Source organism: Mustela nivalis (assembly GCF_964662115.1).
Source record: "Mustela nivalis genome assembly, chromosome: 5".
Lineage (NCBI taxonomy): Eukaryota > Metazoa > Chordata > Mammalia > Carnivora > Mustelidae > Mustela > Mustela nivalis.
The window spans coordinates 23,531,048-23,633,686 of NC_139024.1; the positions used below are offsets into that span (position 1 = coordinate 23,531,048).

The 102,639-nt window shown below is 43.7% G+C and overlaps 2 protein-coding genes and 2 long non-coding RNA genes across 4 annotated transcripts; 2 read left to right on the forward strand and 2 right to left on the reverse strand.

The window, feature by feature from the left end:
* The first annotated feature begins 616 nt into the window (after positions 1 to 616).
* SNX3 (sorting nexin 3) lies at positions 617 to 45,314 on the forward strand. The gene is made up of 4 exons (XM_082732102.1): positions 617 to 1,408; positions 36,884 to 36,979; positions 43,054 to 43,178; positions 44,534 to 45,314. Exons 1-4 carry the CDS (start codon positions 1,247 to 1,249, stop codon positions 44,637 to 44,639), a joined length of 489 nt encoding a protein of 162 aa, XP_082588228.1. The 5' UTR covers positions 617 to 1,246; the 3' UTR covers positions 44,640 to 45,314.
* LOC309865588 lies at positions 44,586 to 53,863 on the reverse strand. The gene is made up of 2 exons (XR_014312182.1): positions 53,445 to 53,863; positions 44,586 to 50,653 (listed from the first exon to the last, which is right to left on the reverse strand). It is a non-coding gene; the product is annotated as an uncharacterized lncRNA (long non-coding RNA).
* An 8,801-nt stretch (positions 53,864 to 62,664) lies between these two features.
* On the reverse strand, positions 62,665 to 83,626 carry NR2E1 (nuclear receptor subfamily 2 group E member 1). Its single transcript, XM_082732092.1, has 9 exons — positions 82,869 to 83,626; positions 78,023 to 78,168; positions 74,745 to 74,832; positions 73,011 to 73,246; positions 71,544 to 71,690; positions 69,270 to 69,366; positions 68,733 to 68,882; positions 68,372 to 68,477; positions 62,665 to 64,190 (listed from the first exon to the last, which is right to left on the reverse strand). Exons 1-9 carry the CDS (start codon positions 82,891 to 82,893, stop codon positions 64,028 to 64,030), a joined length of 1,158 nt encoding a protein of 385 aa, XP_082588218.1. The 5' UTR covers positions 82,894 to 83,626; the 3' UTR covers positions 62,665 to 64,027.
* Positions 83,627 to 83,766: 140 nt separating this feature from the next.
* On the forward strand, positions 83,767 to 86,756 carry LOC309865590. The gene is made up of 3 exons (XR_014312185.1): positions 83,767 to 83,858; positions 83,968 to 84,105; positions 86,518 to 86,756. It is a non-coding gene; the product is annotated as an uncharacterized lncRNA (long non-coding RNA).
* The last annotated feature ends 15,883 nt before the right edge of the window (positions 86,757 to 102,639 follow it).

The window sequence follows — 102,639 nt, forward strand, 5'->3', positions numbered from 1 at the left end:
CCTCAAAGTTCGAAATCTCCATTTGCTACAGATGAACTACCATCTACTGGTTATTTTTCCAGGTGGCTCCCCCCACCCCCCAATTCTTAGAAAGTCTTATCTGAGTTTAAAATGCTGTAGAGGGGCGCCTGGGTGGCTCAGTGGGTTAAAGCCTATGCCTTTGGCTCAGGTCATGATCCCAGGGTCCTGGGATGGAGCCCCACATCAGGCTCTCTGCTCAGCAGGGAGCCTGCTTCCTTCTCTCTCTCTCTGCCTGCTTCTCTGCCTACTTGTGATCTCTGTCAAATAAATAAATAAAATGTTGTAGAAATATGTTTACCACTTTTCTTTCTTTCTTTCTTTTTTAACTTACTGGAACTTTGTGGGAAATGAGGGAAGAAAGTTGCAGTTTACCCAAACACAGGTCATTAAAGGCAGGTTTCAGCCCACTTAACTACGTTATTTTGTTCTCGAGAGCCCAACAGTCTCCAAATGGTTTGACCTTAGTGCTGTGATCTGGCAAGGTCTTTGTCTGTATTCCACTCTCCTACTTAATCACCTACCATTTATCAATCTAGATACGCGTCTGGTCAAACTGTCACGATGATGTCAAAAACAGAAGGTGAGGCACGTTAATGGTTATCTAGAAAGGCACTGTCAGTGGTTCAAGGTAAGATCGGTGAAAGGTTGACACAGAGTTAGCTGGAGTTTCATTTCGACTGCGGGCAAATCCCACAAATCTAGCCGTTTAACTTTTGTTCTCGCAGCCCCCTAGACCGTGAAGATCATTTCCGTGCTCCCTCCCACCGCTCCAGGCCCAAACGACTGCAGAGAGACAGGAAGCGTCCACCCCCGGACCCCTAGGTCCCGCCGAACCCCGGCCTCAGCCTGGCGGCGACGCGCTCGCCCGGTGCATTGTGGGCACTGTAGTCTGGCGGGAACCTGTTCACGACTACAAGTCCCGTGACCGTCATTGCCCCGCGGCCTCCTCGCCCTCAGTTCCCCTCCGCGGCCTCCGCTGGGCCTCCCCGGCCCAGGGCGCGGCGTCCCGGCGAGTCAGCTGTTTCTCGCCGGGGCCCAAGAGGCGGAAGCCGGAGAGACGCAGGGAGGAGCTTCGCGTGCGGGGTGAACGCCCGTCCTACGTGCTCGTTCGCTTCGCGACCGCTGTGCGCGAGCCCGGTGTCCCCGCGGCGGGCAGCAGCGGCGGCGTCGGTGGAACGCGGAGGGGGCGGAGGGAGTCCGCGGCGGCGGCGGCTGCAGTAGAGAAATGGCGGAGACCGTGGCGGACACCCGGCGGCTGATTACCAAGCCGCAGAACCTGAATGATGCCTACGGGCCGCCCAGCAACTTCCTCGAGATCGATGTGAGCAACCCGCAGACGGTGGGGGTCGGCCGGGGCCGCTTCACCACCTACGAAATCAGGGTCAAGGTGAGGCTGTCTTTCTCCCCTTCGGAGAGACCCCTCCCGCCGTCCGTGGTCTCCCCCTGTCAACCCACGAGTGGTCCCCTCCGGCGGCTATAGCCGCCCAGGCCGGGAGCTCCGGGCTGACTCGGTCGGGCAGCCTTGTCCCCGGGCGGGGTCTTGGGCCAGGGCCCCGCTTCCTCTAGGGCTTACTCAAGGGGTCTGCAGAGTGAGCTGAGCCCAGCCCTGGTATGTGGAGAAGGTGCTCGAAGAAGAGGGCGTGGGTTGAGCGCCGCTTGCCCCTCAAGCAGCTGATCTGGGGATGACATTTGAGTTGGAAAGGTGTAGATCTTTCGAGAACACAGTGCTTCCTCGGGAGGGGAGCTGGATCTGACTGAGAAAGGGGCTTTGCGCAAAGTTGAAGTTTTCCCAGTCTTCTTGAGCTGGAGACTTTTTTCCTAAAGGTGGCCGAGCCAAGCTGGTTGGTTGTTCCAGGCCTTTCCCGAGCTACCAAACTGACTAGGTTGTACACTTCTCGGAACAAAATCTTGTGGGTGTTCATAAAAGCCTGACGAATTTGGTAGGGCTGAGCCTGGAGAGAACAGTGATAGACCTTAGCCTTCTGGGCCACCATCGTGCTAAAGGCTGAGGTGTGGCGAGTGTTGTCTACCTCACAATCCAAAACTACAACTGCTTTTAAGAAAGCCTATTCCCTTAGGGATCTTACTCTCTTAATTTCGAGATTTGCACTTAACTGAATGAAGGAATCAGCTGAAGTAGAAACACACTTATAATTTCGTAGCTAGTGTTTGATGGCAAGTAATTCAGATGATTTGAAAGATGCTAATTGAAAATAGTGCTTCACTTTCACTGTAGTTCAGGATTAAAGAACTTTCTTATGTATGAAAGTATCTTTAAAAGTTAATGACTTGAATCTAATGAAATGAATTTAGCTGTTAAAAACGGCAACAGATTTTACTAAAAATTAAGAATTTCACTTTACAGTAATCGAAATTTACATAACAAGTTACTAGTAATATTTAAATGGAGTAATTTCTCATTAACTTGTGCATTTTTTTGCGCATATGGTTAAAAAACAACCTATAATTTGCCATCTTCACCATTTCTAAGTGTACAGTTCAGTAGTGCTAAGTAGATTCATATTGTGAAATTTATGCATTTAAAAAATATGTGTTGCTAAAAGAATTTTAATAATCAGACTTTAAAATGTGAAACTAACGTTTATGTTCCAAGTCAACCTAGTGTCCCTACGGATTTGTAAACTGTGAGCCATATGCAGTTTTGTGAAAAAATCCAGCCTCCGGTATACTCAAGGAAGTGTTTTACCACATAAGCCTAGTGAAAGAGTAAGGCCCCCAGCCCCCCCCCCTTTTTTTTTTTTAACTTTTGGAATGATTTTAAAATATATGGCAGAATGTTCACTAAAAAGAACTTCCTCTTTTACCCTAATTCACCACCATGTTTTCCTTTATTTTTTTGTGCTAAAACAGAAGTTGGTATTCCTGTTTCTAAACTTCCATAGTTAGTACTTCCTGTCATACAACTGAAGCAGAATCTTCTGCTTCCACTTCCTCCATTTAATAACTTCGTGTTTATCTTGCTGAGTGCATTGTATTAAAAGCATTGTATTATAATTTAATCATTTAAAAATATATCTGATACTTGATTACTGCATAGCTGATGGGACACTTTAAAAATAGTGTTTATGGTATGATCATTTACATTTTTAAGAATAATCCTTTTTAAGAGTGGTTAATAAGTTATGGAATGAACAAAGAATACACCTGCATTGGTTTGTATTATATAAAACAGTTTTTTTTGTGTGTTAATGATGGTATTAGTCATAAATGCAGGTATCCCAAAAAAAGTGTAATTGAGTTTCTAATGGTTGTGAAATGACATTGGAGTTTTTAATATGTGGTGTGTTAACTTAAAATTCAGAACACCTTATAGTAAGACAGTAGGTTTTACTTAAGTAGCATATGATTTTTTAGAGTAATTACAGTCTTGTGTTAAGGTAAAATGGCCAAGAAGATGAATAGTTAAGTCATTTTGTAATTTTATTTATTACTACTTTCTAAACTGTTGCTTCTCTCCCTAGCCCCTGTTGCCTGCCCTTTGCTACTGAATCGCCATATGGAGTTTGGGACCTTAAACTATCTTATAGTTACTTTCTAATTCTGGTCTTGAGTAAAGTGTTCAATTTTATAGAATCTGATTGAAATTACTCTAATTCACAAAGTAATTTTATCTAGATAGTGGTACTTTAGAATGGAAGTTTCCCAGTCTCCATTTATCTTTCGGTTTGAGGGTAGTGTTTAAGACTATTAGGATCACTTGATTAGTATCTCTGGCCTTTTGAAAATAATTGGTACAGTGTTAATGTTTTTAAAAATTGTTCTAATGGGTAGGTACAGCAGAGAGCACCATAAATGATGAAAGGTTTAGGAAAGCTCTGGGTTTAGAACTATTTTGGCATATTAAAGAGAAGTTTAAAGGAGAAACTCAGTCACTATTTTTGAAGTTTGTACCATAATGCCACCTTAATTTTCTGGGGATTTGAAGTTAGTTCAGATCTACTATTGTAGCTAGAGACAGTTGTTTCAAACAAGTTAAGGATCTTTCTTGAGCTCTGAGTTCATTGAATAGATTATAAGCAGAGTAAGGTCAACAATCTAAACTCCATTTCCCCTCTGTAAAATAGGTATGCTAGCAATGTACTCGTAGGACTAAATGAGATAATGTATGTAAATCTCCTTAGTATTGACTGGTACATATACTAAGCTTTCAAAAGTTACCTCTTTCTAAAAACAGTTAAGTTCTAATTTAAAAGGCAGTGATCAACTAACTACACTTTTTGAGTTACTGTGCAGTTGAGTTACTAAAATTGTTAGATTTTCTTGGCATGGAAGTATACTTTCATTGCGGCAGATGTAGTATAAAAGAAGCCATCTTGTTCAGGAGCTTTTTGGTTTGTTTGAAGTTTTTATTATTTTGTGTGATTCCATGTAGAAAATTGTGATGTCGTTTGGAAGGTGGTAAATTTCATATTAAGCCCCAAAATATTTCATAGAATACTTCATATTTTAAGATTGTACATTTCTTGTGATTATAATAGTATTCTTACAGTTTTATTGAGATATGGTTGATATACAAGGTATTAAAGCTGTACAGCAAAATGATTTTTTATGTGCATATATTTTGAAATGATTACCACAATAAGGTTAGCTAACATGCAACTCCTCACATAGTTACAGAAGTAGCCTTTTAAAATTGAGGCTTATTAAAATACAAAGCTGAATACTAAAGTTTAATCAACCTTTTTTAAAAAGATTTTATTTATTTATTTGATGGAGAGAGAGAACATGAGCAGGTGGAGGAGCAGAGGAAGAAAGAAAAGGGAGAAGCCGACTTTCTGCTGAGCAGAGAGCCATATGTGGGACTTGATTCCAGGACCCTGGGATCATGACCAGAGTGAAAGGTAGACACATAACAGACTGAGCCACCCAGCCATATATTTTTTTTTAATTAAGATTTTATATATTTATTTTAGAGAGAGTGAGTGGGGGTGGGGGATGAGGGGCAGAGAGAGAAGAGAAACTCAGGTAGACTCCACGTTTAGTCGGGAGCCTGAATCAGGACCAGAGCCAAAACCAAGAGTGGATGGATGCTTAACTGACTGTGCCACCCAGGCGCCGCAAGTCTGATAAACATTTGGACAAGAAAGATGGTTAGTAAAAGTAGCATTTTGACAATTTTCCATTCTAAACCCATATTGGTGATTTTACTCTGTGTGAGTCCTCTCATTTTAAATTGGAAGTTATTAATATCGGGATTGGAAACTAAGAAATACATTCTTAGGGGCTCCTGGGTGGTTCAGCGGGTTAAGGCCTCTGCCTTCCCCTCACATCAGGGTCCTGGGATCAAGCCCCTCCTTGGGCTCTCTGCTGGGCGGGGAGCCGCTTCCTCCTCTCCCTCTGCCTGCCTGCCTCGCTGCCTGCTTGTGATCTCTGTCTGTCAGATAAATAAAATCTTTAAAAAAAAGAAAGAAAGAAAGAAATTCTTAGACTTGCTATCAGTATTTACAAGAATGTTTTAGTAAAGGGCCCAGATATATTTTTTAATGATGTTTTAAAGAATCAAGGTATTTTATGTCAAAGGACATCTGCAGAATCTAGGTAGCTTTATCAGCTGGCCAGGAGATGTCTGATACGCATCTTTGCTGGTGGCTCCAGCTGGCTTCCGGGATCTCCATGAAGGATGGGCATGTCACTAGCTTTCAAGGTTCTTACCTAATCCATGCCTTAAGATGGGGGAGGGAAGCAGTGACAGTTAAAAAGTAGTCCTGCTATATTGGGCTACTAGGGACTGTTCTGTATTGTTCATTATAGTACTTTAGGGAACCAAAGCACAGACAGTTGTCTCTCACCCAAAGTAAATTATCTGACTAGTGTCACAGCCAGGGTTAGATTGGAAGTAGTCTGGTCCTGGTTCAGAATTGCTTCACAGCAGCAGTTCATTTAATTTAAAACAGGACATTAAAACCCTTGTTGTCTGCAGCCTCGTTTTGGGGCACCCTTGGGTGTCTGAACACTGGAAGGAAATCCCAGGGTTGGTACTCTTGAGGCCTGAGTTGAGTCTTCAGTAATGCACGGCGGGTAAGACGCACCCAGGAGAGGCGAGCAGCTGCCAAGAGCTTGCTGTTAAATTCTGTGCTCTGATGAGACCTGGAGGGAACTCGTTGTTGACTGGCTGGCGGGTGATGTTATAAAAGGCAGGCCTTTTTTTCTGTGTGTGTTGAAGCCGAAGAGGGGACTTAGCACTTCAGTGCTTCTTCTATTCAAGGCGCTGTGCTATATATATGTGTCTATAAAATATGGAGTGTTTCATGAATTTGCGTGTCATCCTTGCGCAGGGGCCATGCTAGTCTCTGTATCCTTCCAATTTTAGTGTATGTGCTGCTGAAGCGAGCACTGCTGTATATATATAACATGGTCTTTGAGGTAACTGAAGAGAATAGGGAATATTCCTGTTTTGCTGATGTAAAAGCTGGGGTCCCTGTTGATCTGATCCTCATCTTTGGTCCCTTCCTCATTCTTGCTTTATGATCCAGGCCTGTTGAGCTGCTTGTACCTCCTGAATAAGCTGAATTCTCTTTTATCCAGGCCTCTTGTGTCTACATTACTTCCTCCGCCATTATAGACCATCTTCCTGGGGCACCTGGCTAGTTCGGTTGGCGAAGCGTGTGACTCTTGATCTTGGGCTTGTGAGTTTGAGCCCCACGTTGGGTGTAGAGATTACTTTAAAAAATAAAGTTATTTATTTATTTATCTTTAAAGATTTTTCTTTATTTGTCAGAGAGAGCGAGAGAGCACAAGCAGGGGGGGAATGGCAGGCTCTGCTGTAGGCACAGGGGTAACTGGCCCACCCAGGTCCCCCCTTGCTGTCATTTTTCTAGAGATTTTGCTGATCCTTGGAATTTAGATTGGATTTCCTTCCTGTGTAGCCTTGTAGCCCTATGAGGATTAAATTTATTTGCTTATTTGTGGCTTCCTTTAGTTCTTGTGTCTTCCACTATAAGCTCCTAGAGGACAGGGACTGTCATGATCACCCTTATTCAACACCTGGCACTGCACTTCCACGTAGTGGACATTATGAATAATGACGTTTAGGAAGGTTAAGTAACTTGCCCAAAGTCATGGGTATTAAATGGCAAAACTGGGATTTGATCTACATTTTCTGACCTTCAGAGCCTGTATTGACCATTCTCCTGGGGAGCTTTTTTTTTTTTTTTTTTTTTTTTTTTTTAAGATTTTATTTATTTATTTGACAGAGAGAGATCACAAGTAGGCAGAGAGGCAGGCAGAGAGAGAGAGGAGGAGGAAGCAGGTTCCCTGCTGAGCAGAGAGCCCGATGCGGGACTCGATCCCAGGACCCTGAGATCATGACCTGAGCCGAAGGCAGTGGCTTAACCCACTGAGCCACCCAGGCGCCCCTCCTGGGGAGCTTTTGAAACCATTGTCTTCTTTCATTGGGCAGAAGTGGGATTTGGGAAATGGTAGTTTCTTTATTTATTTTTAAGATTTTATTTATTTTATTTTGGGAGAATGAATGATGGAGAGAGCATGAGCCGGGGGAGAGGAAGGGGGAGAAGCATACTCCTTGCTGAGCAGGGAGCCCAGCTAGAGTGCTTCTTAAACTGTCATTTCCTGAGGTGCCTGGGTGGCTCAGTGGGTTAAGCTTCTGCCTTTGGCTCAGGTCATGATCCCAGGGTTCCTGGGATTGAGCCCTGTGTCGGGCCCCCTGCTCTATAAGGAGTCTGCTTCTCCCTCTGCCCCTGCCTCTCTGCCTGGCTCTTGCTCTCTCCCTTCCACTCTGTTTCTCTTTGTCAAATAAATAAATAAAATCTTTAAAAAAAAGAAAAGCACCCTAGCAAGGATGCTTTACTGATACACAGGAAGGCTCATTCCTGGTTGCACCATGCTCTCTGTCTATGAGAAGTATGAAACAAATATATGGAACTACAGTGGTTGGTAGTTAGATGTGATTTAGAAAGGCAAATTTTAAGTAAATAAATAGAAACAAATCAGCCAACCAGAACAAAAAAGCAGATCCTGATAGAGATCTGAGAGTGGAGAGGAAAACCAATGACATTTACCAAAGATAGAAAACTGTTTTTAGAGGGGAGGCAATTTAGATACTAGCTGAAAGTGTAACAACCTGTATAGCTTAGCTTTTTCAGAAGAAGGGGAGGCATTGGCTGTATTCAGCCAAGATAGTTGTTTTTGCCACTTGTACTGTGTTCCCATGTAAGAATCAGGGAGGTAAGCCAGGAGTTAGGGAAATATAAAATATATATCCATCTAAGAAAGAAATAATTATTATTTCAAGTGTGCACATGAGCTCAGGTGGGGAGGCAGACAATCTTTTTTTTTTTTTTTAAAGATTTTATTTATTTATTTGATAGAGATCACAAGTAGGCAGAGAGGCAGGCAGAGAGAGAGGAGGAAGCAGGCTCCCTGCCAAGCAGAGAGCCCGATGCGGGGCTCGATCCCAGGACCCTGGGATCATGACCTGAGCCGAAGGCAGAGGTTTTAACCCACTGAGCCACCCAGGCGCCCCTATTTTTTTTTTTTTTTTTTTTTTTTTAAGAATTTGTGTACTTATTTGTCAGAGAGAGAGCACAAGTAGGGGGAGAGCCAGGGTCCTTGCCAAGCAAGGAGCTTGATGTGGGACTTGATCTCAGGACTGTGGGACCATGATCCAAGCCGAAGGCAGATGCTTAACCGATTGAGCCAGCCAGGTGTCCTGGGACAGAGAGAATCTGCTTTCATGTAAGCAGAGCCAGCAATTTTTTGAACATCAGATAAGAGAGATGGTGTCCAAGAAAAGCAACACTGTAATCTCAGTACGGCTATTTACTGATTTCATAGTTAATGACTTAACCCATTCAACCAGAATTTTACATCCTTAAAGAAATATTTAGAACCTAGGAATTTTGACATGTGGCATATGATGTAACTTTCAAGGAAGGTGGTATCAGGATACAGTTTGGGCTGTTCTCACAGAGTCTTCAACAATAGAGTCTTTATTTTTTCACATGACAGGTTTCAGAGGCAATCTTGGGCTGTTACCCTGGCTTGACTGTCAGCTCCCAGCATCACATCCATCTTCTAGCCGAGGGGAAAATGTATTCCTGCCCCATTGCCCTTTTCCTCAAAAAGAAGCTGGGAATTTAGTCACATCTTCAGCCATGTGAAGAAAGGAAGAACACAATAAAGAAGTAATTGGGATCAGCCCTTCTAGGGTGTGGCTTTAGCAACATTCTGATAATCTCTCTTAATTCTTTACTTTTTTGCTGATGTCTGATTTCAAAGTTTAGAGGAAGGTGGGTAAGAAATAAAATTGAGTTCTCATTAGTTCTGACAATCTTTTTTTTTTTTTTTTAAAGATTTTTTGTTTATTTTATTAGCATGAGTGGGAGGACCAGTGGGAGAGGGAGAAGCAGACTCCCCACTGAGCAAGGAGCCAGGGATCCCAGAACCCCAACCTGAGCACAGATGCTTAACCGACTGAGCTACCCAGGTGCCCCAGTTTTTACAATCTTAAATGTGAATGAGTTTTGATTTCTTCCTGAGAATTAATTTCGATAAGTTGAGAAAGACTATTGTTAAGACATGGTATATCTGATAGAGGCATACCATGGGATTGGGGTTGGATTAGAGGTGTTGAAAATACATGATTAATCTTTTTTTTTCTTCCATGGCTATTTAAAACTATGGAGGCAGTTCTACTTAGGACCAGCATTTTAGTTGATGGTATTGAATGATAGAGTATATAATTTGAGATACCCGAATAAGTGAGATCATTGTCTCTTACCAGAAAATCATAGAAGACTTGAAATAATTTTCATAAAATTATTTTGTGTCTAGCAGTATCGGAACGGGCACTTCCTAATTCTTTGCTCTCTAGACTTTGATTTTATCACTGATGGATCATCTCTGTTTGCTTGGATTTCCTTAAATTATTTCCACACTTGCCACCTATAGATTGTTTGCCTTCTGTTTTTTCCCCACTCCTGCCTTGTGGGATAGTAAATTTGGGGATTTTGGTCCTTGCAGAGGAGGAGAGGAGTCTCAGATCTCCTCTCCTTACATCCATTTCTTTGCATCTCACTCCTCTTTTGCCTTGACATTATTCGTTATCTTGAAGTGGAAACAGAAGTAGATAAAAGTCTTGTTGGCTAGGCATATATTATGTATTGTCAGGTCTTTATTTAAGTTTATACCCAGGGGTGCTTGGGTAGCTCAGTTCATTGATCATCTGACCCTAGGTTTCAGCTTAGGTCATGACCTCAGGGTTGTGGGATAGAGCTCTGTGTCTGGCTCTGTGCTCAGCGCAGAGTCTGCTGGAGATTTTCTCCCTCTCTCCCTTAAGCTTTCACTTGTGTGAGTGCGCACACACACTCTCTCTCTTTCTCTTAAATAAATAAAATCTTAAATAAATGTATTTATAGTCAGAGATGCCTCCCATATTGTGTAACTTGAGAACTTTTTTTTTTAAGATTTATTTATTTATTTGGAAAGAGGGGGCAATGAGTAGGGGAAAGGGCAGAGGGAGAGAGAGAGAGAGAAAGACTTGAAGCCAACTCCCTACTGAGTGTGGAGCTGGACCTGGGGCTTGATCTCTCTGTCCTGCCCTGAGATCATGACCTAAGCTGAAATCAGGATTCAGAAGCCCAACCTGCTGAGCCACCCAGGCACCCCACTGAGAAAATTATTAAGACACTAATAGATTTAAAAGAAAAAAAAAGGTACTAATAGATCTAGAGCAATAGTGAGTAAGCTGTGGACTTCCCTGTTTTTATAGTTTTATTGGAAGACTTCCACAACTCAAGGCAATAAATTTGTGTTTTAAGCTACTAAGTTTGTGACAATTTGTTACAGCAGCAATAGGAAATTAATAAGAATGACCATACCCTTTTACTAAAAGTCATTTCCCCGGGCACCTGAGTGGCTCAGGTGGTAGAATGTCTGCCTTTGGCTCAAGTCATGATCCCAAGGTCCTGGGATTGAGCTCCAGATCTGGCTCCCTGCTCAGTGGGGAGTCTGCTTTTCCTCCCTCATGGTCTTCTGCTTTTGCTTGCTCTCTCTCTCTAAAATAACTAAAATCTTTTTTAAAAACTGGGTATAAGAAAAAGAACCACATAATCTTTAATAGGGTTTTTTAACCCACTGAGCCACCCAGGTGCCCCTTTAATAGGGTTTTTTATCCTTGCTGTTATCTGGTGCTCTTATATGAGAGGGGGCCAACTTCTGAGACTAGACAGATGTAAAATTATGCGTACTTTGTGATGAATACTGTGGATTATTGGCTCTTGGTTAAAATTTAGCTTAGAAAAGGTATAATTCTTTATTATTAGCCTTTGACCCTCCATAATTCTAGGCAAGTTCTTAGAAGCAATACTATCTTATATTTGTAGCACACATTGGAAGAAAAATACTTTTGAGTTCTGTATCTTGTGATTCTAGGTTTCAAAGTCTAACATTTAAGTATTTCAGGCAATAAATGTATAACTACACGATTTCTTCTGATGTTACATTTTTTTTTTCTTGGATTTCTATTTTGGAAAGAAACCTGCACGTTAGCCTCAGGCATTTATTTATAATGAGTAGGAACAGGCGGTTCTTTTAAAATATCCAGATCCATTTATGACAGGATAGATCTTAAAAATCCAACTTTAAAAGGCTATGAGGTATATGAACTATATCAAATACGTAAGGCACCCAGAATTTCTATATGAAGAAAGTTCAAGAATGTCAAAGCTAAGGAAGCATTGTAGAAGAAGGATTTTTAACTATAAAATCTGATAAAACATTCATAAAATTAAGAAAGTATTTATAGGTTGGAGTAGGCTATTAGTTATGAATACTATTCAGTGGGTTATTTAGAAGGATGTTCTGTATATATTCTTTGATTTGCTTTTCTCTAGAACATTTGATAGCCCTTTGTCTAGAACTGTTCTAATACAGTAGCCATTAGTCATAAGAGGCTATTTAAATTGAGGTGTTAGTTAGAAGCTACCAGACATCTATTTCCTTGGGATTAAAGTTGAATTGTTTGACTTGTCTTTAGTTTATTACAAGTGATAATTGGGCTTGAATATACGGTATGTGTCATATATAAAGGGACCATTGTATCAGGGCTTTTTCCCTTGAATTTCTGTAACCTTTTGCCCCATCTTGCTGTCGTTTCCAGTCATTGGTCACTCACAGTCTGTTCACTGTTACCCTTCGGTGAAACTCCCCAGCATGCGCTGACACACACACCCTGTTCTCTGCTGATTAAGATAGAGAAAATTTCTTAATCCAGTCAAAGGTTAGAGACTTACTTTCTTTATAGGATAATTTTAATGTATTAGGAAGTTGAGCACAAGTTTGGAAACTATAGTTAAGCTATAGCTTAACCAAAGAGAACTGGGATAAGAGTTAATGGTGCCTTTCAGAGTGGATAGACTCTTACTTCTCTTCAGTGTTGTACAGGTACGTGTAAAATATGAGTGGTTTCAGTAGGTTTCAGTTACAGTTGCCTTCAGGTCTGTTGAGAGCACTGGGCCTTCCGGTGGTATTTAGCTCAGGCCCCTGAAGTAATTTCCTGTTCTTCACAGAAGTTGGATCTCTTACAGGTCTTGCTGTGGCCAGTAGAAGAGGAAATGCTTCCCCAAATCCCTTCCTGCCCCACTTCCTCAAGGGTTCTTAATAAAGGCCTCAGGAAAATCTGCTAGATTAAATGTTAACGACTAAATTCTCCTGTAGGCAAATGAAAAGCAACTCAGCGGAGGACATTAAATTCAGATTGTAAAGCACTTTGATAAATCTCATTTGGGATGCCTGAGTGGCCCAGTCAGTTAAGCGTCTGACTCTTGATCTCAGCTCAGGTCTTGATCTCAGTGTTCCTCAGGGTTCCTATCTCATTTAATATTAGCTGTTGCTATTATTTAATTACTGAGTTGGCTTTAGCTTTCTATTGCATTATCAAAGAGAAGGAGGCGCCGGACTGGCTCAGTTGCTAGAGCATGTGACTCTTGATCTCAGGATTGTGAGTTTGAGCCCCACGTTGAGTGTAGAGATTACTTTAAAAAAAGAGAAAAGAAAGTACTGAATTTAGTAAAGGATTGGTTTTCTTTTTTTTTTTTTTTTTTAAGATTTTATTTGTTTATTTGACAGACAGAGATCCCAAGTAGGCAGAGAGAGAGAAAGAGGGGAGGAAGCAGGCTCCCTGCGGAGCAGAGAGCCTGGTTCGGGGCTTGATCCCAGGACCCTGGGATCATGACCTGAGCCGAAGGCAGAGGATTTGAACCCACTGAGCCACCCAGGCGCCCCTATCATTGAAATGTTGTTAAAGAAAAGTAAAAACTCTATAGAATCTCTTACACTATTGCAGAGTATATTATTTAAACGTGATAATGGATGGTAATGATGGTTGTACAACAGTGTGAATGTACTTAATGCTTCAGAGTTCTGTACATTTAAAAATGTATACTCTGTGACATATAATGGTAAATTTTATGTGTGTTTTATCACATAAAAATAAAATATGAAAACGGGCGCCTGGGTGGCTCAGTCGTTAAGTGTCTGGCCTTCAGCTCAGGTCATGATCCCAGGGTCCTGAGATCGAGCCCTACATCGGGCTCCCTGCTTGGTGGGGAGCCTGCTTCTCCCTCTCCCACTCCCCCTGCTTGTTTCCTGCTCTTGCTGTCTCCCTCTCTATCAAATAAATAAATAAAGAAATCTTAAAAAAAAAAAAATGGAAACAAATAATGGAGGAGGAGCAGTTGAATAAGTTAATGTAATGTTTTCTTTGAAGTTACCAAAGCAGGGAAGGAAAGCAGTTTTTCATGACCCCCCCCCCCTTTTTTTTAAGATTTTATTTACTTATTTGACAGAGATCACATGAAGGCAGAGAGGCAGGCAGGCAGAGAAAGAGGGGGAAGCAGGCTCCCCGCTGAGCAGAGAGCCAGTGCGGGGCTCTGGGCTCAATCCCAGGACCCTGAGATCCTGGCCTGAGCTGAAGGCAGAGGCCTTAACCCACTAGCCACCCAGGCGCTCCTCTTCATGACCTTTTAACAAGAATCTCTGTCCTTACCCATTTATCTTGGCTTCACCTCTATTTTAGAGGTGCCAGGGTGGCTCACTTGGTTAAGCAACTGTCTCTTGGTTTTAGCTCAAGTCATGATCGCCAGGTCGTGTTCTGTGGTCAGCACAGAGTCTGCTTCAGTTCTCTGACTCCCTCTCTCTGCACTCTCCAACCCCCCACCCCCGCCGCTGCCCCTGCTCCTTCCCCTACTCTCACAGGCCCTCTCTCGTGCTCTAAAAATAAATAAAATATTTTTAAAATTTTTTAAAGTTTATTTTAGTTGTTATTCATATAGTCACTCAAGCTTTTTTGTGATTATTTGTAGGCTATATCATTTTCCATCCTTCGCTTTTAACCTGTTTATGTTTTTGAATGTTAAATGTGACTCTTGTGGACAGGATATAATGGTAATCTTTTTTTAAAAATCCAGACTGACAATCTCTGTCTTTTGATTGAAATGTTTAATAGTTATATGTTTAATGAAATTATTGGAGTGATGGGTTTATTTCTGCCATTTGATACTTTTTTCTTTTTTAAAGCTTTTATTTTAATTCTGGTTAGTTAATGTATACCATGCTAATGTTAGTTTCAGGTGTGCAATACTGTGATCCAGCAATTCATACATCACCCACTGCTCATCACAAGTGCACTTTTTTATTTAATTTATTTATTTTTAAGATTTACTTATTTTACTACTTCTTTTAGAGAGAGAGCGCGCACAAGCGGAAGGGGCATAGGAAGAGGGAGAGAGAATCTCAAGCAGACTCTGTGCTGATTGCAGAACCCAACACAGGGCTTGATCTCACAACGTTGAAATCGAGACCTGAGCCAAAAGCAAGAGTCAGACTTTTAGCTGACTGTGCTGCCCAGGTGCCCCTTTCAATTTGTTTATTTATTTATTTATTTATTTTGAGAGAAAGCATGAGCTGGGTGGGAGGGGCAGAGGGCAAGGGGAGAGAGAATCTCAGACAGGCTCCATGCCCAGCGCAGGAACAGGTCTTAGAACCCTGAGATCATCACCTGAGCGAAAATCAAGAGTCATATGCTTAACCAACTGAGCCACCCAGGTGCCCCACAAGTGTACTTCTTAATACTTATTCATTATATCTCATTGTTTTTCTATTCCTCCTTTACTGCTTTTTTTTATTAAATAGATATTTTTAATATACCATTTTAATTCCTAAGACCTTTTAAAATTCTTCTTTAAATTATTAGTGTTTGAGCTAGGAATTTACATCATAGTATGATTCACTTTAATGCTAACTTAATTCCAGTAAAATATAGAAACTTTGCTCCAAATATAGCCAGTTCCTCCCCCTTCCTTTGTTTTATATTGTCATGTGTATTATGTCTTGACATAGTACAAGGGTAACAGAAGAGGTTTATAATTGTTTTATGCAGTTGTCTTTTTAATGATCTAAGAAAAGAGAAAAACACATTTCTACATTTACTGTGTAATTACCTTTACTACTGCTCTTCATGTGGATCCCCGTAACCATCTGTTGTCATTTCTTTTGAGCCTGAAGGGCTTTCTCTCTTTTTTTTTCCTTTCTTTTTTTTCTTAAAGATATTTATTTGAGAGAGAAAGAGATAGTGAGAGACAGCACAAGCAGGAAGGAGAGGGAGAAGCAGGCTGAGCGGGGAACCTGACATGGGGCTTGATGCCAGGATCCTGGGTGGTTGCTTAACTGACTGACCCATCCAAGCACCCCTGAAGGGCTTTCTTTAGTGTTTCTTGTAAGGCAGATCTTACTATAAATTCTTGCAATCTTTGTTCCTCTGGGAACAGTTTATTTCGTATGTATGTATGTATTAAGTAGGCTCCATGCCCAGTCTGGAGCCCCTTGTGGGGCTTGAACTCACAACCCTGAGATCAAGACCCGAGCTGAGATCAAGAGCTGGATGCTTAACAACTGAGCCCAAGGTACCCCTTCTCTTTATTTTTGAAGGATAGTTTTGCTATCCTAATAGTGAATAATAAAACTAATAGATATATTAGTTTTCTATTAGTGCGTGAAAAATTAAAGTAAATGTAGCACCTTAAAGTACTACCTCACCAATTTCTGTAAGTCAGAAATCTGGGCTTGGCTTAGCTGTGCCATTTGCTCAGGTCTTAAGATCTACAGTCAAGGTTTGATCTGGGTTGTGGTCTCATGTGAGGCCTGGGATTCTTTCCATGCTTACATGGTTGTGGTTCTTGGGAGAAATCATTTTCTTGTAGCTATAAAATTTATAGTGGCCTTCCTCTTCAAGGTCAGTGGGAAAAAGTCTTGATTTCAGGGGAACCAAAGTTCTCTTTTTAATTGGCTCACCTGATTAAGTCAAGTCGAGTCAAAAAACTCTTGAGGAACTCAAAGGTGGATTAGGGACTTTATCTGCAAAAGTGCTTCATCTTTGCCATACAGTGTAACTTAATCATGAAAGTGACATCCACCATATTTGTGGGTCTCACCCATACTCTCATGGGAGATGTATACCACTCATATGGGAGGGGTGGGAATTGGGACAGGTGCATGTCAGATTTCTGTCTACCACTGAATTTATAGACTTTGTGGTATTTTTTTTTTTTCAGCTTTATGGATATTCCAATGCTTCCTAGTTTGTATTTAAGGGGAGAAGTCAGCTATTAATCTTGTATGTCTCCCTATCTATGATTTGGTTGCCATTTTTAAGATTTCTAGTTGTCTTTGGCTTTTAATAGTTTGACCATGATGTATGTAGGTATGGATGTGTTTATGTTTCTCCTGCTTGGAATTCATGGAGCTTCTTAGATATGATGTATAAAGGTTTTAGTCAAATTTGGGAAGTCTTCAGTCATTAATTTATTTTTTCCTTTTATTGTCAGACTCTCATTACTTGTGTGTTGGTACCTGTGACAGAGTCTCACAGGTTTCTAAAGCTCTGTTCTAGTTCTTTTTGTTCTTCAGAATGAACAATTTCTATTGATCTGTCATTTGCTGATTTCTCTTGTCTGCCAGCTCAAATCTGTTGAGCCCCTCCAGTGAATTTTTCATTTCAGTTGTTTCACTTTTCTCTCTTTTTTTATATTTAAGATTTTACTTTTAAATAATCTCCACATCCAGCCTGGGACTTGAAGTCACAATCCTGAGGACGAGAAAGTTGCGTGCTCCACTGACTGAACCAGCCGAGTGCCCCAGTTACACACTTTCAACTTCAGAATTCCAACTTGTATCTTCTTCTTCTTCTTTTTTTTTTTTTTAAGGATTTTATTTATTTATTTGACACAGAGAGAGAGAGACAGCGCAAGTAGTCAGAGAGGCAGGCAGAGAGAGAAGGGGAAGCAGGCTCCCTGCTGAGCAAGAGAGCCTGATGTGGGGCTCTATCCCAGGACCCTGAGATCATGATCCAGGCTGAAGGCAGAGGCTTAACCCCCTGAGCCACCCAGGTGCCCCAACTTGGGTCTTCTTTATAATCTTTTTTTGTTGAGGTGCTCTGTTCCTTGAGTCATTGTCAACATACTTTTCCTTGAATCCTTTAAGCATGATTTCTTTTAGTTATTTGAGCATATTTATTGTGATAGCTTTGAAAGCCTTGGAATCCTTGTCAGCTAAGTCCAACAGCTGAGCCTCTTCAGAGATAATTTCTGTTGAAAACAATTTTTTCCCTGAATGTAGAACACACTCTTCTGTTTCTTTGCATGTTTCATAATACTTTTTTGTTAAGCTGAACTTTTTATTTTGTTTGAACATTTTAGACAATTTATTTATTTATTTATTTTAAAATATTTGTGAGCATGAGCAATCACAAACGGGGAGGGGCAGAGGGAGAAGCAGCGGCAGACTCCCCTCTGAGCACAGAGCCCAACATGGGGCTCAGTCCTGGGACCCTAAGATCATCACCCAAGCAGAAGTCAGACACTTAACCAACTGAACCACCCAGGCACCCCTTATATAATATATTTTAGAGACTCATGAATTCTGTCACCTTTTGCCTCTCCCACACAGGACCTGCCTGCACAAAGTCTGTGGTGTGCTATTGCCAATATCTCTGATTCCCCCCCCCCCCAGTTCTTGTTTTTTAAGCCTAGTTTCCTAAGGGTCACTCTTGGATTAGCATAGCTTAGTGATTAGCCAGTGACTGAGTCGGAGGTTCTACATAAGCATGTTGAGCCATTAAGGCCTCTGCCCTTTGACAGTGAATTAATTTGTAGGTTGGGAATGAATTCAAAGCATAAGCAATTTACAGATTCCAGCTTCTGGTTTGTGCCAAGTCTTCTCACGTCCGTGACTCTTCCTTATCTGTGAAAGACCTTACAGCCAAGGATACCTAGATGAGTAGGGTCCTTGTCAGTCTTTCCTAGGCCTGCAAGCTTTGTGCAAGCACACAGCCTCTCAGACCACCAGGGATAACTTACTAAGGCCCATCGTGGTTGTGCCATTCTCAGGACATCTCTGCTGAGTTTCTGTCAGGTGTAGCCATTTGTTTTCTTGCCCTAGTCAGTCTTGGAACCATTGGCTGCTGCAGTTTTAGCCTTCTTGATTGTTTGCAACCAAGATCACTATTGTTCTCAACAATACCCCCTGCATATGGAACTTTTCTGCATTTTTCTCTTAATCACTTATCCCCCTCTAGTAATGATGATGCTGGTTTTGTCCCACACTGGTGAAACTACCAGTGATGGAGCTGGTGGGTGGTGGTTAAAACACCACAGACTTCCACTCTTATCTGAGGTTCACTGTTTTTTCCTTGAATAGATGCTTTTCGATTTGTTATATGTCTTCAGCCAATTTTCAGAATCCTGATACCGTTTTATCATTGATTTGGGGCGAGGGAGTCCGAGATGTTTTACTTAGCTCTTCACCATTCCAGCAGCTCCCACCCTTACTGTTTTGCATTCTATCTTTTTTTGAGGTTTTATATTTTGGAAAAGTCTTACTAATATTATTATGCTTTTAATGTTAGTTTCTATCTGCTCAGGAGCACTCTTTGTGCAATGTTTTAAATGTTTTTAAAGGCCTCTTGATAAAATATTACTTAGCTTCTTGCACATAGTAGTTGTTCAGATATTAAATGCTTAAGTGGGTTTTTTTAAAATATTTTATTAATTTATTTGACACAGAGAGAGAGAGAGATCACAAGTAGGCAGAGAGGCAGGCAGAGAACGAGGGGGAAGCAGGCTCCCCGCTGAGCAGAGAGCCTTATGTGGGGCTCGATCCCAGGACCCTGAGATCATGGCCTGAGCTGAAGGCAGAGGCTTAACCCACTGAGCCACCCAGGTGCCCCTTAAGTGGGTTTTTTTTTTTTTTTAAAGATTTTATTTATTTATTTGACAGACAGAGATCACAAGTAGGCAGAGAGGCAGGCAGAGAGAGAGAGAGGAGGAAGCAGGCTCTCCGCGGAGCAGACAGCCCGATGCGGGGCTCGATCCCAGGACCCTGGAATCATGACCTGAGCCGAAGGCAGAGGCTTTAACCCACTGAGCCACCCAGGCGCCCTTAAGTGGGGTTTTTAAAGCTTTATTTAACATCCGCTTTGGGTCAGGTACTGTAACCATAGTATGCCTTAGGATCATGAACTTTGAACTTGAAAGAAAAAACTCTGTCTCCTCTCTCTGTCTCCTCTCTCTCTCTCTCTCTCTCTCTGCCTATTTGTATGCATATGACCCTAAGCAAGTTACCTCACTCTGCTTTTTTGAGTTTCTTCAGCCATAAAATGAAACTTCAGAGGATAAAATGTGACATGTGGCTATACTGCCTAAAGCAGTCTACCCATTAAATGCAATCCTTGTCAGAATACCACCAGCATTCTTTACAGAGCTGGAACAGTTTGTATGGAAAAATTTGTATGGAACTGGAAGACTACCGGCCAAAGCAGTCCTGAAAAAGAAAAAACAAAACTGGAGGCATCATGATTCTGGACTTGAAGCCGTGTTACAGAGCTGTCATCATCAAAATAGTATGGTACTGGCACAGAAACAGGCATGTGGATTAGTGGAACAGAATAGAAAACCCAGAAATGAACCCACAGCTATATGGTCAACTAATCTTCGACAAAAGATAGAATATCCAGTGGAAAAAGGCAATTCCTTAGACATATGCTGTTAGGAAAATTGAACAGCAATATACAGAAGAATGAAACTAGACCCACTTTCTCACATTAAAATAAATTCAAAATAGATGAAAGACCTAAATATGAGGTAGGAAACCATCCAAATTGTGGAGAACACAGGCAGCAAACTCTGATGACCATAGCAACTTCTTACGAGGCACATCTCTGGAGGCAAGAGAAACAAAAGCAAAAATGAACTTTTGGGACTTCATCAAGATAGAAGGCTTTTGCACAGTGAAGGAATCAACCAAAACTAAAAGCTATGGGGCATCTGGGTGGCTCAGTGGGTTAAACCTCTGCCTTCGGCTCAGGTCATGATCCCTGAGTCCTGGGATCGAGCCCCACGTCGGGCTCTCTGCTCAGCAGGGAGCCTGCTCCCCTCCCCCTCTGCCTGCCTCTCTTCTTACTTGTGATCTCTGTCTGTCAAATAAATAAAATCTTTGAAAAAAAAATAATAAAAAGGGGCGCCTGGGTGGCTCAGTGGGTTAAAGCCTCTGCCTTTGGCTCAGGTTATGATCCCAGGGTTCTGGGATCGAGCTCCACATCGGGCTCTCTGCTCAGCAGGGAGCCTGCTTCCCTTCCTCTCTGCCTTCCTCTCTGCGTACTTGTGATCTCTCTCTCTCTCTCTGTCAAATAAATAAATAAAATCTTAAAAAATAAAATAAAATAAAATAAAAATAAAAGCTAGCCTACGGAATGGGAGAAGATATTTGCAAATGACATATCTGATAAAGGGTTAGTATCCAAAATATATAAAGAACTTACCAAACTCAAAACCCCAGAAGACCCAAATAATCCAGTTAAGAAATGGGCAGAAGACATGAGTAGACACTTTTCCAAAGAAGACATCCTGATGGCTAACAAACATGTGAAAAAATGCTTAACATCATTCATCATCAGGGAAGTACAAATCCAAACCACACTGAGAAACCTAACACCTGTCAGAATGGCTAAAATTAACAACAGAGGAAACAGCAGGTGCTGGCAAAGATGCGAAGAAAGGGGAACCCTCTCGCACTGTTGGTTGGAAAGCAAACTGGTGCAGCCATTCTGGAGAATAGTATGGAGGATCCTCAAAAGTTAAAAATAGAAACTACGATCTAGTAATTGTATTATTAGGTATTTACCCAAAGGATACAAAAATACTGATTTGAGGGACACCTGGGTGGCTCAGTTGGTTGGACAACTGCCTTCGGCTCAGGTCATGATCCCGGAGTCCCGGGATCGAGTCCCACATCAGGCTCCCAGCTCCATGGGCAGTCTGCTTCACTCTCTGACCTTCTCCTCGCTCATGCTCTCTCTCAAATAAATAAAATCTTAAAAAAAAAAATACTGATTTGAAGGGGTATGTGTACCCCAGTGTTTATAGCAGCATTATCTACAATAGCTAAACTATGGAGAGAGCCCAAATATCCATAGACTGATAAATGGATAAAGAAGTGGTATGCATGCACACTCAAACACATACAATGGAATATTACTTAGCCATCAAAAAGAATGGATTCTTGCCATTCGCAGTTATGTGGATGGAGTGAGAATGTATTATGCTAAGCAAAATAAGTCAGAAAAAGACATACTGTGTGATTTCACTCATACGTAGAATTTAAACAGCCCGAGCCTTTTTTTTTTTTTTTAGATTTTATTTATTTATTTATCAGAGAGAGAGTGAGGGAGAGCGAGCATAGGCAGAGTGGAAGGCAGAGTCAGAGGGAGAAGCAGGCTCCCTGCGGAGCAAGGAGCCCGATGTGGGACTCGATTCCAGGACGCTGGGATCATGACCTGAGCCGAAGGCAGCTGCTTAACCAACTGAGCCACCCAGGCGTCCCTCATACGTAGAATTTAAAAAACAAAACAGATGAACATACGGGAAGGGGGACCAAAAAAAGAGAGAAGGAAACCGTAGATACTCTAAAGGTAGAGAACAAACTGAGGGTTGATAGAGGGAGGTAGAGGGCGATGGGCATCAAGGAGGGTACTTGTTATGATGAGCAGTAGGTGTTCTATGTAAATGATGAATCACTGATCTGCTCATGAAACCAATATTGGAATGTATGTTACCTAACTAGAATTGATATAAAAATTTTGAAAAAATGTGGCATGATATTTGTCCTACACTCAATATCCAATAAGTGATAATATGTTTTTTATTTTTAATTTTTTATTTTTTATAAACATATAATATATTTTTATCCCCAGGGGCACAGGTCTGTGAATCGCCGGGTTTACACACTTCACAGCACTCACCAAAGCACATACCCTCCCAGATGTCCATAACCCTACCCCGCCTTCTTCCAACCCCCCTCCCCCCAGCAACCCTCAGTTTGTTTTATGAGATTAAGAGTCACTTATGGTTTGTCTCCCTCCCAATCCCATCTTGTTTCATTTGATAATATGTTTGAAGTAATAAAAGTTCCTCTTTAATTACTGAGGTAAATGACAGTGTCTTCATTTTAAAGATGATGCAACTCAGAGAAGGAAGGTAACATTTTTTTTTAAAGATTTTATTGATTTATTTGATAGAGACAGACACAGCAAGAGAGGGAACACAAGCAAGGGGAGTGGGAGAAGGAGAAGCAGGCTTCCCGCTGGGCAGGGATCCCAATGCAGAGCTTGATCTGAGGACCCTGGGATCATGACCTGAGCCGAAGGCTTAATGGCTTAATTACTGAGACACCTGGGCACCCCTAAAGTAATGTTTTTGGGTTTTTTTTTTTTTTTAAAGATTTACTTATTTATCTGAGAGAGAGCGAGCTGAGGAAGGGCAGAGGAAGAGAAGCAGACTCCCCACTGAGCACAGAGCCTGATGCAGGGCTCGATCTCAGCACCCTGAGATTAGGACCTGAGCAGAAACCAAGAGGTGAAGTCTCAACCTACTGAGCCACCCAGGAGCCTCAGAAAAAATTTTAATGAGTCTTAAAGCCTCTAAGCTTAAAAGGTTGTACATACATGTCTGTGTTACAATTATGCACTCCCCAGATTGGGTACCATCTACAGAAATTTGCCCCATTGTATTCTAGTATTCTTAATTTCCCTCTCCTTAACCTTACCTATCCTTGTCTGTATAAAGTCTGCCAATCAGGGACCATGTCCATATATTTAGCCAGTGTTTGTGGTGGATTCCCAATTAATACTTTTATTCTGTATAGTTCTTAGCATTCTAAGTAACACCAGTGGCTTATGAGATACATAATTAATATTTATAAGTGTCATGACTTAAAATATATTTCCCACAAATATTTTCCAAATAGTTTGGAAATGTATTATGAAGGTCTGTCAAATAAATAAATAAAATCTTAAAAAATAAAATAAAATAAATAAAAAATAAATAAAATAATTAATAAATAAAAAAAAATAAAAGCTAGCCTACGGAATGGGAGAAGATATTTGCAAATGACATATCTGATAAATCACCTGATAGAGGTGAAGGATCTGGAATGATTTCCTTTTCTTAGAAACTTTGCAACTCAGAGGACAGGGTAAGGGAGGGAAAGTATGAGGAAAAAAAGAGGCTAGACTAAGTACTCAGAAATGAACTTAAATTGTGAGGGACAGAACCCAGAATACCCTGCTCTGCAGCCCCACCACAGTCACTTAATAGTTCAAGACAATATGCTGGCAAGAAATTTTTTTAAAATTACTGACTTAATTATTAATGTATTGAAATCTTTGATGACATGTTATAACTTGTGATCTGTGCTTTTTCCAGCTGTTTATTATGGGGGTTCTTAAGAGAGTTACTTACTGTATCTAGTAAAAGGATTTTGTGTTAGTAATTTGAGTACTTTTGGGTTATAAGAACAGTAATCACTCTTTGTGGGGCTTTATGGAAGGAATGAAGTATTGTAATGACATTGCTGCCAGTCTAATGTATATAGTATTTAATGCCATTGTCTGGTGGTCTTATTATAGCTAGTCACTCTCACAAGAACAGAAGAGACTTTATTAACAGAAGCATTACTCTGGTCTTAAATAATTAAGACTCGGTAATTACCCTCTTGTTTTTGTGTCCCAGGTACTACTTCATACTTTGAAGAAACACGTCGGTTTCATTCTTTTATAATGTAGGTGGCCAATTATTTCATACTCTGTTCTTAGAGGTTTATCACGTTAGTGCAGAGAAAGCACCTTAAATTACAACTTACTTTAGGACCTTGCTTTTGTTCAGAGTAGAAAAGTTTCAGTTCATTTTATCACCTGCTTAAATTCTGGAAAAACACTTCCATAATTAATCCATAATCAATGAACTGTTTTAGATTTTTTGGGAACCTCAGCTGCTCAGAACATAGGAGGTAATAAGGAAGCAAAAAAGTTAAGAGCAAAGTGTTAAAAATAAAGAAGTCTATACACTTACTAAGTACCATGTTTTTATATATGAAATACTGTCCTCTCAGTGTGCTTTTTGTTTAGCATAATTCTACCAAAGTCAGGTTACTCATTCAGTTGTCTGTTACTATGTAATAGACAACCCCAAAATTTGGTGTCTTAAAACAACTAACTTTCACTTTATCACAATTCAGCCATCTGGTCAGGTCTTAGAAGGAGCAGTTTTATCTGTGTTTTCCTTGATACCTGCCGGAGCACCTTGATTGGGGCTGGAGGATTTATTTCCAAGATGATTCAGTCAAATGGCTGGCTGGCAAGTTGGTGCTGGCACCAACTGGGAGTTCAGCTGGGGCTGTTGATCAGTTCCTGAGTTTTCCTTCATGTGAATAGCTGGACTTCTAACAGAATAGTGTCTGGGTTCCAAGAGAGAATGTCTTTTCGTGAACAGATGCTCCAAGAGGACAAGCCTCAATTCACAAATACTTGGTAATGTACCATTCATCAAAGGCGGTTACATGGCTGAGTCAAGAGGGGAAAGGATACAGAAAGCGTGACTTACTTCAGGTAACCAAAGTAACCGCCTGCTCCAGTTCCAGACCTCCCCAGTCTAGTGAAGTAGCCTCCCTTGAGGCCATTGTGAAGCATTAGCATTCATAGCCTTTGGCTCAGTTATTTCACCTTCAGGGGTTTGTCTCAAGGAAAGTATATAAATTCCCTGGAGCTGTATCAAGGCTTCATCTAACTCTCTCTTCCATAGCATTTTGCCAAGGGTGAGGTAGCTGGTTAATGCAGGAGTTGGGATTAAAACCAGATTGTCTGGTTCCAGAGCTGTGTGCTTCATCATTGTTTGACCCACCTCTCATGGAGATAGCTTCTGTATAATCCTGTTAATGATACAAATGAGACTCTCCTAACATATTTAATAAAAATAGAAGTTGTATATATAGAAGTCTGAAAGGATATGTATCAAAATGAAATATCTAGAAAGGAATGTGTATTACTGTTCTAATTTTTTGAATTGTAAGGATACTTTTTATGAGCCTATCATGCAAACTTAACCTAATGTGTTTTTTATATGTATATTGGTGTGGGTTTTTTTTAAGATTTTTAAATTTATAAGTAATCTGCACCCAGCCTGGGGCTTGAACTCACAGCCCCTGGATTTAGAGTTGCATGTTCCACAGACTGAGCCAGCCGCGTACCCCTTAAATTATTTTATTTCTACTCTGCTTCTTTAATCCCTCCCACCTTCCAGCTTCATGCCATGCACAGCTCTTGAGGGGGAGATCCTGTTGAGATCCCTGTAGTCCGCGCATGCCTGATGTTGTGTATATAGTTGTTCAGAATACACTTACTGAGTAGGTGCTTAGCCAATATTCTTCCGCTGGTTTCCCCGTTATAGTTTTACCTGCAATGACTTTGCATCTCATTTCCAGTTAGTGTCATAAGAGTTAGTTCCAAATCACTGTCCTTGAAGAGGTAAAATATCATGGCCTGTAATTATCTTGGCTAAACTGAAATGATGGGGTCATCATGCAGATTCCTTAGCTCCCTTTCCCTGTCTCACAGTTAGTAGGTGTAGGGCAGGGGTTCTGGGGCAGTGGTTCTTAACCCTGGCTGCTCCTTAGCATTGCTTAAAAACCCCAATGTCCGTGTTCCACCTCAGACTACTGCGAATGAGATTCTGTAGGTTGTGGCACTTGGGATATGTGGGAATTGGGGGGTGTTTACAGCTCTTGAAACAGTTCTTACCATGAGGCAAGTTAGGAAGATACAGAAAATAATTTTGCACTTTTAAAATAGTTCACAAAAGGTCACAGACTGTTAATAAGCAGTTTTCTTTCAGAAGCCTATCTGGGATGATATAAATGTTCATGAACTATGAGGAACCAGTTTTTCTTTACAGTAGAAGTATTACTGCGGTTTCCTTAAAGGCGAAAACCTTTCATAGGCTCACAAATGAGTCTTGTTGCTAATTCACAAATGAAGAATATGGTCAAAGTAGAAAAAGTATATGGAATTACTTGATTTATGCATTAAAGAAGTCTAGATAATTTCTTCTCTACTGTTTTGGATATTATGCTGTAAAGGATACTTCTTTCATGTGGTACACCTGAAACTAATATCATACTGTATGTCAGCTATACTTCAATTAAAAAAAAAAGGATACTTCTTTTAAAATAATGGGAAATTGTATCACTGGAAAGCCATGTCCTTTTTTTTTTTTAAAGAAAGAAACTAAACTAAATACCTTGGCTTACTGACAATCTACATTTCAAAGGTTCTCTGGACTAAAAAGCTTATTCTTCACTTAAATGACTTCTCCCCAGCCATATTTAGAGTTCATCTAGGTTATAAACCATATCTGCAGTTATTCATGCTGTTCCAGATGGGGTAAAACAAGTATCAAAAGTACTGACGGGGGAGGTAATAGCTTAAGCACTTCTCAGCTTATCCTTTATCTCTAGATGTAGATATTTGGAGAAATGCAGCCGTTTAATGAGAACAGGAGTGAGGCATCCATTTACATCTCTTAGGATTGGTTAAATAGAGTATGGTCTATTGAGTATACTTTTGATGTTGTTGCCAGTCTCTTTTCTCAAATGTATACATGACACTATCTGAAGAAATACTAGAAACACCTAGTAAACATTTTTCTAATATCTATTGTTGAGCTATATTCATGTGATCACATTTTGAGGCTTGGTTTTCTCTTTGGCTATCAGTGATCATCAGGTTACATATAGGGTATCTGTGAGCTGCTGACTTTTAATAGGTCAGTCTGTGGAAGCGTGTCAGCCTCAGGTTTTTGGAGACCAGTGTGACCGTTTCTTCTGCTTACATGTGAAGGGAGCACTTGTTTTCTAAAATAGTGGTCTGTACCATGGTTTCAAAACTCTGCTCTATAGTGTGTAGTATCTGTTTGGATTTCTGAAGATTTTACTCTGTGTCATTAATTACACCTTCTGGGACATTGGCTGGTTTCTCTTTTATACAAATGGTAGGGCTTAAAATTTTTTATATTTGCGTGCAGTTGCAGCAGTGTTATGTTAGTTTCAGGTGTACGGCTTAATGACTGAGCGTGTCTGTAGGTTATGCCGTGCTCTCCACTAGATAGCAGTCGTGCAGTACAGGCGTACAGATACTACGTTTCATCCCTTCGGAGTTTTGTTTCTGGTATATTATTATAACATAAAAGACATCAAGTTTTTAGTCTTACTCTCTTTTCGAGTTTTCTGAATATACCAGGTATCTTGTATAATTAGTCCGTTACCTTGTAATGTGCTCTGCAAAATATATTTTCTTCTTGCAATTGATACACAGAAGCTTGAGAATCACCCTGAATTTCTCCTAAGGCAAGTACAAATATTCTCCTAAGGCTTCATTTTAGCCAAATAGACTATTAGTCCTCTTCAGGATCTGTTTACTAAGTCAAATTGTGAACCAAACGTCCTTAACATATCTGTATGTTGGTGCTATTATTTGGCAGTCCAGTAAGCTCATCTCCTTATGGTTAAAGTCAGGCATATAACTTCACCTAAAAATGTGAATTTCTCCAAGAAGCAGAATTCATTTTATGCTCTGACAGTTCTTGAGCTTTAAATTAGGTGGATAAATTCCAAATGGCCCTAAACTTTATTATAAGGGCAAGCACAAGAATAAGAAAAAGACTTACTGTAAAGAAGGAAAAAAGGTAACTTTACACTGGGGAAATCTGGCTAACTTAACCTTAATCAGGTGACTCAGTAACAGGACAAACTGACATCATGTCTTTCTGATGTGATATGCTGAGACAGATTCATCATTCCAGCCATTAGGAACATACATTACTGCCAGAAATGCAGGACATATGGCTGGTTAAGAGGAAACAGACGAACTCAAATGTATAATGCATCTCAAATATCTGGCCTTCGGTGTTTAAAATTGTCAGCATCTTGAATGGTAATACATCAGGAAGAGTGTTCTAAATTGAAGATCAGAGACACAAAAGGCAGAGCTTGATTCTTAATTAGATTCCAATTTTTAAAAAGTTTTAAAGGGACGACTGTTAAAGTTGAATACAGACTGTACATCAATGTAAATATCCTGTATTTGGTCCTTGTTCTGTGGTTAAATAAGAGAATGTTCTTAGGGAATGCACACCAAAGTGCTTAGTGGTAACGGATTATGATGTGTGCAGTTTACTCTCAAATGGTTCAGCAGAAATAACTGCTGCAGAAGATTAAGAAAGCAAATGTAGGGGTGCCTGGGTGGCTCAGTGGGTTAAAGCCTCTGCCTTCGGCTCAGGTCGTGATCCCAGGGTCCTGGGATCGAGCCCCACATCAGGCTCTCTGCTTGACGGGGAGCCTGCTTTAATTCCTCTCTCTCTGCCTGCCTCTCTGCCTGCCCCTCTGCCTACTTGTGATCTCTGTCTGTCATATAAATAAATAAAATCTTTAAAAAAAATAAAAAGAAAGCAAATATAACTAACAACAGTTGGTTAAAGGTAAAGGAGGGTATTATAATAATAGAAAGTTTTGCTGATACAAAAGGGGTGATGTAAGAAAAGCAACTTAGACTTTGCAGTTGGGTGCTATGTATGGTTCTAGCGTGTTTATAGTACATACCTCATTTCATCATTACAACAGCTGTACGAGATAGGGTTATAAGAGCATGGCCTTCAAGAACCACATATCTAACTTATTTCAAAATATTTATCCCTTGAATGATTTCCCAAGCAGTAGAAAAGAAATTATCTGGGCTAGTTCAATTTCTAAACCATTTATTTTTATATACTCTCACACTGTTATCCCCAGTTTATAGATGAGCAAATTAAAAAAATAGATTAACTAGCCCAATTCATATAGCTAACTGACCATGCTGGAATTTGAACCTAAACAGAGACTGAGCTCTTAACCACTGTTGTAATATAGAATATCATAAAGTGTGTACTTTTATACTGAATGATTGATTCAGTATAAAATGTGAGATTTTATAAATGTGAGATTCAGTATTAAATGTGAGATTTGACAGAATGAGAAAGAGTAGGGTTACTGACTTTAATTTTCTTTGACCGCAGAAGGAATAGTATGAGTACTATAAAGTTTTATAAAACAAGATATTAAAATCTTAAATTTTTTAAAAAGATTTTATTTATTTATTTGACAGACAGAGATCACAAGTAGGCAGAGAGGCAGGCAGAGAGAGAGGAGGAAGCAGGCTCCCTGCTGAGCAGAGAGCCTGATGTGGGGCTCCATCCCAGGACCCTGGAATCATGACCTGGGCTGAAGGCAGAGGCTTTAACCCACTGAGCCACTCAGGCACCCTAAAATCTTAAATTTGATTAAAATTTCGTTTCTTTATTTGAAGCATTGAATTTTTTTTTTTAAGATTTTATTTATTTGAGAGAGTGCGCAGAAGCTGGGTGAGGGGCAGAGGGAGAAGCCAACTCCCCGCTGAGCAGGGAGCCTAATGCAGGGCTTGATCCCAGAGTCCTGGGATCATGACTCAAGCCAAAAGCAGATGCTCAGCCACTGAGCCACCCAGTGCCCTGGAATGCTTTTCATTTGTATTTTTTCTGTTTTTCTATTCTCTGTTTTCCACTCAGCTGTTTTTCACTCTCATTTCCACTCTGATCTTTATTATTTCCTTTCTTCTACTTGTTTTTAGTTTGTTCTAGTTTCTTAAGGTGGAAGTTTATTCACTTGAGATATTTCATCTTTTTTAATGTAGACATTTACAGCTGTAGATTTTCATCTGAGCACTGGTTTAGCTACTTGTTGGGTGATTGTTTGAACCAGTCATACATGTTATAGTTAATAGTTACTAAAATTGTATATTAATCATCTGGGGAACCTTTTTAAAAGGCTCATTCCCAAGGCACCTGGGTAGCTCAGTCAGTTCAGCATTGGTCTCTTGATTTCAGCTTGGATCATGATCTTGTGGTTGTGGAACCAAACCCTGTGTCCTGCTTCTGCACTCAGTGTGGAGTCTGCTTGTTCTTCTCGCTCCCCTCTGCCTCTCCTTGAACTTGCCCTCTCTCTTTTTCTCTAAGATAATTGAAATCTTGAGGTACCTTAAAAAAAAAGTCTTGGGGCACCTGGGTGGCTCAGTCAGTTAGGCATTTGCCTTCTGTGCCAGTCATGATCCCAGGGCCTTGGGATCGAGCCCTGCATTGGGTTCCCTGCTCTCTGGGGAGCCTGCTTGTCTCTCTGCCTGCCGCTCACCCTGCTTGTGGTCGCATGCGCTCTCTCTGTAAAATAAGTAAAATCTTTAAAAAAATAAAGTAAGTAAAATCTTTAAAGGGTTCATTCCCCTTGAAACTGATCTAGTTGCTCTGAGGCAGGCCTCAAGACTGTTTTTGTTTGTTTGATTATAAAGACTGCCCAAATTGCTACCATCTGAAAACTTAACCAAGCTATACCCTCAGTGTTATTTGCTCATATGTTATACTTCCATTTAAGAAATTGTTTCAAGGTACCTAGGTAATTCTGAAGCATAACTGGATTTAGGAACCACTGATGGGCACATGGGTGACTCAGTTGGTTAAACGTCTGCTCAGGTCATGATCCTGGAGTCCCAGGATCGAGCCCCACATTGGGCTCCCTGCTCAGTGGGAGTCTCCCCACTCCCCCAGACATGTTCTCTCTCTCTCTGTCTCTCAAATAAATAAAATCTTAAAAAAAAAGAACTACTGATGTCATTGATTTTAGTAGTGGTAAGATACAGAGTGGAGATTTTGGTTTGTCTCTTTCTCTGTGACTTAACATTGCACCATTTATTTATTTACCTTTCTATTTATTTATTTTAATTATTTTAGAGTGGTGGGGAAGAGCAGAGGGAGAGTTTTAAGAAAACTCTGCACTGAGCACTGAGCCCCACTAGGGGGCTTGATCTCATAACCTTGAGGTCTTGATCTGAGCCGAAACCAAGAGTCGGATGCATAGCCAACTGAGCCACCCAGGTGCCCCCCCCAAAAGTGTCAGTAAGTAGTGCTGACACATTAACTAGTATTTGGGTTGTATAATAATTAAAAATGTATATTTTGGAATGGTGAATAAAATTGGTGGTTTTTTTTTTTTTAAGATTTTATTTATTTATTAGAGAGAGAGAGCACATGAACAGTGGCAGAGGGAGAAGGAGAAGCTGATTCCCTGCAGAGCAGGGAGCCTGACTCAGGGCTCAATCCCAGGACCCTGGAATCATGACCTGAGCTGAAGGCAGATGCTTAACCAACTGAGCCACCCAGATTCCTTAGCGTATAAAATTGTTTCTACAGACTTAATGAATTCCTGGCAACTTGCTTAGCTTTTTTAAGAGGCAGATAATTATAATTCTTTGCTTTTTAAATGTAAAGTTTGGGCCTGACATAGCTTCAAATTATTGTTAATACTGGGTTTCTTACATAGATGCTATAGGAATAGTTGATGTGTTTGTAGGCGCGTCTGTCTTGCTTCAGATTTATAATGAAACAAGTTGTACAACTTTCACAGTTACATGGATACTATTGAAAAGACCAAGTTTGGGTGCCTGGGTGGCTCAGTGGGTTAACCCTCTGCCTTCAGCTCAGGTCATGGTCTCGGGGTCCTGGGATCGAGCCCCGCATCGGGCTCTCTACTCAGTGGGGAGCCTGCTTCCCCCTCTCTGTCTCTGCCTGCCTCTCTTCCTACTTGTGATCTCTCTCTCTGTCAAATAATATAATTTAATTAAAAAAAAAAAAAGACCAAGATTACTCACACCTTCAGCGTTTACTAGTAATAGGTACCTGTGCACATAAATGAAGATTATGGCTTAGTTTATGGTTCTTGCCTGATGATGGACTTTATTTTACTTGTCTCTGATGTTATGGGCCTCTGATCACTGTTCCTAAAAATAAAATAACTGTGGTTCTATAGGTAAAATAATAGTAGCTGGCAGAAAATAGTGGCTTCTAGTTTATGCACAGTCTGAGCAATTTAGAACAACTACGGGAGAAATATGAATGTCAGGATAAGAGAATACTAAATGTTGCCTTTTGGAAGTTTCAGAGTTTTAGTCATTTAAATAAGTTAACCATGTTGAAGTCTGATTTACATTTAATTTCAGAATTCACCACTTTATTTCTCTCTGGTTAAGTCTATAAAGCATTTTTAAATGAAATCTAAAGTAAAATCTATTAGGAACTTTTGCTTTAATTTGCCTCAGTAGTCTGGCTCTTGTGCATTTTCTTCAAGCCGGATAAACCTTAGAAGTGGCTAGAACAGCTGTTCTTTTTTGTTTATTTGTTTGTTTAAGATATAATTGACATGGGGCACCTGCCTGGCTTGCTCAGAAGAGTTAGTGACTCTTGGTCTCAGAGTTGTTAGTTTTGGCCCCATATTGGGTGGAGAGCTTACCAAATGAAAGAAAACTAAAACTAATAATAATAATAATTGACATACTACATTAGTTTCAGATGTACAGCGTAATGAATGATCCCATATTTAGCATACTTTGTGAAATGATCACAGTAAGTCTAGTTAACATCTCCTACCATACATAGTCACAAAAAATTTTCTTTCTCGGGATGAGAACGGAACCAACTTAGGAACGGCACCCGTTGTTAGGCCCCTCATGCACCAACATGTAGCTAATCTGTCCAGTTCTGTGGCTTCAACTTCATGGCAGTTTCTCTCTTCTGTTTTTCTATTTCGAAGTTATTTTCCTGTTTAGAGATGTTTATTAATCCTGATGCTCACAGAGACACACCTTAGCCACATACTCAGGGCATAGTTTAACCTTTTCAGTTTTCCCATGACCTACGCTTTAGTGTACTCAGCATGTAGCTCACACTATTTAACTTTTTCCAAGGTCTTCCTACAGTGTGGCTTACTCCATGTGTTAAGAGAATACTGGCCAAATCCAGTATCAGTTCCCTTACGCTTTAATTATACAAATGGTATCATAAAATGGTATCATACTGTATGTACTGTTAGGAAACTTATTTTTAAAGGTTTTACTTTTTTATGTAATCTCTGCCCCCAACATGGGACTTGAATTCATTACCCTGAGATCAAGAGTCACATACTCAAAAAAAAAAGGTCACATGCTCTTAAACGTCTCTTTAACACATCTTAGGCTTTCTGATCAGCCTTTGGCTGAATTTTAGTTTGTAAAAGCTGTATAAAGTTTCACTTATGTTTGTAGCAGTTGTATTAGATTTTGTTTTATTATCACATGAACAATGCTTAAGTAAACTACTGAGATATATAATTATGATATAATACTGGTATCTTTTTGTGTATGTGGAAATATTTGTAGGATTAATTCCTAGTGGAACTGTTGGCTTAGAGGATATATGCCTTTATTTTATTACTGTTTTTAGTTTCAGGGGTAGAATTTAATGATTCATCAACTGCATACAACACCCAGTGCTCATTCCATCAAGTGCCCTCCTTAATGTCTCCCAGTTCCCACCGCATCATCAACCCTTCTCCCCTCCAGGAGCCTTCCCTCAATGTGTTTCCTGCAGTTAAGAGTCTCTTACGGTTTCCCTCCCTGTTTTCATCTTATTTTTAAGATCTATGCATTTGAAAGAATGAGAGGTGTTACCAGAATGCCCTCCTTACAAGTTGCTCCCGTCAACCAGATTTTTCAAGTGTCTGTCCGTCTGTCTGTCTCCGTTCCATCACTAGGTATTAAAATAAAATGTAATACCTGCTGGTCTGAATGAAAATAGGATCTTCCTGTTTCAACTAGCATTTCTTGTGTGAGTGAAGTTGGTTGAACGTTATTGGCCTTTAGTCTATGTTCTGCCTGTTTTGTCAGGTTATTCATCTTTTCCTTAATTGGTCTCTAAGTTCTTTACATTTTAATAAAATTATCCCTTTGTTTTATGTTGCAAATATTTGTCTACAATTTGTTCTTGGTCTTTCAACTTTGTTTTTGTTTATGGTGTATGGTATTTTTAACCACATAAATTTTTTGTATTCTTATTCTTTAACCTCCCTAAAACAAGCTTCAAAGGGTTAGGGCTCCATCTCAGTCTTTACATTTCCTCAACTTACCTAGCACTAGCCCTTTTATAAATGTTCCCAAATTGTAAAAATAGTTGAATCCTCCTAAACCTGTAGTTAAAAAAAAAAAAAAAAAAAAGGTAATTACCCTCATTCTTCTCTATTTAGAAAAACAAAATGGAACATTTTATGAGGGTTAAATAAGTTGTAAGTGACTGATCAAGAGTTTATAATCAATAGTGGTTTAACGAAAACACCTCCACGTTTTTTCAGTTCTATTTTGATCAAGTTGTGTTGATCAGGAGGAAGTTAACAGGCAAACTTGCCACTCCAAATGTAATGGGTAAATAATATTAAGAATTACATGATGTGACTTTATCAAAACTTTAAAGGAATCATCATGTAAAGAGAAAGCATAGCCCGTTGAGCAGACTAAATAGAAGAATTTTCTTTAACTGTGAACCTTTTTTATATATAATCTAAAAAATTACTAGCTAATCATAGAATGGAACGGACTTTTTCGCCTTCCCACTCCCCTTCTATTAAAGTGAATCAGATATAATCATGATTGTGTCAAAAGTTCAAAAGGGAAAATGGAAGGTAAAATGAGCTGAATTGGCACTCTTCCCTCAACATTGTACCTGTAAGCTTGATATGTTGTTTCAGAGATTAACTTTATGGACTTCCGTACCCAGAAGTATGAAAATTCGCAGGGAACTCTTTTCACAAGCTTGATCTTAACGTATTGAATAAAGAGAGCAGCTAATCCCTTTTGTAAAGTAATTTGAGAGGAGGGAATTCAGAATGTAAAATCTCACCTGCAGAAAACACTCAATTCTGTAAAAGCCTTTCTATCTTTAGACACTTACAAAGACTTAATATTTTAATGCGGAAGGGTGAACTTGGTTAAAAAGCCAATGGGTGAAATTAGAGAGAAATAATCCAGTGCTTTCTTTCTGGGAATTATCATCCTGCTCCCCAGGGGACCTAATTTTATTCCCTGTGGGGAATGAGAATACCCTTCTGTAAACAGCAAGCCAGCATCTAAATATAAGCTTGACTTTTAGTATAATAAGAGTCTTGTTAGGTGCAATTTTGCTCTTAGTCATTAATACAATGAACAAATGTTGTGGTTACCTGGGAAAGAAAATCCAAGTGCTTTTAAACCTCTTGTGAGATTTGGTTTCACGCTTGAAACCTATCCAGTGTTATGCCCAGTAGCATCTGTAGAAGATTCCAAGCTATAAGGTATACAGCATGGAGAAGTTAATACACTTTGGAAAAAACTAAAATCTACTACAAAATGGGTTTAGGGCCCTGAATAAAAAGCTTTTCTTGTGCTGAATGACAATTATTTATCAGTGGCATTAAGTTTAACAAATGATCGACATTTTCTGAAGAGTAAGGTTTACATGATGGTTGATGTCTCTTCTGGTGACACTTAACTTTTCTTTTCAGCTGTAAAATGGTTTGCTGTTCTACAAGTACAAAGAGCAAATTAGAGACAAAGTATAACCCATGAGTATCTAGTATTAAATAGCATTTTCAGTATGGTACGGCATTAATTATGTTAGATCATTTCTGTCCCCTATAAACTTTGTGATATTATGTGCACTTTAAATTCTGTTCTTGCTAAAAAAGTCATGGGCTTCTGCTAATAGCCCTTAATCATGAGCCATTTTAAAGTGGGTTTGGTGGTGTATTTTCTCTTTTTCTAGGGATCAGTAAAAGATAACAGAAATCTTTTTTATTACTTTTAGAAGTAGACATAAATGGTCCTTGCAGTCTTGTAAAGAGCAGTCTCCATTCCAGCGTAACCTCAGAGTTCTGGGCATTATGTTTTCCGTTCTTAAACTTGCCCTCAGTCTATAAAGCTGTGGATCTATGAACTCAATCTAATGTGATTGACTCCTGATTTCCTACTAGTAATAATAGTGCAGACTTTGCACTCTTTCCCTGCTAGTTTCTCGCATTTTTTTTAGAAGACCATTAAGCATAATCCTTCATTCATTTCTTTCATTGTGAAACATCTAATCCAGTCATCACAATAAAATATTTTGTATATCATGTCAAAGTAGTTAAGGTCTCTTCCCCCCTTTGAGCATTGTATGGTACAGTACTGTCTAAACTGGACAGCCATCGGAGCTAGCTTTATCCCACTCCTGTCCACTTGACATTTCTACAGCTCACCAAAATAGGAAAAATGCCCTATATTTACGTAACTGACCTCAGGCAGAATGACCTTCTAAAGCATATGTGCAGACGTGCGTTTTTAAAAGTTGTACTCCAGCATATATAATACACTTGTTTAATGTTTAGTCAAGTTTTATTTTGTTAGAGGTAAAATGTCATCGTAATAACTTCATGATTTTCTTAAGGTAACCAGGCCTGCCATGTGATCAGTTTGACAGACAGATTCCTCACCCCAGCTCTGTTTTTGAAGTCCCTATCCTGTGCTTCAGCTTAGGAGTGATTTTTTTTTTTTTTTTTTTAATTTCAGACAAATCTGCCTATTTTCAAGCTGAAGGAATCTACCGTTAGAAGAAGATACAGTGACTTTGAATGGCTGCGAAGTGAATTAGAAAGAGAGAGCAAGGTAAGAACTATTTGTAATGGGACTTTAAAGCCAAAGACTCTGAATTTTAATGTTTCAGAAAACTTACCTTGAATGAAGGGGGTAAAAGCAAGTATAATTTCTTTTTTTCTGGTAGTTCAGTTTCCTCTTATTTTTTGGGCGATGGGGGAAGGCTATAATGTTTCTTTAAAACTCATTCTTCCCTTGTCTACTTTAATGGCCCAGTTGAGGCCTTTACGGACTCACGCTTGGCCAACACTTACTTCTCAGAACTCTTTTGCTATTCCTTCCTTCCTTTCCCTCTCACCTTCCTCTTCCGTCTTGCCCCTCCCCTTCCCTACACCTTCCGAAGTTTCTCTTCCTCAGTACATCTCATATATCACTGTATTTGCAGTTCTTTTTCTTTTACTGATTCGTAATACACTTTTTCATTGTCACACATGTATATATAGCCAGAGTTTTCATAAACCAGTACTTACCTTACCTGGGATATGTGCTGATATTGTTCAGCTTAGCTTTTCAAATGATGGCCATGGTCTCATTGGTTGCTACATGCAATTTAAAAACACTGCTGTATGCTTTGGTAAGAGTTATCTTCTCTTAAAATTTAGTGGCTTTGGCTGCAAAAAAAATTACGGCAAGGCAAGGTCTCATTCTAATGACCCTAATTTCAGCCTGGTGTCAGAAGGGCATCAGAAGTTGGTGTGTTGGAGCCCGGAAGCAGGTGAAGGCTAACTTGTGCTCATTTCTCAAGTGTGATAAGTTGAAATGGAAGGAAAACTTCCTTAACCAGATACCTGTGGCTGGATAGAAGAGCGATATATTACACAAATCATAGCATTCTATCGAAATGTAAAGCAGAATCAGTTGGCTCAAAAGAATATCAAAGAATAAAATATCTATGAATAAAACTAGAAATTTAAGACCCATGTAAAGAAAACTTCAAAACTTTACTAAAAAACAAAAGCATAACTTAATAAATAGAAATGCTACATTCTTGGTTTGGAATATTCACTTTTGAAGATTAATTTATTCTGTAAACATTTGAGAGCTATCCTGAATGTCCTTTGACTTACGGATAGATCTGTGAACACATTAAGACCCCACTTTTCATGGTCCTTATAATCTGTTGGGGAAGTCGGCTGGCAGTGATGGGAAAGCAGAAAAAGTAGATATCTAGTATGTCAGATGGTGAGACGCTCTAAAGAAAACAAAAACCGGAGCACCTGGGTGGCTCAGTGGGTTAAGCCTCTGCCTTAGGCTCAGGTCATGATCTCAGGGTCCTGGGATCAAAGAGCCCTGCATCCAGCTCTCTGCTCAGCAGGAAGCCTGCTTCCTCCCCCACGCCCCTCTCTGCCTACTTGTGATCTCTGTGTGTTACATAAATAAATACAGCCTGTAAAAAAGAAAGAAGGAAAAAGAAAAAACAAAAACCAAGGGAAGTAGGGAGTGCCAGGAGAGTACTCTTTTTTAGAGTTGTCAGAGGAAGGCCTCACTTAGAGGTGACATTTTAGCAGTAGACCTGCTCAAAGCAAAGCATTATCTCCTCTGATAGAAATCTTAGTGGTTTTTTTTTTTTAAATAAACTTACAGATTTATATATGAGCTTTATAATCAAAGAGAACCCCAAGAAGAGTCAAAAATTATTTTCAGCATGTGCGGAACACCTGCAGACATCAGAGTTTCTCTTAAGGCTGCAGTAATTAAAACAGTTTGGTATTGCTTTAGAGATAAGCAGATAGATTAGCAGAATGTAATAGAACTTAGGGGCTAACTTGCATGTTTATTGGAAATTTAGTAACAAAAATAACATTGTCAATCAGTAGGGAAAATAATTTATATTCAGTAAATGGGATTGTAACATTTTGGCTGTCTATTTAGGAATAAAAATTTATAACTCACTATATATGAATTATGGATGGTTTGAAGATCTAAATGTACAAAACAAGTTAGGAACATTTTGGGTAACAAGAAATTAATTATGACCACAGGGAAGAATTCCCAGCTTTATTGAGATATAATTGACAAATAACACTGTGTAAGCTTAAGGCGTGCAACATAATGATTTGTTATATGTATATATTATGAAATGATGATCACAGTAAGCTTAGTTAATATATCCACCTCACATAGTTGTTAATTTTTTTTTTTTTATTAACACATAATGTATTATTTGCTTTAGGGGTAGAGGTCTGTGAATCACAATTCACCGTATTCACCATAGCACATACCCTCCCCAATGTCCATAACCATAACCCAATCACCCTATCCCTCCCACATGGTTTTTTTTGGTGGTGGTGAGAAAATTTAAGATCTACAGTCTTAGCAACTTCTAAATGTACAGTAGAGTATTGTTAACTATAGTCACCATGCTCTACATTAGACTCCCAGAACATTTTTATAACTGGAAGTTTGTACCCTTTGACCAGCAGCCTGCATTTCCCCCTTCCCCCACCCCCTGGCAACCACTAATCTGCTACTCTCTGTAGCTAAGAGTCTCATTTTTTTAGATTCCACACATAAGTGAAATGATGCAGTATTCTTCTTCTGGGAAGAAGTGTCTTGATAGGTTTTGGGCTTTGCTTAACATAGCATGTGCTGCCCTGGAGTGTTTAGTAAACATTTGGGGCATGTAGACCTCACTTCTGGAAAAAATAATGGCTTCAATGACATAGAATTCACATGCCATACAGTTCACCCATTTAAAGTAAAATTAATTGGTTCTTAGTATATTCACAAAGTTGTACAACAATCTTTACTGTCAATTTTAGAACAACTTAGTCATTCCATAAAAGAAACCCCGTGCCCATTAGTAGTCACTACCAGTTTCTCCCTCGGCCCCTCCTCACCCAGGCCTGTACAACTGCTAATTGACTTTCTGTATGGACTTGCCTGTTCTGGACATTTCATATAAATAGCATAGAGTATGGAGTCTGATGTGTCTGGCTTCTTTCACTGAGGGTGTTTTTAACATTACTCCCTCATTTTTTTTTTTTTTTTCCTAGTTCATTTCTTTTTGTTGCCAAATACTCTGTTGTATGGATATGCATTTTATTTATTTATTTTATTTATCCTTTCATCAGTTGGTAGACATTCAGGTTGTTTCTACTTTTGAGTGTTGCAGATAACACTGCTGTGAACATCTGGTACAGGGTTTTTTGGACATATGTTTCTGTTTCTCTTGAGTGTATACATAGGACTGGATTTACTGGGTTCTGTGATAACTGTTTGAGGAACTCCTAGACTGTTTTCCAAAGCAGCTATACCATTTTTACAATCCCACCAATGTCTGAGGGTCCTGCTTTTTTCTCTGTCCTTACCAACACTTACTAATAGCTGTCTTTTTTTTTTTCTTTTTTCTTTTAAGACTTACTTGATAGAGAGTGAGTATGTATGCACGCTTTGGGGGGTGGGGGAGAAGGAATCTCAAGCAGAGTCCTGCTGAGTGCAGAGCCCCATGCAGGGCTTAATCCCACAACCTGAGCCGACTGAGATGCCCAAGTGCCTCTACAGCTAGCTGCTTTACTATAGCTGGCCTAGCATGTGTGGTGCAGGGTCAGTGTGGTTTTGATTTTCATTTCGCTGAGGGCTGGTGATGTTGATCATTTTTCCGTGCACTTATCGGTCATTTATATATCTTCTGTGGAGAAATACTTTTTTCAGATCCTTTGCCCGTTTAATAGAATGTTTTGTCTTTTTATTATTGAGTTGTATCTAGAATATATTTAAAAAGTCTTACAAGTTCCTTATCAGACATATGATTTGCAAAAATCTCGCATTTTATGGATTGTTTTCATATAATTACTGTCCTTTGAAGGTCAATACTGCACTTTTAGTAATAGGCCAGTTAAATATCTGAAGGGTTTACTGTGAAAGTTGTACTTGTATTACAGTATTGCTAAAAACAGTTATTTTCATTTACGTATTAGTACTTTTAACCAAAATAATGGTTTTTGAGGCTAGAAAGTAGGTGATGTTCAGTATACTCGAACGAGATTGTTTCAGACTGCTTAAGCAAAAATAATTTGATGTTGAAGAGGATCTTTGGAATCTTAGCCGAACAAGCCACTCATGATTTTTGTAGGTTATTAATCCTACAGCCTCACCATCCATTTCAGTGACAGCTTTGAATATTATGTTAGGAAGAATATATCTCTTTAGATAACACATAGTAATCTTAAGTTTCATGCTAAATTATGCCCTGAATTAATGGTAGTTATTTGTTTAGTATAGTTCTGGCTTCTTTTTTTAACAATAGCTTTATACATACAGGTGTTTTTCCCTGCCCATCAGATAGCCATCGTACTGGAGCTCAGTTAGTGGTCACAATCTCTGCTTCTCAATTGTATGGTCCTTACAGGTTTTAACACTCAACTTCACAAATGCTGATATAAGGAGAGAGATTTGAGAATGCTAAGGCAGAGTTAGGAAGGTAAATCTTCAGACGTCTTAATCATTGGTCTTCTGGGGAGAAGAGTCGTTGGATCTGGGAAGGAATTAGGAAGTTCATGTTGGGCATTTGGTTTTCTGTTCTCTTTTGCTTTTATTTTGTTCTTTGCTATTCTGTATGAAGTGTTGATCTTTTTTTTTTTTTTAAAGATTTTATTTATTTATTTGGCAGAGATCACAAGTAGGCAGAGAGGCAGGCAGAGAGAGAGAGAGGGAAGCAGGCTCCCTGCTGAGCAGAGAGCCCAATCCAGGGCTTGATCCCAGGACCCTGAGATCGTGACCTGAGCTGAAGGCAGAGAGGCTTAACCCACTGAGCCACCCAGGCGCCCTGTGTTGATCTTTCTTTTTTCACCCTAGTTCATTTCTTTTTGTTTCAGGATAGAAACTGCATCAAGGGTTTAACATTTTTAGAATGCATATAATTTTATTACTGGTGTTTACTATTTATATTTCTTCTTGTCTGAATTGTTTCCTTACACCTTTTCTGTTTTGTGTAAGATACGGATCCAGCTAAGTGGTTAGTCACATAACAGGTCTTTGAGCTTCTGTTTTGTGCCCAGGCTTTCTTAAAATTTTTAAGACCTGAGACGGGATCGTTATATGAAGGCATTAGGAGCTTAAGTTGGTGGTTTTCCACCAGGGGCAGTTTTGTCCCCCAGGAGACATGTGACCGTGTCTGGAGACGGTTTTTATTGTCACAACAAGGGGGTGCTCCTGGGTGGCAGCCAGCCTGGTGGGTAGAGGCCCGTGATGCTGTTAAGCATTATGCAGTGTGCAAGAAAGCCCTCCCCTGCCCCACCCCACCCCCAGAGAATGACCTGGTTCAAAATGTTAATAGTGCCATAGTTTGAGAAACCAAACTCGCCTGTGAAATAGAGCTTTGTGCTGTGTAACTCAGACAAATATTTGAGCTCCAGGTAATTCCTGATCTGGAGAGAGATCAGTATGAGTTGGTCCTTGAGGACAGTTAGGCTCTAAAGGGGAAAATTAGGATATTCCTTTGTCAGAAGAAAGAAATGACAGGTCCTTGGGGAGAGAGAGGGTAGTGGATGTGGGAGAAAGTTGACATGTTTCTTAGCCTAGAAAATGGTAGAGTGGTGACAGAATTGTTGAGTATTTTATTTTTTAAATGCTGCTCGAACACAAGTAGGAAAGACTATTTGTAGATGGTATGAGGTGGAAGAAAGAGACCATGGAATTCTGACCTGCCCAGGCTGGAGAGAGTTTGTTACTGTTGTAATTGAAAGTTGATCGTGGTCTCTGCAGTTTCAACTGTAGGAGCATTGTCTCCCCTAAGTGGCATCCGGACTGTCTGGAGGCATCACAGCCTTTCCTGTAGCATTGCTCGAGTGTTCTCTTGGTACACTTGTGCCTCGACAGGTTCAGGGAAAACGATAATTAAGCTACAGGCCATGCCATTGAGGAGCTGTACGTAGTCTGATGGGTTATTCTGCGTTTCGGTTATCTTGCCTCCAAACGTTGAATCTTTTTTCAGTGTGTTTTTTACTGATTTTCTTTTATATTTAAACTGGTGTAACAGTGGAATGGCTGTCCTAGTGAACGTATACTTGTCTTCATGTTGTGCTCTATATATTTTCACAGCCCGGTCAGCATCTTCAAGAGCTTTCTTTGCTGTGTTTTTTCAGGTTGTAGTTCCCCCGCTCCCTGGAAAAGCGTTTTTGCGCCAGCTTCCTTTTAGAGGAGATGATGGAATATTTGATGATAATTTTATTGAAGAAAGGAAGCAAGGACTGGAGCAGTTTATAAACAAGTGAGTACTTTCTGTACCTCGAGGTTTAAGAGGGAATAGTGTTCTGAGACGACTTCAGGTGGATACTAGTAGTTTAGGTCTGAAGCTGAACGGTAACACTACTTTTCTTTTTGGCCATTTCCTGTTTGTGCCATTTGAATAAAGTAAAAGTATGTAACAAGTTGAAGATCATGTGATAAATATTAACACACTTGAGTGATTAAAATGAGTAGCTTTGTGTTGACCTAAGTTTTGTATTTGTTTTTCATAGTTAATTTATGCAAATTACATTTAAAATTGCAGCATTTAAAAAATACAGTTTTACTTATGATTCTTTCTCATTTAAGGTATGTTCTAGCATGAACAATAAAACTTACAGTACACTTGCAATCATTTTGTTTGATTGCAAATGGAGGTATTATCAGCATGTCTTATGTAAAGGTACACATTTAAAATGTTCATGGCAGAATGTATTTTTTTCAAAATGTAAGAAGACCTGAGATTTTGGTTTTAAAACCAAATTTCTAGCTTTTAATTTTACTCCTTTGGAAATACAGCAGTTTTTAAAAACCAAAGTAATAGAATTATGCCAGGAAAGGGATCGCTGTAATTGTGCATTGGCCTTAAATTTGACCAAATAAAATCAAATGCTGGAGAATATGGTTGTGTGAGCTTACGTATTAATCAGCACTTCAGTTTTTACCTAGTAATAAAGATTGAAGATCTATGAGTGGTTAAACAGGAGGGAAAGTTGTACAAAGCCTTAAACTTTTACTTAAGTGCTGTAGCACGTCACTTTTGTTGTCTTACGAATATGCTGTCCTGTAGGAGAAGGGAACGCCGCCAGCTGAGGTGGTTTTGTAATTCAGAGATAGAAGTCTGGTCACCCATCTGTATCTTAGGTGTAGTCTGCAATGGAAACCTTTAAAGCAAGCCAAAAAGAAAAAACTGGACACTTACACCTCTTTCTTAATATTTTGAGCTTTTAGTGAACTTCAGTATATTTCTAATTCTGATCCTGTAGCTTTTCCTTCTTTAAAATGTGTTCATAGAATTAATGACATGTTTTACCTTTGATATTAAAATTCATTTAGGTTTCTTGTGAATATACCCAGTAATATATAAAGAAGTGAATTGGTCATTTGTTCCAGAAGCAGTGCAGAGCAGGTGATTAAATGTTTTCTAAATGACCCCAGTGAGCCAAAGGAAAGGAAATATCAACCATTTGCTGAGAGAGCATAGCCTTGTGAGCAGTCCAGAATAACACGTATTATTACTAAATCATACATGCTTCTTAACCTTAGAAAATGTGTGTTTGACCCACCAGGCTTTCTTTTGAAAAATACTGGACTAAGTGTGTGTTTTTTAATTCCTAGGGTCGCTGGTCATCCTCTGGCACAGAATGAACGTTGTCTTCACATGTTTTTACAGGATGAAATTATAGATAAAAGCTATACTCCATCTAAAATAAGACATGCCTGAAATTTGGTGAGAAGGGGCAAAAGAAAAAACAAAACAAAAAAACAAACAAAAAAAAAACACACCTCTCCGTGACTATTAATGGTTCATACGCACCAGTGAAGCAGTTCTAACTAACTCTCAGCATGCCGCACAAAAACTGGTATAACATGCCCTCGGTATACTAACATCCATACGCTCAGTTTGGTTTGGTTTTGTTTTGGCAGTTGACAAGAAGTTAATTTGCTTTAGTGAAAATCCCTCCTTCCAGCCTTTCTATATAAATAGCTCTTCCTTGCCGTTCTAATGTGGTCCCCATGATCACCTCGCAGACCTGTTACTCCAGTATAACCCGCAGTGTCCTAACTAAAGTTACTGACTTGGTCTTATCTGCACAGTTTTTGTGTCTTGTTTGCTTCTTGAATCTGATTAACTAGAATATTTCTCTTATCCTTTTTAATATGTGATGTCCCTTGACCTAATTTATGTGTAGAAGCACTACACCATTGGTTTCCAGTCCCCTGTGTGTAAGATACACACGTGTGTGCAGAAAAGTCTCCCTTCAGGCTTGTAATACCCTTCACGTGGAAGATTAATGAGGGAAATCTTTATATTCTGTATAAAAACAAAATCAAATTTATATACTAAAATCATTTGTCTAAAAATTTAAGTTGTTTTCAAATAAAAAATAAAAAAGCATTTCTGATATGCACTGATTGTGTTGCCTTCGGCTGCTCCCCCCCCCCCATGGCTTTCCTGCTTAACTCACTGTTGAGAGGGATTATTTACTAATTATATACTTCTCATTCCTGTAACTCCATTCCTCTTAAACAGTGGTGATATCAAATATGCTACCACCTTTTGAATTGGGGTATTTTCTTTTATACAACAAAAAAAGTGATGTACTAGAAAAAGCATTCCTTAAAGCTTACTGAGTTGTTATGAAGCACTTTGTGTATTTGAAAAATGCTTTATAATCTTAAGTCATTCTTCTTAAAAGGCCTTTTAAGATAAGTCAGTACTGTGCCTCCTATTTTTCACAGGAATTTTTTTCCTAGTTTTCTGAGTGACTTGTTTAAACACACTTAGCAAGGGTATAATAACCCTTTTCTTGGTCAGCAGAGTCATGCTTTCTCTTTAATTTGGTTTGGGGTCGTGGCATACTTCATCCTCTTTAACCAAGGCAGAGGGGCACAATGTTCTAGCCTGACTTGTGTAAGTGATAAGAAGCCAGAAAATGAAGGACTCCTTGCTCTCTAACTTGTGTTGTAGCCAGACCATTGCAGTCAGAATATGGTCTCTAATTTGAGTCTGTACAACATCTGGTGGTTTGGGGGGTCTCGTTGTGACCCAGAGTTAAACCCCAAGGTAAGGAAAGTTGGTCCTCCCACTCCAGAGCTGTCTCTGGAAACAGTTCAGTCCATTTGAGAGGAAACCAGCTTAGGTCTGGGCCAAACTAGGATGTCCACCAAACAGACTGGAAGTCCTAGGAATTAGAGCTGCCTGCTAAGGCTTTTTGTTGCTTAAATAATACTTCACAAGGGATGCCTGGGTGGCTCAGTTGGTTAAGCAGCTGCCTTTGGCTCAGGTCATGATCCCAGAGTCCTGGGATCGAGTCCCACATCGGGCTCCTTGCTCAGCAGGGAGCCTGCTTCTCCCTCTGCCTCTGCCTGCCATTCTGTCTGCCTGTGCTCACTCTCTCCCCCTCTCTCTCTCTCTGATAAATAAATAAAAATCTTAAAAAATAATAATACTTCACAATTCCATAAACTGAACATTTCACTTACTATAAACTAAGGTATAAAGCTAAATAACAGGTGATTTCAGTGAGCTGGAGAAGTAACATCAAAGGCCATTGAGTTTTGGTATGCAGGACGAACAGTGGCAGCTCTGAATTCATTCCTTGCAAGCAGTGGTTTTCAAGCAGGTATGGTTTTGCCCCCAAAGCACATGTTGCACTATCCCAAGACATCTTTGGTCGTCACAACTGGGTACCGCTGCCGACTGTAGTGGGCGGAAGTTAGAGACACTGCTGAGCCTCCTACAATGCAAGGGGCGGGCTCCTACGTCAGAAAACACCAGGAGTACAGAGGCTTCCACTCACTGGAATTTGTTTGATTTTGGTCATTTATAGGCAAGGAAATAACATGGCTTCGAAGGGATGGTATTGGCCTGCTTACTTTTAACCTCTGCAATTGCCTAAGGGCAGGCATGCTCTTAGAAAGTTGAAGTTAGGTGAAAAATTGGTTCTCTCAGATACGTTTTTGCCTGATGTGGGAAAGTTCTTCTCAGGGTTGTGTCAGAGAATTGAAACCATGGTCCCTATTAGAATAACACCTTTGAGGCGCCTGGGTGGCTCAGTTGGTTAGGTATCCCACTCTTGATTTCAGTTCAGGTCATGGTTTCAGGGCCCTGGGATGGAGCCCCACTCCCAGGCCTCAAGCTCAGTAGGGAGTCTGCTAATCCCTCTCCCTGTGTCCCGCCCCTTGGCTCGTCATGTGTGCATGTGTGCATGTGTTGTGTGCACGTGAACACTCTCAATTCTCTGAAGAAAAAATGACACCTTCGAGCCTGTGAAGTAAAAATGCAGGTGCTGTTAACTCCCACCATAAAGGAGGAGGTTCTAGAAGTCCTTAAAGGCTCTTCCTAGAAGTAGAAATTAACCTGGCAGTGAGTTGTGTTATAAGAGCCTCTCAGTAATTGCCTCGTCTCGGCTGTTAGTTGTGAAGCATCAGCATCAGTGATTAAAGCCTCCAGTAACTTACAGTGGTGGCAAACCGGATGTAAAATCCTTAGCACAGCAGTATCTGGGACACCTAAAGACTTCGTTATCTGATGGCAGTGCTCGTCATTGAAACCACCACTAAACTCATGGCTGTTCCTGCATAGGTTCATCTGGTATTTATTTGGCTTCCTTATTGGAGGTTCTGCCATCGTGCCCCCTCAGTTGTGGTGATGACCTCTGAGAGGGGACGCAAGGGAGGATCTTTTTATTACATCATGGGGCTTTTGAGCCCCGTCCTCTTGTAGATTACAAGCCCTTGTCCTGCTGCTGCAGCCCGCTCTGTCAGTGTTCAGTTGCGGGAGTGAGGATAAACAGCCACTGGAGAGAGGAGGCCATTGGCCTGTAGACCTTCACAGATAACAGTGTGACATCTGGATGGACAGATAGCATGGTGCGCTGCCGGGCACGTGGGTGGGCTGCTTGGCGGATGCTGGCTGTGATGATTACAGTGTGCCAGTGCCGGGCCTGAGAAATGAGTTAGAAACCATTTTAGGAGGATGAAGTGTGAATTTCCCTTGGTACTTGCTTCGTGATCTCTGTCGCAGAGCATCAATCTCACACATGGGAAGACTGAGGCCGTGCAAGCCCAAGGGACACACTCACGGTTACCCAGGATGCGATGGCTCTGGATGAAGACTGTAGGGACGTCTGACTCTAAAATCTGTATGTTGGTGCACTTGCTGCTTTTGAACGGGTCCCGAGGCCCGGTAACAAGCCTTTACTTGGTGCTCAGTACATTTACCGAATGAGTGAAAAATGAGTTTTCAGTAACATTTCCTGTGTCTTCTAAACTGAACATGAATGAAGAATGGATGGGATTTGTTTTGGTTTTTGGTTAGATTTAAGTGTGGGTATACAAAAACACTATTTGGACATGAATAACTTGCTGATCAGGAGTTTATTTTTCTACACTTAGGTGTGTACCATAATTGCTCCCTAAGACTGAGTCCAAGATTTTTTTTTTTTTAACTTGCTAGATAATTCTGAAACAGAACTGTTCAGACACTTAGCCAGAAGGCTCTTTGCCTAGAATTTGGTCAGATTCCATCTTAACCTAGCTACTTAAGTCATTACAAAACAAAGTCAAGAAATCCAAAGAAAGACAAGTACCATATGATTTCACTCATCTATGGAATTTAAGAAAACAAGCAAAAGGGGAAAAAAAGAGGCCAACCAAGAAGTAGACTCTGGACTATAGAGAACAAACTGATGGTTTCCAGAGGGGAGGAGGGTGGGAGGAGGGGTTAACCAGGGGATGGGACTAAGGAGGGCACCTGTGATGAGCACCAGGTGTTGTGTGGAAGTGCTGAATCACTATATTGTACACCGGAAACTCCTATTACACAGTATGTTGACTAACTGGAATTTATTCATTTATTTATTTATTTGGCTCCACGCCCATCAAGGGGCTTAATAAACTCAATGACCCTGAGATTAAGGGTGGTGTGCTATATCAACTGAGCCAGCTAGGTGCCCCTCCCTGGAATTTTAGTAAAAACTGAGAAATTTTAAAAAGAAAGGAGTCAGGACTTAAGAGATCTTGAGAAGTTACTTTTGTAACTCAATTCATAGTGTGTGAAATTTGTGTTATTCCAACTTTGCTAAGAAAATAAGACCCCAGGGGTGCTGGGGTGGCTCAGTGGGTTGGGCTTCTCCCTTCAGCTCAGGTCATGATCCCAGGGTCCTGGGATCGAGCCCTGCATCGGGCTCTCTGCTAGGCAGGGAGCCTGCTTCCCCCCTTTCTCTCTGCCTGCCTCTCTGCCTACTTGTGATCTCTTTTAAATAAATAAATAAAATCTTAAAAAAAAAAAAAAGACATCGTCATGAAAGAACTCACTGATAGTCTAGCCAGAGAGATGATACGGCAAATGTGAGGACGAGAAGGGATCTAGGAGTTCAGATGGAGGCAAGGCAATGGCTATTCAAAATAAAGGGACTTCCAGTTCCAACTCTGATGTTCAAAGAGGTGAAAGTTGGCACTCTTGTCCTTACAGGAAAAAGCTGGCCAGGGGAGCTGGGGTGACTCAGTTGGTTAGGCATCTGCCTTTGGCTCAGGTCATGACCCCAGGATCCTGGGGTGGAGTCCTGAGTCAGGCTCCCTGCTCAGTGGGAAGCCTGCTTCTCTCCCTCTGCCTGCTGCTCTCCCTCCTTATGCTCTCTCTCTCTCCCTGTCAAATGAATAAAATACTAAAAAAAAAAATGTCCTCCCTCCCCCTCTGCCCCCAGTGCCCCACCCCACATGCACGTGTACACTTCTCTCTCAGAAAAGCGGATCACACTGAAATTCCGTGTCTTTCCTTGGACCCACCCATCAGAATTGAGGTTGCAGGGCAAACCATCATCCCAAAATCTGAAGAAAGAGGCTCCTCTAGAACGGACAGTCAAAATCTGTTTACCTGGAGCAGACACTGCTGAGCCACAAACTGGCAGGAACACTTAGACGCCGATACTGGGTTGCTGCAAGTTGAGCGTGGCCCAGCACGAGAGTGAGAAGTTCCTGGAGCCTGCAGTTTTGAGGGGCTGCAGGGCTCAAAGCCCATGTCCCTGGGCTTTTAACCTGCAGGCATCCCACCAGATACCACAGTGAAGCTTAAGATCTCCTTGTGGCTCTGGCAGGGAGAGGAGATGAATAATCATTGTGAGGTACACCCAGAACCTTCTTTACCACCAAGGCCTACTCTCCAGGGCAAAAGACTTTGCCAGAGCTGAATCCCTGTCGGGAGAAGGGCGCTCCCTGCCCACCAGCCCCTCTAGCCTTCCTCTCTTACCTAAGGAGGGGGGGGATACATTCAGTCAACCAGGTTGTCAAGACTTCAAGGAAACAGGTTGGGAATGGGGCTGTCAGAGAAGGGAGGGCGGGGCAGAGGGGCAAGGCTCTACCACTGCGGGCACACTGGGGAGGGTCACAGGCCCACTACGACAGGGAGATTTAATCTGGGCCTAAGAACATGCATACACTCCCCCTACTTCACCACCACACCCCAGAGCTCTGGTAGAGCCCTAGTGATTGCCGCTGACTGCTGTAAGACTCTGAGAAGTAATGAGGGAAACCCAAGGTTAAGAGAGAGACAAAAGCAGACCTAAAGGAATTTGAAGTCTCTGGTACCTAAAACCACAGCAAAAACTGAACGTATCCACTCCCTAGCCAGATTACCATAAATCACAGAGGCCTACTTACCTCACTTCCTGTTACCCAATGCAGCAAGTCTGGCTTTCAACAAAACTTCACAAGGCATGCCCAAAGGCAGGAAGTCTGGAGAGAGAGAGAGAGCAGGCATCAGAACCGGAGCCAGACTTGGCACAGATTCTGGAACCGTCAGGCAGGGAATTTAAAATAACTACGAGATATATATAGATATATATATATCGATTTATATATTTTTTAAAGATTTTATTTATTTATTTGACAGAGATCACAAGTAGGCAGAGAGGCAGGCAGAGAGAGAGAGGAGGAAGCAGGCTCCCCGCTGAGCAGAGAGCCTGATGCGGGACTCGATCCCAGGACCCTGGGATCATGACCTGAGCCGAAGGCAGAGGCTTTAACTCACTGAGCCCACCCAGGTGCCCAACTATGTTATATTTAAAATAATTATATAATATGTGAAAGGTTTTAAGACCACATGCAAGAACAGAAGGGGAAACAGAACAGAGCCATGGTCGAGAACTTTCTAAAATTAAAGATACCAAACCCCAGGTCCAGGAAGCTGAGAGGGTAGCAAGCAGGACCAATTCAATACAAAACAACCCGGGGACGCCTGGGTGGCTCAGTTGGTTAAGCAGCTGCCTTCGGCTCAGGTCATGATCCCAGAGTCCTGGGATCGAGTCCCATATCGGGCTCCTTGCTCGGCGGGGAGCCTGCTTCTCCCTCTGCCTCTGCCTGCCATTCTGTCTGCCTGTGCTCACTCTCTCTCCCTCTCTCTGACAAATAAATAAAATCTTAAAAACAAAACAAAACAAAACCCATAGGCATATGATTTCCTAATTGCAGAAAATCCCAGACCAACAGGAAAATCTCGAGAGAAGCCTCAGAGTCAAAGGAATACTGGCCGGATGGTTTTGAAATGCTTTTCATCCGCAGTCTGGAGGCCAGAGTGGGCGCCGTTGTTTCATCTGGAGTCTGGATTCAGATGGGGGGAAGGTTGCATGTCTATACTCCGCATTCTCTAACTGGGATTTAGCATTTCTTCCGTTGTGAAGGTGGGAGCCAACCAGAGAAGTAGTAGAATACGAGTATGTATGTCCCATATGTGGCTGCAGATCTTGAAATCCACTGGTCACCACTTGAAAATGAGTGCAGTTGTCAGACCCACCCCTGAATCTTGTTTAATGTGTTACAGAGTGGCCCGGATGTTACCTTATCACAAGTTTTTAAAAACACGCTAATGGGGCGCCTGGATGGCTCAGTCAAGCATCCAACTTTTGGTTTCGGTTCAGGTCCTGATGTCAGGGTCGTGAGATGGAGCCCCGCATCTGGCTCCATGCCCACCGGGGAGTCTGCTGGAGATTCTCTCTGCCCCTACCCCTGCTCGTGTGTGTGTGTGTGTGTGTGTGTGTGTGTGTGCGTGCGCGTGCGTGTACGAGTGCACACTCTAATAAATAAAAATAAAAACCACTTTAATAAATGATTTCAACAAATTCGTTTTCTTCATAATCCGGTGTGTTTTATTTTATGCTTTTATAAACATCCAAGGAGGGAATGTTTGGCACAAATAAGGTCAGGAGGTGGTGATGTCATAACTCCTGAAGGCTCCTCTCCCAGATCGAGCCCTGGACGTGTCCTGAGTCTACATGGAGTGAGGCGGCCTCACTTGCTGTGCGTGTGTAGAAAGGGCGGGGGAGATCAAAAGACAACTGATCTACTACTGTCTGTCATGGGCTGAGGTTCCGGCCTGGGCTTTCACGTGTATTATCTCATTTAACCCACAAAATAGCCTGTTGGGTGGTTATTATCTTCGTGTTACCAAAGAAGAGTTGAGACGGTGTGATTGATCAGTCCAAGGTCATCCAGCCAGTAAGAAGTGAAACTGGCGTAGAAACCCATGTGCTGGGGAGATGGAGAGGGGAAGGGAGTTGAGGGAAATTGGAAGGGGAGGTGAACCATGAGAGACTATGGACTCTGAAAAACAATCTGAGGGTTTCGAAGGGGTGGGGGTGGGAGGTTGGGGGAGCCAGGTGGTGGGTATTACGGGGGGCACGGATTGCATGGAGCACTGGGTGTGGTGCATAAACAATAAATTCTGTTACACTGAAAAGAAATAATAAAAGAAAGAAAGAAAGAAAGAAACCCATGTCCTTCTAATTCTGGAACCGGGGCCAGGGCCATGCTGACCCCAATACGGATTGCATGGGCCCTCGGCCGTGAGGGCGGGACCCACGCTAAGCATCTGCCCTGACAGCTCCGGCCTCCAGATCCTGGGGTTGCCAGGGCCGTGGCCTCCACGGCATCCATGCCCTCTCCCCCCTCCAGTGCTCCAACAGTTGCCTTGATACCAGTGTTGTTAGCACAGAGGCCAACGCAAGCAGAGACTCATTCTCTTGATCTAAAGGAAAGTTGAACAGTGAAGAGAACCCAGTTATAAAACTGGAATGTCCGTCCACGCTTGGCACATACAAACACTGCAGCTTTGTCATTACTTAGCTTCCTCGGTACATTTCCTCTCCTTTCTAGCTAGATTATACTTTAATCCAGTTGTTTTCATGTTCAGTAAATCCAAACCATGTTTAACCGGTTTATTCATTGGAGAATCTCTGAGGTGAAGAAAGTTTTGTCCTTTCAACTGCACTGGGGATTTGCTGTCTTCTTTCTGTAAAGGGATTTTCCTGGACCTGTAATCTGAACATTCTGACCCATGGGGAGATTTCCCCCCAATTATGAGCAAGTTTGTGAGGCTTGACCCTTTGTGTGCCATGGAGCCGATACAATGGCCTTCTGTGAAATGGCTTCTCCCGAGGACAGTGGTCATGGCTGTGAAGAATGTTAACCACCTGGCTGTCACTCCCCACAGCCTCGCTGCCCATGGCCACTGCGGCCACCCCCCACTCACCTTGGCTACGTGCTTCAGAAGGGACCCACCGTTCCGGGAGAGCGCTCTAGAGAGGTCTGCAGTCCGCAGGCTCTAGAGAGCTGGCAGTCTGACTTAAGCTGAGGTGAGTTGGTCTCCCGGACACGTCTGTGTTGGTGAAATGGCGGGGCCTCATACGTGTTGTGGGCCGGCAGGATGAACTGGCCCAAATTTCATAGACGGCAACTTAGCATGAAGCCTGTGGGCCCAGGAATTCCGCTCGGAGGAATTTATCTCACAGATGTACTTTCTGCTTTGAGAAATGGTATTTATACAATATGGATATTTTCTTACATAATCTCTGAAAGATTATGAAAGAAAACAGGTACCATTGGCTGCCTGGTTGGGGGGCAGACTGGGCGGCCCAAGGGCAGGGGTGAGAGGACAATGTCTCACTGTATACACAGACAAAACCAGACCACTTCTTATTTCGAAATCATTTAGATTTACCGAGTGTTGGTACAGATAACACAGAGTTCCCCTATGCCCCCTCCCCTGGCTGCCCTCGTGTTGACATCTTCTATGACCACGGGATTTTTGCCAACTCTGAGAAACCCAGCATTGGTACATCACTCTTCACTAAACTCCAAACTTTGACTTCCACCAGCTTTTCCACTAATAATCCTCTTTCTGTTCCCGGATCCCTCCCATCCAGGAGAGCACATGGCAGGTAGCGGTCACATCTCTTTAGCCTCTCTGGTCTGTGACATGGACACCCTTTGGAAATTTTTGGGTTGTGCCCTCCCATCCAGGAGAGCACATGGCAGGTAGCGGTCACATCTCTTTAGCCTCTCTGGTCTGTGACATGGACACCCTTTGGAAATTTTTGGGTTGTGTCTCATGTGACTATTAACTATTCCAAAAAAATAAGTATATTTTTTAAAAGAAAGAAACATATGGAGTTACAGGATGTTAGAACTGGAAGGAATCTCGGGAACAATCCAATCCGAGCCTCTCATTATTCAGACACAGGAAAGGACTTGTCCAAGGCCCTCTGCGAACAGCAGACCCAGAGCCCAGACCAGAAGCCAAAAGGTAGGGCGAGGGAGTAGTAGAAAGAGAATAAGCTTCAAAGTCACCCACGCTTGGGTTCAAGTCCCAGCTCTATGTCCTTGGACCAGTAGGTATCTTTAAAAAAAAAAAAAAAAATCATTTATCCGAGAGAGATAGGGGGGCAGAAATAGAGGGAGAGAGAGTCCTCAAACAGATTCCCCGATGAGCCCAGAGCCCAACTCGGGGATCCATCCCCGGACCCTAAGATCATGACCTGAGCCAAAATCAAGAGTTGGGCGCTCAACCGACTGAGCCACTCAGGCGTCCCAGTATGTACTTTCTTGTCTGGATTCTTTCACTCAACATGTTTTAAGATTCAGCTATGTTGTTGCCTGTATCCGTAATTTGCTTAAAAAGACCAAACAAATAAACAATAGCTCTTTGAGGAAGTAGTCGTGATTTCTAAGAATTTGTTGAGAAAAGAAAGTATTCTTGATCTCTACTTGTGCAGAAATGTGACACCACGGACCAAACTCTCTTGCCTTCCTGGAAACACTCAAGCACAGTGAGTGGTCAGGCCCCGCGCCGCTGAAGGGGGAGCCCCAGGGATATAGAGGGGCTGAGAAGAAACTAAGCTCCTCATAGAGGCACTGAGTAGACGCATTCCATACTAAGAAGCAGGGAATTGGGTTTTTATATGGATTGCCAAATTCAGCTGGAGAAGTTGTAGAGAACCTGAGCCCTGGGGTCAGCCGGCTGCGGGACCGTGGACATGTCCGCCCTGCCTGCGCCTGCGTTTGAAGCAAGGGGAACAGAGAGCTCATCTCTAAACTCTGGCGGCTTCTCGCTGTTGCCTCTCTCACCACTCGCTCCTCTCAGTGTCCATGCCCTTGTGTTTCCTTGGCACTCGTCAAACGGATCAGTAGAACCTATCTCCTCAGTATAATTGACCCCATACACTCTACTGAGGTCTTTACTCAGGACATAGTGACTGTTTTCTAAGCACAGGACCCGGAACTGGATGTCGCCGTCTCGTAGGAGACTGAAGGTGTGTACAGACCTAACAACTCAAGGCAGAAAGTGATGTCTAAAGCAAGGTGTACATACTCTTCAGAATCTGATTCCAGTCTTGTTTCAAACATATCTCCTACCTTCAGCCCCTACCAACACATCCTCCAGCCTCTAAGGCTTTGAACTCAAAATGCCAGTCGAACGGGCATTTGCACACGCTGTTCCAGCTAAACTGCTGTTCCCGGCTGGTCAGCACCTCATTCACCCCTGCTCATCATTCAGGAGTCAGTGTAACTGTCACCCGCTCAGCGAAGGCTTACTGCGCCTCCCAGGGAAGAGGTTCTTCGGCTCTCATGTCCCCTTAGCAAGGTGGCCACGTCTCCATTCATGATGGCTCTCGTCACTGCGTGTTTCGCTTACTAGACCCCGAGCGAGCTCCTTGAGGGCTTTACCATTCCTGTCTGTGTCCCGCTCTTCTGGTGTCAGCAGACCCTCAGTCAGCCTTACTGGCTGAAGAAATGAATGAGCGATGAATACCATAACCGGCGAGGTGGTGGCAGGCATCCCATTCCCTTCCGCCAATCAAAATTCTTCTTTCGGATGACGGCGCCGGAATGCCAGAGTTGGCCAGGAGTTTGGAGATCTAGTTTCGCTATTTCACAGTTCCAGTGATTCACCCAGCTCCTTAGAGCAAATGGAGGAAGCCCAAATGAAACTCCCACTACAATTCAGTTGCAAAGTGCGCAATTTCTTCAGTTTATCTACAATTCCCCTGGTCTTCCCAAACTCACCTGCTGCTTCGAGATAAAAGCTCACTTTGCAGCTTATCTTGTGGGGGTGATTTCCGTAGCTTTTTGACTATTTTGTAGTCCCCCAGAGAATGACCCCTTCTCCCTGCTTTTCTCCCCAAGAACGTGTCCCCATGTCATGCGGGTTAGTGCAGCAGAAATGTGCTCCCAGTGTCCGGAAGAACTGGGGTCCTCAGGCACAGCGCCTCTGAACCACTGGTCTCTGAAGCGGTTGCTGCTGAGGGGTTGCCCACCCATGGGTATTTGCACAGAGCATTGCAGCAGCTCTAAGTCGTTGTCTGGGCTCCAGGTTTGGTCCCTGAAGGACAGGGCAGCACTGCAGAGTTCTTCAGATAGTCGTAGACCCAGGGATCCACCCTGACCCTCCGTGGACCAGTCTGTCTCCTTGCTCTGCCATGGCCAGCCCCTAGTTCTTGGGTTAGCTTCCACTTAACAGGAAATCTGAGAGACACTGAAAGCTTAGGACCTCGCTTTTCTTTCCACATGCTGGGGCCAGATGCTATGGCCAGCCCAGGACGATCGTGGAAGCAGCCTCTGAGTACTGGGGCTCACCAGAATCCAGATGTGGACACAGAAAACTCCTTTTTCCCAGGAAGTTATCCTAACTTCTCCATGTCCCTCCCCAAGCACCAGGTGAAAGGTCTGGAAGTTAGGACACAGACATGGGTCTGGTTCATTCTGCTTCACCCTCTGGTTTTCCCTCTCCCCTCAAGAAACAGGAAGGTAGGAGCTTTTCTTTTACTTCTTCCCTCTACTTCAGCCATCAGGCAGCACACCCCATGACTTCACTGTCATACACCAAAACAGAGTTTTCTCTAGATTACAGAACTCAGAAAACTCGGTTCTCTAGCTGCTGCCTTTGAAAAAGGAGAGAATGGGGCACCAGGGGGGTTCCATCGGTTGTGTCTGACTCTTGATTTCGACTCGGGTCATGGTCTTAGGGTCATGAGATCGAACCCCATCTCAGGCTCTGCTGAGCATGGATCCTGCCTGGGATTCTCTCTCTCCCTCTCCCTCTGCTTCTCCCCACCCTGCTCACGTGTGCTGTCCCTCACTCTCTCTGTCAAAAAAAAAAAAAAAAAGAAAAGAAAAGAAAAGAAAAGAAAAGAAAAACAAGAAAGAAAGAAAGAAAGGAAAGAGAAAAAGGAAAACTGAAAATAATAAGCCTGGTTTGTAATGTTATCGTATTGTTGTTTAAACTCATTTTGGTGAGCACCTGGGTGGCTCAGTCTCTAAATGTCTGCCTTTAGCTCGGGTCTTGATCCCAGGGCCCTGGGATTGAGCCCCGCATCGGGCTCTCAGCTCAGCGGGAAGCCTGCTTCTCCCTCTCTCACTCTCCCTGCTTGTGTTCCCTCTCTCACTGTGTCTCTCTGTCAAATAAATAAGTAAAATCTTAAAAAATAAAATAAACATATTTCTTCAGATCAGAAGCAGAATCCTCCCCCTCCTCCCCAACCTGCTCTCCTTTCATTCTTTTTAGAGCAAATCCCAGTATTTCTCTCCGCCCAATGGACATCTCAGCTAGACAAAGGCAAGGGTGAAATGTTAGGGAGGTGGAATTATAGATGATTTTTGCCCTTCCAGATTTTCCTATATTATCATCTAATAAAAGAAAGTCACTTCTATCGTTGTTATAATGTTCTATTTAAAATAAAAATAACTGGGGCGCCTGGGTGGCTCAGTGGGTTTAAAGCCTCTGCCTTTAGCTCTGGTCATGATCCCAGGGTCCTGGGAGCGAGCCCTGCATTGGGCTCCCTGCTCAACAGGGAGTCTGGGGAACCTGCTTCTCCCTCCCCTCCTGCTGTGTTCCCTTTCTTGCTAGGTCTCTCTCTGTCAAATAAATAAATAAAATAAAATCTTTTTTAAAATAAAATAAAATACCCCTGGGGCTAATAATACATTATATGTTAATTAAATTTTTTAAAAATGCAGACAAAAAATAATAAAATAAAATAAAACTAACTACCCTATCACCCCTGGCCCACAGTGCACCTCCTGTGTATGTGTGAGATAATCCACCAGGCACTGTGTGCGCTCGAAACCAAATCAGCCAAGCCAACTCTCCCAGGAGGGGGAAATGCAGCTATTATCCCCGGGCCACCCTGATCACAAGCCTCCAGCCTGGAGATACTCGAGCCTGGGGAAGGGGGCACAGGTTGTGCACTGCTGCAGGCTTAGCTGCTGTCTATCAGGTTCCAGAGGATCTCTGAACAAAGGGATTAGGGAGGAGTGGTAGTCCTTAGGCCTGACAGCCTCAACACCCCGCTTCTGAACTACAGATAATCTGGACCCACTGTCCTTGTCCAACATGACTCTGAGTTGCCCAACATCTAAAGAATCCGTTGCTCTCTCTCCTAGTCCCGAGTCCTGAAGAGAACCTGTTCCCCTTGCAGAGAGTGTGCGGTGGACAAGGGGGTAGCCTGAAGTGTTATAGGCAAGGGCTGGCTTCGTTCTTTTGACATGTGGGGCTGGTGAAGCCGGCAACTGGCCACAAAGAGCTTGGGGAGTCAGTTCAAGGGGGCACAGCCCCTCCCTGCACACCAGGCCCTCCCCTGCTTCAGCCTCCCCACCGCCCCAGATGCTTGCTCTGAATCACAGGCTGCTGCCAATTACAAAAGGACTCTTAACTCTGCTTCGCAGCCCCTTGATTGATAGCACTGGTGAGTGAAATTATAAGCCTTAATGATCACGTTAATTTCTGGGGAAAGGGAAGCGGTCAGAAGAGGTTCTCAATCACAAGCGCCACAATCAGCTGGGTGAGTTCAATGACAGGCCAGAGCAGGGAGAGAGGGGAAAGAATTAACTTTTTTAAAGGTCATCAGCAAGTAGTGGGAGAGTAACCAGGCATCAGACGATCCTGGAGCCTGGACGCGAACCCCCGGCCCGAGGCTCCTGACTGAGGATGGGCCTCGTGGCTTCTCCTCCTTAGCCTGGCTCCCAGGACGATGCCCAGACTCTGCCCCCAGAGATTCTGCTGTCACCGTGCTTGGGACACGGCTCAGACACTGACAGCTGTGAGGGCTTCTCATGGGATTCTTGGAGCAGCCAAGATGGAGAACGACTTGTCTAAATGAAAGGATCTGGGGGCAAGTAGTTAGGATTGAGCGCATCTGGGGATCCACTTAACCTGACTGGTTTTTGCCACCGAGGGGACTTTCTTCTGCTGGTCTCCTGACCCCACCTGAGGACAAGAATGAGAATAAGTCCCCCTGGCTCTCCTGAGAATCAAACCTAGGACTTCAGCCTTCTCGAAGCACTGACCCTACTCACAGTTTCCCAGGAGAGCATTGCAACACCGGGGTAGGTCAGGCAGCTGCCCAGGCAATGTGGCAACATCCTGGTTACCACATTAGGGAGACTGCCTTGTGCACGGGGCCGGGGAGCCCAGCTCAGCAGTGGCGAAAATTCTGATGACCCTCACTGATGGTCTCTGTACTGGTCAGCAGTCTTCAGAGCAAACAGCCACTTCACGTCCCAGTACAGGCTTCACAAATCTGAAAAGATTATTTATGGGGCACCCAGGTGATTCAGTTGGTGAACGTCTGCCTTCAGCTCAGGTCATGATCCCAGGGTCCTAGGATCGAGTCCCACATCTGGCTCCTTGCTCAGCGGAGAGCCTGCTTCTCCCCCTGCCTGCTGCTCCCCCTGCCTGTGCTCTTGCTCTGACCAATAAATAAGTAAATAAAAATCTTAATAAAAAAATAAAAAGACGATTTACAAATACATATGAAATAAAATAAACCATGCGTCCTTTGTGCTAAAGGCACTGGGGTTCATCAGAGAGGGTCATTGTTCTTCAATTTTTCCTAAATGATTATAAAAAATGTTACTGTAAAATGAATGGCTTGAGATTCTCAGAGCAGCATCTTAGCCCCAGAAAGTGGCTGCCAAGCTGCTTCTACATTATCTTTAAAAAAAAAAAAAAATCATTCATCTACTTTCTCTCAACCTGCCTCATGACATGGGTACACTCGAACGCTCACCAGAGAGGTCTGGACTGAAAAATTGGGGGACTTGAGCTTGACGGTGGACAGGCTGAGACCTCCTTGGCCAGCCAGGGAAGCAGTACAGCGGAGGCGTGTCCAGCACAGAAACACAGACGCGCTCTGTATTTTTCTAACAGCTTCTGAAGTGTTCATCAAGCCCGTGTCTGATTAAGCACTTTTAAATTCTGAGCAATGAAATGGGCCCTCTCATACCCTCTTGGCAGGAGTGCACATTGATCCAAACTTTTTGGAGAGCCATTCGGTTGTATGTACCAAAATTAAAAATGCATATAATCTTTGACGCAGAAATGCCACTTCTAAGAATTTTTCCTACAGAAATACCCGAAGTCCGTGGATATAGACGTGGAAAGATGGTTCTTGACAGTTTATTACGGTGAAAAACAGCACGTAACTTAAAGTCTGTCAGTGAGGAATTAGTTGGATCAACAACAGTTAATCCATAAAATGGAATGCTAGGCAGACGTTAAAAAGAATGAAGCAGAGCCACGTGTACCCCCAGAAGAGAGAGCCAAACACACAAGAATAATCTGCGGAAACGTAGAGGGTTTCCGTTTTTATAAAGATTAAGGACGGCAACCACAGTTCACATCTCTGGTCAAGGGGTTCAGTTTCTAGGCTCCTAAATTAGACTGAAAACCCTAAATTCGAAGTGAAATAATTTGGGAGCGTTATTGACTGAGCTCCTGAACTCACCCACTGTTCTTTCTCTTCCCTAACATCAAAGGACAACTAAAAGCAATTCAAACACAAAGGTAAGACTGCTCACCTAATTGTCACAGTAAATAACTAATACTTTTGAAAAGCAACCCTCCCAGATGTAGAAAAACCATGTGTTGAGAAAGAGCCCAGAAGACTGGTTTTTGGCTGCAGAAGTCTCTTGGCTAGGCCCACCTCCTCTTGTTTGTGTATTCAAATTCCATACATTGGAATGGTCTAACTTGAACTTGTATGTCCAGAGGCCCCTGTGACACAGCCCCTCAGCCCCTTAGCACCAGCCCGCAGAGGATACTTGCCTTAGGATCCAGGCAAGCACTAAGGTTCTTAGAGCACCGAAGCCGCAGCCAGCAGAGGTCCCCGAATCCCAGAAGAGAGTTTTTAACTCTGGGCTTTTTCAAACATTGAAAGCCAGCTTTGATTCATGCTTACGCCCCAGACAGGCAGTTCCAGTGGGAATGTGTTCTAGGGCAGGTCCCACGAAACTTACTCCCTCTTAACTTTACGGAGATGGTTTTCAATGGATTAAAATAGATTCTGTGTTTGTGACAGATTTTAGTACAGGTCGGTGATACCCCTCTGTCCCATCTCAGAAACATTCTAGCATCTTCTTGGTACCTTTCACCAATGCACACATTCCCAAAGGTAACCACTATTACGGAGTTAGTGTTTATCCTACTCATGTTTGTTTTAAATATTTACGATATATTTATATATCTATAAACATAATCTGGTATTGTTCTGTAGGCTTTAAACTTTACATAAACACCAAGCTCTATGTCTCCTTTGTGATTCACTTCCCACCCACTCACACACTGTAGTTCACAACATGGACCCTTGATGAATACATTGGTTCCAGGCTACTCGTTTTAAATGCAAACCTTCTACAGAATACTATATATACCGCAAGTATATATTCTCCACTGGTGGACATTTTCCTCTTCAAACATGAGCAGTATTACAAGGAACGTTCTTACACACATCTTTAAGTACCTTGCTTTTCTCTAAGCCTCGCTTCTCCTCTCTGTGGACTCAGCGCAGGAGTGCCCAGCTGGTTGTACTTCCATACAGGCAATCTTTAGGATCAGTTTAGCCAAGAGTCGCTAGTCTGCTCCAGGCCCTCACTGGTGCTGTTGCCCAGGAGGACCCCACAGCGCCCTTGGCCTTGGGCACTTCTGATTTCCGCTCCTGGCCGCTGACGTGGGAGCAGCCGGTAGCAGTGGGGCTGGTGCCCTGAGATTTGCTGGGAACATCTGAACCCTCTTCCTACTGCTCCTTCCACATCTTACTCACCGATACAGACCTTCATACTCTATCTTTTTTGGTCACTAAATGATTTCAAGTTCCTGATCAGGACTGAAATGCTGGCAAGAGAGTTAGAGGAGTGAGTGAATGAAGACTCTGTTAAGCGTCTTTCTTCTTCACACAGCAATTTTTCTAACAGATGCAATTACATTTGAGAGCGGCAGAGAACGGAATCTTATGTTTTATTTCTTTATTCATCATTGTACAAATGGGATTCACTGTAAAAAGGAAATTGCCTTTGTGGTTCAGTTCTCCAGGCTGGGGTGCTCCGAGGTTCAATTTCTACACCAGCTGCCACAGCCACCTCGGAGCTGGGGGCAAGAACCAGCCAGGGAGGGAGGCTAAGAAATCAGGGAGCATTCCTTTAAATCCAATATATTTTTATTCTTTGTAAATACAATGAGTACAACCTTTTAACTTCACAAATCAGTTAATTCACTTTGTACAAGAAAAGTTTTACTCATCCTATGATAGTCCAAGTGCTGAATATTTTTCCTCAGTGCTAGTACCTAAGAAATCAAAATGTGAAAAGTACAGCAGCTATTTTAAAATGGTTGTTTCTACATTTCCATAAGTATAGATTCATACCAAAGGAGCAGCTTATAGTGTAGGACGGTGTATGTGTGTGTGTGTGTGTGTGTGCGCGCGCGCGTGTGCATGTGCATGCGTGTGTTCAAGGCTTTACTAGAAACCGGTTTTCGGAAAGGCATTGAAGAGTCTCAGACTGTAGCCATGGATCGATCAAGAAACCTGTTAGCCTTCATCTCCATGCGGTTCCTTCTGGTGTCATGTCTCTGTTCAGCTACTCTGCTGTGACTTGCCGAAACACGAGTTTGGACCCCCATCGCCTTTGGTTTCAGCACTTTGATAACGGGACAGCGATCTCCCTCTGCCTTCACCTCCGCTTTATTTGGTTTTGCTGTTTTTATCCATCCTCCGTCAACTTGCGTTCTTTTTAGTCAAGCTCTTCTATTTTTGAGATGTTATCCAAGCTCAAGTCCTGGTGTGAATCTCATTTTCATCCACTAGTTCCTTGGATGAGGTTGCCTGGCCTATGGTACTGAAGAGAAGGAGGAGGAGGAGGAGGGGAAGAAGGGGGAGAACACAAGAGAGAGAAAGGAGAGAAAACAGAGAGAAAACAAGTCTCACGGCATAAGCTACCTTTCATTTACTAACTCAGTCCGGAAGGCCACTTCATGATGTATTACGATAGAAGAAAAACTTTTGATAAAACTTTTGATTGAAAACCTAACCATTATTTTTAAAATAAATTCTCCAACGTAAAATAGTTCTGAAGGCTGCCGTATGATGTTATACACAGAGCTCTATTTGGTTACCCAACTTCATATGCTAAAAAAGAAAAGGAAGTTCTACGGACAGTTCAGCTTTTGAGAGTGCAGCCCGGTCTTCCAGGTAAGAGGCAGGATGGCACGGCCTGCAGCAACCCCCCCCCCCCCCAATCTGGCCCCCCTCCCAGGGCGCGGCAGCAAGGAGTTCTCTCAGCTCCGGTGGTCCTGTGACGCCCCCTTTCCTTCCCTGCTGCCTTACCCTGGGGGAGGCAGCAGGTCAAAGCAACTGGAACTGTTTTGTGTCCATTGGCATGTTTTTCTGAAGGCTACACATTCCCAGGTTTATGCTTCCTGAAGGGTTTGTTAGTTGAGGCTTGTTCTCCGCGGGTAGAAGTTCATCAGCCACTGTCCCATCCTGAAAAGCGGGGACTCAGAGCTTAGATATCACTGGATTTGTACATATCTGAAAGCAGTCTTGTAATGGGCACGTTGCCGATGGTTTTTTTGAAAAACACTTCTTCTATGGTTGATGGACTAATAGAACGTAAAGCTGGCAAAAGCAACAGGAGTTTTCCAAAGCGACAGGGCTGCGTGGGGTATCTGGAAAAGGAGAAGCCATAAAGCAAGGTAAGATCCATTCCTCATGGACATTCATATCCCATACTTGAAGACACACCCTCTTCCTGGCTGGGCCTCTGTACAACCCCCCCTCCCTGCAGCGGAGGCCCCCACAGGTGCTACTGGCCCTGCTCTGCAGGGTGAACAGCCGAGGCAAGAGCCTAAATGACGCGGCCCAAATCACGTGGTGACTGTCTCTACATCAGGCAAAGGGCTTGCGTTTTTTTTTTGGATGAAAAGTAATTTTTTAAAAAGATCTTATTTATTTATTGACAGACAGAGATTACAAGTAGGCAGAGAGGCAGGCAGAGAGAGAGGAAGGGAAGCAGGCTCCCCGCTGAGCAGAGAGCCTGATGTGGGGCTCGATCCCAGGACCCTAGGATCATGATCTGAGCCGAACGCAAAGGCTTAACCTACTGAACCATCCAGGCACCCCTGGATGAAAAGTAATTTTTATTTTTAAAAAAGATTTTACTTATTTGCAAGAGAGGGTGGTGAGAGAGAGAGCACAAGCAGGGTGAGGGGCAGAAAGAGAAGCAGGCTTCCCGTTGAGCAGGAAGTCCAATTTGGGGCTCAATCCTGGGACCCTGGGATCATGACCCGAGCCAAAGGCAGATGCATAACCTACTGAAGCACCCAGGCGCCCCAGAAAAATAATTTTAAGAAACATGGCGCCAAGTTCAGGTCAGATAATACACTGAAGTCTGCCAGGGCAGGGAATCACCATGCTGCTGAGGATAAAGGGTAGCGCTAACATCCACATTTTCTGATTCACAAGGCTCCTTCCTCAGGCTCGTTTCCTCAGATAAAATGGTTTCCTTTTCTAAGCCATTCTCCAAATTATTATTCAGGCATTACACTTAGTCACTCTCAGGAATAATTCCATCCTTATTACACTGCAAATTAAAGACTAAGTTCTGTTGGGTGGTATGCCATCCAACTTTCATGTCAATGAAATTGGCATATAATTAAAGATGTGAGAAATTGCTTAACAATTTCCTCTCTTGATGTCCAACATACGTCTGTGCTCAGATGGGCAAGTTCAATTTTCTGCTGCCCTTAGATGCCTGTAACCTCACCATGGCCCGGATGCTTCCTCCATTAATTGTTTGCAATCAGCTACCTATGTATTTCTCAAGGAGGGCTCCCTCCTCCACAGCACACCACCCAGAAGACTGAGCTCCAGGGGCACCTGTCAGTAACCAAGCCAGGTTTAACCCCTCCCTGGCCACAGAGGGCTAGAAACTGATAGATACCAAAATTCACTCATAAGAGCTAGGTAGCTGAACGCTGAGTTTAACTGACCAGTAATGTCAGCCTGCAAATAGAATCGAGTCATGATCACTATTTTCTCTTAGCTTTTGGCACCCGGAAATCCCTCTCTTCAACCTGATACCAGGCTGATAATTCTGTCTGGGCCTCTGAGGACCTCATTTGGCTGTTTGGCTGCCCAGCTTCATTATCACCCATGGACAAGGAATGGAATGGAAGGAACCCCCAGACCCACATCTCCCTTCTACCTGACTCTCTTCAACAGCTCTGCTTCCCCTCCTGGGGTCAGGCCGAGGAGTGAGAACCCTACAGTGGGTGGGAGGCCATGGGATGCCTAGACAAGTCTCTGCCATGTCTGTAGCCCTAACCCAACATGCTGGAATTTTCCCATGGTGAGGAACCACTGTGGGAAGTAGTAACTTCCAGAAAGGATGGATTTTGGAGAATCCATAGACCATTAAATCTTGACTTTCTGCATGGAAATTATCCACTCATCTACTCACCCACTTCTTTTATTTCCTAGTTAGGAAGGGGCTGGTTAGTTAACAAGGATGAACTGTCTGTTATATGTGGAGTCTTGTACTACCCAGAAACAGCAACAGCATGTGTGTGTGTGTGTGTGTGTGTGCGTGCGCATGTGCACGCTCGTGTGAGGCAGAGAGAAAGAGTGCCTAACTACTCAATATTATTTTTTAGAATATCTATTTCCCTGATTTTGTCCATTAGCAAAAATAACAAGAAGCTTTCTTTTCAGGCATAAGTGTTCTGTGTCTGTCACAGATCCATGTTGTTTGATCTTCAGTTATAACATAGTTTGTGTGAAATGCCAATTCCTAGCCTTTTCCTTATGTCCTAGATAATTAGAGAAGTAGCCTACAGAGCTGAGTTTGCAATTTTTAACAATTAATGTATAATTAGCTCAGTTTGCAATACTGACTTTTCATTTCAATTTCAGATTTTATTTTTCTAGACAGGAAAGTGCTAGAGGAGAATATTCTCTGATTGAAGGAGCTAAGAAATGAGGCGTATGCAGTTTTTCACCCTATGTATGACTCTAGGTATTAATATTAATTACAGGGGCACCTGGGTGGCTCAGTCAGCGGAACATCTGACTCTTGGTTTCAGCTCAGGTCATGATCTCAGATGGAGTATAGAGCCTGCTTAGGATTCTCTCTCTCTCCCCCTCCCCCTTCTCTAAAAAAAAAAATTAATTATAGCTATAGCTCATATCGTGAACTAAAAATTCCTTGTCAAAGCAAATGTGATCCTTCAATAAATAATCTCCTTGTTTTGAGGCTGGGGAGAAGTAGTATATTTGCCATTTTGCTAAAGAAGACTTTTGTTCATTTGTGGTTGCACTCTCTCAGGTCACCCTAGAAGAAACTTCTGGTGGGCCCTGCCCTCTCAGACTCCCCTTCCTGGACTCTGGCACCTCCCACAGCACCTCTGCTGGCTCTTCTTGCAGCCCTTCTCCCCTGCTGAAGGCCCGTCCTTCAAGGATCAGCTCACATGTTGTCTTCATTCCCTCACCAACTAGAATTCGTCTCTCCCACTGCCCACTTTACCTTTTCTCTCTTCTCTGGTCTGAACTGAATGCACACTTGTGTCTACTGCATGCAGGGATAAGCGGGAAGTGTCTTGCTCTCTCTGGTGTCCCACCATGCTCACCAGGAGCCCTGCGTGGAGGCTTGCCTGAATCAGTAAGTGGGTGTCACATTCTTGTCAGTGTGATGTTCTTTACACCTTAATGACTCTAAATGTCGGAGTCAGTCATGATATACAAGTGAGTCTGTAGTGGGCAAAAAGTGCCCCAATTACGTACTGCTCCATTTTATAATTGTGAACAAAGATGAAGTGTTTGTACATTTGGAAATTTAACACGTATTTATAATTTTTAAAAAACAGCACTTTGATTTGGAAGACATGTACCCAGGCACTATCACTCAACAGAGTTTCAGTGATATTCCATGGACAGGAACGGGTTTATTCGTTAGTTTTCAAAGGAGGATTTATGACAGAAATAAGCAGCTTCGTAGCAGAAGCTCTGTCTCCCCCCCCCCCCCCAGTGAATCCAACTGACTTGGGATTTCTCCCACCCCTAGATGAGGAAGGCACGAGTGGCCGGAGCCACTCAATTTATGACTCCCAGCACTGTGTCTGTGGGTGATTTTGAGATGATGGAGAAGGTTTCCATGGGCTACTTTCAGGGTCAATCTAAGAAGAAATAATCATAAGCAACTCTATTCTATTCTATTCCTCAGATCTATTGCAATCCTAACTTACGAAGCTAGCAGTGTTCTGTGACTCTTTAAAAGTCTTGCCTTTCTTCATTTGAAAATGAAATCAGAGTCTATATACCTCTGGGTGGACTTGTCCACTGGTGGGCCAGGAGGAGCACCACTGGAGCCCCAGTGGCTGAGAGTTTCTACACGAGCCAAGAACAGCCTCTGCCAATGGGCTCTGCTTGGCCAGAAGTGGCCATGACTCAAAACAACTCAGTGGATACCAGTCACCAAAGCCAAACAACAGTCATGACAGGGTTACAAATGGCCTCTCAAGGATGATGCGACCACTCTCTAATAGGTCAGCTAACAGATCACAACACTTTGGCCTTCATTTTTGACCCTTCCCCTATCAGGTCCATTTACACAAATGTGTCCAAATGTTTTGATAGATCAACTTGTTCCGTGTCTGGCAATGCTTTCACTTTGCTCATCTAATCTGACTGTCTCCTCTCAGCCACCTGCGAGGTAAGTAAGGCTCTAACTATATTAGCGGGCGGGCAACAGGGTAATTGGTCACAGGATTTGAACTGGCTGACTCGGGCCTTTTCATACATTCACAATGGAAGCGATTTTCTGAAGTACCAGGTCAAAGCAAACAAGAGTCACCTGGTATGGATGTAGCTGTTGAGGGTTAGCTGGGCCTCATCTTGAAGGGCTGCAATGGCGGCAGCATTCCGGAAACTTCTCAGCTCAGAACCACTGTGTGTAGGAACTAGAAACGAAGACAGGAGAAGCTGTGAGAAGCAGCGCAGGAAATGCAGACGGGAAAGCACCTCCCTGGAAATGGCTGGCCGGCTGGAGAACAGGTAGGGCCCCCACCATGGGAAACGGGGCCAGTCCCCGGTATCGGCTCCCTTAAAAGACCATCCCCCCTTTGTGCAATGATCAGTCCGGACCCTGAGGTGGCTGAGTGAGGGAGGTGGCAAACCCAGGGAAGGAGAAGAGGCGGGGGTCTGCGTCAGCTTACCAGCTTTGAAAGTGACGATGCATTTCAGACAGGCGAATTCGGTAGCATCTAACCGGAGTTGTCTAAATCGAGCCACCACCTCCTGTAAAGCTTGTATTTCAGATATGATCTTGTTCAGCTTCTGGGAATCTGTGTTGTCACCATTCATGCCTAGAATAGAAATATGGAATAAATGCTCTAATATGAAGGCATTTTCACGATTTAATATTGATTTTTGACAGAATTCTGCATATCAATATCTATTCAATTGTCACTCTAAAATATCTGATTCCATGTAAACCGGCTATATTGTATGAAAGTTAATATAAAATCTTCTCTTGGATGATAACAAACACAGTAATTTGCATTTAAATAACAATGCAAGCAGTCATGAATACAACAAAACAACATTATTTGCATTTAAATATAGATTTATAAATGACAGGTATACTCTATTGTTCAGCAGGAATTTGTTATTCTTTACATGTTGTTCTTTTTTCAGTAATGTATTTTTATGGTAATTTCTACAACAAAGTCATTAAATTGTGCAATTCTTACCAGATACAGCCAGTAGAGTGTTAGCATCAACCGGAATGGCCCATTGTGCTATTCCTAGAACAAACAGTTCTCTCCAAGCATCTTCCAAAAGCATCAGCTGTCATACAATAGATGTATAATATAATATAGTGTGTAATTTATAAATTTATAAACAATTTCAATATGTAAATTTCCATTATTTTAAAAAGTGTTTTAAATGCCTGTCTTGGTAAATTTTCCTCTGAATATTCCAGCTTTTCCTTTATTTCCACATTTTTCCTTTTTGAAAAGGTGCCTATAGATAAGCACAGGCATCTGAGAGTCAGCCATTCCAATTCCCCAAACTTTGCTTCCTTTGGAAAAGGGTTTACCCTTCTTGGCCTTGAATCTATTCATTCCCGACCACCTAGAAACTTCTCCAGAGACCCAGGCTCTATGAAATGCCACCAGCAGCTCAGCAGGCAGATCCCCTTCATATAAAATGCTGATATTATCAGGGTTGAGGATTACAGACTAAGCGTGCAGATCTGGGCCCCCATCTTCCTAGAGGGTTGGGGGGCTGGGCTGGGAGAGAGAGAGAGAGAGAAAGAGAGATCACTAATTCCCAAGAGGCATGCAGGGAAATCAGGGTGTAATTATGTTAATAGGGTTTTGCTGAGTTTACCTCATCTCACTGCCTGATTTTTCTGAGACTCATAAGTGGACAGCATCAAGGTGCTTGTCATTTTCACTCTAATAAAATGTGCTACTGAATATTTAAAATGAAAATCTGACTCCTTTTTCAAATTAATATACCGGATTCCACTTCATTGTAGTTTGCTTGTTGTTGAAGGGTTTCCACTGAAGGGCTAAGTGGCAGGCAGTAAGTAAATTTTGTTTCTATTAACGAGTATACAAATACCTGTTTTCAGAGAAAGCAGCCAGTACACATACACGTGGGCTCGTGCGCGCACACACACACACACACACACACAGACACACACACAACAAATGGTTAGAGTCAACATGCAACTCTGGTCAAAGACACAACCTAACTATTTTGGAAAAAAGAAATCTGTTTTGAAAAATCTCTCAAAAACCAGTCAGTTCTGGATGATTTATGTGAAAGTATTTCCTTTTGGGAGCTAAGAGCTGAATTGTGAAGGCTTGTAACCAAAATCACAATCAGACCAAAAAGGTTTAATTTTGAAAATGCTTTATTTTTAGTTTTATTGCATTAGGTACAGAAAATAATACTTTAAAATGCAAGGTAAACAATAGCTAATTCTCACCATGTCTGAAAGTCCAGGCTATGGAAAAGAGAACATCCCATGCTAGAAGATTAAATGTTTTGAGCACATTGCTAGGTCTCTCCGTAGGAAACATACTTCATATTAAAGGGCACCATTATGCTTTAATTAGGTATAAAATGAATTAAAGAAATAAGCCACTTGCTTTCAAAACTACTTATTAGCCTTTTGAGAAATGTGTCATTAATTTCCATGAATGTACTGGTAACGTCTAATGCTTACGAACACTTCATTTTCTTTCTTTCCCTTAAGATTAGAAAAATTCTGGCAGACGCTATCCCTGCGATTTCTAACAACAAAATTTCCGGCTTTTGGTAAGATGTAATTTTTAGCAGCATATACTTCTCTCTCTGACTGTCATTTACAACCACAGAATTATGCACAATGCCCATTTGTTTACGAAATCTCATAAAGGACTTCAAGAAGCAAGGAAGATCCTGGCCTGTGGGAGGTCTGCAAGGCAGCCCATACCCATACGTGCTCATCAATTAGTGGTCAAAGCCATGAGTACCACAGTGGAAAATATAAAGCTGTGAACATAAAACAATGAGACTAGCTCTGAAAATCTTACAGGCAAATACTATCAACACTTACTTCTGCCAGGTCCAATGTTCTTAAGAAACACTGTTTTATTAGCAATTTTACTGTCATTAAGATTTTTAAAATTTGTGATTAAATTTGGTGTTTCAATTAAACTTGAGAAAAGAGAGCTAATGTTTTTGTCTATTTGTTTTTCATAGACCAGATCCAACTTTCCTGAAATAACATAATTATGCTTCTTAGTAAGGATTCCATAGCTAGATATTTTGAACCCATCGTAGGAAGCTGATAAAAATCGTTTCCTCTTTGCCGTTAAGAACAGACGCCTGGCCTTGGTGATTTATCCAGGTAACCTCCAGGTTCATGAGACTGACCACTGTTGGTTTTTTGGTTTTTTTATTTTGTTTTGGTTTTGTTTTTTCCCCCAGTCCCCTTCCCCAAGAGCTCAGTGCCCTCCTGGTCATACCTGGTCCTGCAAAGATAGCGTGGAGAAAGCTGGTACACTCTTAGCCCACTTGATACTCATGAACAGAAGCCTGGCAGCTGATTCACACACGGACTCCGTGGCCACTTCGTACAGATACATTGGGGTCCCATTCACTTCGTGGGGATACTGAGCAGGGAAGAAAGAGAAACACCACGGAGTGAGGAAACCACAGCTTTGCAAGAAGAGCCAACCTTAATTTCCTAATTAGACTGGGGAAGGAGATAGGCATTTGGATGTTCTGCTTAAACACGCAGTTGCCATCGGTAGACAAAAAAACCCACAAACATCTATATCTATAGAATTTGAGAAATAATAACCATTGGGAAAGGCCCATTTCCAGTCTCTGGGGGCCTGTTCTTCCAGAGGGGCATCTGGCTTTTCTATCCCCTGCAGCAAATTTTCCTCCAACTGAGCCAAGTGCCAGGCCTGTCTCCCAATTTAGACAAGAGCTGCTTGCATTTGTGTAAATAAAAATAGATGTGAAAAAAGTATAAATTAATAGGCATCCCAAACACAAATATGCATATGAGTATTTTTAGAAAGGATTAGTATATTATGGAAATATTTCAATTAGACATCTTAATCATTCACAGAGCGTCCCCATTCATAACTGACAACATATTCATAACACTACTTTCCCAAGCTTATTATACACATCAAGGGTAAGAAAGCAATATTAAATATTGTGCTTGTGCGTGTGCCCAGGTGTTTGGCTTCCCTGCAGTTTGGGACTGCAGCTGGCCCTCCCCTTCGCGGCCTGGAGTGGGTGCTTTGGGTAGGTACCAGCTGGAAGCCTGGAAGGTAGTCCCTAGGTGGCAGCCTTCTGAAGTGTTCAGGCTGTGGCCCTTCTCAACAGAGACTCAATCCGGGTAGAAATACATGCATCTCAGAAGGGAGAGAGGAAGACGGGAGACGCAGCCAGCTTCCTCAAACCGTCCTAACAGGGTGCGCTTCCCTTGTTGGTTGTTGCTGCATTAGGGACCCTATAGCTTTGCCCCAGAAAAACAGATCTCTGCGATCTGCCACACGGGGACACCTCTCTGCCAGCTGCAGCCAACTCCTTTTCCCTAAAAACAGAAGTGCTCTTCCGGCCTCCAGAAATACCTAGGTTGCCCCTTGGTTCAGCCAGGACTCCACCCCACTTGGCTTTTTTTTTTTTTTTTTTTTTAAGGGGCAAATTCCTGGGCCCCACCTCAAACTTGCTGGAAGGGACTCTCTGGGAAATGGGGCAGAGAGTTCACGTGTGTAGCTAGTCCACCAAAATTTGGACACTCCTGGCTAAGGCGGCGAGAGTGGGGGGCCGACAGCTCCCCGCAGAGCCCGACCCAGCACCCCGCGAGGTCGCTCAGTCTTTGGCTCCACCCATCCTAGCGCCGAAGACAGGGGCGCCCCGCCCCCGCCCTCAGCCAGCCGCGGGGCTCCTTTGGGCCCAGCAAGGACACGGACCTTGGGCGTGGGCTGAGCCAGGCTCACGAGAGTCTGCCGCTCCGGGGTGGCGGACACCGCGGCCAGCTCCAAGCCGTGGGGTTCGAGCTGCGTGACTGCGGTGAAGAACGCGGGCGCGGGCAGCGCCGCCGAGGGGAAGTGCGCAGCCGCCCCGTTCTCCTCCTTGTGTCCGCGGAAGTAGAGGGCCACCTGCTTGCGAATGGTGGACGTCCGAGGCCCCCGCTCGTGCTGCACGGCTGCAGAGACAGACAGATGGGCGAATGCCCAGGATCAGAGACTCGACCACACTTAGCCGCTGCCGGGCTCTGGGGCCAAACGCCACGCCTGGGCAGGCAGGGTCACTCGAGAGGTGAAGACAGGGAGGGACAGGGAATGTGCGGGCGGAGGGCGCTCCGAGGTCGTCTGCCTCTTACACCGCAGGCACGAGAGCCCAGGCTGAGGGGAGAAGCCGGACCCAAGTGTCACGATAATGGCCAAACCTCCAGCAAGACTAGGCCTGTTCTCTTGTCCGTTCAGGGCTCTGCCCTACCCAGAGGAGGTCGCAGAGGAACCGGAGACCCTGGGGGTGGGGAAGCGACAAAGGGGATCAGGAGCCCTGTGCCCAGCCAGGCACTGCCTTCCCTGCACAAGCATTTCCCGGTCAGCCCAATGGTGACTCCCCCCACCTCACCCCCCCGCCCCGGGGAAGTGGCGTTTGGCCTCCGAGGGCCTCAGGAGCAAAGGACCCGAGGGAGAGCCCGTCTTGGAGTGTGCTGGAGGAAGGCAGGGGAGATGTGACAATTACCGCCAACAGTTTAAACAAACAAATTAATTCAGGGCAATCTTCCGCTCGCAGAGCTTGACAACTTGTCAATACACGAGTTCAACAGGTTGGACGTTCCCTCCTGCTTCCTGCGCTGCTGAGGAAGGAGCTCTCCCCAGTGGGCTCTGTGCCTCCTGGAGCTGCCACCCGGCCCGGACTGTCGCCAAGGCAAACTCTCTCAGCATCCTATCCTGAGGCCCCATTCCTCCCTCCTGGCCATGACCCCGGCCCGGGGGCTGGCCAGGCCTGGGGCGCCCTCGCCAGGCCACCACCGGGCTGGCACTCGGCCTGCGCTCTCATGCTCTAGCTCTTGCTGTGCGCCTTTAAGGTCCTTATGAAAGTCAGCTGTGCGAGGCACCCACAGGCGTCTCCCTGCCTCTCCAGCCCCTTTTTGTAGAACCGAGAGAAAAAGCCCAGATCGCCACAATGGCTGTCCTGGTTTTGGAGTCTTGATGAATTAACAAACACAGGCTTGAAATTCCGTGCGCTTGTGTCTCTGCCTTCCCTCCTCCAACAGTCCCCTAGTCCCCACAGTCTCCAACCTCGGAGACCATCCAGATTTCGAGATCCTGCGGAAGGCTAACAGGCGTAGGCTGCAAGGAGAGGTGAGAGGAGGCATTAGGCTCCAGGAAATCCGCAGGAGTGTCCAGCAGAGTGACTTCCCCCAGAGTGCTGTCTTCATGGGGGTGAGGAGGTTGCAGGGTGCAAGTTCCCTATGTGGGTATGGACCATACCTCTAGAGTTCAGTGGGATGGGGGTAGGGGCTCATGCAGAGAAACATCTAAGACTGAAAGTTGGAGGCCAATTCCCAGCATCTGGAAAGAAGTGCTCTAGAGATGATTTACATGCATTGGAGTGCCATGTATTTTCTGTACATATAATTTACTTACTAGTCAACCAACATTAGAGAAATAAAAAGCTGTACTGATTACCATCTTTGTTCATGTTGACTTCCAAACACTTCTTCAGCCGACACGCCCTGCACTGGTTTCTGTGCGTCTTGTCCACCGGGCAGCCTCCCTGGAACAGAGTACAGAAGGTCAGCGGCCCCCAGGGCCTTTAGACTGGAGATGTGAACGCCGTTTTGGGGGAGACGTGGAGGCAGGAATGGACCCTGCCACCCATCTGGGAGCTGCAAGCCTGGGGCCCCAAAACTCGAAGGCCTTGGGCATGAACAGGGCTAGTTAGGGAGAGGGCCGGGATTTCTGGGGCTATTCAAAAGGAACAGCCCCCAACCTTGCGAAGGTGGACAAGGAGGAAGAGTCCTTCCCCACGCAGGCGAAGGGTCAAAGCGCCTGGATTGCCTGACTTTGCAGCGTTGGGAGGACAAGCTCTAGAGAGGAGCTTCCGCCAGGCTCAGAGGTGGTGGAACAGGGCCGAGACGTTTCAGTACCGAAGACAGCGACCGGACCCAGAGGAGGAGGCTGATCAGCCAGGATTCCCACCACTCTCCCCTCCTGCCAACTATTCTTTCCACCTTCAGGTTTCGAGTCTACCTCTTTCTGTCACTTTGGGGCGGGGGGGGGCATTTATTTGTTGGATACATATTTCCCATTTAGTCTTCACTCTCCTGTTTCCTCACTCTTGGCTTTGTACTTGAAGCCATCCTTCTAACCAGCATGTTAATGTCTTAAAGACTGGGCTCAGCCCAGATTGATGGAAACACAGCCATTCCTGGAAGGTGAGGCAGGAACCAGAGTGGTTAGCAGGGCAAGGCCTCCAGAGGTGAGGATGAGAAGGGAAGAGCCCAAGGCCTGGGCAAAATCTTGAAGTGTTCACTATGTAAATATGACCAAGAAGATAATGTCATGGACTGTCTGACAAAATGATAATATGGACTGAGAATATTAGCATGGTATCTGAGGGGGGGGTGTGCGGAGAGCTAATTACTGCCTTAGAAATATTTATTTGAGAAGCACAAAAATGTTTTACCTAATGCAATTTTCGGGAAAAAATACTGGCTATTACAAGAGGAAATTTACAGAGAAAGTTTCCTGTGGAATTTATTCACTGTTAAGTGTTATTACTGAGGGAACATATACACATAGATACATAAAGAGTCATATCTACACATACACTTTACACACCAAAAACATATGTTTGGTGCTCTCCTGTATTTATATGACTTGCAACTGTTACAAGTACCATGGGAATAAAGAGAATAAAATAAATTTATTTTTATTTTCCTTCATAATCTAAAAAACTCATGTAGTGCGAATTGTGGGTAGGCACATTTTCTGAAATAGCCCTTAAGAAAAAAATAACACACTTGAATACCCTTTTTTAAAAATGAGATCCCTTCTGATTTAAAATATGTTGAGATATTTAAAATAAAGACAGTGCAGAGGTTTGTAACAATTTCTGTATGTCCTCATTACTGTTAATAACAAATTGGAACGTTATTTATCTAATCTTAGAATACAAGAGATAAAGGAAATAGCTTTTGCTCTCCAAATGAATTCTTCAGGGCATCTTTGCTGGCCAGTGAGATAGCTCAATGTAAAGAGGGTTAAAGAACTTGTTATTAATTGCAATCGTATGCCTATCCTCTATCCTCAAATGTTATCTTCCTAGCATTCTGATAAACAAGCTAATGCAAAATGGAAGCCTTCACTTGTTCTTAGGAGCATCTTCAAATCAGATCAAATGTGTATAAATATCCGAAGCTTGAGAGAAAGATGAGTGCTTGAGCTCAGCCCATTTATTCTCTCGGCAAGGAGAGGACACCAAGCCTGATGAGTCTATTATCAGTCCTTTACAAGGACTTGGACTGACATCAATATGTTCCAATTGATAGCCAACCCCTTTGAAAATATCAAGCATTAACATCTGAGATTTTGATTTCCTAATTCTGTGCATTGCATAAAATTAAAAGGTAATTTAAGTAGAAGCCTGCTCAAATCTGATAACCCACAGTAATACCCTATTCCTGTGGATACAGTCCTGCCTCAGTATAATGTGATGTGTCCATATGTTGAGCCAGAGCTCTGTGCCCATTTAAACGGGTACCAGGGTTAGAGTTCAAAATAACTTATCCAAATGTAAGTATCTTCTTGTTCTTGTTGATAATCCAAATCTATGGGAAATTGACATGAGCAGACATAGCTTTAGCTATGCTCCAGACAATATGTGTGTGTATGTGGATATCATAAATATTAATTAGTGGAAGTATTTTACCATTTTGGTTACCAAAGGATGACTTCTGACTATTACACTCTCCGGGGTCTTCTTGGGAGTCAAGGTGTTGGCTCTGTGCTGACGGTCTGCGTGCCTGGCTGAGGAGAAGGCAATGTGGGACCAAAAGGCTGATCTCCCTCAAATGGGCCAATTACTGAGCTGGAAACTGAGTCAGGGGGTTCTACTTGTTCTGGAAGCTCTGCCTCACTCTCAGCCCATGCTTTAACTCCCTTGTCTTTCCGAGGCAGTTCTGCCAGCTCCATCCCAAGACACAACCAACCAGGCCCTTCTCAGCAGCAAAAGAGAAGATACAGGAGCCTTGGAGAGGATTCTAGCTACCCCTTCCTTGAGAACCTTCTCTTCTTGCTCATTCTGCCCTTTACTGACAAGGCAGAGCTGAAGTCTCATGGAGGCAGCAGCCCCCCTGCTCCCTTCAGAGCGGTCCTGCTTCTCCCAAGTTGAAAGGACAAAGCCCTTCCCGCAGCAAGTCCTGTGTTCCAGGTGGCCACACTCCTCTCAGGTGTGCCTGGGATGGATGCCTTGTGCCTTTTACTTCCACCATGGCAGGCAGTGGTCAGGGCACTGAGCTTGGACTGCGGCTTGGGGGCAGAGGCGGGGTAGGGTACAGGCAACATAGCACAGCCTTTTCTCCAGCTTGCAACGTGTGGTTTGGATTCTAAAGTTCCTTAGGTTCCCTGGGCTGGATTTAAAGCCACCGGGTGTGGGTCCTACCCAGTGTCAAAGTGTGTGAGAGGATTACAAAAAGCGGGGAGGGTGGGTGTGTGCGCGCAGGGAGGAGCCCGGATTTCAGATGTGCCCCTGCAAACTCTTGTATCTGCCCTTACCTCTTCCCGCCTTTCCCACGCGGAAGGGCCTCTGAGAGCTGAGGCGGGAAGGAGGGGAGAGGAAGGGAGAGGTCAGGACTCGGTCTCTCCTCTGCAGCTTGGAAACCCGGAGGAGGCCTTGGCACAAACAAAAGAGGGGGAGGCAGCCGAGGGGAGCCGGGCAGTGCAGCCCTGGCCGAGCGAGGTACCTGGTTTCCAGATTTGCAGACATACGTCCTATTCCGCCGGATACTCCGTTTGAAAAACCCCGAGCAGCCGTCGCAGGCGTAGACCCCGTAGTGTTTCCCCGAGCTGCGGTCGCCACACACTTTACAGGGGATATCTAAAATACGGCCTGAGATCGCAGGGAAGACAGGGGAGGGGGAAGGGACGAGAGGGAGAGGAGGGCGGAGAAGAGGGAGGAAGGGGAGCCGGAGAGAGAGATGCTAAGCAATCTGACCTCTGAAGGGATTAGCACCGAAGCTGCGGTAAAAGCAAATAATGAAGTGATTTTATAGCCAAACTTTTTTTCCTTGAGCAAGTGTCAGTTTCCTACAATGAGCATTATTCATGCACCGCTACATGTATTTGGGTCTCTTCTAATCGCCGAGACCCATTTTGGAATAAAAGATTACAGCAGGCCCGGGCGGCAGCACGGCCCGCCGCTGCCTTTCTGCTCCGCGGAAAGTTTGGCCGCCTCCCTCCCCCGCTCTCGCATTTAACAGAGAAAGTTGTTAGCGCGCGAGGAGACAAACTTGAAATGTAAAAGGGGAAAGAAGAAAAACAAACACGGCTGGAACCGGGGATGGCAGCTGGAAGGCAATCGAGTTTTCTCTGAGCTGCCGGGCGGTTGTTATTATTAGGATTATTATTGTAATGCTAATACTAGGATTATTAATGATAATAAGGGTAGTGGTAATTGCCCAACTTTCGCTTTACCTATTTTAAAAAATGCTTAGTGGATCGCTTTTGAGAAATTATTTCTTTTAGGGAAAAAAAAAAAACCATTTTCCCCCCAAAGTAACTAGCACCGGGCTGGGCAAATGAGGGAGTGGCGCGTGCGCGGTTCCTTCCCAGGTTAGCGCGGGACAGCCACCCCTTCTCCCTCCGCACCCCAAGTTCTTGCGCAGAGACCTACCTCCTCACACTGGATCCCGGGTGGGGCCCTTCCTGCCTGTTTTTCCTCCGCCGTGGAAGGGTGATGTTTTAAAGGCCCTAGCTGGTTTCTCTAGACTGCCCGTGTCCACCCCTGGTGGCCTCGACGGTCGCCTGGCTTAAGAGAACTTTTCTTGGAATCCCCTCAAGCCCGGGGCGGCTACGGACGGACCTTGGAGGAACGTTCGGGGGAGGTGGTAGTCCAACATTCCGGGGGAGGGAACTCTTTTGCTCTTAAGGTTCAAGAGTCCAACCAGCCCGAAGCCATGCATAGGGGCTTAGAAATCTTTATTCTTGCAAACAAAGTATTAAAGTACGAACACTTTGATAATAGTAATGACGGTGGTAATAATTAACTTATTTACATTGAATTTTCCCCTCGCGACTCCACCCAAGGCCTCCAGTCTGGGCCCGAAAGGCCTCCTCCGTGAACCTGGACAGTTGCTGTCCCGAGCACTCAGGTTGGGGAACGCTACCAGGCTGGGGTGCAGGGCGGCGAGTCAGACCACCGGGCCAGGGTAATAGAGGAAGAGAGGGTGCCACGTGGGGAGGGCCTCGAGGTCTCAGAAGTGGAAACTTGCTCGTGGATTCCTAGGCGTCCTGGCAGGCGGGGATCCCTCCCTGAGCAAGGCCTTGGAGGAGCTGCGGGGGGCCGGGAAGGAGGGGGGCATGGAGAGCCCGGCGGCCAGGGTGGGGGTGGGGGTTCGATAACGACCAAGCTCGGCCGGGGTAATTACAACCCCGCCATAGCACCTGCCTATAGAGCCACCAGTGACCCGTCAAAAAGAGTAGCATGGGAATTCAGACGGCGACAAAGGCCGGTGGGGGAGGCGCGCAGCGGAGCGACCACCGCCTTGGAGCCCCCTTTCCCGTAGGGTGGGAGGAAAGGCTGTGCTTGGTGGGGGGAGGAAGCCGCCGGAGAGAGCCAGGCAAAGCCACAGCGGGGCTTGTCTCTCACCCCCTTGGGCCTGTCACCTTGCCCATGGGAACTCACAGGCACCCAGCAGCCGGGGACGCGAGCTCTGCGGCATCGCACTCCCACTGCAAACAGCAAACTTGGTTTCCTTATTTTGCAACCATCCTTCCCAGCATGACACGCGCCCTCTGGCTGAGCTGGGGTCCATGTTTGGGATTCAGCAGTCCTGTCGCCCCAGCTGTCCTCTTCCCGGTGGCACTTTGGATGATGCCAAGATGAGCGCGCAGGAGCAGCAGTGGTGGTATTTCTCCCCCTCTTCCGCACCCCCCCTTCCCATCCAGACAGGAGCACAGGGACACACCACATCTCTGGAGAACCTCATGGGGCGCAGGGAGGACCGGTGCGGGGCGGGTCACCCTTCTCCAGCTGGGGGCCGGGGTCGGGGCTCCTCGACAGTCGCCCGGCAGGGCCACCACCGCTGCGGGTGGGTCCTGCCTCGGCGCAGACTTCTGGGCCTCGGCTCCCGGGGCAGATTAGAGGCAGGCCGACTGGCCCGGGGCGGGGCCCAGGAGGGAGAGACGCGAAAATTCCTGGGCAGAGCGGGTCTGAGCCTCAGACTCCGCCACCCAGCCACGTTAAGGTGACTTGGGGTCACGAGACAAGCTGGTTGACCCCGTTGCAAAGCTCCTCTCATTTAGCAAACCGAGCGAGCTCCGACGTGAGGCAGGCGGGAGTTTCCTGAGGCTGGAAAACCGTTCTTAACTTCCCTCGCCAGGGGGTCCCCTCGGGGCTTTTTGTGTGTCATAATTGCCTAAAGATATATGGCAGCTTCGATTACTGTAATTACCATCAGAGGCTGTTGAAAGAAGTTAGTCTGGGCTGCAGGGGTGACTGGCCGGGGTCTTGTTACCACCCAGGCGGGGCTCCCGGGTGACATCGCTCTGCCCTCCAGCTGTGCGAAACCCAGCGAGGCGGGGGCTGCAGACCTCGCGGCCCGGCTCGGTCCTGACCTCGCCCGCTGCGCGCCGACCTCCTCGCCGCCCGGGGCCCGAGGGCCTCAGTTTTCGGGCCCGGCTGCCGCCACCTGTCTGGAGAAGGCCGGGATGCAGCGGCGCGGCGGGCGGGGGCAACCTTCCTGCGGGCCTGAGGAACTGCCACCGCAGCGGCGGAAACCTCCTCCAGGTCTCAGGCTTCCGAGGCCGAACTCGGGCTCTTGGGGAGTTGGGGAGCTCCCAAGTTTCCCCAGCATGTCATCCAGCCTTTTCTTCCTGAGTGCGGACGGCTCGCCTGAGTCCCCGTCCACCGCACGCCGGTGCGGGCCCCAGAGAACCGAGCTTCCCGCCGGGCCCTTCCCTCTCTTCCGAGGCCTCATTTTTTCAAGTATCCCCAACACACAGCAACCCCGAGGCTCCGCACCCCAGGTGGGCGAAGGACTCCGAGGCTCCTTACTTCTAGGGAAGGAGGCGAGGGCCTGTCACGGAGAGGTAGCAAGGAGGCCTGCGGAAGGCCGCGGGCTCTGGTTTCTGCAACTGGGGCTCAGAATGCAGCAGGAAAGGTTTCCTTCTGCACCTCTTGGGAAGGACCCCACACGCCAGAACACGCACGGGCTGCAAAAAGCGAGCCCACCTCGCTTCCCAGAGACTAGAGCAGCAAGGGCCAGCGTAGGCCGAGGCTATCTGGAATGCCAGGCCTCCTCAAGGGTTGGCTCCGATTTCGGCGGCCGCAAAGTTTCCTTCTCTCTTCCCTCTGCCCTACTTTTAACATTCTCCTTTCCTCTTTTTGGTTCACATTCACTTTACTTGAATTTTAAAAATGGTAACACCCAAACCAGAGCAAACGTTTAAAGTGAATTGCTTCCCACTTACGTGGGACTTCAGCATCAGTGCTCAAAAGTATCTTGGATTCTCCCAACTTTCAAAGACTCGGGACAATGAGGGCGAGTGAGGGGAGGGGGTGTTTGAGGAAAGCACGGAGTTCCCAAAATGCTATGGGCGAAGGCAAAAGGGCGGTTAGAGAACTCCGGGGCCGTGGGGACTGCGACAGGGGCCACCCCCGCCGTGGGCCCTGGAAAAGGCAGCCCCCGGCCACCGGAAGGCGGGAACTGAAATGCCCCCGGGGAGATCCAAGCCTTGCGGCAATGCCCGCCCAACGCCGGCTCGGGCCTCCACATTCTCGGCTTCCGCGGGCACTGGGCCGGCAGATGCCCTCGCGCGCACACTTAACCCCGCACTCCGGCGTCCAGGGGCAGTTAGAGATCATCTAGCCGGGGCTCGGCATCCTCAAGCGGAGCCACCAGCTAGGCAAGTTTGAGGAAGGAGAGAAGCGCGCGAAGGGAACAGGCCTGCCTCTGCCGAGCTCCGCTCGAAAAATCCTTGGGATTAGGGATTTGGTCCCCTCTTTGCTAGAGCGGTTCGCCATACTTTAAATTCCCCAGTTATGACCTACGCGGATTTAGGATTAAGGAAAATGTGACTTTTAAGTTGTTTCTGCTTCCCAGTTTGCAGGATTATTTGAAATAGCTAGAAACGGGGTGCAAAGCATTCCATTCAAATCCGCTTTGCGCAGAGTTGCTTTTGCGCGCTGGAGCTCGGAGTTTTGAGCGAGTGTGTTATTGTGCTGCCGCCTGGAGCTGCGGCCTAGTTCCCGCCCCCGTCGCCCCCCATTTCCCCGCACCTGGCGGCCAAGCGGAGACAACTCGCGCGACTGGTGGGCTGCTTGGGTCTCAACCTTCCTACCCTACCAGGGCGGGGGTGGGGAGGTGGCAGGGGGAATCCAACAATCCAGAGGTAACGAAATTCTTCTTCCCTCACCACGAAACATCCCGACTCACGGTCTACAAGAAGCTGGGCCAAAGCGCACACGCCGCCGGAGTCCCTTTCCCCGGCGCGGAGCTGCAGCGCTCGGAGCAGGACCTCCCCGGCCTCCCCCGCCCACCCACCCCAGGCTGCGCTGGTGAGCCCCGCGGCGGCCCCAAAGGTACCCACTTGTTGATCCGGCCGGCTTGCTCATGCTGGCTGTCCCCGGGCGGAGCGGTTGGTGGGCGCTGCCCGAGTCCCGGCCGGCAGCGCCCGCCTCGCCGCCGGGCGCCGCCGCTCTCCAGCCGCCCTCCAGCCTGCAGGCTCCCGGGCCGGACAGGTGGGTGTCGGTTGCGCGCTGCGCTGCTCCCTGGGCACTCAGAATTCGTTCCACGGTGGGAATTTAAGCATCCTCAAGTTTCTTCCCGGCTCTTGCAAAACCGCAGCTTCTGGGAATGTTGCTTGGTAGGGACACGCGCATGGACAGACAAACGGAGAGACGGACAGGCAGATCGAGGAAGATGGGAGGAGGACAGCAAGAGAGGAATAGTGGAGGACAGAGATGGAGACACGAAAACGGTCTTCCTACGGTGCAAAAAGGAGAAAATCCCTCTCTTTCCCCATTCCTGTCTCTCAGTCTTCAATTTCTCCTTCTACATTAGGCATGCGGAGTGTGGCCAGATCTCTACAGAGCGCTGCTCTTTTAAGGAAAGAAGGAAAACACAACCGCGGTCTCTCTCAGGCAGATGGGCTCCGCGCTGCCCAAACCCGAGAGCGGAGTGGGAAACTAGATTGCTGGGAAGTCTTCCGAGGGAACAGGCGGCCAGGTCCCGGTTTCGGGGAGAGCCGCGCACAGAGCAGCAAAGGGTCCCCGAAGTTCATTACCCCGTGACTTTGTGCTTGTCGCTGCGGGCTGGGTCCCCTGTAATATCTCCAGAAGCGCTCTGACAGGCAGCCGCGGGGAGGGGAATAGGGCGTCCCTGGCCCACTTAGCTTTTCCCCCAACTCCTGGCGGGGTCTGACGTCAGCCATGTGCGGGGAGGGGATGGGAAGAGGGAGGGGGTTAAATGCTAATGATATTAATGAACCTCCAAGCGGCTCCCAAAGAAAATGCAGGCGCTGTCGGAGCTGACGAGTGAGAGTGTGAATATGGGAGTGTGGCTCTGTGCGTGAGTGCTGGTGAGGACCGTGCTGCTCTTGTAATAAAAATGAATTATTATATTTCATGGCAAGGGGGAAGGGGAGGGGAGATGGAGCATTCTCAAAACGCTTTCCCCCTTTTCTCCAGAGCGCCAGACAGACTCGTGGAAGAAACTGGGTGGCTGTGTGTTTGTGTGTGATTGTGCGCACCGGATATGGCCATGTGAGTTGGTTCATTCTTGGTCCCGTGCCCCTTCTGTTGGGTAAAACTTGGATCTGGTCCGAGGTGAGTAATCATTCATTTTGCAACTATCTACGGAAAGTTGTAGCTCAGGACGCTGTGCGCGGACTTGGGGCCTGGGATGGGGTCTGCTGGAGGCTCCGCGTTCCTGCGGCCTTCGCGGAGTCGGCTTGGGCACCAGCTGCGGGGAGGGTGCCGCCCGCTCCCCAAAGCAGAGCCCATCTGGAGCAGAGCAAAGTGCCTGTCGCCTCCATTATCTGCACCGGAGCGACTGGAAGGCAGAACTTTCCCTTTTGTAGCTCATCCCCAGAGGGCTTCTCTGGCTCCCCCTCTCTAGGAAGCGTCCGGGAATCTGCAGAGCTTTCTCCGCCTTAGGCCCCCACTGCTCCCTCCAGCCTTCCCTCGATTCCTGTGCTCTCTCGCGCCCCTGTCCCTGCGCCGCGGTGGGAGAGCGCACGCCGAGGGAGCGGTGATCCCCGATCTCTAAGAGATTAAATCTTATTTAAGCTCTCCCAGCAGCTTGAACTTGTCGTACAAGAGCTTGCCAGCCTGTCCTCCGGGCGTGGGCCGGCTAGAGGTCAGGGGTCACACCTCCTGCTCTCCTGCCCTCCGCAGCGCGTTTGGCGGGGAGGAGGAGTGGGGGGACCGGGACGGGGACGGGGAGGAGAACTGAGACCCGCACTCCGCAATCCTACCCGCCCTCCCCTGGCCCCACTTTCTCCAGACTCAGGGTCAACCCGGGCTTTTTTCAGAGTTTGTGTGTGCAAAGTGAGTGCTTGCGTCCCCCGAGCCCTCGGAGGGCGCAGCAGCTCCTCCGCCCGGCGTCTCCCAGGCTCCGGCTGCGCGCTCGGGTAGGCGGCCTCAGCACGTGACCGCAACTTTCCGCAGCAGCCTCCGCAGGGCCTGGAGCCCTGGCCTGCGCACACCACACGCTTGAGAGCCCCGCGTCCTCACCAGGGTCGTAGGGACATCCGGAAAAAAGCAAAACAGGGGACGACATTTCCCAAGTTAGCCCTCCTCGGTTTTTTTTTTTTTTTTTTTTTTTTTGTATTGGGACGAGACTGGGGAATTGTGGGACAAAACCATAAACCTGAGGGTATTTTTTTAGGAGACAAGACAAGAAATCAAAAATTTTGACAGCTAAGTTGGGCAGTGTATTGGCCGCGCACGCGAAATAGTACAAACTTGAACTCCGCGCCCAGACCGGGAACTGATTTCCGGGGCGTCACTTGAGAAACAGAGTTATTGTGCCAGGCTCCCTTTTGGAGCCTGGGGTTCTGGCTCCCGCCGCCGCCGCCGCCACCACCATCACCATCACCATCACCATCATCATCACGTGGACGCGGAGTGGAGCGCTTGGTTAAGAACAAAGAAGAAGATCCAAGTACAGTAATGTTTCTTGGGCAAAAATGAAAGCCAGTGTCAAAGACTAGACCTAGGCCTTGTCCCCAGGGGGAAAGTCTAGGAGTCTGTGGCAAGAAGGAGACTTAGAAGCCGCTTTTTGGGGGTGGGATTCGGCTTGGAGGTGAGACGACTATGGTTCAAACTACCTCTCCCCCTATTCCCCGACATTTTCGCCCTGCTGGCTCATTTGTAGGCACCAAAACTTGTGGAAAATACTCCTGGAGCTCATCAAATTGTCTCAAAATCAAGATGGGAATGCCCCCCTTCTTTTTCCCAGTGAAGCAGGGTATCCATCCAGAAGGACACTGAATAGAAACGCGCGCGCGCGCACACACACACACACACACACACACACACACACACACCCCATCCCCACCACCACACCATCCAGCCCTGGCAAAAGGCACAACACGCGCGCACACACCCGCAGCCTGTTCGTCCTGTGTTCTGCGCGCCCGGCTGTAATTATCCGCGCATTTTGCATAAATCACAATGCAATTCTGAAATCATCATGATGACTTTCTGGCATGATTGGTTCGGTGGCAACGGCAGCTACAAGATCCAGGGTTGGCGGGAGGGGCTGGGGAGCGGCCGCCCACCAGGTCCAGGAAGAGCCTAGAGCCGAGGCTGCTGCCGGCCAGAGGGACCTCCGATCTAAGGTGGGAATCTCAGTGGATTCAGCTCAGGGAAGAAAGCCTCCGCAAGACAGAGACTGTTACTTTCCATCTTCCTATCAATGCGTCGCATAGCTGAATTATAGCTGCATAAATGTGGGGTGAATAAAGGAGGGAAGTCTCCTGCAGAATTCCCAGGAAGCCCTCCCCCCGGGCACAATAAGGCCAACCACTGGAAGCCAGCAGGTGGGGGTTCAGGCTCTGTCCAAGTAGCTGTGTAACCTTGGGCAAGAGACAAACTCTCTGGGCTCCAACCATCTGTAAATGATTCAACCTTAACTTTCAAAGATTTTTCCTCTTAGTCTGGGATGGGAAATAATTGCTAAGGGGCAAATGTCACCGATCTCAGAAATACTTTTTTTTTTTTTTTTTTTAACAGACAAGTTCAAGGATGCGTTTATAGCAGTTATCTTGGGGAGGGAGTGGAGCCATATCCCAGAGGTTCTGAAGTCCTTCTGCCCAGGTCTAAACACAGCCCTTAATTTCCTCTTTAGCCTTTTGTGATTATGGGACTCTCCACCAAACCAAAACGAAAACACAAGGAAGGCATCTTTTTTTATAGGATGTTTATATTTTGGCCCAGAAGATAAGAAATAAAATTATGAGAAGGACCATGAACTCTAGGGGTGTCTCCCTGCCCATCCATCAATCATCACGCTCTTGATCACATACTGAATACCCACCATGTGTCAAAGATTAATGACATGATCTCTTTCTCAAGGAGTCTACAGAGAAAGCAGACACGTAAAAGGTGCTAAATAAACGGGCTTGGACTAAAACACAGGGCATTCTGGAAAAATACACAAGGGACCCTAAACCAGTGTGGGGTGGACTAGGCTGTCACAGGATGCCTGGAAAGCTGGTGTTATATTAGGGGAATCTACTGCCTCTGAAAACAGTCTTATATTATAGCTTACTCTCCCTACTCCATTACTTTTCGTAAATTACCATATAATGTATTATTTGTTTCAGGGGTACAGGCCTGTGAATAAGAACAATCAGCCTTACCCAATTCACAGTGCTCACCCTAGCACACACTTTCCCCAATGTCCATCATCCAGTCCCCCTATCCCTCCCACGCCCCTGTCCCATCTTGTTTCATTTTTCCTCCCTTCGCCCCATGAACCCCCTCTCAAATTCCTTATGTCAGAAAGATCATTTACTCCATTACTCTTACTAATGCCCCTTCGCATCCATTTAAAAAAGGAAGTAGAGTCCTGCTAACTAAATGGTATAAGAGAGGGAGCGGTGCAAGGCATGCCTCCAACATCAGGTTATCTGGGTCTCACCCCTAGCTCTCTATTCACTAGCATCACCAAAAATGGTGCCATTTTCTCCATTAACAGTCCCCCCATCCATTCCACATTAAAACAGCAGAGGAGAAAAGAAAAAGCTTTTCCATCAGCGAAAAGAGCTGAAGTTGGTGTGGAACAGAGAGATGTCCTCCCCCACCAATGATCAACCCCCTCTCAGAGGCCATTCTACCTGTAGAGATTTATTCCTTTAAAATGCCCTTCACCTCACTGACAAGCAGAGGTGAGAAATACCCAGACCTAGAAAATGTCTGAGAAAACCTACCAGCTAAGCTTGGCTGAGGTTTGATATTCAGTCTCCAAAAGATGGTCAGATACAACTTTGTTTATATATTTGTTTCCATGAGGAAAAACCTGATTTTCGTTGCTTCCAAACCATAAGTCAACCTGTGCTTGATTGTTGCTTTCCCAGTAGATGGAAAAGATTGTCTAGCACCAAGTATGTCTCAGGGAGGGCTTGCTAAGTGACAGAATGAAAGAAACCATCTCCTCAGGCTTGCTCCTGATTTTGCTTTGGGCCTCTCTACAAGTTGTTAGGTGCTATCTAATTCTACTGGGGGGGGGGCACACTGAAAACAATCCAGAATAGAGACCCAGATACTCTAGAACCCAGCAGGTGCTGGAGTTTTTTCCCTTGACGTTTTCCAGGTCTGTGTTGGCTAAGAGTTGTCTCTTACTCCCTACCAGATGAGAAGATGAACACTGTTAAGAGTAACCCGATTAAGACAATGTTCGGAGTGACCGGCTTCTCTTTTCTTGCCCTTCACAAATAACATTGTCTCTGCATTCATTCACATCCTCCTTGGAGCCATAGCAGCTGAAGAAATGCAGGTCTAGAGACAGGCTAAGGATTAGAGGCTTCTGCTTCAGAGTCTCTCTGTACCTGGATATTCTTCTTGCCCCAAGAATAATCAAATAGAAACATCTTTCCCCCACCTCTTCTTTTATCTCCTACCTAAAATGTTTTATTCATTTATATGGTGCGCTGGTGCCAGAAGAATTTATCATGGCTCTCTTGTCAACTTGCTTTAATTTGGGAACTGGGCTCCCTCCCTAAAAGAGGACTCAACTTGAGATGTATTTAAAACAAAAACAACCAAAGATAGTTAACAGAAACATAGGAGCAAAAAAATATTGTGATCTCCTTCTCCTTGCCTGGGTAAGATGGGTCAACAGAGACAAAGCTGTCTGTTTCTTATTTCCTGAGGGCAAGAGTAAGAGGTTTAGAAGAGGCAGAAGAGATACCCAGCTCTCAAGCCAGGGAGCTCCTTGAAGTAGAGACTATCTGCTTCATCTTTTGGATTGCCAGTGCTCGGGCTCTGGTACATAGTAGTGCTTTATAAATGTGGACTCTGTAAGTGACCTTGCCTCACAGTACTCAAAATGAAAGGTGAGGATTGAGGTGGGGGGCTTGCCTTTGCTCTGCACCAGCCACAGGGAGGGTAGGGAGCAGAGACAGGAACTCTAGACCTCCAAACCATGAGAAGAAATTCAGGTAATTTTTTGGCTTTCTAAAACAAAAGAATGATGAGAGAGATGAGAAAGCAGATTACATCCAGGGAGAGACTGGTCACCAAGCCTTCTTCAACCTCTAATTTCCTGTCAATTACACAGTCTGACTTGGTTTCCATTTACCCCCAAATTACAGAGCACACAAGTCAGAAGGGACCTCGGAGATCAGTACTCATCTGATTCCATCATTTCACAGATGAGAAAACTGAGATCCCTAGAGACAAAGCTTGTCCTAAGTCACTCACCTATAGGCAGAGGCTATCACCAGAACGCAGATTTCTTGCTGAGTTTAATGCTCTTTGAAATATTAATTCCACTGCATTAAGCTACCTCCCGTTTCCCAGAAGGGCTTCTAGAACCTCCAATTAAGGCAATTTCACTCACTTACAAGTGAAGTAATCAGAATTAAGAGAAGTGTTGTGTGCATCTTGAAGCAATGGCTCGGTATTTCTAGAACTTCAAACTTCTGCACTTTACAAGTTTTTCTTGCAATTCCTTCTAACAGTAAAATGTGCTGTGTCCCAATGGAGAGCAAACTTGTGAGGTCTTTTCCTGTTTTGTATAAAGAATGATATGAGCTACGAGAGGAACTACTTAGAGATACTAATTGTAGATGCTGAGAAAAAGTCAATGATTAGACTGAACAATTAATTACTAAATTTGATTGGTGTGGATTGCCAATCTGGGCCTTTCAGATTTTAAAAACATCCCTCCATTCTCTCCACAGCAGGGACCTGCTTTATCAGGATTACTGTTTCAACACTAGTAGAAACAATTGTTATGTAAAATGGGGTAGCCCGTTTAAATGTGGCTAGCATATTTGAGAATAAGCTACGATTCTTTATTCTGTGAATAAGTATATCAAGATCACATATTTGATCTCTGCCAATGCAGTGAAAAGCATCATACATTCTAGTATGCTTTGTTTCCAAATGATCTAGTTCACACAGTACCCTGTTGTCCTCCTATTCTAGTAAGTAATTTCAGAATTCACATCACTTACAAAGATGCCGAGTGGCTATTTAGGGAAGTCTGATTCAAAAAAAAAAAAAAAAAAAAAAAAAACCTCCAAAACAAAACAAACCTCCCCCTCTCATCTCCCTCCCCCAAACCCCACGCGCTTTGTGCAAGACGGAGTCAACCAGTGGGATTCACAGGAGGTCCCCAAGTCAAATGCTGCAGCTGCGTTTTTAAAAAGGGTTGGATAAACTACAGCCGTTAATAACATCTGTATCTATGCAAGCTAAGATGATGATAGGGGTAATCAGATCTCATGCTTCAGGGCATAAGATGATTGCCTGCTGGGAGGGGGAGGATTTGGCCTTTCAGGTAAAGCCGTTCACAACACAGGAGGTAGGTTGCAGACATTTCTCCCAGTTTCTAAAATTTCAGGTGTAATTGACATGATTTTGGAGTAGAAGAAACTGATTTGAAATCAGATCAGGACGTTGAATAATGAGATATTTGAAATACCCATATACATTTCCTAGGACATATGTGTATCTTTCTATATAGATGAGATACAAATATTTAGATGCCCTTTTTTTTTTTTTTTTTGAAGGCTGAGGTTCCTTGATATGTTTTGGCCATCTTTTATGCAAATTGGAAGGTTAATAAAATGTTAACAACAATGAAAACAGTGGAATAAATTCAACTTTTGTCCATGCATTTATGATTAGCTAAAATAATATATAATTACCCAAGTGTTCATAACTGCACCTATTTGGATTCCAAAATATATCTATTTCTAGTTGTATTAGCTACATAATCTCTGAGTTGCATGTTTGGATTGTATGAGGAATGCATTCATTTTAATGTCCTGGTCCCTGAAGTAATTTTAAAAAAAACTTAGTATTTGTCTAGAAGTGAGAAGGGAATTAGGCAAGATAATCTTACCTTCTCTTTTGATTTCTTTAACATTTTCAAAACCCAGGAGGGGTACACTTTAGTACAGTTGCACAATTTAACCAATTTTGAAAACACTTCTGCAAGTGTGAGCAGGGTTAAATAACTCCCTTTATTTAGACATGTCAACCCATGCTGCACGGCGTACGACATACAGACAGCTGTCCACATTTCAGAGAGGTGTAGAAGCTTTTGAAGGAGTAGGTTTCTAGCAGAGTGGTTAGAGTCCTTTTGGCATGAAAGACATTCTTGCTACTGCCTTCATCATTATTACTAAGCCATTCACTTCTGTTCTACACAGAGGGACTGTTCTGAAGGATATGGCTGTTAAATGCAATTTTTAAAATAATGCACATAAACAGTTTTAAAGGGGGGAAAATCCTGCAGCTGTTTGGCTGCAGACAGGCATGGGAAATTAGTCAGAAGCCCAAAGCATCATAGTTAATAACCATTATTCTGTTGTCTGGGATGTTTGTTTAAATACTATTGACACTGTGTATGTATTGTCATCTTCTCTAAATTGTAGCTCTTAGCCACTGAAATCTTGTTAAAGACCACCTAGGGTTTCCTCTGTATGATGCTGAATTGTGTATTCACCTGATGGATAAACAAAAACCAGATTTTTTGTTGTTGTTGTTGCAATTTTTCTCTCATGTGCAACTAGCAAGAAATTTTCTGGAGTAAAGAAAGAGATTGCCTGAGTACACTGGAAATAGCCGCTGTGGGGTCCCAACCTTCGTATTTCTCCTCTAGTGATAGAAAATGAACAAACCCATCAACTGATTAATACAATTCAGTTCTGCTTAAAATTCACAGATCTGTTTGGTATGAGACTGTATTTTAAAAGACTCATACTTGCCATTAAGTGTGAAGAAATCAGTAACTATTCTTTTCATCAACAGCATGTTGGGCTTTTTTTTTTTCCCCCCCCCTCCCCATTTCGATTTTGCTTATTAAGTGAGGTCATTTGAGAGAAGAGCTGCTCTGGTGGTGGGTGGGAAAAAAAAATCTAAGAGGCCGACTCCCAAGTTGAGAGCTCCGATCACGGGCCATTCAGTACAAAGCGTTTTATATCTTGACTTATGAGGGGACAATAGCCGGTCTGACAAAGGCACCACCTGTGATTTAACACGGTTGACATCTTTGTTAAGGAGGAGCCGGAGGGCAGAAGAGAAAACAGCACGTGCACAATCCGGAGCTTGTTACCAAGACCCACCTTCAAGGCCGTTTCACAGCGTCGCCCGAGACCGCGTCACGTTTTTGTTGTTGTTGTTGTTTTTTCCCCGCAGTTTTGTTTTTGGTTTTGTTTTTTAAAGGAAGTGGGGAGAGAGAAAGGAAATGAACGTTATCCACGCGAACTGACCCAAAGCTCTGGACTGAGCCGTCTGGCCCGCACCGAGCGGTCCCATTTTACAGATGGGTAGATGGAGGGCGGTCGGCGGAGCATCTGGCTCAGCAGGTGCGGAGGGGAGGTCCTGGGGACCCCGCCGGGCTTTGGGGCCGCCCGGCTCGGGGCGCGGAGGGCAGCGCGGCCGCGGGAGGGACGTCGAGGCCCCCGTCTTCGGCCCAACCTTGGGGCCGGTGGCTTTTTGCTTCCTTCCCGAAGGTCGTTTCTGACAAATCTATCTATTTGGGGCAAATTGTCAGTGAGAAACTTCCGCTCGAACTGCCCTGGACAAAACCGGCTGTTTGAAAAGGGTCAATCCCGCGGCCCGGCGAGGCGAACAATGGGCCGCTGGTGCTGCTGCGGCGGGGGCGGCCGGGCGGGCCGCACAAAGGGCGGATTAATTGGGGCCGCGGCTGAGCGGTTCGCGCTAGCTCCACTCAGCCCGCGCTGCGGGGCGCCCCATTGACTGGGCCCCGAGCCCCACTTTTCACAAACTCCAAACAAAAGTCAATTTCTTTTTTATAAGGCGGGGGAGGGGGCCGCAGCCACGATTCTCCGCTCGCTCCTCCGCCACATTCTTACAGCCCGGGGGTGAGGGGGTGCTGGAGGGAGAGGGGTGCAGGGGAGCGGAGGGGATTGGAAACGCACGCGGGTGTGGCCCCCGTGCGTCCGCGTTCCCGCCTGCGCCGCCTCCCTACCGGCTCCAGACCCGAGTCGCGCCCTCGGGGTCGCACCTAAATTCCAGGCGGGAGCTTAGATCCGGGCGGGAGGCCGGGTAGCGATCGAGACTGGCGGATGGGGCGGTGGCGAGGGCCCAGGTGAGGGCGGGGCCACCGAGCGGAGCGGGGGTGGGGGTAGGCGGGTGATTTAGGAAGCGAAAGAGACTCCCTGTAGGTATTCTAGACCTTGGGAGGTGTGACCAGTCCTCAGATATTTATTGAGCAACTATTTTGTTCCTAATGAGGGGGGTGGGGGGCGACAAAAGCGAGTTTGCCCTCAATTTACACACAGTTGGGAAGGCTGACCCCCAAATCAATTAGCAGGTGGGGAAAGGGCATGCCAAGACCGGGCCCCAAAGGAAGGCGTCACCACCATCCTTCTGTAAAGTTATGACATGGACTTGCCCGTGTAACATTTGGAAAAAGATATCTAATTACTTTGTAGACACACCCTAGTATGAGAAGTGGCAGTAATTAAAAATTGTGGAGTTAATATTGTGACGGTCTGAAGACCAAGTATGGAGGGACCAGGAGTTCATCTCCTCTGTTTCTCTCCTTTCAAGATAGCAGAATGAGTGCAGAGGGCTCTTCAACTGACACTGAGAGGGGCAGGAAATTCCTTTAACAATAAAACCCGATGCATTCCCCAGCCTACAAGCCTCTGTTGTAAGCTGGGTAGGCAGTGGTTGCATACCAGACACCCCAGTCCTTGTGGTTAGTGCAAAGGCCACATTCTTCTTGGAGGACCGGCTTTCCAAGTGAATCAACAGGGAGGAGGGACCACGTGCAGGTGTAAGGGAAGCCATTTGTTGATGGAGGGCTTGAGCCTGTGCTAACAGATTATATTACAAGGATTTTATTTTATGGGAGATACTTCTGTTCTTGGATCAGCAGGCACTTGTGTGCTCTAAGGCTGGTGAATGGAAGTCTTCAACAGCTAGGCTTTTACTGTAGAGACCCTCCAAAGGCATCAGGCCAGGGTATTGGCATGCCTCTAGGCGGGCACTGTAGAGGGGAGCTCTGATGGCAGGTACTGAATCTGTGGCAGGCTCCGTAAGAGGAGTGAAAACAAGCCTTCAAGGACGGGCTGAAATATGGCTAGAGGCAGAGAGGGCTAGACATTGACCTCAGGAAGCAACAGCCGCGGAGGGATCTGCTGGCAGAATTCAACCTGTGCTCCTCGTTAACCACGGTTGTAAAGTTGTAGATTTAAAACGATTCTTTCTACATAAACAATGAATTCTGAAACACTGAAAAGAAATTTAAAAATAAATAAAAATTAGGGGGAAAAAAGACCGATCCTTTCTGGGCCAGACCATGAACTCTTCCAGATTTCTGTTGAGTTGGAGGCTGTGCAAATCAAGGGCAAATATTTATCTAAAGATGTCACAACTTTGAATCTCAATAATAATTTATCTGCTAATCTCTGATGGAAATCTAGAACAGCTGTTACTCCATTGTGTATTTCAAATTTCCAAAAGATAAATTGGGGGATCAACATTTTTTCTTCCACCAATTCTCAATATGCTTGCTTTTAGTTTACTGACACTTTTGCAAGTTCAAAGCAAATAGATGATATGGCCTTTTGCTTATTATGAAAGTTATTAAGGCCTACCAAAAATATATTTAATATTCAACTTTTATTGGCAAGTTGTGACAATGCTGAGTGAGTCCATGCCTGCGAAGTTTGAGTGAGCGTGGAAAGATTGAGGTATTGCATTATTAGGAAGAAAAAAAGAAAATACAAGTATGAATCAGAGTGATGTAACTTCCAACATCAATGTGTAGGTTTAGACAGAACGGATGAGGGACTCTAGTGTCTATTAATGGAAAACTTATGACCCTAGCTTCTAGGAACCCGCAGCATGATTACTCATCATTTCTGATTTACAGAAGAAATTCTTCAGAGAGGGGGTGAAATCACAAGGTGATTTTAATAAGGTCCACCCATGAAAGGGGTGACATACTGGCATCAGGCCGTTCCATCACTCAGGTTAGTGCTAAAGACTTTGAATTACTCTGTATTTTAGAAGGAATTGTTTTGGAGTCATTCGATGTGAACATCATTAGAGAAAAAAAGCTCCTGGAGATCTGATTATAATTAAACTTCATATTTTTTTCCTCTTAAACTTGCGGGCTGAGCAAACACGGCTGGAAAGAAAAGATGATCTTGGTATCCCCAGTCTTAGGTTGCCAGAAAAGTATAGAAATCTGAGCTCTAATAATGGCAGAGAAGTGGCAAATACATGACTAGAGTATGCAGTCATGAACCAACAAGGGGCACTCAATCTGGGAACAGACTGGATTTAAATCAGTTAAAAGAATGTTTTGGGGCACCTGGGTGGCTCAGTGGGTTAAGCCGCTGCCTTAGGCTCAGGTCATGATCTCAGGGTCCTGGGATCAAGCCCCGCATTGGGCTCTCTGCTCAACAGGGAGCCTGCTTCCTCTCTCTCTCTGCCTGCCTCTCTACCTGCTTGTGATCTTTGTTTGTCAAATAAATAAATAAAATCTTTAAAAAAAAAAAAAAAAGAATGGTGTTTTCCGGGGCACCTGGGTGGCTCAGTGGGTTAAAGCCTCTGCCTTCAGCTCAGGTCATGATCCCGGAGTCCTGGGATGGAATCCTGCATCTGGTGTCTTTGCTCAGCAGGGAGCCTGCTTCCTCCTCTCTCTCTGCCTGCCTCTCTGCCTACTTGTGATCTCTGTTAAATAAATAAATAAAATCTTAAAAAAAAAATAAGAATGGTGTTTTCCTTGAGGAGGTAAATGGCTCCAGTGGCTTTTCCTGGAAGAGGGAAAACAAAGGAGACATAGTCGTTGAGCCTTGGTATGGTAGCCAAGATTCTGGAAATGAAAGAGCTAACATCTGATTGTGAAATGTATCATACATATAAAATACTACAGGAATGTATCTGTACAATTTCAGGAATGAATTAAAACAGATGCTCTTTTCCTAGCAGCTACATGTTAAAAATAGAATCTCACTAGTATGTCTTAAGGAGACTCCTTTGTGCCCTCTCGGATTGCGTGTCTTCCTCCCGCCGGTACATACCAGAACTTGAACATCACCACCTTGAACTGTGTTTTGCTCATTTGTTTACTTTCTTTATAAGTTCACCACTCATGTATGTATCCCTAAATAATGTAGTGTGGAGTTTTTTGCTTTTTTAAAAAACTTAATATAAAGAGAAGCATACATTATATAGTCCGTAGTGAAGTGTTTTTTTTTTTTTTTCTCTCCCAACACTATGTTTAGTGTTGGCATCAAACTAGTTGTGGTACATTCATACAATGTGGTTTCTTCATTCTCTGTGTCGTGTGGTAGTCCCCTGTGTCAGCTTGCCACAAGCGATTGGTCGTCACTGCTGTGAAGAGACATTTGGGTTCTTCCCTTCCTTTCCCTTTCTTTCTCTCTCTCCTTTCTTTCTTTTGTAATTATAACAGATGTTTCTATGCATTTCTCTTGTGCATGCTTCCTGGTATGCACATAGACCAGAGTTTCTCTAGTATATAAACCCAGGTATAGAATTGTCCCCCCACCCTGCTTTTTTTTTTCAATTAGAGAGTGGGGAGGGAGGGGCAGAGGGAGAGGGAGAGAGAGAGACACTCCAGCAGACTCCCTGCTGACCTTGGTGTCCAACGAAGGCCTCCATCCTGAGACCATGACCTGAGCTGAAGTCAAGAGTCTGGTTGCTTAACTGACTGAACCACCTAGGCACCCATAGAATTGCTTTTTTTTTTTTTTAATTTATTTTTTATTTTCAGCATAACAGTATTCATTATTTTTGCACCACACCCAGTGCTCCATGCAATCCGTGCCCTCTATAATACCCACCACCTGGTACCCCAACCTCCCACCCCCACCCCTTCAAAACCCTCAGATTGTTTTTCAGAGTCCATAGTCTCTCATGGTTCACCTCCCCTTCCAATTTCCCCCAACTCCCTTCTCTCGAACTCCCCATGTCCTCCATGCTATTTGTTATGCTCCACAAATAAGTGAAACCATATGATAATTGACTCTCTCTGCTTGGCTTATTTCACTCAGCATAATCTCTTCCAGTCCCGTCCATGTTGCTACAAAAGTTGGGTATTCATCCTTTCTGATGGAGGCATAATTATCCATAGTGTATATGGATCACATCTTCCTTATCCATTCGTCCGTTGAAGGGCATCTTGGTTCTTTCCACAGTTTGGCGACCGTGGCCATTGCTGCTATAAACATTGGGGTACAGATGGCCCTTCTTTTCACTACATCTGTATCTTTGCTTTCTTATTCAATTTCATTAGGTATTATCAAATTGTTTCCCTTAAGGGTTGTATTAATTTACACTCCTTCCAGGAAGTGATATGAATTATTGTTGTTTCCCATCCTTGTCAACACGTATTATTGACTTATTTTAAAATTTTTGTTATACATATGGGAGAAATATCTTTTTGTAGTTTTAATTTGCATTTCTCTGATTCCTAATAGAGTTGGATATTTTTCAGGTGTCCGTGGGCCATTTTTATTTTCTCTTTTGTGAACTATGTTTGTGAGTTTTGCTATTTTCCCATTAGGTTGTTTTTCTCATAAGAGCTTTAAAAAAATCTATTTTGGCTAATAATCCTTTATCTTGATTATATGTATGGCAAATATTTTTTTACTTTTAGTGACTGTCTTTTCACTCTCCTTTTTTTTTCTTTTTTAAAGATTTTACTTATTTATTTGACAGACAGAGATCACAAGTAGGCAGAGGCAGGCAGAGAGAGAGAGAGAGGGAGGCAGGCTCCCTGCTGAGCAAAGAGCCCAATGCAGGGCTCGATCCCAAGACCCTGGGATCATGACCTGTGCTGAAGGCAGAGGCTTTAACCCACTGAGCCACCAAGGTGCTCCTTCACTTTCTTTTTAATATCTTTGATGAACCAAAGTTTTAATTTTATGTGGTAGAATTTATCAGTATTTCCCTTCATAAGTTGGTGATTCTTGTTTTAGAAAGTTTTTCCTATTGTGAGGTTGTAACGACATTCCCCTAAATTGTTTTCTAGAAGTTTTATAATTTTGCCCTCTATGTCTAAGTTTTTAATCCAATTGGAATTGATTTTTGTGTATGGTGTGAGGTAGGGTTCCAATTCAGTTTTTTCCAAGTTATTTATTACATTTTCCTAGTATCATTGACTGAATCTTCTATCTCTAGTGCCCATTACATTATAGAAATAAGTCTCTATATATGCTGATTTGTTTCCGTGTTCTCTATCATATTGGTTAGGCCCCTTTGGTTAGCCTTCTGCCAGTTTTCCATTTTCTTACTGTAGCTTATTTTGATATCTGGGAGGACAATTCCCCTTACCTTCTATCTTTTCCTTAGGGAGTCTTGACAATTTTGGACCCTTTCCTCTTTCATTTCAATTTTAGAATTAGTTTGTCAGGCTCCATAAAAGATATTGCTGGGGTTTTTCATTGGAATTGGATTTAGTCAACATGGGGAGAATTGGCATCTTTGTGCTATTGAAGTTTCCTACTAACAACTTGATATTTCTCCATTTACTTAAATCTTCTTTAATTTTTTTTCAATAAGGTATAATTTGGGGCACCAGGGTGGCTCAGATGGTTAAGCATCTGCCTTCAGCTTCAGTTGTAGGTCCTGGGATCAAGCTCTGAAGGGGGCTCCCTCTGCCTCCCCCCATCCCCCTCCCTGCTTTTGTGTGAGCTTTCTCTCTCTTTCTCAAATGAATAAATTAAAAATCATTAAAAAATAAGGTACAGTTTTTTTCTGTAAATGAGGTACACAACTTTGATTAGATTTATGCATAGATTTATTATGTATTTTTGCTCTTATAATGGCATTGTCTTGAAATTATATTTTCTTATTGATTGTTTTTGCTCTATAGAAATCTATAGTGATTGGAAAAACTCTCTAATGAATTCTAATAATTCACCTATAGTTTCTTTTGAGTTCTCTATGTGGCCAATAATGTCATGTGCACATACGACAGCTATTTTTTTAATCTTTCTTTTTTCATTCTTAAATTTCTATTTAAGGATGAAAATAGTTTCTATTCTCATCATACTTACATAGTTTAGGACCACAAATACAATATTGAATAGTTGTGGTGGCGGTAACTTTGCATTTTCCCTGATATTCAAGAAAAGTATATGATTGTTGGTGCATATGGGATACGAGTTTGGAATTGGTATATCTTCTGGTGAATTCAGTAGCCATTAATTTCATTTTTAGTAATGTTTTGGCGTGGTCTACTTTCTTTGATATTAATTTAGGCATACTAGTTTGCTTCTTTGACTTTCAGCCTTTCTTGTATTTATAAGTCTTTTCTAAATGGTATATAACTTTTTTTTTTCAATTTGATAATCTTTGTCATTTAACTGGAGTCTTTAGTACATTTATATTATTGTACATACTGATATACTTGGATTTATTACTACCATATTTTTGGTGTTTTGTATTTCTATTTTTCACTACTTTCCTTTTTGTTTCTTTTGTATCAGTTGAGGATTTCCCCCCTTAGTGCATTTTCCTCCCATTCTTGTTTGGAAATTATATTTTTTGAATGTCTATTTTTTTAGTGGTTACCTAGCTATTTTAATATTTTCACTTAACACAGTTAATCATTATATTTCCACCTCTTGAACAATATGAGAACCTTAGAAATCTTTTCTTTTATTTTTCTTTTATTTATTTATTTGACACAGAGAGAGTGAATGAGAGAGAGCACAAACAGGGGCAGAGGGAGAGGGAGAAGGAGCGCCATGTGGGACTTGATCCCAGAACTTGGGGATCACGACCTTAACCAAAGGCTCAGGTGCCCAGAAATCTTTTCATCTTATCCTTTTCTAGTTTTGGGATCCCATTCCAGCTTAATCACTTTCCCCCTACAGATTAGATATTATTGTTAATATAAACAAATTTATTTAGATTTACCCACATATTTACCCATGTATTTGCTGATTATTTTCTTCTTTCTGAAGTACATCCTTTATAATTTTCTTTAGTGTAGGTCTGTCAGTGTTAAAAGTCTCTCAGTTTTTTGGTTGAATGAAAAATATCTATATCTTACACTCATTCTTAGGTATTTCACTGTGGATATAATTCTTGATTTGAAGTTATATCAGCACACTGATATAACCCCCAACTATCTTTGGGGGTTTTGTTTGTTTTTACTGCTGTTGAAAAGTGTATTTTACAGATGATATTTCTTCTCTATTTTTAAAGTTTCCCTTGCTTTTGGAGTTCTGCATTTTTACAGTCATAGTTCTACATGTTGATTTATTTATCTTGCTTGGGATGCACTTGGATTCCTGTATCTGAGCACTGCCGTCTTTTAGAAAATTCTCAGCTGTTACCTCTTTGGAAATTATCCTCTCCTTGCTCCATTATTTTCTTCAAGAACTTTCATTAGGAATCATAAAACTCTTAACATTTCTTTCATAATTTTTGTCTCTTTCTGTCCTATATCTTGAAAAATGTGTTTAAATCCATTTTCCAGTTCTTTGATTCTCTTTTCTATTGAGTCTAAGCAGCTGTTTAGGCCCCTCATTTAAAAAGTAATCATTTTATTTTTCATTTCTCAAAGTTCTGTTTGGTTCCATTTCAGATCTGCTTGGATTTTCCTGTTTCTTGTTCCATGCTAATATTTACAAGCTTTTCTTTAAGGTTTCATTAACCATATAAAATTTGTTATTTAGTCACTCATAATGTCAATATTTGATTTCTGTGGGCACCGATTTTGGTGTCTGCTGCTTTCTTTCCTTTTTCTTTTTTTCTTTTTTTTTTTTTTAAAGATTTTATTTGTTTATTTGACAGACAGAGACCACAAGTAGACAGAGAGGCAGGCAGAGAGAGAGAGAGGGAAGCAGGATCCCTGCTGAGCAGAGAGCCCGATGCGGGACTCGATCCCAGGACCCTGGGATCATGACCCGAGCCGAAGGCAGAGGCTTAACCCACTGAGCCACCCAGGTGCCCGTCTGCTGCTTTCTTTTTCTGGTTTTCCCTTCATGTTTCTTCCTAATTTGGGGATGTTTTTCTCCTTTGAGCTTTTCAATGTCTTCATGCTTTCTTTCTGGGGATTCCTAGAGGCCAAAGTTGAAGATAAATTTGTGCAGGGAAGATTTGCATTTGCTCTTTCTAGTCAAGGCATCTGGTTGTACTACCAACTTGGGATCCCTTTATGTTGAAGTACTCTATTATTAGAGTTTAACATTTTTTTTTGACCACACAAGTGGTATGACTCCAGATAGAAACCTGTGTGAGAGCTCGCTGTGCTTCTTAATTCTTAGGGAATTTTTGTTTTCTTTCTGTCTTCTCAGTATTAACCATAAGATAGCAAATGTTCTTGCTGTGGCACCCCTCTTTGGATCAAATTTTAAATTTATCTTTACACTGAGGATATAGCCCCTTGGGTTTTTAGTTTTATGCAAGGATTCTCCTAACAGGTTCCCCACCTTGGGCATTCCCTGAGCATTATCTTAGAGTTGAGAGATGCAAGGTCTCCAGAGTCTGCCAGAAACTCTCAGGGTGAAAGCTGGCTTTGGAACTTCCTTAACCTACCAAGGTTCCTGTTTTCACTTACTTTTGGAGATCTGAAAATCCCTCCTGTTTGTGTTGGTTCACTGATCCATTTAAAAAGATGAGTTTTTTGTTGTTGTTTTAAATTTTTAAAAAATATGTTTTTAAAGAAATCTCTTTGCCCAAAGTGGGGCTCGAACTCACAACTCTTGAGATCAAGAGTCTCAGATTGCACTGACAGAGAAAGCCAGGTGACCCTAAAAAGACATTTTAAAATATTTTAATCGGGGGCACCTGACTGGCTCAGTCCATAGAGCATGTGACTCTTGATCTCGGGGCCATAAGTTTGAGCCCCATGTTGGGCCTAGAGATTACTTAAGGAAATAAAAGAAAGAAAGAAAAACTTCAAAAAACTTTATTAAGCATTTTAGTTATTTTAGTTGAGACTGTCATTTGGGGTTCTCCATATAAAAAGATTATATTATATGTAAGAGACAGAGAGAGAGAAAGGTTTTAAGGAACTGGCTCACAAGATTGGGGGGAGGGGTTGTAAATCCAAAATCCATGGAACAGGCTGGTGGGCTGGAAATTCCAGCGAGAGTTGATACTGCAGTCTGGAGTCCAAAGACAAGTCTGACGGCAGAATTCCTTCCTCCTGGGGACCCTCAGTCTTTTCTCTTAAGGCCTTCAACCAAGTGGATGAGGCCCACCCACATTATGGAGGGTAATCTGCTTTACTCAAAATCTGCTTTAACCACATCTAAGAAATACCTTCACAGCAACATCTAGACTGGTTTTTGACCAAACACTGAGCCCCAGAGCCTAGTGAAGTTGTCACATAAAATTAACCATAGCAGAATCTAATCTAACAACGTGCTAGAAAAAGAAACCAGAGGTATAATTAGGTATAATTTCTCATGACAGAAATGATAGCACAAGGAAGGGGCCCAGTTATGTCATGCTTAGAGGCTTCTATGCAAATAGGTCTAAGGCGACAGTGGGCATTTTCTTAGGAGGCTGACAGACTTCTGTCATCACCATTTAATACGTACTGTTGGCTTGCAGTGCTTACTCCAGGTTGAGAAAATGTGCCCTTTCATATAAAATTCATATAAAATTACAGGAAAAGGAGGATACACTTAATTCCCTCAATTATAGGTCATAATG

What these genes read in the sequence shown, in the direction of transcription:
- NR2E1 (XM_082732092.1), bottom strand. Translation starts at nt 82,893, where the DNA reads ATGAGCAAGCCGGCCGGATCAACAA. An exon ending in TGGCTCAGCCCACGCCCAAG is followed by an intron (nt 71,691 to 73,010) that starts GTCCGTGTCCTT and finishes TTCCCTGCTCAG; the next exon opens with TATCCCCACGAAGTGAATGG. An exon ending in CATCGTCACTTTCAAAGCTG is followed by an intron (nt 68,478 to 68,732) that starts GTAAGCTGACGC and finishes CTTCGTTTCTAG; the next exon opens with TTCCTACACACAGTGGTTCT.
- SNX3 (XM_082732102.1), top strand. Translation starts at nt 1,247, where the DNA reads ATGGCGGAGACCGTGGCGGACACCCGGCGGCTGATTACCAAGCCGCAG. An exon ending in CCTACGAAATCAGGGTCAAG is followed by an intron (nt 1,409 to 36,883) that starts GTGAGGCTGTCT and finishes TTTTAATTTCAG; the next exon opens with ACAAATCTGCCTATTTTCAA. An exon ending in AATTAGAAAGAGAGAGCAAG is followed by an intron (nt 36,980 to 43,053) that starts GTAAGAACTATT and finishes GTGTTTTTTCAG; the next exon opens with GTTGTAGTTCCCCCGCTCCC.